At 45.8% G+C, this 143,651-nt stretch overlaps 1 protein-coding gene across 1 annotated transcript; it reads left to right on the top strand.

Moving 5' to 3' along the window:
* Positions 1-42,296: 42,296 nt before the first annotated feature.
* ADGRL4 (adhesion G protein-coupled receptor L4) lies at positions 42,297-113,143 on the top strand. Its single transcript, XM_086462910.1, has 16 exons — positions 42,297-42,318; positions 43,833-43,982; positions 79,234-79,386; positions 85,617-85,772; positions 86,303-86,373; positions 88,119-88,292; positions 88,384-88,567; positions 90,691-90,807; positions 91,675-91,868; positions 93,082-93,252; positions 94,768-94,971; positions 95,997-96,217; positions 96,312-96,378; positions 110,694-110,785; positions 112,621-112,789; positions 113,081-113,143. Exons 1-16 carry the CDS (start codon positions 42,297-42,299, stop codon positions 113,141-113,143), a joined length of 2,208 nt encoding a protein of 735 aa, XP_086319036.1.
* The last annotated feature ends 30,508 nt before the right edge of the window (positions 113,144-143,651 follow it).

Genomic DNA, 143,651 nt, shown 5'->3' on the forward strand with positions numbered 1-143,651 from the left:
TATGTTTCCTTAATGTCAGAGGTGGTGCCTTCTTTTTCTCTCCAGGCCTGGCTGCGTTCACACGAGAGTTGGCTCCTCAAGTCAGACACCTATAGACAAATTACTCCACTAACTATCACAGCTCCCTTGCCAATCTCAGACAAGATCGCAATTCCCAGCTTAGCTGCCCGGGTTTTTTTTCTTTGCGTCATCGATTTCTTTCAGGCTGTTTGTCACAAGCTTTGCATCTACTGTTTAAAACAGAATTTAACCTGCACGGGTTGTTTGCTTATCAAATACATTTTGCAAAGATGGATCCAGGAAGGCTTTGGTGGCAAATACTGGGTCGTGGCTTATTCTCATTCTCTAAGCACTGAAACTTTCTGCGAGGTACAGCACCTGTGGCCATAGCTGTCCTGGATTTCTGGCGTCACATACAGTGGTAGTTTAATATCTGTTACAAGAAATAAGAGGAGAAAATGCACTGTATGCACACGTGGTCAAAAACTCCTCGGAAATAGTTGGTTGAAACGATTAAAGAAGTTGAAAGAGCGCAATAGCAGTGCGTAGCTTTATCTTGCTTCAGCGCGGAAACAGAGTTGACTGGCTGGGCTTAGCACAGCACAAGTCATCTCAGGTAGACAAATAATGAATGTCACCATTAAAAAATTACCTTCTGTGTGTCAGTCACCAAAGTATGCATGGAAATGCAGTGTAATGAAAATGGAAAAGAGCAGGTTCAAGAGCAGAGAGGCATTTCTGTGCAGATATTGCTAATGTTTTGATGTGAGGTAATTTCAAGCAACAAGTACTGGGTGTGCCAGTAATGATTCAGCTCGCTCCTTTTCCTGTCACACTGCAAAATGAGGTCACTGGAAGCAAGGAACGGACAAATGACAAAACGTCCCTGCAAACACCACTGAATCTTGACTATTCTTTCAGCTCAAAGCACATTGAAACGTGTTGAGTCCTTGAAGGCAGCTGGACTGACGCAGCCACACAGAGAACTGCCCGGTAGTTGCCGTGGGGTGTACGTGGAAAACACCAAATTCCACACATCAGCATTTTGTTAGTGCGTATGTAGAGTAAATAGACACGTTTTTATACCTGTTTGAGATACCTTAGCATTGCGTTATGTCTGGGTCCGGCTGGGGCAGCCCCCCAGCCCCCCGCGCCGGGCAGCCCCCCAGCAGCTCCAGCCAGCCAGGGCAGTGCCCTGGGGTAGCTCCAGGGGCAGCCCAGCCCGTCAGCAGGGGCAGGAGAAAGGGGGGAGGTTGGCTGAGGGGAGGGGGCTCCTGGGGGCTCCTGCTGGGGTTCCTCCTGCTCTGGCTCCTCCCGAGGACTGCTCTCCTGGGGGGGGTGATGGCTGGGGGTTCATCTGGGTGAGGGTAACTGGGGGGGTCTCTGGGGGGGTTGGGGGTGTTTCACTCGATCTGTTCTCACTTCCACCCCCGGGTCTGCTCTCCTGTTCCTGATCCCCCTCCCTGCCTGGTGAGGGGCTGTTGGGTGATGGAGGGACTGTTGGGGTTTAGCCCCGAGTACAGGGTAAATGTGGATGAATTGATAATCAGTAATTAATATTAAGAAGAATATCTAAAATTTGGAAACAGTGGTGGTTTGGTTTTTTCAGATACAGTACTTTGCTTATTCAAAAGCCCATGGCTGTTGCTTTTTCTGATCCTGTTCTTCCCCCTAGAAGGCCTCCTGCTTCGATATCTCTTCTATCATCTACATCCACTGGCTTAAAAGCTGACTTTGTGAAACACTGGTCTTTTAGGTGTATGGGATCTGACATGAAAATTCATGCTAATTGCCACAGAACAATCACATAATCATAACGTAGCAAGAGCTGTGGACCTGGCACTGCTCAGCCCCGGTCAGTGCTGCGCAGCTGTAAGCAAAGCTGCCTACAAACCCCCAGCGCTCCTCCCGGGAGCGGTGGCCGATGGCAGCGGCTGGCACACGGGACAGCCCGGTCGGTACCTGCTGCCCGAGCCCGGCGTGAGGCGGGCTGCTGGGGAGGAGGGAGCAGGCATAGACGTGGCCCTGCGGACTTCCCAAGGGAGCCGGAGCAGCTTGTGGTGCGCTAACTCGCAGGCGTGAGCTGCCGACGAGACGTTCCGTTTGTGTCCCATAAACCTGCCACTGGGCCAGGGGAGAGAGAGAGGAGGCAGAGAAGGAGGCAGTGTTTAAGTTTCCGTGTCCCTTTAGAGGGGAGGAAAGGGCGATTTAACTTTGAGAGCGTGCTAAGAGGGTTAATTCAGGAGAAGTTCTGCAATTTATTCTCGTTCTTCGTAATGTTGGACCTTAGGGCTTAATGTAATGGAATGTGATTTAATGTTCTGAATGTGCTAATTTTGTAATTCAGGTGTCCTGTGGAGAGGCTGTGTTCATGCCAGCTGTCTGGGGAATTAAATGCAGCTGATTTGTGTAGGGGAAAATGTGTGGTTTGCTTCAGGCCAAACTTGTTGTAAAATTTAAACCAATGTATTTTTCCTTTCCTTAATTTAAAGTATGGGATACAGGTGGGCCTGAGGGGAATTACCAAGGGCTCCCACATACTGCCTGGTGTTTAGTATAGAATATTGTTAAATTGCAGTGCTTGACAACCAGCGTAAACCAGTTTTATTTATAAAGCTGCTCTTCTATTTTCCTTTGCTTTTGCCCTGCTTTGGGTGTTCCATCTTCATCAAACACTAATTACACTAGGATTTTGAGCCTCGTGCTCTCTGCGAGCACAAGGTGTTGATCTAATGGCCAATTTCTTCAGAAGGAACTCTTGTGTTAAGTATCAATTTGATTTTCTTCCACGATAGAGATCTGGGGTGGGAAGATGGTTTCCATAATGTTCTTGAGTCAAACCGAAGATTTGTGGAGATTGCTGTGAAATTGTGAGCTGTCGGCGCCCGTCTGCCATGGGGGGTGTGCTTGAGTGTTGGCTCAACCGAGCGAGCCGAGTTTGCCAGGTGAACAACGCAGCCCTGCATTATTTATTTATTTCAAAACACGTCCTCAGGATGTTACGAAATGTGGTTTGAGGAAAAAAAGGGCCATGTCTTCAGCCTATGTAAATCACAGTTGCTCCGTTTGCTTCAGTGTAACTGTGTTGATTTACAGGCGCTAAAGAGCTGGACCGCTGTTCCTCAGGCTGTAGAAGTGCTTGTTGCTTTACAAGTACAAATGACTCTGCATCTGAATGGCGTTATCGCGCCGTCACACCTGACCCGAGAGGTGAAACTGGTTACTTTTATTGAAATCCGAACAATTATGTTTCTATCTTTACTGGTTTCCTTCAGCTGCCTTGGGAAAACATTTTCAGAGAGCAGGAAGGTGGAGTTGTCTGTCTGTACGTCCGTGCAAGGGTGCTGCCCTTTGGAAATACAGCCAAGGCCTCTTAAACAGAAGTGCTGGTGAATAGCGAAGGCAAGCTGCTTGGTTTGTTTTTCCCTCCATCTTAGTTGGTTTACCATGTCTTTTTGGAGATAAGAGGAGGTAAATTAGTTCAGGTCTCTTAATATTAAAAAAAGTGCTGGGAGGTGCAAAGTTCGGTGAATACAAGGACTTACCCAAACCAGCAGTATGGCGACTCTGCCGTTCAGCACGTGCTACCCACGTCCATCAGACACAGCGTCCTATGATCCGTGTGCATTTGGGTAGCAGTGTCCTGTATTTGTTGGGTTTTGCTAGAGGGGGGATGGAGTTTGCAGAAAATCCCGAGGAAACCGTGTGTGGAAGTGGTGTGTGTGCTTCAAAGTAGCGTTGAAATCAATTTCTGTTATACACAGAATACATACAAGCTCATTTTATTATTTTCTGTTTAAGCCTGTCTTCAAATATTTCCTTCACAAAATCCTGTTGAGAATGCCAGTATGTATGTGGTGTGAGAATGCGGGCACGCACTGATATTCCACTAATATCTGGCAGATAAAATTTCATTTCTGAAAGGGCAACGCCTGACACTGCGATGCAAACAGCTTGTTTCAGAGTAGATAAAATAGAAGATGAAAGTTGCCCTTGACGAAAATTAAAATTGTTTAAAATTGCAAAATGATTGCTCTCTGACTTGACCATACTTCAAAGCTTCACATGTTGATACATTTAGTTCCTGCCTTTATTTTTATTCAAAGTTCAAGAAGCTTGTGATAAGTCATCCACTTCCTTCTATACTGCCCGTGACTGTTGAATTTAGTATTGGTTTAAAGTAGTCTGGATGTAATCCTCTCGTTGCCACTTCCTAGCTAAATTATCCAATTAATAGATAAAGCAGGTGACTGGTGTGAGCCTTGCTCATTCTTATGGGTACAGCTTTCACAACCTGCAGCTGCACGGTCTTTTTTTGGCTGAAACTTTTTTTTCTTCTGAAGTGGCAGATTCAACCCAAACGTTTGGCAAACTCATTTTCTGTGTTCAGAGAAGAGGAGAATTCTAAGCTGCATCATTTCACTTTAACTTTATTTTAAAAGTCAGTGTTCTCTAGGGGAAAAAAAAAAAAAGTCTTTATTAAAAAAGAAAATTCTGAATAAGAAATGTTATTTCAATAGAAACAAAATGCTTCGTTCACTCTAGCAATTTATTTGACTTTGTTTCTCATAAATATATGGGCTTGGGCAATAAAATACGAATTTCTGGGGTTTATTTTTTAATCAATAACGAAAAGCAGTTCTTTCAAAAGCTTTACCATAAACATGCCCAAGCTTCCTTCACATGTCACATTTGTGATGAACACCTTTCCCTGTTTCTAAATTGTCATTGAAACGCTTGCCCAGAAGTGAGAAGACTGTCAATCAGCCGCTATGGGGCAACAGCTCACCTACATGATGGCCAGAAGATGACTCTGGGTTAGCCAGTAAAACAGCGCAGCTAGGTCGCTTTAAGAATTTATTGTGGGCACTTGCGTTCAGAATTAAATTGGGGTTAATTGGCATGGATTTCCGTCGCGTCGCAATACGGTAGCGCTTTGTGACGCCTCGTTCTGCTGTAATCCTACCAGCCCTGCTAAACGGGCAGAGAAATACGCTGTAGGAGGTGGTACTGGTTGTTCAGGGAGCATCGCTTCAGTATTTGGTTAGCGTTAAATTAAAGATACAGGAAAGTGTTTGGGGTAATGAGCTTTTGAATGGGATTCTTAATGCAAAACGTGAAATTGAGGTCTTGACCACGTCGCACAGAAGTGTGCCCAGACTGTATCTCCTAACTGCTGTCGCCGTTTCCACTGGAGAAGGATCCTCCTGCCTGGTGACATTTTCGTGGGTTGTTTCAGAGTTTCACCCCAGGGGCAGTTTTGTTTGTTTGTAATTGTCTGCTCCTCATTTGTTTGAATGAGCGAAGAAACATTTGTAAGTCATGCTGGTGTCTTCAGGAGAAAGCAGCTACAGAAGCGCAAACTCGTATTTGTCTTCCTCCAAGATGGACACTGGGTGTCACGACAAAACAGCCTGGTAAAAGGAAAGGTGGCCTCTTTCTGACATGTGAGTTCATCAGAATATAATTGTGCTAGATGCTTCATCTGCAAATCAGATCATAAACTGAATCCAAGCCCTTTTATAACAGCTAGCACATCTTGCCTTGAGTCAGAAATTTGCTGTTGCTACCATTGGTTATGCCCAAGGATTATTAATATTTGGCATCAAGTTCAATTTTATTCAGTGACTGTAACGGAGATCAACCTTGTTTGATCCCTTGCTTTTTCTTCGGGGAAATTAATTCCAAATGATGCAGCTGGATTGAAGAACTGAGAATTCAAATTTATCTTCTCTGCTGGGTGAAGGAGGATGCATATTTATAACACGAATAGCAAACTCTTTACATCCTGGCTTCTCATATTTTATTGCTTGCTACCAGTAGCAAAACTTCATGCTCTCAGCAATAGCATTTCTAGAGGGTTTTTTGGGTTTTTTAAATTCTCATATCCCAGAGTTAATAGTCCAGACAGAGAATTTGATAAAGGAATAATTCTCCTGCTTTTATAAATTATTTTAATTATCTTGAACTGTGGCATAAACTGGTGAGAAAGAAACGCGTTGTCTGTTCCTGTTTCTGTCTGTCCTTCCTGGTTTGTTCAGAGAGTGTTCAGGCTCTTCAAGCGTAGCTCGTGTCCTGTGTTGTTGCTTTGTCTGTGTGTCAGGTATTGATACAGACCTCCTTTGTAAATCTCCTCAAAAGCTGCTGATGAGAAAAGGCACCAGTGAAAATTGGTTGGCAGTATTAATATTGCCTCACTTGGCCTGGGATATCAAGGCTGATTCGTTCAAGGCCTTGTACAACCTCCCCCACCAGAGAACTTTCTCTTCTTGAGCCGCATCATTGCTAACCCAGGGGTTAGCCTGAAGGCTCTTCCACTCGTTGCCTTCTTCAACCCCAGTGAGCCGCCACCTTTTCTTGCCTGTTGGGCTGAGCACACAGGGCAGAGTGTATATCCTCAGCCTCCTCTGTCAAGCCAAGTAGCTCCCTTACTTGCTTTTTTCTCTGCTCTTTCCTAAATGGTTTTTCACCCATCCCCTAGCCCCTGGTTAGGCATACGGTCAGTGTCGCTCTCACCTCTGTGTCACCTCTCCTACAAGCACAGCTTCTAGAAAGGACCTGGAAATGTGCCTGGTGAGGGGAAGTTGGGAAACAGCTGTCCTGCAGCTCAGGTGGGAACTCGGGAAAGAACTCAGAAAATCCCTTCTTTCTGGTCCGTCTAGACTTGTATTTTCTTTCCCGCAATGACTCCCAGGTTCAAAGTAGGATTAGCCGTAGAGGTTCACGGCAGAAAGCAAAGCTCCCCAGCACAACGGGGCAGGGGTGCCTTGAGCATCTCCTGGGGGGGACGGTTCTACCCATGGGTGACGATAAGGGTAGCTGCCAGATAGAGGGCATCAATCCTGCCAGAAAGTTTATCCAACCTGGAAACACAAAGAAAGCCATCGCCCTTGTGCGTGCTAGAAGGTGTGAAGGGATTGTGGTTACCACCCGCTCCCTTAACACGCTCCCTTTGTTTTCATCCTAAAGTCAGCAAATGGAACATTCTGGCCTGTCCTGACTCACTGTAATTAGCTGGGCCAGCAATTGATACCAGTAATGAATATAGGGGCAAAGTTGTGACTGTTGATGAGCATACTTTGTGCCACCTTCGCTGTCCTGGCAGCTTCATGGGGAGAAATGTATGGTCGTTTTGAGGCCTCTTGACGCTGGGCTTCTACAAAACGCTTGGGCATTCTGAGCAACTGACTCCAGTCGTCCTTTTTTTTTCTACTTACAGGGCCTGCTTTGATCAGAAGTACAAAACATTTTAAAAGTCTCTAAAATTGATAGGACATGAAAATGGCATGTTTCCAGGGTGCCTCTTTACTACTGCGTTGTGTCGGCCACGGCCATGCCCACCGTGTCATAGAACTGTTCAGCAGATCTGCCCCGATGGTGACGGCGCCTTTTCAAAAGGCACTTTGGATTTAGAATAATAACTGCAATCTGCTACGAGACAAATGTTGATGAAAGAAGGATGCCAGCAACAGATGATTTGACAGAGCTGGAATTTCTAACAGCAAAGCTGCGTGCAGCAGTGTTATTCACACTTCAAAATGCAATCTCCCTCGAATAGCACTGCCTTCTGATATGCAATATGGGCCTGATCCAAAGCCTATTTAAGTCAGTGGACTGATTCCCAATGACTTTAATGGGCTTTGGATTACACCCTAATTGCGCTGATGTTCCCTTCACTAAAGCTCTTAGTTATAATGACGCTCAACAACGCTCTGTTTGTTTTTCCCTCGTTTCCAGGTGTTATTATTTTCTCTCTCTCCATCTAAGTGAAGCCTCAATTATCAGGGAGGAGAGGAAAAAGCCCCAATCTTTCACCAACTGCAGCGATCTGCTGCACGTAGATCGCTAATGCTCAGTGCTGAGTCACGGCGAGCGAGAGGATGATCGCCGCGGAAAGGCGGTTAATAAAAGCAAAAGCGCGGTGGCATTTCAAGCCTGGTTTGGCAATAAATGTCTCTGTGCACGAATGGCCCACTCCAGTCAGGGGACCAAAGCGCCTATGAAACCGGGAACTGTGGAATATCAGATGGGAGTTCACAGGGAGGAACCGTCTTGAGAGAATCGGTGAGGGAATTCCTCTTTTGCTGTAAAAACACAAAGAAAACAACTTGTAGTTCGTAGGGACGTTAATAGTTTCTAGAACTTTTCTCTAAAAAGTATAAACAGCAAAAAACCTGCCCAGGTCCACGTTTTGTGAGCAGGCCTTGCAAATGCTGGGGTAAAGTGCCCTGCCCCTCGGTGGGGGCAGCTCCCCCGAGGACGTGTTGTCGATCCTTTCCCTGGAAGCAAAAGGTAGATACAGTGCCCTGTGCCTATTCCCGGGATGCAAAGCAGGATTTCTGACAAAATACGTTACCCATTGTTAAAGCCTCATCTCGTCTGACAACTGGAAATCACCTTCCCGCTAGTCCCTGGCTGCCTCGGCTTCTGTAGTGAGACGGGGTACTCCTGCGGCGGCTCCTCGCTGCCCAAACGTATTGACAGAAGCTGCCTATAAATTAATTAACTGCTTGAGCAAATTAAACAGATGGAAAACAGGGAATCGGCTAGGAGGGAGGGATGGACGGACAGTCGGGGGGACACACGCGCGCTGCTGCCGACAGCGTTCCCTTGCTCTCCCTCCAGCCTTTCTCAGCGGAATGCAGAGGATCCCGAGCTTTGCTCCCTCGGTAAACGCTGTGGTCCGCCTGCAGTGACGTGATAGAGCCCAGCGAAAGCAAATGCACCAGAGTAGTTATTTTAGGTTCTGAATATAACTGAGTACGCTGTAGATTTAAGAATAACTAAAAATTACAGAAAAAGTGTAGGTCCAGAAAAACTGGAAGCTGAAAAATATTCCTTTAATTTGTTTTCTTTAAGAAAAGAAAAGATTTTCCAGCAAAATGTCCTGCCTCCCCCTTCTAGTTTATTTAATCCACTTTCATTTGAGTCTGTTTCAAATGAAAAATTAATTTCAAAATAAAAACTCAGAAATGTTCACTTTGACATTTTCAAAGTGAAAATTTTTGGCATTTCCAAAATGGAACATTTCAGTTTCAAAGGATGTCAAAACAAAATGTTTCATTCTTTGGCTGAAACTATTTGCGTAAGTCAGCCTGAATTTGCTAATAGGTTCTCTCCTCCCGCTCAAGAAGGGGCTTTTTTTGGTTAGTTGTTGGGTTTGGGGGTTTTTTTAGCGAATTTATTATTCGACACTTTTTTTTTTTCGACTCCAGATTTGATTCCATGTGTGTGGTCTTTGGTGTGGACAATATCATTTTACTTAACAAGGCAAGTACACGCCGTCACAAGGTAGAAAGCTTGATCTGAGAGAGACAGTAGGTGAGATGGGCTGCAGAATGATTTGATTGTTAAAGTATGAGCAGAAACCAACTTCATACGCTGCCAGACAACTGACTCTTCAAGTTTGGATTTCCGTCTCTCAGCAGTTCAAAATTTGCCCACAAAAGGCGTGTATATCCTGTGCACTGCTTCCGCCCCACGGATTCTACACGTGCTGACGTTTCTGTGCACAAAAGAAAAACAGAACTTCTAGAATTTGGAAAATATTTGAAAAATAAAATAATAAAAAAATCTCCTTAAAGTACAAATTACTCAAAAATCCCTGGGAGTTACAAAGTTTCATGAATATTTACATCTTCAAAATCCGTATGGGACAAAAAACCAGCAATAAAGCGCGTTTCTGCAGCTGAGCATCTCTCTGCGTGACTGTGAACCACTGGTGTTATGTTGTTGTTGTTCTTATTGAGGGAAGATGCTGTATCTGATGCAAAGTCGTTTCTAGTAGTTTGGGATTTCCACCTACCTGTTTTCAGCTGTGTGAAATGCCTGTATTTAACCGACAGTTCTTCTGGTTCAGCTCAGGAATTGTGTAATATTGAATATTTAATGGTAAGTTTTACAGGTTAACACAGTTCTTGTGAAACAAACAAAATGTTTTTACCAGTAATATTGTGTAAGAGTACAAAAAATGACATCTAAAAACTTGCTAAAAAGAAATTTTTAGCTACTTTAGAAGAGACACTGCCTGTCCTGTTCTCCACAGGTAATTTCCTAACTTCTGCGTCTTTGCTGTACATACTGTGCAATAGCTGGGTAAGCCGTGCACACCTCGGTGAAGTGGTCTTCAGGCTGTGAAATCTCACACATAACTCGTCTTAAATTCATATTATTTACCTCCCTGTGTGTGCCACACCCCTTATGGCCCTAACCCTTCGAATATTAAGACAGCCACGTGGCATTTGTTCGTTTTAGCTGTCTTTGGTGTACGATGCAGGGCGGGAATTAAATGGTAAGCCCTTACCTAAATAAAGGCTTCGAGACAAACCTGTAGAGCAATTTTTGTTGCAGCCATAATAATATTCAAATGTTTCTATTAAAAAAAAAATTAAGTTTCCATGGAGATACTTGTTCACAGTCCTGGGTCTGAATATTCACTGCTTCAGTTGTCTTCTGCTTTGCCTCTCCCATGTCTTCGGGCACTTCTCTGACGGTCGCCTGCTTTCCCTTCCCTGACCTGACCTTCCCTGACCTTCCCTGACCTGACCGGCAGCGCTCCATCAGCACTTGGGCTCACACGGAGCGTCCCGGCGGAGTCCCTCCTGCGGCCGGTTGGGGCTCCCGGACGGACAACTTACACGCGTTACTCGTTTGGTCTGTGCTCGGCCTGGCGGCTTTGCTCTTTAAATGCTGTTGTATCAGGGGAAGCTATGAGGAATAAACAAGGGCTTTCTAGATGAGAGAGAACCGATACCTTAACTTTTCTATTTGATTTTATAAGCACACAAATATTTAGGTGGGTTGACGTTGATAAGCTATATTTCCCATAGCACTGAAATGAGTAAAGGGCCCGTGGTGAATCAGACACTGTTAGTACGGGTTTTGTTTGATCCTGGTCACAGATGTCTTATTTCCTTCTGAAGTCTGAGTGTAATTTATTTGTCAGGTTGAATGGTCAGAGAGAAAGTTGTTCATTGACCTGAAGAAATGTATGGTGTCTTCATGATGATGAGGAACATAGTAGAGTCTCCTTCTTGGGAAATATTAGGGTTGATAGGGAGTGTTTGAAGAAGAATGTGTCAAAGAGACTGACAGGAACATGAACAAAAGGAGGAAGGGAAATAGAAGATGAGAGGCTGAATTTGTTCTCTTTGGGATTTCACATTTAGGAATTTTAACAAAGAAAAGGTCATTATCTGGACAGCATAACTTCCTGAACCCAGCTTTTATCTCTTCTTGTCCTTTTATGTAATTGAAAAAAAAAAGGGTCTTTCACACAGAAGAACAGTGGGGAACTGGAGGCAACATGATGGTCGCAGGAGAAAATCCCTCAGGCACGTGGCTTTTCAGTGCTTCTTCTCGTGGGGCAGCCTCTCACTTGCACCCGGGTTCGCTGCTCTTTGGAGGCTGGCTGTCTCCCTCTCCCTCTGAAGTCAGGAATGATTTGTTGTGCGCTTTAAACGGTCTTCTCTCATTTTTTGCTAGTTGTTACGCTTCTCAAGAACTGTGTTAATTCTTTCCACAAGCTGTTTCATCTGAGTCTACTCTTTTACTAATCCAGCTCTGCTTAATCAAAGAGAAATTCCACCCTTCGTTCATAATCCAATTGTAACATTATACATTAAGCCAAACGTTTGCTATACTGTATGAGGTCCATGCAGGTTTGTTGTTTGTTTTCTTTTCCGTGGATGGGGTTATTGGATTGCACATCCCAGTAATGCAAGCTGTGAAAGGCAAATAAGCTCTGAAGTCACCTAATATTCTGCTGGCATTTGATTTATTATTTCTCCCCTTGGCCTCACCCTTAACCTTCCCCACCTTAAACCGTAGATTTCTTAACCTAGTCTAACTCAAATCCTCACCTCTTGCCTGGCTTGAGCCTGGTGAATCTCTTCTGGCGTGGTACAAAGGGGACGACTCGCCTCAGAGTGGCGAAGCGCGTTGGATAGGGGCTGTCCTGCGGCGGGGAGTTTGGCCATTGGAATGAAAAAGGGGAATAGGTGAAGGAGTTATGAGGCTGACAGCCGGGCTGCAAAGAGCTTCAGAGCAGGAATGATGAACCAGATAACTGACTCAGATTCTATTGAATTCCACAACCCACTTTTCCAGCCCTTACGATTAGCTGTGGGTCAGTTCTCTGGTTCTGTCACCTCGCTGTGCATCTCTACCACAAAACGGAGTGTTATTTCCCCGTAACTGTTATGGTTGCGGCGGTTTTGTGGATCAAAGTATGCAATCCTAAAAATCCGTGATTGTAACAGCGAGCTTTAGTACAAAAATAGTGATATTATATATGTGATGAGCTGCTCGGCTCCACGCAGAAAAAAGGAGTAGTGACCCCAAGGGACAAGGGCCTTACCTGCCTCAGAACAAGAGCCTGGGTGAAGGGTCTCCTCCACATTCAGCTCGAGTAGGTTGGTTGGTTTAGCAAAATAGTGGTTTGTGCTTAACTCAAGAGTTTCTACAACGGTCTGTGGTGTCACTAAGATACCAGGTAAAAGATACCTGAGGGGATGTAAGGTGTGTACATACACGTGGGTGCACTTACGTGTTTGTGAAGTTGCTGGGCCTGAGGACTGTAAAACCCAAGAAAAGGAGACACAAACAAAAAGCTGTTTCCTTTGCAACTTTCCTTGGCAAATATTTAATAACTGTGTAGTAAATATTTGCTGAAGAAAATAACAAGGAAAACTCTCCTCTGAAGTTTACCGTGCCAAATTTAGAGACTACTCAACCATTAAAGTGTGAAACAAGGGGATTTCAGCCTTGATTTAAATGCAAATCTCAACCCAATCTTAACTCGGGAGTCATTAGCAACACGCCATTGTGAAAGACACAGTTTGGTGTATTTGCAGTGCTCGGTTTTCCTGCCATCCTTCCTGCCTCAGTGGGCCGTTCACCAGGAAGGAGAGCTTTCTACTTGATAGAGTACTACTGGCCAATATCAAGTCCTATCGTTTATACAGGCTTTACGTTCAGTTCTCCTGTTTCTTCTGGCAGGTATCTTCCTAACTGCTCTATATGTCTGATGGCATAATTCATGCTGCTGAGTATGTAGCGTTTGTACCCACTGTGTACCTTTAGAACTGCCAATATTTATGCAAAAAGTGATGCGCTGCTTTGCGTGACGTACAAGCTGGTTTTGTTACAACCTGGTGACAGTTCGGAAATGCCCATGACGGTCAGATGCTTAGGTCTTTCTTTTGCGTGAGGTTTTGGCTACAGTTTGGTTTAGGGCAGTGTTTCAGTGGTTTGCTGAACATTTGCATTCGGCTCCACAGTGATGAGGAATCCAGGCTTTTTTAGTTTCTGCTCCAGGTAAACAAGATGTGTAAGAATCCCCCTGGCTTTCAGAATTGCACTTACAGACCTTTTTTCTCATCCTAGCTGATCAATGAAGTGCGAACTCCTCAGATTGCAAGCTTCCATTTATACCATGGTCCGTCGTACCATTTCTGAGGGTCTTGACTATTTGCTATAGATCAATCCAGGTGTAAAGGCAGCTTGCATGAAGGCAAGACTTTAAACATAGATTTTTCAGTTTAATGCCCAATCAATTTCACTTGACAGTCTAATGGACTTTGCTGTGGTTTTTAGTGGATAGAGGAGCAGTTTCAAGGACTATTCGTGAAATAAAAAAGAAATACTTTAATGTTACGAGAGAAAGGGACTTGATCAGCAAGCTGTCCATTCCAGCCCTGACCTCTTGTACAGGAATGCTCAGAGGTGTTCCACAAAAGTGCTTTTAGGGCTTAATTATCTTTCCTGAGGAGATAAATGCGGTATCAAAGCGGGATGGTCCCAGGCACGACAGGTGTAAGCACTTCACCTCACTCAGTTTGATTCCTGGGATTCAGCTCTTGTGAGCGCAGAAACATCATTCCTTGAAAACGCTGAGGTGAGGTAATTCTATCTTCCAGGCTGCGGGGATGAGGTTCGGATCAGAGCTGAGCTTCAGAAGAGACACCAGTACTAGTATCTGTCTGTCATATAATACATACAGATAGGCACAGACAGAAGGGGAAGCGAAGGAAAGGGGTGTAGCACTGTTTCAGTGTGACTGAGAATAGCTGTCACAGAGTTAAATAGAAACTTAAGGTAAACGTTTGTGTTCCTCATCCACTGCCTGCACTGGAATGTAGATTTTTGGCTCGTTTTATAGTCTGATTCATTATTTGAACATATTTATTCATTTTTAATCAGTGTGCTTCATTTTAAAACGGCTTTGTGCTTTCCCTCCATGCCAACACTTTATACTTTATTTAAAAGTGAATGATAGAAGTGAATATCTGATTCTGGAAACCCACTGCAAAACACTGCCTGCCTGCTTGTTGTAAAAACAAAGCAAACATCCAAACATGATTTTCAATACAAGCTTGAGATCAAAGGACAAAGTGGCCATGTTCTTTGGGAAACAGCAAAGAATCTTTATTTTAATGTATTGGAATAGGGCAGGTGGCACTAGCAATTACATTACAGTCCCTGGGTAATGCAACAAGGAAAATAAGCAATAAAACACACCTTATTTGAACTTACCGCTACAGTGAATAGTTGGTTTGGTTTTAAGCAGCTCTGTCCTTGTCACTGTACCGTCGTTTAAGGCAAAAATTGCTTGGCACCGGCTCACATCTTACGACCTTTTCTTTCCAAATAAGGATCCTGTTTCTCTGATCCCACCCTTGGTTTCTGCAAGGAGCCACCACACAGCTGTGCCGCAGCTCAGTCCTGCTCAAACTGTTGTATGCGGGAGGCTGCCCATTTAGCAAGGCTTCCAGCTAGTAAGTAGGTAACAGGTACTGGTTTCTTAGGGGCTCCTGAATGGGTTTAGGGCGTGAGTTTTGGTCTGTAGAGCTCCGGCGAGTTTGAAGTGTTTCTCATGGGGTGCAGGATCCACCGCAGCCATCGCTGTGGGCAGCGGCCGTTCGCCTCCTGCGTCCCCACAAGTGTCGAGAGGGCTGGCTGTGAGGGGTGCAGGCTTCAGACCACCAGCCAGAGGAAGGCCAAGTACCTGCCGGGTCAACAGCAGCCCAGTTGTTGGCCTCGACGGCACGCGAGTAGGAAGTCTGGGGGAAGGAGAGACGATGGGGGAGCGTCTGCAGAGAGGTGAACATAGGAGGAGGTGGGTTCCTGGTGGGGAAGGAGCTCACGTTCGTTTTGTTGTGGGCGTTTTGTTCTGCTGGGGCACTACGGGAAAAGGCTAAATTATTCCCAGTCGTCGCTTGTGCCAGGACTCAAGACCCTTTATGCGTCGGAGAGACGATGGATCCAAAGAGTTGCCATAAGCTACCGCTGGGTTGGCAGGGGGAGAAGGGGAGGAAGGCATGTCAGAGTTTCATGGTGTTTCTATAGCTTCTAGTGGAAATATTAATGCATATTACTTATATAAAATTCACCCACATATGCAAGATAAAAATGTGCTACAAAAACACTGGGCCATAAAAATAAATAAATAAACAGAAGTCAGTAAAATTGCACTCGATAGAAATGAACTAAAGCCAGAAAAATCTAACTTGACTTGGAGCCAGAACACTTCTTTTCTTTGGATTTGGCTCCTAATTGAAGACGAAAATAAAACAGATGCTGGAAATGTCAATTAAACACATTTTTCAATCTGTTTTTTATAATCTCTACGCTTTATACACAGACAGATTTCTGCTTTTCAAATCATTACTAGTCCTTATTTTATTTTTTTAGGAAAGGAGCTATGTTGCTTCCCTTAAGCATGACTCAGTGTATAGATGGTTAGTATGTTCTTACAGGCCTGTTTTGCATGCCATTTTCCAGCATCTGATAATTTCTCTTATTTAGTAACAAGATAACATTGCCATTGTAATTTGTAAGTATTTCCACAGTGGCTGGTGCAATTATTACTACTTCTACTTGCTCCTGTTTCATAAACACCAGTTATGGAGTTGGACCCTGTAATATCTGCTAAGCAGACTCGTTGTTAAATGAGAACCTGGGGAAGCTATACCTGAGAGACTTCACAAATTCCATTTACTTTTCAGTGTTTATTCTGTTTGTTTCCAGTTTTGGAAGTCTGGTTTATTGTTTACTTCCCGGTTACGTGTGTCCTGTGAGAAAGTTTTGCCAGTGTTTCCTCAGGAATTTGTACATCAAAACCTTAGAAAATATATGGATTGCTCTTTTATTTTTCAAAAAAGAGCACTTGCAAGGTGTCAGTCAGGAACCGTATTTGATCTTTTCATCTGGCTTTTCCTTTTCCTGAAGGAAAAGTTTGCTTCTTGGGCAGAACGGTGCGCGGGGTTTGATGGCCAACACTTCTACAGCCTGGCAGCCGGTTGAGGAGCGGCGCAGCTGGATCTGGTGCTTCCCTGCCACGGGATGGGAACGCTGCGTGGTCCGGGGGGCTGAGGAGAGGAGAGGGGAGGGGAGGGGAGGGGAGGGGAGGGGAGGGGAGGGGAGGGGAGGGGAGGGGAGGGGAGGGGAGGGGAGGGGAGGGGAGGGGAGGGGAGGGGAGCCCGCTGCCGCGTGTGCCGTGTGCCGGCTCTGGGGGAGATGGGCCCGGACCCTCCAACTGGTGTTTGCGACTCCGTTACCGGCGGTTTGTGGTTTGTCAGGCGTCCAGGACTGTCACCACAGGCCTTCCGAGCAACGCTGGAGCATCTGCGACTCAAACTGCTCCCCAGCTGTCCGCCCTCCGCCTGCTGGCTCCGCCAGCCCCGCCGCCCCATCGGTGCCGGAGGTTACACCGCGCGCCCGGCGAGCTCCTGCCGCGCGGCTCCGCCAGCACCGCAGCTACAGCCGCTCCTTCCCGACAAGGAGGCGAGTGTTCTTTCTTTCGATGAGAAGTTCTTGCCAATGGTTAGGGTCCTTGCCAGTGTTTACTGGCAGCTATTGATGTTCAAATTTCAACCATTTTTTGGTCTGGTCTTTGCAAACCAGTCAGAAACACCCAACGTGCTTTTGTACCTGGGGAAAAAAAAAAAAAGAAAAAGGAAAAAAAAAATTTCTGTTAGGAAGGGGAAGAATGAGCTAGAGGCAGTGGAGAACATAATGAATATCCAACAAATGTTGTTCAGAGCTTATCTTCAAAAGAGCAAATCAGCTCAGAAGTCCGTAATAAATGGCCTTATCAATAAAACTCAGTAACTGTAATTTCTTCTTACAATGAGGATATATTTTTAGGTTTTATTTAGAAGCTTTTAGTGAGAGTTAAATCATCATAATCAGTGACTTATTTTTAAGTGCAACATCACATTTTCAGATTGGTGAACACTGTTTGAACCTTTATATAGTTGGTTCTTTGTCAGATGAGGGCACTGGAGAAAGAGATCAGAGACTAACCAGTGTCCTCGCGGGTGGAGAGAATTCCCTGGCCCATCGAGAGCACAGGGTGTTATTTTGAACTACTCACACATGATATCTGAAGATCGTGATGCTCCAAGAGGAATTCAGAGGCTTGGGAGCTTTGCCAGGTTCCATCGCAGCATGCCCAAGGCCAAATCTCATTGCAAAATGCCCACGACTTAAATTAATTAATCTGTGCTGTTGATCAGGGGAATACATGGTCTTCATCTATGTGATGGAGAAGTTCTAGTGCCTTGGTGCGTTGGAGCAGAAACTTGTCATTTGTGTGATGAGCACTGCCATGCCTGCAGTGTAATGGGTTCTTACTGACTGTAAGGGAAGCTTTGCGTTTCAGCATGGTGGAGTCGTCATTTTCTTTATTCTCCAGAGGTCCGCAGGTTATTTTCAAGGAAGGAGCTCACACCCCATGTGCTAATTCATGATTTCAGCTACCTTAGACTTCTCAGGTGGCACCGAAAGTGTAAAAGCAATTAGTGAATTTAAAGAAGGTGGAATTGCTTTTTTTTTGTTAATCTAATTTTCTACCAAGGTAATTTTGTCATGGGAGGTAGCGGCATCCTCTTGCTATTCATCTGTCTGCTGGGGCAGGGGGAAGAGCTGAGCTGACAAACATCTGGTCTGATCCAGCCTTTGAAGAGAGCCGCCAAGCACTGGGGCATGCACCCTCCGGCAGAGGTGGTCGCCTGAAATGTGAAGCAAAATGGGACTGATACGTGCCCAAACACGTCACAGGGACTTGGGTGGGAAGGGTCTTTTAGCTCTGTTTTACAGAGAGACTGTGCCACTGGCGTCAAGAGTTAGAATTTCCCACGGTAAGGTGTGTGGATTTTTTCTTTCGTTTTTAGGTGACCAAATCTATTATTTATTGTTGTTGTCGTTGTTATTATTATTGTTATGCTACTACTACTATGATGACAAAGACAAAGAAAGACATTTTTTACTAACACTGACTCGGGGGGGATAAGTTCGTGAAAACACTGTGCCAATCATTTTGTTCTGGGCAGTGATCTTCAAGCTCTCATTAAGGGAACTTCATGCAGTCTTCACAGATTACACTAAACATGTTGGCTCTTGACTTAAGATACATCCCCAAGTATTTTCTCTATGAACATTTGATATCTCCAGGAAACACCACTGCTTTTAAAAAAAATAAAAAATAAAAAATCCCCTGTTTTGCTTCTTGGGAACCGGTGATAGCATATGCCCCAAGAAGAGGTTTCAGTCCTTAAAATTCAGAAAGAACTGGCCACCTGTGCAAAACCTGCCATGGTTTCATTTTGGTTTGAATTTAAAACAAACAAACAAACAGACAAACATCAACCCTCACTCAATGCTTATTATTTATTCTGGATTTGGGGTAATTTTTCTTTGGCATCGGGATACCTAGATCGATCAGATCATCTTGCATCATCTAACAGTGAAATAGATGTGTTTATTTATTTTGAAGTGGTCTTTTATTTCCTTTTCTTTTCTATTCTTCAGGTTTCTGCTCTGCCCTTCCTCAGCTAAAGCTGATGGATGGTTTAGCTTGTGTTCTCTGAGGAAGTTTTTATATCAGTTTTTGTATCAGAGGCAACACCACAGAATTCAAATCACTTTTTTTTTCCAAGATTTTTAGCAAGCTGAAGTACTACAGACGTATGAGAACACTTGGCATTCACGTGGTTTTCGCCCCCTCCGACTCCTCTGCTACCCTGCTCTAAATGAAGACATACTGTAAACCAGGGAAGATGCTTTTCCGTCCCGTTACCTTGCAGCGCACTTTGAGGCGCAGGTTGAGCAGAGAAAACGGGAAGAGGCGAGCTGACGTCCCAGCTCTGAGGCCGCCCCCCACCCCAAACTGCTGCTGGGCAGCTCTGGCTGCGGCCTCAGCCCGCGCGGGGGTGGCTAACGACCAGGCTCAGCTGCCTGGCTGCAGCTCCTGTCTGAAGGTCCTATCTTGGGAAAGGTCTTCGTTTTTCTCAATGAATTAGTGAGCGTTTCTGTTCACTCCGTTTAGAAGCTGAAGATTAAGAGGCACATCATACTGCAGGTATTATTAGGCAAAAACAATGGATATTAAGCTATTATTTGTACATTAGCAAGTTTTCCCCAGGTAGGTTTTATCATTTCAAGACATTTTGTTTTGTGTTGTTCTTTTTTTGTCTAATCACCTCTAAAATTATGAACACTCCAAGAATAAAACATCCTGAATAGCAAAGCAGCTTGAAATATTCATAACTAAGGATGCAACTGGTAATGCTCATAAACAAAGTTGTTTGGAGACCCCTTTATTAATTTTTAATTTATTTTCAGTCAATTCCTTATTACTTCCAAATTCCTGTAGGGGATTCTGTTAATTAGTCATGTGTAAAATATTCATTAAAAACAGCTTCCTATTTTCTTCTTTTATTGCAAATTTACATTTCTAATCTTATAACCAAAATAAATGCCATTGGGTAGAGAGACCACATTAATTTTGATCAACCCCTTGAAATAGAAACACAGAGAACAAAAGATATGGTAATAAAATCGTAGTTACACTGTGATTCCAACTCGGTAGAAACAGGTGTGCGTAGTTCAAACTGTTGTCTACTGGAAATATAAACAACAGATACTTCAGCTTTATTTTGGGAATTATTTTTAGGGGAGAAGAAACCAAAACAACAAGCAAGCAGAAAATCACAGTCTTCCAATTGGCACTTTCCATGGCCATCTGGCCTTCTGAACTTGATAGATCTAGGTACAGGGAAAAGTTAACTACTTTTGAAATCTGGCCCAAAAATGGAGGCAAAAATGTTTCCAGACAAATTGAAGTTAAGTTTTTCTTCAATCTCACTTTTTATCTAATGATTACATAGAGGAAATATGCTCTTATGATTTACTTGGATGACTGGGTCTCAGAGGTCTGAATTCAATTTTACTTCTGATGTATAGTCACTTCCTGGCAACTCATTTAATCCCTCTGGACCTCCGTTCTCTCCGTGTAAACCCTGACTCATGTTACTGGCCTTGTGAATTCTTTCGTCTTGTACTCAACTTTAATATGTGATGAGGCCAGTGGAAAGGGTTGATTACTCTTAGCAGTAGAAGTTGAACATGCACAAGTGCACGAATGTTTCAGAATCTTTGGATTGTCTGTTCTAACGGGGAGGGAAAGGAGATGTTTCTGTCTTTCACAAGAAATGTGGAACATCACCATGTTTTGGACATTAATCTTGGAATATGATGTTTATATTATGTTATTCCATTTATATCCTATTATGTTAGAGATCCCTTCTATGGAGGTCAGGCTAAAGCAATGTTTCTTCTTTTTCTCATCTGCTTTGGTCTTTATCAGCATGAGCATAGAGGAAAAGTTTGGACAAACCTGTAAGCATCAGTAAGGTTCTGTGTGCGGATCAGAAGCCAAACCTATGTTCTGGCAAAGATCTCCATAAAATCAAGGGCTATTTTTTTTCTCTCAACGGGGCACATCTCCCGCTGATGTCAGGCATATGGCTAATTTGCTAAAATAAAGCCAGCTTGGTTTCTTTCTTTCATTTGTTGTCAGGATGGCAGGCACTCCAAAAGAAAATGTTGTTCTTCATTTTCCTGGAGAAAAGACACTAAAAAAGCAGGGAGAAATACTCTGGAAATGGTACCTACTGTCAAGTAGCAATCTCTGAGAATGTAAGTCACGGCAAAATTTTGGCCAAAGCCACAGTCTTCACTCTTTAATCTCTTTTTACACTAAATACAGAGAGGTTGATGTGGTTTCCTGCCAGGCAGAGGAGAATGGAAAAAAACTAAAACCGCATCCTGTTAGAGGGATGGGAATACAAAATTGTGTATATGCAGACGAAAAATCAAGACAACATCAGGCAACAAAAACTCGTATTCCTGCCATGGCAGATCTGGACTGGAACCAGAGTGATTGATTTCTGAATGAGCGTATTGAGGCAAATCAGGATGACTCCTGCTGCCAGCACTTCTGGTTTTGATAGGGCTTCTCCCCGCCTCGGACCCCAGGTGTGAGAAAGCAGGGCTGGTTCAGGGCGTTCGTACGGTGCTCGGTGTCTCCTGTGGGCTGTTACCTGCTCCTCTGGGAGTACCCTGCACCCCAGAAAGGTGACCGACGTGGGAAGCAATAAGATAAGAGGCCAGAAGGCTGTTCCCTACCTGAGGAGAAGCATCTGAAACCCGCCCCAGCAGTGACAACGTCAGGGTATTGCGAGAGGCACTGTTGAACCTTCCCCCGACACAAGCGCCAGGTAATTCTTTGGCTCTCCAAGTCACGAGACACTTTGATCTTCTCTGAATCCCAGCGTGGGCATTGTGATGGAGGGTAATGGATGGGGCTACGTGGGATGGTGTTATTGGCAGGCAAAGTAGAGCTTTTGTGGGCTGTTGAGGAGAAGGAAGGCTCGATTCCATCCCGACTGGGGGAATCCGCGTTTCATGTTCAGTTTCCAGTTCGAGAACCGCTTCTCCCTGTGTGGTGTCATTTACAGAAAAGTCCACTTGGACATAAAATGCAGAGTTTGTGGTAGTGTAAATACGACTGAGGCAATTTAGAATTGCTTTGAAGCTTCTTTCTGGATCAGGAATGTGGCTGACCTGAATTCTCCCACTCGGTTTCAGGAGCAGTCTGTCACGCTCCTGAAAGTGGTGAGGAACTGCAGCCGCTGCTTGGCGGCGTTTTGTCCTCGCCTCGCACAGGTACACGTTACTGTGCAAGAAGCATAACTTACGTCCTCGTGTATTCATCTCGGGAGAAAACTGGCTTTTCAGTGGCCTCTTTATGTGTATTCTTCTCCTACTTTATCCACTGCTTTTGCCCCATCGCTATCTTTGTAATAATTTCCTAAATAACACTTTAAAAATGGATTTATAAATCGTGACTCACCACCTCTTCAATGCCTTGACATAACTGCTGCTCCATCAGGGGCCAGAATCCTCCTCAAATGCATTCAGTGTATAGAACATCAGCTCCAAGGAAATGGTTATTTATTGCTGCTCCCAATTCCAGCAGCAGATTTGATCAAGACCAAATTAATCACTGCCTTAAAATCATTATGGATTTTGTAGTGCCGTGCTGGCTGAGCTGAACCGTGACTCAGCCCAATAATACTCAATCTGAAAACTAATCACCATCCACCACACCGTCATCTTGAGCCAGCAATTCATCTCTATTATCTCAGTGGCTCTTCTGATTGCAACTAGATCAAAACATCTTGCTGAAGTCCAGATTAATTCTACCTCATCCTTTTTTGCCCAATTTAGTATGTGGAAAAAGTCGATCAGTGGTGTTAGCCTGACTTCAGTAAACCCAGGTCGACGCTGCTGAGATGCTTTCCACTCCATCAGTTCTCATAAATTAATTCCTCTGTGATCCTTTCAAGTTCTTCACCTGGAACAAAAGCCAGGTTAAAAGTTTACACGTCCCGGTCACTCATCTTTTCCTCCCAGCTTAGGCTGCAGCGCTACGTTCTGTTCAACAGCTGGGTGGTGGAGCCTGGTCTGCAAAGCCTGTCAGATGCCCCCTGCTAACACCTCCACCAGTTCCTTGCCCCCAGGGAACAAAACCCTTCAGATCCTGAAGTTGTCTTTGGTTGACTTTTCTTAAGTATATGTTTACATTCTCTTTACTGAAGGTTAGTTTTACATTTTCCCTCTGGTTTCTTGGATTTTGCTCCCAATACGTCTCTGCTTCTGATTCTTTCCTGTTAAAAGGATGAAGAGGAGTATTTACACAGGAGTGCTGCCATGCCTATGTCCCTGGTGATTGTTTCTCCTTCGCTGTTATTCAGAAGTCTTACTTAGTCTTTTGTTTTTCTTTCCCCTGGACATTTTTGAAAATTCTCTTCTTTTCCTTTTCCTTTCTTACTACACACGCAGGAGTTCATTATATTTTTAAGCATCTCATTTTCCTCCTTCAGTTCTTGACTGCTAGCATGTATTTCAGGTGTGTTAGGGGTATTTTTAGTCGCGCTCTCTCTCTTAAGAAGTCTTATGCAAATCTATTCTGTAGTTAACACGCTTCTGTTCTGAAGAAGAAGGGTTTTAATGTTTTAGTTGAAATTCTTCAAATACAGAATCCACGACACTAAAATGTAAATAATGAAAAGTGTGACTTCACATCAGAGCAAAAGTTTTAACAGGGGACCTTCATAGGTCTCAGTGAAATAATTAAGAAAGGAACCATGAAATATATTATTCCTATGACAAACTCACGGAGTACATCTCTTCGGAGGCGCCGTGTATGTATTTGCACAGAAGCTGAGATCATTTCCAAGCAGACTTACATTTTGCTGCTTTTGCCCTGTTAATCCAGGCAGGCAGCACAGGGACAGGCTGGTAGGGCTGAGCACAGGAGTGGCTGCTTTAATTCTCTGATGGGGGTTTGGTGGAGATTTTCCATTTTTAATGTTTCCTGCATCTTGCTGGTTCCTTTTACCTCCCTCTTTATTTATTATTGATTTCACGCCAGTGTGCTAGGAGGATAATTGTGCTAGGAATTGTATACAAAATACGTGTTAATTCTTTTCAAGGATATTGTGCACACGCTGTAGGGTATAATTGTTTTGGAAGATTGCACTGAGTTAGACAGAGTGCTTGGATGCAAAATGAGACGATATTGTGCCCTCTAGGACTCCCGAGATGTGTGTTTAGATCCTGCCTTGACAAAGACGTTCTGCATAACCTTGGCGTGCCCCCTCATCTCCCTGTCGTTAGGGTTCCCAGCTCCCCAGCCAAGGCAGCAATTCTCCCCGTCTTTCATCTTCCTGAGGTAGATTTTAGCGTGCTTATGTGTTTTGCTTAATTTCCCCCCAAAATGGTCACCTTGATTTTAGTGGGGTAACTTCAGTGCATGAAAACTCTGTCAAAGGCAATTTTTTTTTCTAGCACTGGGGCTCATGAGCTGTTTAAGAGGTATACAAAGCCTAACCAAAATAATTTTAATGCTGTATGAATTGTGTTGTCTTCAAAAAAACGCTAAACATTTTTCTGACTAGTACTTCCTAATTACAAAGCCGGAATTGAATTACGTTTTGCTCTGAAGAGAAAACTATCTGATCATTTTCTTGTACTTTGTACCAAAGGCATAAAATCTGAACTTTTCCCCCGTAAACTCAATTCCCTTCATTTAGCCCGTAAGATCGCTGCCCGCTTGTTTGCTTTCGAAAGCGTATTTCCCTGTTATGAGATGACACGTTATTTTTATCTGAAGTGCTTAATATACCATATTGTAAAAACTTTCCCAAAAGAATCAATCTCCAGCCTTAAAGGTTATTTCACTTTAGTGCACAATATACCACAATTTCTGCTGTGCTTGATCCACCTGAGCCGTGGAGTCGGTAAGATTATACGTGGTTTATGCTGCACGGATTTTTAATGTTCCACACGTTGGCTTTTAAAAATTGCCTTCATATTCCCTGTATTGATTTTTGTGGGTCCCAACGTGCAGCGCCCGCTGAGCGGCATTGCCGAACTCTCCTGATGAAGAGATGATACAGGAACCCTCAGCAGGGGCAAAGACAACCACGGATTAAAACCACTAGTATCCAGTTGGCCATTTTTCTTAAGGCCCATTGTAAGCTTTTTTTTTGGTCTTTTTTATGATGGCGTGCACAGTATAACTGCCTAAGGGCACGCTTATTATAGCCTGTATTTTAAAGCTGATTAAAAATAAATTCTCCATGCCTGTCTGAAACTTATTCCACAGAGAATTTTGTTTCATATCAGACGAGTAAAAGGATCTGTTGCTTAGTTAACTAGGTTCACCTTTTACCTCAGCACACATTTAAAAACTCATATCAAATTTCCATTACACTTCATTTATTATCCAGTCTTTCTGCTTTCATCAGAGAAAGCATTATAATGACTGCAACTTTGAAAAGTTTTATAACTAATGAGTGTGTGTCCATATGCATATATTTATGTATTAGTATATTTTATTTATACTCCATATAAAAATGAGGCTATCCAGTCTGACAGAAGGATCTTGGTACCACAATAAACAGACTTGTCTTCGCAGTCGCTCCGCAGCGCCCCAGACCTGGCAAGCTGTCAGAGAGCAGGATGAAGAGGTAAAGCGCAGAATCTGCAAATTCTGGCTGTGCACGTGGGAATAGGTTCTGGGCTTTCCAAGAACTTCTGGAGAAAATGAAACTTGGCAGGATCCATGCGGAAATTCATTTCATCTGTTTTCGTTTTGCACTGTCTGTCATCTAGTTTTTGATCACTAAACGAAAAAGAAAAATGAAATTCTGCCATATGCATTCTATAAATTTCAATTTAGCTATCAGGTGTCACACCTGCCGCCGTTTTGCTTCTCGCCGCGTTTCAGACCGCAGACATAATCGTTTGTTTGTGTTACCGGTGTTGGTTTGGGGAAGTTTATTTATGGTGGTGTTTGCAGTAAATCTGCTCGTTTCCAGCCATTGCTGTGTCAACCTGCCGCTTGAAATATAGACGGTTGTGTCAGCTTGAACGGGAAACATATTGTACCGCGTTAATTAAATGGCAATATTTATCCTCCCTGCTCCGCCACTGCAGCGCTCCGCGCCCTGACACCGCCTGCCGCGGCCCTTGGACCGGCAGCAGGCCCGGGTTCCCCTGAGCAGGGGCACGTTCCGGCTTTGCCCGTCCCCGATGGGGATGGGGCCCCCCAGGCGGGCCGCCCGGCCCCTGCCCGCGGGACGCGTGTCCCCGGCCACGAGGGGCTCGTTGGCGGGAGGTCGGCGGTGGGCGGCGGGTGCGTGGCCGGTCGCAGCTTCGGTGTTGCCGCGGTCGCGTTGGCGGTGGAACGGGGGCTGGGGCCACCCTCCTCACCCGCCCTCGGGCGCCCCAGCCTTGGACGTGGGTCCCCACGGCGTTGCCCACACCTTCCCACCGGCAGGGTGACCAGTCGGTGGCTTTTCCCTCCGTCTCCCCAAAGGTAACCGTTCGCCCCCTCCAGAGAGGGCTCTGCGCGGGTAGATCCGTGCCGGCAGGGGCAGGGGCAGCACGTTGTCTCTCCGTGAGCTGCCAGATGTATTTATGCTGCCACTTCTTCCCCAATTGTGGTTGGTTTTTCTAGGGAAAAAAATAAATAAATAAACTTGCAAAATTCGTAACTAAATTCATCTCCTTGCCAAGTGTCGGGAGAAAGCTAGAGGTAGGTCAGGTTTTGTTGGAAAACTCTAGTTGGGTGGCAATTAATTTTTTCCTTGGTTCCATTTCAATTTCTCTGAATCGTTTATGTCAGGAAGAGATGGATGGAAATTTAAACAAAAACTGAAACAGAAGTCAAAATGCTTTGCTCTGATTCAATATCTTGATGTTTCAGTGTTTTAAATTGAAAGGATTTTTCTATCTGATGATTTTTTTCTTTACTACTTTAATTTTTAAAAGGATATGTTATGTTTTCAGGCAGTCCATGCATTCTCATTTTGACTCAGGTTTTTTGGAACTGTTTCAGGCTTTTTGGAGTTGTTGGAAAATCAGAAAAGCTTCATGTGATTGTACACGGAGTAGAAACATAAGCCTATTGATTTACCCTTTTTATTTCCTCTTTTCATATTCCCTTCTTTAAAGAATAAATCTCTGAGCTATAATGTGAGACCAGGTATGCAGCACAAAATGCAAGCATAATCTATTAAATATTATTCCAGTAATAAAACACAAGTCACATAGCAGTCATGTTAATGAAACAGCACGATGCCGCACACCGTGCTATATACCTGAGTTTTGTAATTTTGGATTACAGGATCATGAAGTCTTTTTTTAAAATTTTTTTTAAATTTTTTTTTTTTTTTTAGTTGTGGCTTGGTGGGAAGATTGACAAATGCGTTCTAGTTCAGCTTTAATTTGTACCATAATTTTTAATGACACTTCGTTGCAGGATTTGCTACTTGCCCTTGGATAGGTCGGGATTTTACAGGCTTTCTGTTAATTACAGTAATTTTGAGCAGTTCCTATTCATGCTCTGATAAATGTTGGTCCAGGATTTGAGGAAAATATGATTCACTCTGAGGAAATAAGGGAGAGGATTCACAGGGTGAAAGTGAACATCTCCAGAGTGGCTTCCTGGCTGGATGATCTCTGAGACGAGCCCAGGTTCTGCTGAGGAAGCAGCTGCGGGCGCAGCGGTCTGGTTGCGCGCCGGCAAGCGCTGTGCCGACGGGCCAGCGGTCTCCGGGCAGACACACCCCCGACACCCTGTCCTACCGCCCCACGGCCAGGGCATCGCTCGGCACACGAGACAGAAATTGGTTAGCCAAGAAGAGCAGAGAATTTGGAAAAAAATATCAGCATATTGGTGCTACAACTTTTATGGCAACGACCTTAAACCAGCGAAGGTAGTGCGCTTTTTTCCCCCCCATTCTCTTTGATTTGCTGGTATTTCACGAGGGTACGTATCGTACGTTGTGTTGTGATTCCTGCCATGGGACGGTGGCGAACCTCTGTGAGGCGCTGAGCCGCTCCAGCCCCAGCTCTCGTGGCTGTAACGCCTCTGGTGCCTCCGCAGCTGACCTGGTGGCGGCGGTGCCGGCGCCTCCCCGCTCCCCCGGCAGAGCACACCCTTTCTGGTGGGCCTTTCCCAGGACCCCCCCTCGGTGTAGAAGCACACGGTGTGCTATACCCCCATCTCTAAGGAAGCTGGAGCACCTATTAATAAACCTGTTGAGAGTCGAGTATGTCAGAGCACGTACCTCCTGCTTTTTTAGGAACCGACAGATTTAATCAATTAAAATCCCGAGCTCTATTCATAGCTCAGGTTTTTTATGGTACAAAGATTTGCATTCCAATTAGCGCTCGCGAAGAAAGTTTCCCTGTTAACCTGATCGGTAGTATCTCGCCCTCCTCCGTGTCTGTCTTATTCCACCGAGACCGCAGCGATGTGTCAGGAAGAGCATCTCTGTTACCTTCTGATTGAACAAAACTCTCTTAGGCTTCCTTTGAAATCTTGAGGGCTTGTCACTTGAGGTGTGATTTTTTTTTAAGCATGAACAAATCTTGTCAGCCTAAGCTGGGAAATCAGCTGTATTTTATCAGCACTTTGGGATCAAACTTCGCATTCAGTATTCAGCGCTGGGTGCTGTATGTGAGACAATACTAGAGGTTGCAGTCTGCTTTAGGAAGACCGTCCCTGGTGGCAGGGAGGATCGGTCCCTTCCTGTTTACAGAACACACTTGCAAAAAAATTACTCGGATACTTCCAGTCGTGTGATATATCAAGTGCTTAATATCTTGCAACACTTGCTTATTTACGTAGGCACACTATGTTGAATTAACTACAGCTGCTTTGACTTAAAGTGCCTTGAATCCGCACACAACTTTTTAAAGAGAATTAATCGGCATCACAGGTCTTTTGTAATTAATCCTCCTTAAGGCTGAGGTAATGCTGCTTTGCAGCAGGTCTATCACTTACCCAATTACACACTGATGGCTGCGCTCCCCAGTCTTCCATCTGGACATCTGTAGAGCTCTGGGACTCAAAGAGCTGCCTGCTCGGTCCCATCTGGAGGAGTGTCACAAAAGCAAACGTCTACAAGATGTTGTTGGAGTAAATGAAACCGAGATGGTAATTCCTGCTCCTAGTCCCAGTGCCAAGTCCAAGGAAAAACGCTCTGTGATGGTGACTGAGAGAGGGCAGGACCCAGCCTCGCTCCGTGCTCCCAACGCCGGCCCGTTTTCACGGCCAACAGGGAGCACTTTGGCAAACTGTTCTCGCGCACGGTGTTTGCCAGCACACCGGAGCGTTGCTCGCAGGTCGCTGTAACCCGCCAGGCACCCAAGAGAAGGTGACGGGCTCCCGAGATACCGTGAAGGGAAAATCCCCAGCCTTCCTACACACGTGCTGAGGTCTGACCGGGAGGAGACGTTTCTGTTTAGTTACACGACCTGGCAGCTCGTCGCGCACAGCCACTTCCAAGCCTGTGCTGTGGAGGCAGCGAGGGCCAGGGCCGGAGGCAGGCTCCCAGGACCGAGCTGAGCGTCAGTGCTCTAGTGCAGAGGGAGCATCAGGGCTGACCCGCCGTGTGGCGTCCTCAAAGCGGGACAGACCGACGTGGGCGCTGACGGGCCGACGTCTGAGCTAGGAACCCTTCCGAGGAAACATCGGTAGCTTTTAAACCGTTCTGTGAACTGCCGGTGCGAAGTGAGGCGCCTGGGTGTCGCGAAGGACAGCTCATGGCAAAGCAGGCGGTTTGTTTTCGGCACGCTCGTTTCAGGACAGGTTTACCCTTAGACTTGTCCTTCTGCCCAGGTCCTCTCCCCTTTCTGAGGCAGCCAGTGGTCTAGCTGAATTTGCTTAATGCCTGTAGGGAACACCCAAACAACCCGGCACATTCCCTGCTTGCGGCTGCTGCCTTTCAGGTTTTCCCTTCTTTGGTATTGTAGGCAACAAGGGTATCCCACTGCTTTAAATTTTGGGGAGAAAAAGGGTTTTCACAAGGATATTCTGTCACTTCAAACGAGCACCAAACAACTTAGTAGGCTCATCGCCTTCACCAGCATAAAATTCTTCAGCACTGCCTTTCCTCCCAGGATTGCATCCTCGCAGGCATTCAGAGCTCCCCAAGAAAAGCAGCAGTGCTGCGCTGTGTGAAAGCATTTGCAGAGAAATGCCTCCAAGGGGGGAAAAAAAAAAAAACCCACAACAAAAACAACCAAGCCACACACGGCTTTTTACTTCATCCTCCAGATTTCCTGCTCCTGAAACCATAATGCTACTCCTCCAAAGCTACAAAGCCAAATCCGTCTGACTGTGTGAGTGCCAATCCAAGACATTATCCTGTTTATATTAAAGGCTGCTGTAAGTGAGCAGTGTGTCTTCCAGGCTGCTCTCATGGCAGTTTGGAAATGGAGCTGGCAAAACACAGCTGAGTTATGGGAGAAGCATCGTGGCAGTTTTAACACAGCAAGTCTCAGACCTCCTGCCAGTTCTAGGAGGCATCTCCTAAAGCGCGGTGAGAAAAATCGCAGAGCTGACATGCAAGAGTTTGCACTGGGTTCCTTGCCAAAATTGCCAACTCTGAAGTCAAACAAACAGAATCTGCAAATGAAATGGTTAACGTGGGAATTTCTGTAAATCAGCTTTAGGAAGTGGTGTGGAAGCCCTTGCTTCCGTTTACTAGTCCAGCACTGACTTCTCGTCCTCATTTTAAAATCCCCATGTAGACAAGCCTACTATGCTAATCAAATATTAAGATAGCTTAAAGTTTAGAAGATCTTATTTTTACCCAGAGTGGCTTAAATCAGCTTCTTTTGGCCTTTTATACCTTACATCAGAGAGCAAGAAATATTAAACATTTCTTATTTCTTCTAGCATCTTGAGCACAGACATAAATATATATTTTTAAGAAATGCTTAAAACATCTTTTTGTTATAATGTGGACCCGTATGAGAGCCCTGAGACAAGAACAAATTACAAGCATGCATACCCACCACACGTCAGTTTAAAAACCGTGCAATGGCTGAGGGAAGAGAAGGGGAGAGTTAAGGGATTAGATGTGGAAGCAGTAGCGCTAAAATTTGTATTATTCTACATTCAAGCCACACCATTATCGTTATTTTTAATTGTGTTTTTATATGCTGTTGAGTAATAGTTTGTCCACATCCTGGCTTTTATCGAAGGAACTGCTTGTGCAGCAGTTGTGCTGGCAATAACCTCTAATGTTATGGTAACTTAATTAAACAATTTGGAAGTTTACTTTAGGTGACATTTAAAATTGAAATTCTAAGTACGTTATTCTACCATGTTCTCTTTTGGTATTGTTCAGTAAAATGCTGTATTCAAGGAAATCCATGAAATTACAATTCAAAGACTGTGATAAGAATGGATTAGTTTTGTACCATTTTTAGCTCTCATTACAATTTTTGTTGCAAGACTAAGTCTACAGATTGAGTATAAAGTATATCAGGCTTTAAATTCAGTGATAAGTCATTGTTAGGACAGGGAATTTTGTGATAACACAGGCAGAAGATTAATCCACTCTGATGACAGCCTTGCAAGTCTATGAGGAACAGAACACAGAGCAAGATTTATCCATCGCATTGACAAGGACGGTAAGGGGAATGGGAAATGGAACAAAATGAGTCCATTTGCATGACAACCTAAGACTATAATCATATGGTTCCACTCAAATCCTACAGTAATGGACCATAAAGAAAAAAGCATAAACAGGGCACATCATTTAAAACTATATTGTACTCATCAACCTTTCCAGTGTCTGTAGAAAACATAATCAGGGAAGAAAAATTAATTTCAGCCTGCTAAATTACACTGTAAATGCAGAGGGGATACAACAGAATTGTTCAAACAAAGTTATTCATGTGGCATTCATAAGTTTGAATAAATTCATTCTGCTCTGTATTCACAAAGATGAGACTATCAAACTAGATCCTCAGCTTGCATAAAGCAGCATAGTTCCCTTGACTTCAGTGAGCTCAAAATCTTCTCAGAATCTCCAAGGAAACCCTCTTCTTGATAGGGAGGCTTTGAAAATACTGAAATAAAAGATAATTCAAGATACCTAGGGGAGAATTTTAAAGAACGGAGATTGGCAAACAACGTGAGATACAGAACAGCAAATGTACGTGTGCATCTTCCACACCCCTGCGGTTCCCTGAAACGCGCTGGAGCGTCTGGCACACCCCTGTGTGTGCCCGGGGCTTTCCAGGGTCGTGGCTGTAAGGCTGTAGGGAAGGGCTTTGTCAGCCGAGGTCCGGCAAGTCATCCTGTGGGTTAAAGCAGCCGCTGTGAGTGCCAGGTTTATAACATCCATAGTAGATCATGCGTATACTATAAATCTATAGATGTTTTAGTCTTTAAGTAATTAAAACAGTGCAAACTAAGGCATGGGCACCAAGTGAATGTGATGTCATTACTGGAAAGCTCTTCACTGCTTTGTCTAAAGGTCAAAATCAGAATTACATTAATTTAGTCATGAACCTTTGCACTTTCTCATCTAAACAATGGAATCTCGTTTTAATTTCCTTTCGCTTTAAATGCAGGCATTTCTGTGAAGGAAGTTGCATATGAATGTCTGCACGTCTCCTTTCCTGCAGCCTTATGAGAAAAGCTGTACCGCAGGGCATAAGCAGCACTGACTGTGCCGCATACCTATAGCAGCAGTGTAATTTGAAAATATTTAAAACAGTTAATCAGAAAACATCTGAATTAGTAAGCGAAGACTTCAGTGTACCGGTTCAAGCGGTACGTGAACGGAGTCGTTGCGTTTCAGTTCTCTTCATAAACAAGTCCTCTAGCCCTGCATAAGCAGAATTTCCACCAACTTCAGCTTGCAGGCAGGGATTTCTTCAGGGACTGCCTGCCGTGCCTGGGCGTTCCCGTACCCAACTGCGTATGGCTGAGGCAAGTACCTGTTTCTTGCTGCTTTTCGAGCATTGCAGACTATATTCCATTCTGTTTTCATCATTACATTAATGTGCAGAGCAGACCTTAAAACGATTCGGACTAATCACCCGAAAGGCCAAATGGTCCTCGGTGAGCACGTGTGCGAGACCTTTGACATTGTGTTCCCGTGGAGCTCCGTGTGGAGCGTGGATCTGAATCTGCTGAGGCGGCTCTTGTCCCTCGTGCACACTTGACACGGAATCAGTGCTACTTCATGAAGAATAAAGGATGGGGGCAATCAAATTAAGCCGCTCACCAGCTACCTCCATTCAACCTCTTCTTGGCACACAGACGTCAAACCAATTCCGTCTCTCTGCCACAGCAATGTTTCTCACGCGTTGTGTCACAGCGTTGCCAACTCCCTGCCTCCTTCACAGGCTTCCCTTCTCTGGTTTCCCTTGCTAGCATCTGCGTGCGTGTCAGCGATAACCTCCATCCAGGCCGGGGCTGCTGCTGCGCAACACGTCGCAAAGTGGCAGCGGGCTGGATGGGGTCTTAACGGCCACTGTGAGATACCTCGGTCTTTCCTGACCTTGATTTATGGTGTATCTCACGACGGTGTTTTACAGACGCACAGGGTGATGTTTAAAAAGGAGCTGTGCCTCATGTAAGCAGCGCCATCGCAGCCGCCTTGGTGAGGGGGACGGTGGCATCTCAAAATGGCTGTCGGCAGGTCCTGCAAAGTGCGGTTACCCTCACAACTGACAACTAGGTTACCCTTGCAGCTAGGTTACCCTCACAACTGACAACTAGGTTACCCTTACAGCTAGGTTACCCTCACAACTGACAACTAGGTTACCCTTACAACTAGGTTACCCTCACAACTGACAACTAGGTTACCCTTACAGCTAGGTTACCCTCACAACTGACAACTAGGTTACCCTTACAGCTAGGTTACCCTTACAACTGACAACTAGGTTACCCTTACAGCTAGGTTACCCTCACAACTGACAACTAGGTTACCCTTGCAGCTAGGTTACCCTTACAACTGACAACTAGGTTACCCTCACAACTGACAACTAGGTTACCCTTACAGCTAGGTTACCCTCACAACTGACAACTAGGTTACCCTTACAGCTAGGTTACCCTTACAACTGACAACTAGGTTACCCTCACAACTGACAACTAGGTTACCCTTACAGCTAGGTTACCCTTACAACTGACAACTAGGTTACCCTTACAACTGACAACTAGGTTACCCTCACAACTGACAACTAGGTTACCCTTACAGCTAGGTTACTTTTACAACTGACAGCTCCACGGTGTGGTTACCCGCCCGGGGCTTCGCCTGGCTGCGCGGCTGCAGAGGGGAGCCGCGATGCCAGGGCCGGCAGCCTCTCAGCAGGAGCTGCGAATGGCTCCGTTGACCAATTCCCGTTAGCACCTGTACCGCCAAACTGCTGGGAGCCCGTACTCGCCCACCAGATGGGACTGAACCAAACGCCAGGGTGCATGGAAGGGCCCACCCATGAGCACAACCATGAGTTGGGAATACGGGGTTGGTCAGGAGCCAGTGCAGATGGCAACGGAGGGCTGGTCACGACGGCAAGTCTTTGCTTAGCGTTGGGTGGGCACGGATACAGGTGGCAACGGGGATGTGTCAGGAATGCAGTCCTCTCCTTACTTGTCTTGTGTCAGCTTGTCTCCACATGAGAAAGGGAGAGCTCTTCCAAACCATACACTTAGCTTCTGGGACTCCGGCCTCTCTCTAGAGAAATCCCCTCTACCCCTGCGGTGTGAGAGTTGCCTAGAAACGTGCAGGTTGAGGTTTGTTTGGAGGGATTAGTTGTATATGGGAGCAAGATGTGAATTTCCTGCATGCATTTGCACTAGTAAATCTTTAGCACTCAACTGTTTGCAGAAAGTGAGCAAGGACTAGTCACGAATGCTGTCAAAATGGAATTTGCTTTTAACTTCAAATGAATATTCATGAATAATTTCCTCCGCTATTTGCTCACCACTCATATTTAATGATATGGGAAATGGGATGAATAACAAGGTGCTGAAATTTGCTGACAATACACAATTATTTAACTTAATATAAACCAAGAGGCAAAGTAAGGAATTTCAGGAGGAGCTAATAAAACCTGAGTGACTGAATAGCAAGGCGCCAGATAAAGTTCAGTGGAGACAAGTACAAGTTAATGAACATTGGAAGAAATCATTTGAACTACTTGTATGTATTGATGGGGCATGAATTAGCTCTAACCTCTCTGGGTTAGGATGGACATACTGTCTGGCAGCGGTGAGGAAGGGAAAAAGGCTGCAGTCCACTCCTGGGGAAGGGTTAGTCCAGGCCAGAAAGATCTCTTCAGTCCTACTTCAGCTATAAGCAGGGCTAATGTAAGGTAGAAACAGTGACCTCTAAACCTCTGTGCAGGAGTCCAAGCTGGGCAAAAAATCACTAGATTATTTATTTATAATTAATTTCTCATATTGGGGATGGAATGATGCCAGTTTAGGCTAAAAGTCAATTCTGAAAGGACTTAGTCAAAATAAACAACTCCAGAGGAAAGGGCAGACACATGTGAAAAGCGATCTGAAGGATGCAGGTTAAACAAACAGTTTACTTTCAGAGTCAAAAGAGCATCAGCATCATACAAAATAATATGAAACTCTGTGATGGGCACATTTTGAGTTTCTTCAAGACATGCCACAATCCAGCAGCTAGCATTAGAGAGCAAACAGGAAGGTTTAGCAGTGAGTAATTAGGTTTAAATTAAGATGCTAAGCTTTTCCCTGAAGCAACTGGGATAAATTGTTTAGTGGTGGTCCCTTCCAGAGGGTCAGACCAGCATCCTACAGGCTTCAGTTTTAAACTCTTTCAGCAGGATGGGCCAGAGCTGAGCCATCAGTGCCCTAACACCCCAGGACCATGAGCCTTTAGCATGAAGAAGTGAGTGAGAATGCGGCTCTAAGTCACTCTCCCAGGCAGCAACAAAGCCTGAACTTTTCTGTAGCTGCCACGAACTCCCTCCTGTGTAGTCCCAGGGTCCAGAGGAACCTCTTTCTGGAGTCGGTCCACATGAACAACGTGGTTTGCCAAGTGACTGGGACGCTAGAAGAGCGGTCAGATAATAGCAGGGCTGCCTGAGGACCTGTCCCTCCCGTTCCTTCTGCTCTTCTCTCTGTCAAGGCATCGTCCATGCTGTCATCGAGTTGTGCTCTGTGGGCTACCGCCAACTTTTCTCCAAACTTTACAACTTCCTAGTGAGCTACCATGTTCCTGAGACCTTGAATGATGGAGTTGATATCACAAAGAAAAAATATTATAGAATAATTGGTTTCTTGGCCCGTACACCACAGAGAACCTTCTGCTTAAGAAGGGATAATGCAAAAAAGTCAGTGATGATACAATTGATGTTTTTAATGCAGGTATTTTGTTTTGGCTTATAGCACTCTTGGCAGTTCATAGGATGAACTTTCCACTCTAAGTCCTAATAATCATCCAATATTTTCCCCTCTGAGTATTACTTTTTTCCCCACCAGGGTCCTCAGGCATTTTTCCTTCTGCAAGAGTTCTCAGATAGGAAATGCACAAATTCCTGAGGAGTCACTGGGAGAAAGGAGGAGGGGATGCAGCTGTGGGGGAGGTGGTGAGGAAGGAATGGGTCCAGGAGGAAGAGGGCTCCGGCCATGGCAGGACAGCGAGAAGAGGGGCAGAGCACAAACGCAGCAGACAGACGGCGCTTTTAGGAGCTGCTAACCAGGACACTTGGAACGGCGAGGGACTGAGAGGGTGGAAAAGAGCATCTTCTATTCCAGCATTGCATATACCTTGTCCAGCCACAGTCCTCTCCACCCCTGTGGCCCCATCTAGCTGGTCGCAGCTCCTCCTCTGCTCCCTTTGGGCCTGCACCTCTGCAAGATACAGCTCCACAGCAGCTGAAGGTTCCTGGGAAGTGCAGGACCAAATCCCAAGACCTCGCTTGGGATCTAGTCGTTCCTCGACAGACACGGAGGTTAATTCAATAAGGACCCAAGCCTGTGTCATAATTTAACCATTTTTTAGTGTGCTACCTGAGGAGAAAAAAAATCCAGGATGGCTTTATGGGATATTGGCCTGCTGGAATACTGACTGGAGTGTTGTGAGGGTAAACGCCTGGACAGGTTAGGGCAGTGACCGCCGCTGCTTCTAGTCTAGGACTGTGTGATAGACGAACGAGAGGTATCAGAACCTTCTCCCATGTAGGTAAAACAATGAAGAGGTAACTGTGGTCTTGTAGGAGCTCGTCTGGTTGTCTGGTGGTTGACATGTTAGCCCTGCACTGTAAGAGCCCTTCACTTCTAATGCTGTGGTATAAAATGAGTGTGGATTAAAAGCAACTGGTAATCTGGCATTTCATCGGTGTAATTATTCGTGGGGTTCACTGTATCCCTCCTGCAGAGATGTGACTATCCTTTCAACTGCCGTAGCACGAGCAGTCCCGGGAGAACGTAAACAGACATGGGAACTGAATTACTTTATCCCTTTTAGCTCTGAGGATCTTCAGACTCGGTCTGTACATCTCTTCTGTATTACAGCGGGTGCGGAAACAGAGCCCAATTTCAGGGCAGTTAGTCTGGCTTTCAGAAGCATCGCCTTCGCTTTCAATTCCCTCATTCCATGACTTCATCCGAGGTAAAGCAAAGAGCAGAACGAAACTGGCTCTGAACACTGAAATGTGCCGTTTCTTTCAGATGGACGTAGCCGCGCAGATTTAGTAGGATGTGTGCATGCGTATGTTTGTGTGTGTTTGCTGCTTCAGAATTGCCTAGAGCTACATCATCCCGAGAGATCTGTTCAGCCCTGTGGGCTCAGATGGAGTCTGATGCTCACACATAAATGATAAGGATTCACGAGGCACTCAGGAGGGTGAGGTGAGGCCGTTGTAAAACAGATCCTAGCACTACTTTTGGGCTAGAGTCCGCCGAGGTAGGCTGCTCTACGATAGACTAGTCTGTGTTCGAAAAGTGTTTTCCCTGGATTTTTTATTTGAAAATAATTTTAACAAACCATGGAAACTCATTATTTTGATCCGATGTTTAAGCGCATTTTCAATTGTATCCAGTTTTAATTGACTAGAGGAAAAAAACCTGTAATTGCTCTAGTGACTAGAATAAATGAAACATTTCTGCAGTAGGATAAAGACCGTCTAAATTCTTGAAGTGATAGGATTTGTTTTGAAACCAGTAAATTGATTTGATATTTTAAAAAAAACAGCAAGCGTCAGAGAAAAATCCTTATCCAAGGCATTTGGGCATCCTCAGTCTGGTTTACATCCCATTTTCCTCTTGGCAGCAAACTTGGCGAGTCAAGTGAAGAGTCGTTTGTCAAAAAAAGCAAAAGCTGAAAGGGAAGATCATGATAATCTCTTTTGTTATTGGCATTAAATATTTATCAGCCCAGCTCAGTAACAGATACTTACATGTGCTTGTGTGGTGGAGATAAATGTGTGAGCGAGTGCATGCACGCACACGTGGCTGTTCTGCACGCACCGGGTGGGTTATATTGGAGCTCACTGCTGATGGGTTCGATACCGGAGTCTGAGGGTGCTGAGTGTACGTGGAACCCCACAGCAAGGAGCCTGAATAGGGATAAACCCGACCTGGAACAGTCAGGATCTCTCAGTGTGATACATACTCTCACCATCCCCTCTCAGGATGATCCCTAGTGGTCTGAAAGTGGGGTCCACAACCCATGGCAGATACATTTGTAGGCAGCCCATCAGACGACATCTCTTGGCTCTTGCTAAGTATCCACTGGCATACTTGTAACTGGAGAAAGAAATACATATCCTGCTATACTACACTTATTTTTCCCCACTGTAATATATATCACTGCAAATGTGGTGAGACCCTTTGGGTTATAGCCAGCTAGCAGCCCAGATTTGACCGCACCAGAGGAATCAATATCTTTAATCCAGTAGATTCTGCTTCTGATCGTTTAAAAGAAACACACCTCATACTAGCTCTGTTCGGTTTTTTCTCCTTTGTGGGTACGGCAGGCAATTTCTGGAATGAAAGCAGTTGCTCTATATTTATCTATATTTATCTTTTGAAAGCTACCTAAGGCTGAGCTCTAGGAAACGTTAGCTTCCCTCCCTCATCAGCCGTGGGTGTTAGTTGCATAGCATTGTCTGCACAATCAGCATCTCAGTTACCTTCAAGACCGCTGTGAATAAATACATTTCTTCATGATGCAAAGCCTGGAAAATATCCAGTAATTTCTAAGAGCAGGCTGATGTGTTCCTATCAGTTCACCAGCAAAAAAACCAACTTGAGAATTCTACAGTCAATACAATATCTACCAGGTATTGTAATCACAGCAACCAGTAACCAAAAATGTGTGGTTTGAGAAGTCAGGCATGGTAACCTGTGTATATTCGTTTACTTATGCCCTCCTAACTCAGTCTTGCAAAGATAAATGAGCTCATGTATAAAATGAGCAACACATGTAAGTATAAAATTACGGCTTTGCTTCCTGGTGTAAGAATGGAGAGGCTGTCTTTTGGAGTGCTTCCACAAAGAGTTTATTTCTAATGCTTCTTTATTTCGAGGCGATCGGGGATGGAATCTGCAGTACTGACATTCCACGTTCTTGTACCCTTTTTATTTAGTTCAGACGTGTTCTCCAGTCTTCCAGGAGTGTGCACGTTTGTGCATGTCCCTCCTCCCTGCCTGTAAAGACAGGCAGCCATAATACTTCAGTTTTATGACACCTCAATATTTTTTTTTCTCAGCATATTTTGAAAATTTTGACAGCACGAATTTGGAAGTGTCTGCTTTCTCGTGCGTTCACCTGCTCATCCCCACTTGTTTAACTCCTTATCCCTATATGCCAATAGATATTATCAGTAAATCCTCCTGGTTTAATCGGCAAAATGCCTCAGAAATCTCCCCTTTCCTCTTCATCCTCCCAATAAAATCTTTGTCAAGTCCATCCTTCTCCACATCCATGCCTACTGCGACCTTGCTGCCTTCAGCCTCTAAGTGACACTCACATTAGCCGGTTTTTAAAGTAGTCTAATGCAAAAGTAATCCACTGCTCCCAGTATTGAGATTTCATTAAGATATTCCTAAATCCCTCTTCTTCACTGTCTCCCTGTTGCCTTCTAAATCTGATCGAAGCTCCTTTTATCACCCAGAGTTCCTCTTGACCTAACCTTCCTTCTTCTGTCCTTGCTCTGTTCTTCCACGTCTTTCTTCTTCACGTGCTCCCTCCTCACCCATTGCCGGACACAGTGAAAACCCTTTGGCAATTAGACCTACGCGCTGCCTTCGATGTTGTCCCCTGTTCCCGCGAGTGGAGCGAGTAGTTCAGCAACACTATTCCAGGCGGAAGGTATCCTGATGTGATTGGCACAGTCCCCTTGGTAAGGTCGAACCACTGACTACTAAAAAGCAAGTTATCATGTGCTTTTCTAGCAAAGAGGGATGGAGGCATTTGCGTTCTTATAGCGAGATTATGGGTTTTTTTTCTGAGTCGTCCACAATTTCTCCTGTGTCCGTAGGCCTTGAATCAGAAAAGGAATTACAGTTTTTACTATAAATCTACTATCACCGTGATTCGTGAAATTCCTCTCCAACCGGTCTGTCTGGACACCCCTTGCAGAACTCTGATGTCCAGATGAAACTGAAATGCACATCTCTGGCTTTTCAAAAATACGTTTCCAGCTGTTAAGACCTGAATTTTAGCCTGTAACTTCTTGCTCTCTCCGCTTGCTTACCATTAAACATCTCATAGTTTAATTTTGGGGAGTGAAAAGACACAGCACAGTAAGATACAATTTCTGCTTTACAGGCTTTCCAAACCCAGCCCTTCCTAGTCCACTGAAATTTAGCAGCAGGATTTGTAAGCTAGTTCAGACAAGCCGAGCCTGCAACGCAGCGCATGTCAGCGCGAAGGACAGGACGCGCAGATCAAAGCTCCCCTCGGTTCATCTGACTTTCTGTTCCTCTGGGTCTCCGTGCCTTAGATTACGGGAAATCTTAACAAAACAAACTAACTCCTGGTCCCTTCCTTTAAGCCCTCCCCCCCGCTCACAAAACGAAACAGGAGAAAAACAGCCGTCCTACACCTGCGCCCTTTGTTCATTATTCTGCGGATCATCGAAAACTAACATCCGGCTCCTGGAGCTTCCTCCCGCTTTGCCAAGGTGCTACAGAAGTACTCTGTGCCAACCAGACACCTACGTGCTATTTCTACATGCCTCACACCTCCCTGCCCTGAGTAGAGTTTAACCTGTTGAACTCCAGCCAGCAGCAACCATGAAGCTGGAAAATGATGGTGAGCAAATAGTTCCTGAGTTTAGAAAAGGTGTTGCCACGTCCGCAGATGATTGCTAAGAGCAGGCCGATGCTTTCCCATCAGCTCCCTACCAAAGCCCCAGCCTCAAAAGTTTCTAGTCAGACGTGAGAGGTTTTGTCACAACGACATTCCACAGCCTCGTGTCCATCTGAGGAGCTTAGAGAGATTCTCCACTCCTCCAGCAGCACGCCTGCTTGTGCACATCCCTCTGCTTCCCTCCATAAAGACAGCCACGCATCGATGCTTCGGTTTTACAGTGCTTGCTGTGTGATTGAGGAAGCTGGGGGGTGATGGGATGCACATCACCCATAGCAAGGTCAGAGAAAGTATTGCCATGTCCATGCATAATGTAAGTACACGCTGAAGTCTCATCGACCAGGGTGCTATAATGGGGGCAGAACTGCTCCCACGGTGACTCAAAGACATGCCAAACGTTTGACCGAATTGGCTATATTGAGTCTGTCCTATTATGCAACACCCCCTTCCAGCCCCACGAACTCTTAGAAACTTGGGCTCCTTCGGCTCCTGAGGTTCCCGGCCATACAATTGCCTTCCTGCCTCTTTCCTCTCTGCCTATACGTCTTTGTTTTCCTCACAAAGCAGAGTTCGCTGGATTTCCTGCACCTCCTCGCAGGCCGTTACCCTTAAAGCAACATTGCTTGGCTGCAGCGAGGATCTCTCTCAGAACCGAAGAAAACCGTAGGAAGAAGGATTGCAGCCAGCCAAGACTCTCTGCACTAAAACGGGTGGCGGGGCTCACCAGGAAAAGGTGGAAGGAAGCGCGTAGACCGTTACCTCCGAGCTCGTAAACCCTGAGCTAGTTGCTGATCTCCTCTCCACCTCTTCCTCACCCTCCCTGATCTGCTCCACCATTCCTCTGCTGCTCCTCTACCCCTCCTGCCAGCGGCTCACCCCTTCCATCTCCATCCTCCCCCCCGCCCCAGGCACTCTCCCCGGCAGCTCCTTACACCCATGCTCCTCTAACCCGCTCGCCCCTGAATTTTCACTGATACCCCCCACAGGACCCAAAGTCCCGCTTCTCTTTCGCTTTCTCATTTACTCCCTTCTCGTTTGTCCCCTACTCGCCAGGGGACCAGGTCCTCAGCCCCTCCTGGCCCTTCCTGTCCTGCCTGTGAGCCTCGGGAGCGTTTGGAATCGCCAGGCTCGGGACAGAGGGCAGCGCCTGCAGCGGGACGGCGCTCTCCTGATCAGCATGTGTGCGCAGTTTGCCCATGGGCGTACGCTTTAAGGCAGGGAGTTTTCTTCTGTGACACAGGGGCTCTGCGCCGGGCAGCAACGGCATCACCAATGAAACTGCTTCCATTCCTAGGTGGGTGAGATCTGCTTCCCCGGGGAGCGAGGGGCAGGCGGGAAGGGAGCGGGGTCTGGCGAGGAGAAGCGAGTGTGTGGGAGGTGGTGGAAAGCTGCCGGGTACAGGGGACCGAAAGCCCCCGTAGCTTTGATCCGTGCTGTGCCGGATCCAGCAATAGCACAGTGAGGATCATCCCAAAACCGAATCCCACGAACGCCAGTCTTTATCTCACTGCGGGTTTTGTTCTGCAAAAAACAGAAACATTGTGGGTTTCCGTGGGTTTGGGTTTTGGGTTTGTGTTTTTTCTCTCTCCGTCTGCTTGGGAGATTTTTAGATTTCACATGTTAGGAACAGTGAAATGACAACAGAATCCCACAGGTTTCTGTTTTAATCTCTGGAACGTGGTCTTCTCTTTCAAAAACAGAGGGAAGGGATGAAACTTGGTGATACCTAAATTCGTTTGGATTATATATATATTTGTTAAAAACTTGTGTGTAATTTTTAGTCTTTTGAATTTTTCATGAAATTTTAATTTGTCCAAGAAAACAACGCCTCCGTGAGATTTCCTGAAGCAATGAAACCTGTAATTGTAACGCTGGGCTAGCAAATACCCAGAGTACTGTTTGGGTAGGGAAAAACAGAACCGCAGGGGAAGACAGCATCCAAAAGGGTCTTTGTGTTCTGCGGCTCTCATTATGTCCTGCTAACAATTTATAAAGCTCAAAGTAAAAATCTTTCTTTCCTTTCTGAGTTAACTGCCTCATTTCTAACGTGTTGCAGGGTGTGTGTAATTATTCAGTGAGCTGTTGGGTTTCTCAAACGGAGAGATTCCTTTTTCCTTTGTGTTAAAAACCAGGTGCACTCATACAAAGGGAAAGCAGTTACACCGTTTAGGAATCATCCAGTGGATGGAAAAAAGAAAATATTTTCATGACATGGAAACGATACTTTAAGGGATTGACTTTAAATAATCTGGATAAGTTTTTAAACCCTAGTGTCATAGTGCTGTAAATACTGTGACATGACATTTTAACCGCTCAGACCGTGCGCCTGTGCTGGCTGCACGAGTAAGGGGGTGCTTATCAAAACAAAAACTCTGGTCGGGGGAACCCTCTTTGGTATTTTTCACTTGACATGGGCAGGGCAGTTTGGATTACGCTCAATACATAATTCAGAGCGCAAATAAATGTCTCTGCTTTACTGGAAAGCACTGGAGAGCTTCGGAGGCCTTTCAGATGTTTCCCCCCGATCAATGAGTAACTTCTGCGTTGTGCACCAGTTTCGTGCTGGTTGAGCACATACACAGGTTGTCACTCTGCCGGGTCTGCTGTTCCTAGCCCCTGGGCGGTTTGACCAAAGGAGTCCCTGTGGTTGGTGGCCCTTGCCCCATGCTGCGGTATAGCCGGGTCTGTGATGATGTCAGCTTTCCTGGAACACACCGATTTTGTGGATACCGTTGGCCCAGATCTGGCTGTAGAGCTCGGAATGAAGTTTTTAGATAAAGCAACAAGTCTGATTTTCCTTTGTTCCAGTTCTGGTTTCCAGTCTGCTGGACTATGGCTGCACTTCTGGAAGCTGCAACATGACGTGCCACAAAGACGCCAGGTGTGAAGTTCAGGGCGGGACAATAGGCTGCTACTGCTCCCAGGGATATACGGGAAATGGCATAAACATCTGTGAAGGTAAACTGATTTTACCTGTTCGCATTTCGGTTGCATGCTTGCCTGGAAAACTTAGCAAAGGGCGCATTAGCTCAAGGATTAGACTTTATGTCCCACCACTTTACAGTAACACGTTCTCAAAGCCAAAAACTTCTGTTTTTTCTGAGAAATTCTACAACTTACTCTCAGCCTAGTATTTTAATAAGACATACTGTGCATCTCAGTTGAGTATGACCTGTTTCCCAGCTTCCCTTCTCCGTGAGAGACGCTGATGTACCTTCTCTGACTTCAGCAATTCCCCTTGTGACTCAGGGCTTCTGAAGCCTGGCGTTGGCACGACTGCTACATTACAGCCCTCGCATCTCCTCCACATACTCTTCCCAGCAGCTGATCATGGCCAAATACCACAGCTCCTGGGCTCCTCTAGAAGACTGAGGAGGTGTGTGTGCCACAGAGCCATGCCCGCATGTGAGGCCACTGTTAATTTTTGCACTACGGCTTCTTGCAGGGGAAATATGCCAGAAATCCTGCAGAAGGTTCTGCCTCTGGATGCCGTTGTCTCCCATCCAAAGAAAAGGATATTTTCCCTGCCTTCATTTTCGAGTGGTCCTCCACTATGAATAGTACTTATTTCCACCGTGAGACACAGCTGCGCCCCGCTGCAGGCAGGCTGAAAATCGTACCATTCTTGTCAGTTTTCGGTGTCCTGAGCAGCAGTTGTGAATAGTAACCCTCTGTTTGGTCAGTTTTCGTGTTTCGTGCCTCTGGGGAAATTGAGCAGGAACAGAGGCACTTTGGTTTGGTATGAGCCCAGGTAAGCAGCCCACCTTCAGTTCAGACTTTTATAGCTCTTTGCCATGTTGTACTTGGAAATGTGCTCGTTTTAGGAAAATTTAGAATGGAAAGACCTTTCTCCTAAGACAGCTGCCTGCACTTTTATAAGCTGGAGTCCTGGTTCGGCTGGGGCAGCCCCCCAGCCCCCCGCGCCGGGCAGCCCCCCAGCAGCTCCAGCCAGCCAGGGCAGTGCCCTGGGGTAGCTCCAGGGGCAGCCCAGCCCGTCAGCAGGGGCAGGAGAAAGGGGGGAGGTTGGCTGAGGGGAGGGGGCTCCTGGGGGCTCCTGCTGGGGTTCCTCCTGCTCTGGCTCCTCCCGAGGACTGCTCTCCTGGGGGGGGTGATGGCTGGGGGTTCATCTGGGTGAGGGTAACTGGGGGGGTCTCTGGGGGGGTTGGGGGTGTTTCACTCGATCTGTTCTCACTTCCACCCCCGGGTCTGCTCTCCTGTTCCTGATCCCCCTCCCTGGCTGGTGAGGGGCTGTTGGGTGATGGAGGGACTGTTGGGGTTTAGCCCCAGGTACGGGATAAACGTGGGCAGCCGGGAGTGCTGAGACAAATACAGCTGGCTGAATAACTAATCACAGAAATCATAGCGTAACGTAGCTGGGAAGAGACCTCTGGAGGTCGGCTGGTCTGGCTCCCCCCTTGGAGGAGGTCCAGCTTAGAGAAGGTTTTCCAGGGCCTCGTCCGGCCAAGTTCCGAGTCTGCCCAGGGGTGAGGACTGCACACCGCCCTGGGCCCCTCTCCCACTCTCTGAACACCGCCGTTTTGGAAACTTTTTTTCTGATATCTAGTTATGGTTTCTCTTGTTGCAGCTTGTACCTTTTGCCTCTCATGCGCTCACTGCTGTACGTTTCTCATGATAGTTCAGCTTCATCTCCTCTATAAACCCCCCGTGACCCCCCCATTCAGTAGCTGTAGAGAGCAATGTGATTTCCCCTTTGCCTTCTCTGCTTGAGCCTGAACGCTGTTCTCTCAGGTGCTTCTTTGCATCATGTAGTCACTAAACATAGTTCCTGAATTCAGCGTTAACCTTGCCCTCAATACAGGTCAGTCATTATTTGTCTGTTGAGCTGGTCAAAAGAAAATAAGAAGAAATGGCCTTCACCACACCAGTATTGCATTTGCACTAATTCAGTTTTACTACCATAAGTGAGCTGATTGGTTTGAAAGTTAAGTGCACATTATGTTTGCAGAGTCAAGGGCCTACGTCTGTGAGTAATGCAGAGAAAGAAGAAAAGCGAGTCAATTTTTAGCAGTACTGCTGGAACAAATCAAACCAGCATTTACTTATCTACCATGATCTGGTATGCACTACATTGTCTGTACTTTTCTAGAAAGTTGTGATTATGAATCATCAATTAAATTAATGCTAAAAATACTTCTTGTTCTTCACTGACATTACTGATGGTCTTAAATCCATCCTTTATATGTGTATCCGTTGTGGTGTTATTAAAATCATTTGCATGAGGATGGATTTATCTTACCTTCCATGTTCTTTTTTCTCATATAGTATCTTTTTTTTTAGCCTTCTCTTTTGCCTGTATTTTCTTAGGGAATCTATATTCAAAATTTATAAAAACATTTATTGATCACATAAAGAAAATTTGGCACCATGAAATATGCATTCACAAATCTTGTGGCTCAATTAATTGTTCATTAAGAATTATACTAAATGTTTGGAAACTCAGTCTTTAAAATTTCCGATGTCAGTCCGGGCAAACCAGCTACTAGATGTATTTGTGGCACTTTGTGGTTAAGTGGCAACAGTTTGGAGCAAGTCTTGTGTCAGGAGACCGATGTTTTCTCTGGTAAAATACCCCGACGACCACCAAAGTCACTCACCTGCCAGCTAAGCAGCAGCGCTTGCATTGGAACTGAGGGAGACGGCGTTTCTCCAGGGCAGCGTGTCCCACGGTGGATTATTAGTTGTGCATTAGTCCTCTAACAGCGTAAACAAGTAGCCTGAGTTGTAGTCGGGTAGACTCTGAAGGGGATTAGAAATTCAAGCCAGTTTCAGCTCTTTAGGCAGCTTGTGAGAGTCGTAATTACTGTCAACACCATTGGTAAACTCACACAGAACCAACTTCTTCGTTGTGCTTGTCCTGGTAGACAGTTAAACCAGAACAGGGTTGGGGGTTTTTTGAGGGTTTGTTCTGGAACGAGCAATTCAAATTCTTTCTCCTCGTAAAACTGTTGAACAACAAAAAATGCTAGTTTTCAGGTTAGTCCTCTTGTATAGCTGGAAAACTGTCCCTTTTAATTTATGGGTACATTCTCACTGCTCTAAGAAGGTTTACATTTGTTTCTCTACTTTCACTTGCTCGTAACACCTCTTAAATACTTGTAAAAGTTATTTCTTTGCTGGCTCTGTCTGTTCAATGTGATATGCGTTTTCCCTTGAGTTTCCCGTGCTGCGAAAGGCAATAATGCCCTGTTACATTTATTTCCTAGCACTGTTATTGATGAATCGTGAATCACTGATGTCAGCCTACCTTAGGAACGGGGTTTGTTAGTTTTTACTTGGCTCCCTTTGCCAGCTGGCTAAGTGACTGCAGAGAGCTCAAGATTATTGGATTTGCTGTGTATAGATAAAGACATATAGATATGAATTTAATTTCCTGGTGTCAAAGTCATGGCTTTTAAAATAATTATCCTCTTACAATCTTTCCCACGAGATTTCAACCACTTTAAATTAGGTCATGTTTTGGACTTTCCGAAGGCATACTTTGGCCAGTCTAACACAAAGCTCATGCTCTTCATAATCACATTGTCTTCAGGAAGAGTATGTGCAGGAATGCACAGTTGGGAGAATAACTGATTGGAATTATAACTTAGATAGCAATAAATCCCTTCTCTGCAGTGTCTTCCAGAAAGCCATAAATGAGTCACCTTGTCAAGCTTTACACCTCTGAGCTACAAAATACTATCCCGTTCTTCTTACTTCTCTTGTATTTATATTCCTTGCTCTATGTGTGCCTAGATGAGAGAGAATGGCCTCTGAAAATACAACTATTTGCCTTTTCAGGCTCTGTTCCTGGGCAGATGTGTATTCTGGGTGTAATGCATGAGGCTTTAGCTTCGCATTATCATACACCTAATTGAAGTAGCACAGCTAGAGCTCTTGGCATAAAAATAAAAGTATATCCACATAACACCGATTTATAGACAAGTTCGCTTCCTCTTGTGCAAAAATGCCGTGGGTTTTTTACAGAAAAATAGCATATATTTGCACACTCATAAATCCGTTTCTTGCATAGAAGAACTGTCTGTATAAATTAGGTGTTGCTTGTAATCCCAGCTTTCTTCCAAAAGAAAATTAAAGGAAACAAACAAAACTTCGGATCCTTTAGAGAAGACTGGGGTGGAAGTAAAACTTCATAGAAGCCAATATTTTATTTTTAAAACAGAGGGGAAAAATGAGTTGGCATCGTTGATGCTTTCCTAAGCAGCTCTGCTGTTTCAATACTGGCTGCTTCTTGATTGCTGACTGCCAATTTGCTGCTTTGCTGGCACACTGCAGGAAATTAAAGTAAACAGTGTGATCACAGTATTTACTTTAACTTTGTAAAATACGGAAGGAAAATGAAGCAGTGCTGTTTGTTCCAGGAGGGCAGGCAAGCAAGCAGGAAAAGCCTGAGCACAACATCCCTCCCAGATATCCCTGCACGATATTCCCTTGTAAATGTCGCTTGCAAATCATACTGCAGAATTAATCAGTGTTACTTGTAAAATAGTCACAGCTCTTCAGAAACAGTGAGCAGGGGCTTAGGCTATCAGGGAAACTTTGTACTGAAGCAAGGCTCCGACTGCCTTTCTGAAGAGCAGTGTAGGAGGGTTTATCATTTTCCAGAGGCAAAAAATACATCAGTGCAAAGTGGTATTTTTATATCAAAATACAGAATCCCTCTTAGAACACAGGGCAGTTTGTCTAAACTCGGCTGAATCAAACTGAAAGCCTACTCAGTATCTGAACACAAACATATTTTCTTGGTTTACTGAGGGTCGTATGACCAACTCTCTGGCTCTAGCCAGCTATGAAAAGGAGCTTTCCTGTGAGACATCACCTCCTGGCTCTAAGGTGAGGTTGCTGTGTCCCACCATCAACTTCCATTGCAGTCACTGAGTTTGTTTTATCTCACTGGTGTCACCGTTGCCACTCTGCAGCACTCAACCAGTGCGTAGTTTTGAGGAAATTTTTACCTTTCAAATTAGCATGACCCTGCAAAACCATTGTGTATAATCATTTCGTGCAATCCAGAAGTGTCCTTCAATAGAAAATTATCTAATCCAAACGCTAGCTCGCCAGAGAAGAATTCTTTTGTTGTTGTTACCAGCAGACATACATCACTGGATGTCACTTCTGTGTTTACCAAATACTCTGAAATCACTGATATGGAAGATCCAATCCACACACTTCCTACATTCATTTCACTGCTATCAGTTACCGCAAGCTATAAAAAGGCAAATTGCAGCTGCTCTCGCACAGCACAGCAGGGGAACGATACGCCTTGGCCAAACACAAATAACAGCGCTCAACGCAGTGGGTGACAGCTTGGAAACCTGGGGATGCGCTACGCGGGAGCCCCAAGCAGACCACCCGTTCCCAGCCCTTTTGACATGCTCCTCATAGCCTCTGGGCTCATCTCTCTCCCTTCCCTACCCTTTCTCCTTTTCCCCCCTCCTGTGTCTCTGCTGCTTTGCCTCCAAATTCTGCTGGGTATTTTACATGGTTTCAGGGTGGAGAGTGGTAAAACCAGAGCATGGGCTGTGTGAAAGGGCAGAAGTAATCTTTGAATTAGGAATTCCTGCTTCGGGTTTAGGTGTCTGGCTTTTCGGTGGTCCCAAGAAGCGTTTGGAGGCACCATCCTGTTTGTTTGCACATGTAGGTATTCTGTTTAATTAAGACCAGGCCTTCAGGGATCCTCTCCAGGGGACAGAAAGTTTTCTTCCCTTCCGTGTCTTCATCGGCCATAACGGGGCTGAACGGTTTTCACCTTTTCTTGAAGTGCAGAGGTGGGCTGCGGAGCTGAGCGATGTCACCCCGCTGAGGTATCTGCATCCCATGGTCCGGATTAAACCTGTAGGCAGATCATGGGGTTGGAAAGCCTGGACAAATTAGCCAGGAAGATTCGATATTCTGGTGCACAGCAGTCCACCTGCCTGGGAATGCGTGGCTGTTACTGCGCAGGACAACACAGCAGGTTCCTGGCCATTTGGGGTCCTCCAGCTCTGTGTGTGGCTCTTGCCTTTTCATGTGCGAGGTGTTACACTTTTCTGTGAGTTTGGGAAGGGTTCGATGGCGGTGATGTATGCGGAGTGCTGAGGACCAACCGGCTGTTGCATGGTTGCCGTCCAGTCGCCAAGGATGGAGCTATGTTTTATGTTCCTGAAAACAGCCGTACCCTTGGCTGACATGGGTAGTCAAAACGGGTTTTGTGGAGCTGACTTGAATTTTTATAATGGGAATTGCTTATTGTAACTAGCTACCACTGAAAGTGTGTTTTAGCTGAAGTTTTTAAGATAGATCGGGAATTTGGAAGGGGAGAGCGTGTCACAGCAGTGCCTGGTGACGCACGAGGACGTTGGTCAGACGGAGAGCAGCACGGGATGGTTGAGGTAACAACGCGATCCTGCCCGGTAAAGCACGGTGGAGGCTGTCCTGCTCCCGTTGTCTTACCCCTGTAAATGGGCGAGTCCACAGAATTTTGACTCAAAGCACTTCATGCATTCACAGTGCCCAATGCAGCTTTCTCACTCGTGTGAAAAATTCCCTCCCGGTTTCTCACTTGAATGAGATGGACAGAAATCTTCAGAGGGTTGGCTCTCCTTCCCGCTGCCAGAAAACACAGTTTGCCTGGGCCGGTGGTACAGCCCACTATAACCATTTGTAAGACTGACCCTGACTTTAATAAGCCCTGGACCAAGCCCGTGATAGACTCATTACATTCACAGATTTGGGCCAGAAAGAAAAAAGGGGCAGCTCTCTCCTTTTTTTTTTTTTTTTCCCTGTGGTTTTTGCTTACATTTTCTTGAAACGGTGCTTTGAGCATGACGAAAATACAGTAATGTGTTCTTTGAATGGGCCAGGAAGAAACAAAACTACTTCTTGTTGAATCTTTAAGCGTATCCAGTCTCTCTTTTAGTTTAGTCCTGTTCACATCTGAACAGAGTTTTAAAAATGTGTGTAGATGATGTGGTAGCGAAGAGTTACTTGTCTCTCTCAAAAAGTACTCGAACTTTCAAGCTGATCAGCTGCACATGGATGGTTTCTTACTTGTTTAACTCAATAAGTGTTTTAACCCCTGCCAAATAATGCTGATTTCCTTTCTTGAGAAAATACTGTTTTCATCCTGCTCTACGGTACTAATAAGCAATCAACGTGTTACATCTTTAGAGGATGAGGGAAAATTCATTTAAGGAGCTTTAAGCTTTAAACATATTACCTCAGAGTCCACTTACTTTGTGTCTGCCAGAGATAGGGTTCACATCCCATGTCTCTAGCACCTGCAGTGGTCCCCGAAGGTCCAACAGTAACAATGCATTCTTCCCACTTGCTGGCCTGAAGCAGAAGGATGGAAGATATCCCAGAACACGTGTACTCGTACGTGTGTATTACATGTACACAACTTTGTACGCAAGGACCTGTGTATAAGCAGGTATGTGAATAAAAAGCAACTTTTCCTGTGAAAAAATTGTAAAACAATCTCAACACTGTCAGTTTTACCCACTCTGTGGTTGTACAGTTGAAATGGGCTTTTCATAAGGATAGGCTGGGATTTACCGGGCAGAAATCGCTTCCATAAATTCCACTTCCTTGGGACCTCTCTGGTACCCAGGTTTGCAGACAGTAGAGCCTGCTGCGGCTGTCGGACCCTGCGGCTGCCGTGGGGGCTGTGAAGCTGGTGTTACCCACACAGGGAGGAAAGAATCATAGGGAATTACACACACAAGAGATGATGATGTCATTTCTGCGCAGCTCCATTGACTTACGTGTGATATCCCACCGATCTGGCGTACTCATTCCACTTCTGTCTCTGTTCAATAACTCACAGAGTTCAATAGTAGAGAAGTGTCTCTTTGGGTTTGTTTTTGCTTTTTTGTTGTTGGTTTGTTTGTTTTCCTCTTCTGGGATAAACTGGCCAGGAGTGAAGTTGCCTGTAACCTCATTTGAAATGTGTAATTTGTCGAGGATGATATGCTGGTGCACAAGTTCTCTGTGTATGACTGTGGAAAAACGGGCGGCTGAGCTGTTGGCAGTCAGCATGTCAAACCCCGCTCAGCCCTGTGCGCACGACAGAGTTGAAGGAGGTAATTGACACTTTGGGCCTCTCTTTGCCAAAGAAAGAGATAATGACGCTCTCCTCCACGGAGATTAGAATCTAACCAAACATTGTGCTCTAAATGCAGAGCACAAAGCCAGGTGATGTTTGTGAAAATGCTGCTGGGCTGCGGGAGGAGGAGGGGGCTGAAGGACTGCAGTTTTGCGCTGGGTATTTTTTAGGTACACAGATTTAATTTAGAGATTATGGCTTGAAAATGAAATTTACAGTATGTGTGTTTTTCGGCGATAAGAAATTGATTTTGTGACCTTGGTACACACTAATTGAAATATCTGGCGCTGTGTTTTGCTGAGGTTAAGGGAAGCCATCTAGGCCTGGAACCGCATTCTTCTGTCACCTTGAACCACGCCGTTAATCACCGCCGCGGTCGCCGGCAGGAAGGAAGCCGCTGTTCTGCGGCGGTGCGAGGAAGCTGGATAATCTCTGCTCATTGTCTCCTGGGCAGGTTGTCGTGGGATTACTCTGGGCTAAGTTTAAGGGACCCACGATAACGTCAAAATGGAGGCTTCTGGTGGAATTGGGCTGCGGCGAGCGGGCAGGGCAGGGGCGCGGGGCTCTCCTCGGCCTGCCGGCGTAGGGCTGAGCCAGCGCCGTCCGGGGCGCGTGGCCGCTGTGCCGGGAGGTGACACCGGGAAAAGGCGCTCTGGTTGGACCGCCGTCCCTGGGCGTCCTCCCTCTTGAAGGGCCAGAGCAGCCCTGGGGAGCCGCAGCTGTGCCCCGAGGGACTCCACTGGGGGGGGGGGGGTGTGCTGGTTTAGTGCCCCTGCTTCCTTCAACTGGGCTTCTGTCTTAGCTGAGACTTGTACAGCTGCGAGAGCCTGAAGTGGTCTGTAAACTGCTGTGGTGGCGTGTCCCGTTAGTTTGCTTATTACTTAATGTTACGCGTTTGTTGGGTTGGCACAGGATCTTGTCTTTCAAAGGGGAAAATGAAAGCTCCTGAAAAGCCCTGACAATAAGCGGTTGTTTGTTTGAAAACAGTCGAGCCCAATCTTTGTTTATGTTAGTAGGCTTCGTGTAATGGTGTTGCAATAAAGAAAGATAGCTCTTCAGGATATGCGTTGGCTTTTATGTTCTGTTTGTGATGAAAGCTGTGCACCTAGGCGGCAATCTACATCAGTTATAGGGAGGGGGACCATGAGCGTAGATGGTGACTTGCACATTTATACATTTAATATTTATTTGAGGCAAAGCGTCTGAATCGCGGTTTTAAAGAGCGTGAAATGAGGCTGAGGTATTGCAGTTTTCACTCCCAGAAGTTTACCAGAGGAAAACTGAGAGAAAAGCTGAATCCGCCCTGCACCGGGAGAGCACTGCTCTCGTCGGCGCAGGGCAGCTGCGGCTCCGCTCCCACCACCGCTGCCCTTTCTTCTCACGCTCAGTCCCAGCCTGGGAGAGAGTCCAGGGACCCTCACTGCCCTCCTAACGTTGTCATGGGTTTTGGGCGTCCCCGGTGTTCCAAGGGGCCGAGGGCGGCGCAGCCCTGACTCACAGAGTGCCACGGCGGGCAGGGAGTTATTGCAGCAGCCGTCTCTGCGTCACGTGAAGGTCTTCATCGCTGATCTCTGCAACATCAGAGGCCCTAAAAAAAACCACCAGAGAAACTCTTCAGGATGTTGGCATGAACCGAAAGAGGAGTTCAGCTAAGCTCTGTGGGCCTAAACAAGAGCTCTGAGCCTTGCCTTGTTTCTTTGTGGTGATGGGAAAGGAGTAGGTGGAAAATTGTATTACAGTGGAGGCATTGCCTTACTTCTTGCCTTGGGTAAATCATTTTGGTGGGTAACATTAATCCTGAGGAAGCTCTGCCTTTTCAAAATCAGCCTGTAGGTTCAGGAGGGAGATCAGGGGATGCTGGAGATACTCAGATGAACAGGTTTAGGCCCTTTGTACCTATCCAAAACATTTCCTTATTTAGAGCTGGGATGAAGCATGCATCAAATCACAAATATGACCCACTGTGCAGTGTAAAAATATCAATATTTCTGGCCCATTGTGTCAGGGATATCTGGTGCACACGGAATTTCATCTCCTTAACTACCACAGAGAAAATGGGAAAGGCAAATAGCCTTCCAAAGCGTATTGACTCGAAAGCAGAGATGAGAAGTTTCTAAAACTTAACGCAGCTTTTCATCTGGGCCGATCAAAATAGGAACTGTACAGGGTAGCAGCTGCAAGCGATGCAGAGCTGTGATTTGGCTCCTTCTTCCTTCGGGTTGTCGTGCAAATCTTGGTACGCTGATTCCACAAAGCTTTCCTGATGCTTGGCTCTGTGGTTAAAATCTAGGAAATTCTCAATAAAGCTGCCTTTAGGAGATGAGGTCACTCCAGGGGTGCGTCCTACAGCATCACTGCTCTCAGAGGAGAAGCTAGATAGTCAGTCCAGGCTGTGTCGGGACACGGGGGTGAGCTGCAGAAGTGCTGAGCCCTGTTTCTGTTGTTTTGCACATGAGGTCTGAGGCTTAGAGGGATGTCAAAGGAGAGGCTGGGATAATATTTACACAGCTGTGAGCCGCAAAGAAGAGAACAGTTAACTGAGCTTTTTTGTACATCTTGAATAAACAGGTAGTATGCTAATGCTTCTTGTCGGAGGGGAGGGTGTGCTAGGAGGCCTCTGGGCTGTATTGTCTCTTCTCTAAGCTATTGCAGCTTTTATTAGCTGTAAAGTGCTCTTGAATTATGACTCAAGTTTTGGCCCTAGACTGGAGAACGTTCAGAAGACTTTTAACCTGACAACGGCACGAGGACTGCCGCGCAGACAGCACCGTTGGAGTTTGAGCTTGCCGTTCAGACAAGCAAGGGGTCGGTGCTGCGACGTGGACGGCTGCATTCGAGTGCCCCCCAGAAACCCCCGTGCGGGGCGGCTGCTGCTTTCGCCGGCAGCGTGGGGAAGGCAGCGTCTCGGGGTCCCTGCTGCCTCTGGCCTTGCTGCCGCGAGCGATGGCAGGAGCGCGCCGGAGCGCAGTATCTTACCCCACTGTCCTGCAGAAGGGGCGATGCTGACGGCCGCCCTCCGGCAGGGGCGGGGGGTGACTCGCGATTGACTCCCGCGAGCCACGAGGGCTGTAGGACACAAAGCCACAGCTAGGGGTGGATTTTCCAAAGAAATATGTGTTGAGCACTTTTGAACTGTCTGGCTCTACCTTAGGTGCCTAAAGGAGGACGGGGTTGTTTCAAAAGAATAAGCCCAGTTGTGGGTGTTGAGCAATTGAAAATCTGCTCCTGAAGTGCTTTTCCCCCCCCCTTATTATCTGTTGGCAGTTTGGACTTTTGATTGATTTATTCCTTTATTTTTAACTGCAAAGACCCTTTAATTAGGGAGGGGAACTATGTGAATGAGCTGGAGCTGCTGGTGGTAGCAGATCCTTGCCGTCGGAGATTCGGTAATTAAATAAGTAGATAATATCCTCCTTATTGAAAAGATTTAGAAAATCATAAGGACTTTGCATTATTACAGTGTTTAACATCCGCAAATGGAGGGGAAAAAAAAACCCATAATGGCAGTTTTCATTAGCTGCAATGCATGTGGAGGGCTCTCTTTCTTTCTTTGAACAGCCAAACACTAAACAATTCCTAAATCCCTCCTTGTTACTTATGTTTTCTTCTTGGTGGTTAAAAACCCCCTAAAGCAGAAATTGAAGACTTGCTATTAAAATACTTGCTGACAGCTCCATTCAAAACATCCTTTCACATACTGCTATCACCTCATGATTCATCTGCTATTCTGATAGAGTTGCTTTAACAACAAGTACCTTCCTTCTTGGTTAGGGCCCATCTCTTTTCATTGGAAAATTCTTCCTTTAGGCACTTTATTGAATCTCTGCTGGAAACAAGTCTTCCTCTGGTGTGGTACTCCTTGGGTTGCAGAGCACGGGTAACCCCTAAAAAAGCGCGATAACGGGCTCTTTGGGGATGAAAAATGGGAGGCGGTGACAGCACGAGAACGAAGCCCTAGCCTTTTTCACCTCCTCACCTGGAGTGTGGGGGTGCAACCACCCGGTGCGATCAGCATGAGAAGCCAGGGTTTCTGGCTGGGCGTAGAGACCCCCATCCCTCCGTGCCCACTTCTCACCAGCTCGGCCAGGGCTTCGCCTGGGGTAAAGCAGCACAGCTCTGGCGATTGCTGCAGCGTTAGGTGGCTCCCACCAAAGACCAAACCCAGGAACGTCCCGGGGATGAAGTGGTCCCCGGTGGAGCAGGGTGAATTTCACTCTTGAAGCTTGAAGTTAGAATTATTTACGGTCACTTTAACAGGACAACAGCTGCTCTTTACCTAGAGATGAGCCAACAGCACTGAGAGAATTTGGATCTGAATTGCAGATGGATGGATTTCAATTTGATTCAAGTAGCTGGACTGCACGGTTCTATACTGTAAGCTCTCAAAGTCAGAGCTTGAGAGAAAAATCATTAATTTGGAAGCTGATACTCTGAAAGACTTTTATGAAGCAATATATTTTCATAGCAGACACAGATCAATTTAAAAGTAGTAATCAAGGGCCATGTGCTACGTGTTCACAGACAGAAAATGTAGAGAATCCAGCCAGAGCCAGACACTTAACATTCAGAGCATTCAGACTAGCGCTGAGGATATTGCTTCTATGGAAAATAGTATGGTTCAGAATTAAAGTACTGGGAATTTGTGAGATAATCACAATGCTGTGCAGATACGAAGATGCTGCCAGACTGCGGCCAGAAACAAGCTCAACATAACTTTTCTAGGCAAATTTGGGTTTAACTTCTGTACGAACTTTGGTGGAAGGAAAAGCCTCTGCAAATATGCCAAGAAAAGTTCTGTTCAATTCTTGAGACAAAAATCATAATAGAATAGAACCCACTGAAATGACTTTTTATCACCTTTGAAAGGCATTCTCTAAACTCAGAGTAACTACACCAGTTTTCATCAAATGAGGTTCAGGCCCAGCAATTTTTCCCTTGCCAGTCATAACCATTTTATGAGATGTAGCATTCCCTTAAAAGCAAAGCATCCACACGCTACTGTGTTATGTCATGCCCATAATAGCATTGTACAAAACCAAAATCTATATTTACTTGGATACAACTGAACTCCTCCTGGAAATTCTTAACCTTGCTCCCTTAGTAGTCTCTTTGGGGATACTTATATGAAAAAATAGAGGCCACGGGCAGTGATAGATATTTCCTGAGGCTGCTTCGTTTCATCTCTTACGGCGTTTCATCACCGCCAGACTCTGCTCTGTGCCACGCTGTGTCTGAAAGCAGACCCTCGAGCAGCCAGGGTTTGTGCTTGGAGCCAGACGTGGGTTTTACTCCTCCGCTGAAGTCATCCTCTGTCACCTCTTGAAGCAACCTGAAGGCACCTCCCGTGCATTGTGCCCTCTCAGGCTGGGCTTTCTGTATCAGTCTTTACGAGCAAGGCAGGTTGGTAGGGAAGCAGGGAGGAATGAGACCTTTATTAGGTGGCTTTGTTTTAGCTGACGTGTTAAGGTTTTCTGACATTGAAGTGTCATCGTCCTCCCTGCCTTTTGAACTCAGTTGTCTGCCACTAAATTTAAAAAAAAAAAAAAAGTTGTTTTAAAATGTGAGTTTTGTGTAAATAACCTGATGTGAAAAGTTACTCTGCAAGCTCCCATAGACTGAAGAACCCACACAGAAGGGTAACTTTACTTTGGACTGAGCCATGAAAATAATTTGACCTTGAGCTTGCATTTCCTCAGCCACCAAAGTCAAGCAAACTCAAGACAAAAAGCGGTGGGAAGCCAGGTCTCGGCAGTGACAGGTCTGGTGGAATGTTTTGTTTGCTGCAAGTTTTCAGAAGTGTTTTTACGTGAGAGGTTCCTACCTATTTTGTTTGGCTTCGGTTTTAGCAATATGTTGTCTTAAGAGGCAGAACTTTATTTGCACTGAGGAGTCTGGTTAGACCTATGGCCTGTTTAGATTACTCCTTGGGCTATAAAGCAGTAGGGAAAGATTCTTTACCGTTACACACAACATATAGACCATATTGCCTATGTACATTTAAAAGGCATTTAAAAGATCTGAATTCCTTTAATCTATATAAAAGGTCGAAAATTTTAATTCACAAGATTTAGATCCCTATCAAATTAATCAAACAAATGTGCTGTATAAATGGACAAGAAATAAATGAAAATATGCTATACTTAAGCACTCTGCACATAGTTTCACTAAAATAGATTAGGATAATGGAATACTTTGACAGGTTTTTCCATAGCACACAGAGCATAGTGCTTGGGAAAAAAAAAAAATATTTTTTTTTTTTTTAATTCTGTAGTGTGGGATCTATTAAGCAGCTGCTGCAAATAGCTAGAGACTTTATTTTTGTTTTTACATCTCTAAGCAGATGCTGTTGGGGGGTGGTGAGTTGGTCGTGGAGAGTGAAATTCCTGCAAGAGCTTATTACCTGTGTGTCGGTTTTCACTACTTCTGTTCTCTTCGTGTTAATAGTTTAAGTAAACAAGGTATACAAAGAAAATGGTGGGATTTTTACCACTGATTTCTCTTCAGAAAAGTGGTATAATACAGTGATGTGAAGACACCTGACTTTGTGTTACATTGCTGTATGCTACTCTATAGCATGCACCCAGACAAAATCTCAGAAAATCCCAAACATTGACGTTTATTGAGACTAGAAAATGAGTGTGAAACCTTTTCTGGGATCTTTCGGGGAAATGTTATAATTGATAATTATCTCCTGGATGGTTTTGTTGTTATTTCTCTGCTCCAGCCTTTGACAGACCAGATGTAAACTGCTTCTGGCTGGTCTGTCAGTGGGCTCCTGGTATTATCAGCTGGGACATAAAACCCTCCCTCACGCACTCGTGTGGGTAAATCTGGTCACTGACTCTTCCCTTCCCACCCTCTCTGCTTTCCCTCTCTATAATATCTCTGTCCTGATTGGTGTTAACGACATCTAGTAATTTAGTCTCATCTGTGAATTTAATTCTAAGGCTGTTTATCTCTTTTTCCAGAGCATTAATAAATATGTAAAATAAAACTGGGCCTAACACCAAGTCCTGTGGCAACCCAACTGGATACCTCTTCGCAGCTCAGCGCAGTGCTGTTTGTCATGACTCATTATCCTTTGTTTACATTCCTTCAGCCAGTTTTCTATCCACATGACAGCACTCTTACCCAAGACATTACAAATTATTTTTCTAATAAGGTTTTGTGAGCCACTGTATCAAATGCTATGCCGCAGCCCAGATATATTGCAGCCACTCCGTTCCTTCCATACGCTAACCCAGAAAAATGGTGAAGGAGCAATTACATTTGTCTGGCATGATCTGTTCTTTGAAATGCAAACTATTTATTGGTCATGGTTCCCCTGTTGTTCCAGATGATTTTTACGCTCATAATATTTATTCCATTATTTTAGACGCGATTGAGAGCAATCCCATCAAAAGATAACTGCCGGTTTGCTCTCCCTCTCCTCCCCTTTTTTTTGGAAGACTTTCAGCAGTTGCTGAGATCCACACCCAGGGTCTGAAGAGGCAGTGGGCCCCAAACCCTTCAGCAACGGGGCGTCACAGGCGAGGAGCACGGCCAGGGCACGAGGAGCGGCGGGGAGAGGGGGCTGGCTGTGATGGGGGCAGCGCAGTCAGCGAGAAGGGCAGACAGGCACGGCGTGGCTGTCAGGAGGGGGAGGAGGGCTGCCCTGACGGTCAGAACAGAAGAAAGGAGCAGGGGAGGTCAACGAGAGCGTGGAAACTGGGAGTCGATTCGACAGGGGACTCTTGGAGCTGTCAGGTCTCGGGGACGATCCCCAAGCTGTCATTCATCCAGTGGTCGCGTCTGGTGCTGTTCAAACCAGGAGCCATGTCCTGCTCTTGCGTAGCCATCCTTGTGCTGCTGCGTGCGTCACGTGCCACTTGGGGCTTTGGAAAACTGTGTAAAAAACAACCCAGTTTCCCTGTATGAATTCAGATGTAGGCATCGTGTTTGCGCGCTGTGCGGTTCGAATCTCTAGCCCACCTCTTCTCATGCCGTCTGGGCCGTGCGGATTGTTTGGGACAAGAGCTTTTGCTCTTGTAACCCCATGGTTGGGGCCTGTCCCTTACTCAAAATGGAAACACAGGGACAGACCTCGCGCTGGCTTTACCGGGAGCTATTCCTGCCTGAGAACAGCAGGATCACACCAAGGATCAAATCCTCTTTGCGGAGGGATTACATTTCCTGCCAAATGTGTGACAGGGCTCAGTTTCAAGCACATACAGAACAAATCGGTGACAAGACCGACATTTAGCAGTGGCTTAGTATCCAGGCCTGTCATGGGAGACAGCTCTCAGCATCTGATCTAGCACGATCTTCTGGGTAATGTCTGCATGACCTTGGGATCCAGCTCTCAAGTAATCCATAGGGATGGTGTCTAATGGAGTTTTAGTACTGATTTATGTATTCGGCACAAGTGTGGATTCGTACGGTTAAATTATATTGGGAGGTGACCCCTGAGAAGCCACTTCTAAAGAAACTAGTTTTCCTTTCTGCCAGCTCTTGTTGCTGCTCTGCAAATCTTCACTGTCGTCTTTGAGTCGCTTCCACACGCTTATCTTTGGACTTTAAAACTTACTCATCAAAGAGATCACAGGTTTCATTTTGTATATCACAAAGGATTATCCTCTGAAAACAATGCTACTGAAAATACGTGATGGCTGACTGGTAAGGAAAGTGTGGACACTTCGTACATGCTGCAAAAATTTCAGTCCAGCTCCTGGGAAAAACAAAAGAAAACAAAAGAAAACAAAGCAAAAAAAAAAAAAACAAAAAAACCCCACACAACAAAAACTTGCTCAAGAGATTCCTGTTTTTCGCGGAGCTGAGTGCCTGCGCTGGGAGCTCCCAAAAGCCAGGCTTCCTGCGCTGGGGACAATCAGGGAGGCAGATGCTGTCACTTCCACCCTGGAAACTAGCTGCTAATGTGGTTAATGCCCTGCTCAGCCTACTCGCTTAGGAAAGTGTGGGTAGTGGTGTAATGAGATTTTTCCTTGTACAACTGTGCAAAAACAAAAGGAGAAAGGAAAAAAAAAAAAAAAAAAAAAAAAAGGAAAAAATTATAAGGAAGTTTTAAACCAGATAGGACAGCCTGAAAGAGTTTGCATCACCTTCCTTCTCTGGAATTAAAGCATGTTTTAAACAGACTAACTTGGGGTATGTCAGCGTGGCTATATGATCCCAGGATCCAGCCCGTACTTCAAGATTGCACCGATTGGAGTAATGCTCTCATGAATAAAATAATGCAGGATAAAGTGTTGTTTATGATTTCTTTTCTCAGCAGATTAGCTATGTACATCTTGTAACACAGGCTGGCTCTGTGGAATTTCAAGCACGGCAGGAGACCTGTTAGAAAATGAATTACATTTCCCAGCCAAAGCAATATCAGAAGTGTCCCAGAGTCTACACTATCTTAATGTTGATTTAAAATCATATATTCATATTACCTTTTTATGTCTAGTAAAGCAACGTGATGGAGCCTTTCTTTTGCCAAAGTTGTATTATCCCATTTCTCTGAGTTAGGTAAACTGTAATGTGTCTGCTTTACAGATGGGTAAACTTAGCATAAAGAGAGGGAAGCCATTGTTTTTGGTGAAGAATGCCTGAATGAGAGCACTTCCATCTATATTGGCCATCCATAGTGGCAGTGGCTCTGAAAATGAGCCTCTTTCCATTCATTTATGTGACAGATTATTTTACTTTAAGCAGTTCTTGGATAAAATACGTTAGGCATCCCCAGGGCAGGAACTCGAAATCAAGACTCCCGCATGGAGCCTGGCTGGAGAGATGTGCTCGTGGGCTCGGGGTGATGGAATTGCCTTCGCCGGCCGGAGCAGCTTCGGTGGGAGGGATGGGGTGGGTTTCTGCTCCGGTACTGGCTGCGGCTGGGTGATGAGGGTGCTTTTCAGGACCAGGGGAGAGCGGGTTTGTTGAGGGCTGCCTCTGAACTCCTGCGTGCTCAAACACGGCTTAGGAAGAGGACGTGGCCGCTATCTCCTGCCCTTTCTCCTGTTCTTCTTCCTCTGTTTGGAAAAGGGACTGCGGCTGCGCTGAGCGTGGCGCAGGTTCCCGTCGGGGCGTTGGGCGTGGTGCGTTTGTAGGACTCGGTCCCCTTGGCCGAGAGTTCCCAGTGGAATTGAGGCATCGCTAAAGAATAGAGGCTGGGCTGCTTGCTGCTGGCAGGGCCAAGGCAGCCCCCAGCACACCGCGGGGCGCAGCGCCGGCACTAGCCGAGGCCCTGCTGCTGGCGCCAGAATCCTCTTGTCGAGTCGTGACGGAAGAAGTAAGTGGCCACAGAGCAAGGAATTAGAGAACCCCGGTCAGTAGCCAGCGTTTTGATAAATGTTGTGTAAATTATAGGCGTGTAAATTACAACTTGTAGCATGGGATGTTTGACCGGCTCGGGGGTTTAGCCTGCGTGTCTGGCGCGGCCAACATGCTGTTTTCATCACTTTAATAACCTTCATGAAGCAGGTGGCTGATGCAGTTAATGCTGCTGTCATTTTTCTTTCCTTGTGATTTGCCGTGATGACAGTTCCGTCGTTTCATTTGGAGTATTTAAGGCTGTTAGGAAGCATTTTTAGGCAATTATCTAGTACAGGTATTTCCAAGCATGCCTGAAGCATACAGGGAGTCACCCCCTTTCACACTGCGTGTTTCTAAATAAGTACATGGCATGTTCCGTGTTAATCTGGGGAAAAACTATGGACAAGACCACCAGCTGTGAGAAACGGCGTAGCTTAATTTAGTTAGATGGAGTTATGCCCTTGTGTTCCAGATGGGGATCAAGCCCATCATCTTACAGTTGCAAAGATTTAGAAGATGTGAAACATTTCTAAGATCATTGAAATATATATTTTGCATTTCAAAGATAAAATACAGAAATCAATATGTCATCAAACCATTTAATTTTCTTCCAAGTTTGAGAGTCAATTGACAAGAGATCAGCAATTGGCAGGAGAACAAATGAAACATATTGAAAGAGCCAATTTGCTCGTATCGAGGGAGGCAGATGTGTCAGTTTTACATCTGCTCAAGCAAAGTCCTTGTTGTTGGTTTTTCCCGTCCTCCTCTTAAAAAATATTTCTTTCTCTGAAGGCTTAATTATTAGATGATTGAATAACCCTTTATCAGTGACCAAGGAGCACTCTGTTCATGGAAGGGCCCCTTTCACCACCGTGCTGTGATTCTGGCAGGTGCGGTCTGTTTGTGGAAGCTTCTGATTTTCCCCCAGAACCCGTCACACCTGACACACACCAGATTTCAATCGCAGCTGAGTAGTTTCCCGGGCCTCAATACTCCAGATGCCAATTTACTGCCTCTTTCTTGAACTCGCTATTAAAAGGGAAGGAAGTAGAAACAGCCCTGAGATTTCTCCTGACAGCCTGCTTCAGGGCATGGGCAGACGTCCTGGCAACAAGCAGCAGAAGGGAAAAAAAGCCAGGCAAGGGTAAGCGCTTCCGTGCTTTTAAGGGCAGGCAGCAAGGTGGGACCCGTGCGTGGTGCCTTTCCCTGGGAAGCAGGTAGGCAGGCGTGAGCCCCGCCTGGCCGTAGGTGGTAGCCAGAGCTGGAAGGCTGAAGCGTGGCAGCAGCTGCTGCTTGCAGGAGCAGGTACAGATAATGAAATGAGTCACGCTCTGCCCTTGGCTTTCCCAGGGACTGTTTGCTAGTCTCTGTTCTCTTTATTTTTAGTTTGTCATCTGTCAGATTCTTGTGAGGAGGATTTTGAAAATGCGTCAACAAGATGAGGTAGAAGAATTATGTAATTCTTAATATTTAATTAATTTTCAAGAGCGGGGGTGTCGTTATGTCAGGGCTGTTGGTTTCGGCGCTGATGAAAACGCCTCTTGGCTCTCTAGAGGCACGTTGTGTGTGCAGAGCTGTGAAGGTCAGCAGAGACGCTTGTGCTTGCCAGAAGAGTTGACGCTTGCCTACTTTGCCCTTTGTTATCGGGGCAACCTCTTGCCGAGTAGCCACCAAAGATGAGATGTCCTCCTGGGCTGGTGGCTTCTAATCGTGCCGTTTCCTTTACCACCCCAACAGCATCCCTCAGCAGAAATGGGTGTGCTAGAGCACCGCTGGCATAAAAGATGCCGTCAGTAGTTGTCACCCAGTCCACGCGAGAGGCCACGGCCCTTCCCCATGCTCAGTATAGGTGGGACGTCTCCGATGGCAGCTGGCAAATGTTGAATTATTGGATTGTGTCTACAGCACTTCATATAATCATTGCCCACTTGATAGTTCGGCGAGATAAGCCTGGTGTCGACAAGCAGACTTTTCCACCTCTGGAGTTCGGTTAGCAGGCGTGCTGTTTTGAAATTCAAGAAAAGTCCGCTCTGTCAGGAAGGATTCAAATAGAAAATTAAATGGGTTTGCATATTGCTCTGCATGACAGATCTTTTGTTAGCCTCCAAAGTCTGCATGATCTAACCAAGCATGTGGAAGGAAGATACGTATTTCTGAGTGCTGTAATAGTTGTAGTCATTGTGGAGAAGCATTAAATATAAGCAGTTACCCCAAATGTTATTTTAATCCACTAAATATTTTGTAGATTAATAATCCTGTATGTGGAGGCAGGAGAGCAAAGATGGTTGAAAGCGTTTTTGGGTGGATTCTCAACCGGCTGCCTGTTTGGAGAGAGTTCACTCTCTGGTGATCTTGTCTTCCTCAAGGAAACAAACATAGGCAAGAGAGATGACTCCACAACTGTGTCCTGACTAGAAATAACTGTGGCAGAAACTCCATTTTCCCGTCTCTTTCTGGTAAAGTGCAGTTAGCACACGGCTTGCCTCTGTCTGCGAGATGTTTGTAGGCAGTGTTGTTGTGAAGGAGCACAAGCTGCCGATGCCGGCGCTCTTTAAACACGCAGTTGAAAAAGACAGCTCTGCTGTGGTGACAGAAAACATCAAAGCAACAAAACACACTATTTTATCTGATGGGGGTAACAATATCCCAGCTAATAAAATGGCTGTCATCCCTGCCCAATGTATAGATAAGGAAGCTGAGGACGTTTGGATGCTCTTTGTTGGTACGCCAAGTTGCAATTATCCTATGACAGAGCCCTTCTGGGCTATGATTGATGAAACATTTTGAGGGGGAAAGCGCTTCAATAAGCGAATTTCATTGAATTTGACGATGACATCGCTCGCACAATGGTTGGCAAAAAGAAAAACATTTTAAGTGGCGCTAGGAAAACATGGCCTCGTTTAATCTGCCTGGGATGTCCTTGCCACAGTCACTTATTTGTGTTGTATGTTGGATGTAAACAAGTCTAATTCTGAAGTTCTCGTGTTGACCTCTTCTGGCATTGAGATTAAAGTACTGTCTGCAATAAAGATGAGAAGACTTTAAAGACTTCAGTGGCTTGTCAGAGCAGGGTGTGTTTACACAACAGTGCAGCCTTTGGCTAAAACAGGCACCAAATGAAGTTCTAAAGAAATTTGTTGTTGCTCCTCAAGAAACCCATCGTTGTCTTGCAGTTTAATGGCCTAAAAGTGGACTTGCTTCAGAAACGATTTTTCCTTCTTTCCCGGGTCTTAACTCAGAGGGTGACTGTGCCACTTGCCTCTAACAGAAGTAACGTGGATGTCCCCAGTCAAAAGGGATGCCCTTTCCTTACTCAAATTCCTGGGTGGATTTCAGGGCTGGTAAAGCCCTCCTCTGAACAACAGTCAGCCCTCTACAAAATGCCAGCCATTCCCAAACACAGCATTGCCCTTTCTGCAGCAGTGTGTGCTGCTGTCCCATGCCCGACGTGCTCGTTCCCTGGCTCCAGCTGTCCCCTGTCCCAGATCTTCCAGTGGGTCTCTGGAGGAGATCTTGGAGGTTGACTTTATGGTGCCTGATCTGGAGCCAAGGCAGCTGGAGTAAGAATTTAAGCTCTAATCCAGTATTTTCATATTTAACAGCTTGACCATTTGAAAATGAATCTTATAAACACTACTTTTCTCTGCATAGTCTGTATTTAGATTTGAGATGTAAACCTTCTCCACTTGACTGAATAAACAAATGTTTAGTGCTTACTGTAAGATAAAATTTCCAACAAATGCAAGCACAGAGAGCCTTTCCCAACAGACTGTTCTGGGATCTTCAGTATCTTGACCGAGCTGGGACTTTTGGAGCAAAACTAAGGATATCCTATCGAACTGCCTGTGCTGGTACATCCAGAGACAGGCGCGGAGGACAAAAGGCAATGACTTTTTTTAATGAACAAAACATTTGATACATGATGTAATAGTTTCCCTGGCTTAAAAATAAAGTAACAGTCTTTACTGTTGCTTCTTGCTAAACCAGTTTCTTGTCCAGCACTTTGAAAATAGAAGCTTGCGGTGCTTCTCCACACATTTAATAAACGGCCCAATTTTCAGGGATGCCTAACGTGCCTCAGGAATCTACCCAGTGCTTCTGCAAGTTCAGTCTATTTGATCATCAAGTTGTTTATCTTGATTATGTTTGCTTGAACTTAGATTTAGGCACTTGATTTGAGAGGTTTGCTTCAATAAATGAAGGGAAGCTACATTCTTCTTCTTTTTGAGTGATTTGCTTGGGAAACAAGCTTTTAGCATTTCCAAATGAGAGCTCTGCAGCTGAGTAATACTTAGAAAAATACTAGTGAAGGTTTCTGCGGTGCCTCCCTCGCTGACAGATCTCCAGCGTTGGCAGTCTGTGGAAATCTGTTGCGGTTTACATGCCTTTATTCGGTACCTTATGACAATCCTCCTTTTCTGTGGCTTTTACCTTCTTAGTATGTAAATTATACCCCTCACGTTAGTCAGTGGCAGCAGCGGTTCCTCTGTGTTTTGTAGCTGGGACTTTGTCTCCAGTGTCTGCTGAGCTGACGCCGTGCAGGGCTGGATAAACCGAGCCAAGCGGCGTGGCTGTGCAGCACACTGCGATCTCCAGGCTAATAGGCACGGTGGTTAAGGGGCTAATTAGCCCGGCTAGAGAGCGGCACTAACGCAGCGTCGTGGCACAACCTGCCTCCGGCACGTGTCCGACTGCCGGGGCGCGGAGCGCTCGTACAACGCGCCTGTCGGTGCTTCCGGGCGTAAACCCCGCAGAATAACGCTTTACGTGGCAGGTTGTGCTACGGCAGGCAAACTTGAAAGTGTTTTCAGCTTGACTTGTGCCACGCTTCAGCGTCGTGCCCGGTTACAAGCGTTACTTCTGTCCAAACTGTAGGTAAGTTTTTAATGGCGCTTTTCTGTTTTTGCCTACTGTGTTTCATATCTTTGGGATAACAAAGTCCTTGGCCCCTGTGTCTAAGAATAAACACCCTCAGTAGAAAATGACAAAGTTATGTAGACAAAGGTGATTATGAATAAATAGAGTGTTTCAACCCAGTATGTCATAACTGTTGAAGAGCAGAGTTGTTGGTGTAGTCAGCGAGGGAATAGTCACTTTAGATTGAAATAGCATGCCATCTACTTCCCTCACATTCAGAGTCCATTAGGGGACCCGGGTGGGCTAACTCATTCTGCCATTTGACGTGGAGGTAGAGGATTTCAGGCTGTATGCCTTGGCTCCTTCTGGGCTGTCCTTTCTGTCAAGACCATTTGCACGAGGAGGCAACAGGCTCCATCGCTTCAAAGCTGTAGGGTTCGGGAGGGAGAGATGGAAGAGGAAATCTGGCCTTTAGAGCAGTCTGGGTTTTGGAAGCGGTTGCTCCAGAAAGGAGGAGGGCTGTACACTTTTCAAACGAGAAAATTCCACTAAGGTGGTGTTTGGGTATTATATGGGAAAATGACTGGGATTATCCAAACAAAAATCTGCAACCCCGTAACTGAGCCTGAGCAGTACCGTAGACCTAACTTCTCCTGAGTTTTATAACCTCTAATTCCACTTGCATCATCATATTTAGCTTTGAGTCACATCAGAAGGAAGGGGGGGGGGGGGGGGGGGGGGCACAGAACGACACGAGACACCAAACTCTGTATGTTTCTATAGTGACGTTCGTTATCAGAAACGAAGCGCTGGGGTCAGGCTCTGAGCATATTGCTGTCAGTGGTTAAGACATTTTCACCACGGAGTTAAATACTTACAGCATTGACAGTAGCTGGAAATACTTCAGTGGTTATTGTCGAAGTCATTAGTCTAGCTGAAGTCATGCTGGCCTGTTTTCTCTCTGGGTCGGATTCCTCCCTCTAACTGCCTCCTCCTTGCCAGACCATAGTTGATATCTTTAGGTTTGGAGACCGGATGTTTCCAGTAATTAATGACTCTTCTCAGTTATAGATTGAAATTATTTCCTTTTGTGAATTAGTCTGTTATCCAGTAGTGAAGCTATTGAATTCCAGAGCATTTCAATGGGACAACTTACAAATAGAGCTAATGTAAAAAACACCCCGTCACCAAGCCCCATGAAGGCTCTGTGGGCCACAGTAGAGGATGCTTAGTTCACACGTAATTTTTAACAAGAATGAAACAGTACTGACTTAAAAAAAAAAAAAAAAAAAAGCTGTTCCTTGCTGTTGGTGCTATCTTCTGATGACCTAACCTTAACATTAACTTAGAGCAATATAGGTCCATGCATCTTGTGGGCTAGCATTAGGTCACCTCATCTGACCTCCCAGCTAGTCCTGGCAATCAAATTTCATCAAGCTACTCTTGTCTTGAGTACTGGAACTTGGGTTTGACAAAGTGCGTTGTGAACTCCGTGTCTCTGCTGCCCAGACTAGACTCCTGAAAGCACTTTGTCCACTCAGAGCATAATTAGCCTGTGGTTTCAGAAATCAATGAATACTGCTCCACAATGGGAAAAAAAAAATAGCTTCTCCAGTAGTCACTGTTTTATGGCTTTCCATGTTATTTGAGCTATTACTTCTCTCAAAGCAATTTTACCACATCTTTTATTGTATTTTGCTTTTTAAATCCAAAATGGAACATAATACAGATCTCAAAGCTGAAAGCAAGAAATGTTTTGAATACTGTTTCAGATATGTTACAGCAAATTATTTTTCAAAGGACAAAATTTATTGAAGATAATGTAGTACAGTGACACCTGCACTTCATAACGTACCACCTATTTTTAAGCAGCAGATCCAAAAGCATGAAGAGGGACTTCTGGTTTAACACTGATGAGCCTGGTTATCCTTTCTACATGTGGCTCTGTCCTTGCTGCCCAAATAAAGACTTCCTACTGAAGCTCTTAAATCGTGTTACATTATGATTTAGCAAAATTTTTTTTGGTAGAGCTCAGTTTTTCTTACCCTTTCCAAAAATGCTGCTAAGCGGTAGAAGTAAAGCGACAGAGTTTATCTCTCCAGGGCCAGGAAGGCAGTCTGGAAACGTGGGACGTGGGAAGTCGCATTCATCCTGACTTGCAGCCTTGGCTTTCACTTACCATTAGATGGGGCGTTGTCGAAGAGAGATCACAGCCCCTGAGAGATGGGCCTTGCGTAGCTGGCCGCAGGAGACATCCATCTAGGAGCTGGTGGGGATTAGATAGGGATGGAGCAATCGGGAAGTGGTTTCGCTGCCTGCCCTTAGATGCATTTAGCATCTGTTGGACGCAGTTCTGACGGATCCCAAGATTTGGTGCAGGGTGGTCTGCAATGCCTTTGCAGCCAGCAGGGAACTCTTTTTCTCTGCAAGCAGGCAGTTTACAGATTCTGCTGTAACGTGCAAAAGAAAGTTTGGATTTAGATGAATACCGGGATTTGGCATCCTGAGTTTATGTATTTTGGTTCAGAAAGTTCCACAGAGTTTTCAGAAATTAGTTTTGGAAATAACAAGAATAAGATGTTGAACTTGGAGCCTTGTTTTCCTGAGTGCTGTTATACATTGGCTACTGGAGAATTGGGGGGGTATGCGTACGCAGCATGAATATATCTTGGCATTTATTTATATAAAGTGTAAAAAGGGTTAAACAGTGTAATCAGGATTTCAGCCTCACATCTACCTTCATGGTGACGATTCTATGCCAGCGCTATGGTGAATGGAAAATGCAATGAGAAGTCTGCAACAAATTACAATGCAGATATTGTCTGGCTGTAGGTTGTTTGGGTTGTGTTTGGTTTTGTGGGGTTTTTTGTTCTGTTTTTTAAATACAGTTCTATTTGAGATGCTGAAACAGGACTTCTGCTTGGCCTGCCCATTCAATTCTGCAGGGGCATAGTTATCCACTGGCGAATCCCCCTCAGCAAGGGACCGCCTTGCTGCTCTCTTTCCTGTAAGCAAAAATATTCTGATTCTGCATGTGCTGTTTTATTTTTCAGTTAAAGGGCGAGTTTCGGTGAGAACGAGCAAGTTAGCGACAAAAGTGAAAGCCGGATTGGGCATGATGTAAGTCAATAATACCCTTCTGCTGGTAGCACTGAGACAAACACGGACACGTGCACGCTGGCAGGTCGGATCCAGCGTGTTCCCGTTCGGCTGCACTTCGCCTTCTTTCAAGCCCGTGTTTGTGAAGGCAGCAAACCAAGAAGCTGATGACCTGTCGCAGTTGCGCCCTGTCTACTCCTGGAGCAGTAAGCGTGACACGGGGTGTCTGCCAGGATGCTGAGGTGGCGTCTTGGTAATTACATCTGCGTGGGGTGAGGAAAGGAAGAGCAGTGTGGTCTTTGTTCTTGACTTCTGCCCTTGGCAGGTTTTGCCCCTTGGCTTCTGTAAAAGCAAAGATGCGGGATAATGGGAGCCGCTCCTTGCACTTCAGTGAGTTTGAGGTCAGGCTCTGTTGTGGAAACCGGCTTTTCACACGCTTGAACATCGGCGTGGTGTTGTTCTGTTCCCTCAGAAGGAAGCGCCGAAACAGTCCTGCTCTTTCAGAGCCTGCCACAAGAAGGAGTGGTGGAGCAGGTCGTCCCTGAGAAAGCCTTCTTCAGAACCAGTGAGAGACGAACCTGAGCTGGCCCTTTAGTTCGTACATGCCCATCTGCCCACTCCAGGGAGGATTTCAGCAGCTGGATCTTAATTTCTGGCTCTTGAATGTATGATACGAACCACCCCAGACAAAACTTCAATTAAAAGTACCTTTGACTTGCAGCTAGCTCTGTGCCTGTGTAGTTACTCTATAAATCATTGCAGAGCCCCACGCACTTTCCCGGTTGTGTCTGCCAGCACGTGCCCTCCGCGCCATCAGCGCACAAGCCTCACCGTGTCGCCGGCACCAACCGTTTGAAACTGCCCGTGGTGCTCTGCGGGGGGACGATCTGGGGGCTGCCAGCCCCGGCCCCCCGGCGCGCTGGGAACGCAGTGCTGCTGTCGCCACGTGGCGTTCGAGACCCCGGGACTCAGCCCTGAGGGGTGACTCCAAATCCTGCCAGAGAACAGCGTTACCTCGTCCCGCAGCCTTTGCTGCGAGCTCCTTAAAGCCCGTCAGATAACGCTCGGCGTTCCTCTGCCTCGTTCAAGCTGCGCTGCCTCTCACTCACCCCCTTTTTCACATCTCGCTTACCCAGACCGTGATGGTGCCCCAGTGGTTTTCATCTATAAGCTGTAAAGTGATGATGCATTTCCCAGCTGCGTTTTCTGAAAAAATGTCTTTTGTTTTGAAGTTTAGGAAAGTGCTGCCTGGAAGTTTTTCATCCGCCTTAATCAAGCTGTTTGCTAAGATGTTTTTCTTCTGTCTTATCTCTTGCTTGGGACCAAAATGTTTAGATTTGAGTGGTGACACCTCACTCGATCGCATCCTGTCGGATGGGAGCCCTGGGTTGTTTGAGCTTGTGGTATGGCTCACCAGGAGCTGCGTGTGCCTGGAACTGAAAATGGAATTATTGCTTTATCCCCTCTATTCAGTGCTTATAATCCAGTCTTCCAGAGAATTTATCTGGTCATTGCTCGCACCCAAAGTCAGTTTGAGCACTCCTGCAGACCGCCTTCATCTCGGCTTTTTTGTGACTCCCCCTGTTTCTGACATGACTCTGCTAGAGCCTCTCTCCTTTATTCTAACGTGTGCTCAGTGGGTGGATTAAGGGCACATTCCCGGGAGGAAGGCAGAGGAGTCTTCTCTGGGGGGGGGTTGTGGGGCGCTGCTGCTGCCTGCAGCATACCTAACAGATGAGGCAGCGCTGGGGAAAAGAGGACAGGGTCGCTCCACAGCTATTTATTCTCCCCTTTCCCCCTGTGTCACTAGTCTGAGCACACTGTTCCTTTTTATTCTCAAATTCCTGCCAGTGCTTGTCTGGGTAAAGGTTTTCTTTTCCATCAAGGACTAGCACTTTTAAAGATTTCCCCCCCCACCCCGCCGCTATTCTTCACATATGAGTGAACACAAATTATAGATTTTCTTTTTTTTTTTTTGATACTTCACAAGCGTTGAAAAGGCAGGTTGTTCTGTGTGGCTAAACAAATGACGATTCCATCACTGGCACTTACCCAGTAATAAAGGCTTTTCATGTTTAATTTGTAATGTCTGAAAATATCAGCAAGAGATGAGGAAAGCGGTTTAGATAATATATTAACCTCTCTGAGCCCTGTCCATTCTCTGAAACTCAACCTGAGTGTGTTTTGAGTATGTAGGAGCGTGCCTTTCCTTCTTTTAGGCTGTTCTGCCCTGCCCCTTAAAGTAGGACTGTGGGACTTTTTTGTTACGAAGCCCTTTCACTCAGCCAGACGTGCAAGAGCTGCTGATCTGAAATCACCTCTGCGTATACACGTAGGCTGTGAGAGAAAATACTTGCTTGCTGAACTAAGGACTTGTAGGCGTCCAGCTGGTTGCAGAGCCATCGAGTTTAAAACAGTTAAAAACTCCTGGCAAGCTGTAAAAACATCCCGCGAAGGCGTTGTGAAGAGCTCTTGCAAGGAGATGGAGCGTTAGAAGCGTTAGCAAGACGGAGCCTGCAGCGGCAAGATTTCCTGTGCAGCCACTGCGCGGTCCCCTGCCCTAGTGCGGGGCGAAGGCGGATCGTGCCCGTTATGAGAGCAATTCGTATTTAAATCAGATTTCCAGCCCAGTTCTGCAGTCTCGAGTGGTTTCTTTCTCAGCATCTGCTCTTTCCTGCTGATTTAGACCAAACTCGAATGCTGAATCTTCGGAGGACCACAAAGAAATTGTGTTAAATTACCATGAATGGGAGCCCATCGCAGGGAAGGCAAGGCAGGGCTGTTAACGGGGCCGCTGTTCCCGGCTCGGGCTGCCACGGCCGCAGACGCACGGCCCTGCCGCACACAAGCGATGTCTGTACGATTGCCCGCTGCTCCGAGACCTCCCGGCAGGCTCGGCCCAGCAGGACTGGAATTTCTGTTACAGGAAGCCTTCCATTTCCTTGCTTTTGAGGGGTGAAGTGAGGCACTTCTACGGCAGGGAAGGGCAGTTTTCGTTTCCCTGGGGCCTCCTCTGGCAGCAGAAGCCGCTGTTGGAAGAGAGCGGCCGGGTGCCCTGACTCCCCGTGTTCCCCAGGCGCTCGGGTGCCTTTCCTCCCTACCCAGCGCTGTCCCTTTCCAGGCCGCTCTCTCCGATACTGGTCCCCAGCCCTGCGCTGCCACTGGTGTTCCTGATAGACGGGTATGCCCCAGAGGCCTCCGACCTTGCTTTCAAAAGGCCTGGATTGGGGCAAAATTAGTCATTGATGTTTTAATTGCGTCTTTCTATGTCGTCCGGGCAATGGGCTGAATAGAACGTGAATGTACTGCGGTGCATGGGGATGGCCTCAGCGCGAGCTGCTCGTGGTCCCTGGGGACATCCTTTAAACCCAGGGAAGTCACACCATCACACCCGTGCTGGTTCGGGCGCGGCTTTGGGAAAACTTGGGTTGTCCAACTCAAGCTCTGGTCGGGAGTTCTTAATTCATTAAAATCCTTCCCTGGAATGTCACGGTGTCAAAAGGGGTCACCTGCAACAGCCAGATTTCCGCTGCCCTGGGAAGCCCGTGGCCTCTCCGGCCAGCCCGGCTGGTTAGCCAGGTCAGAGCCACACAGCACCTCGGCCACAGCACAGAAGACCCCGTGTGGGTGCCAGGACTGTGGCCCCTGCCAAACGGCAGAGGAACAAGAGCCTTGAGTGCTCTGCCTCTAGCAAGGCCCCGGCAGGAAGCCTTGGGAGATACAGGGCTGACGGGCAGATTTTGATCCAAGACTTTGGGAATTCCAGCTCTTCTGCAGAAGAGCCGAGAGCATGGGGCCAAGGGCTGGGCTCACGGGCTGTGCAGCTCCGGGGTGGGCTTTCCGTGTGGTGGGCTCCCAGGTGGTAAGGTCTTACAGCCACGGGCTGTCCTACCACCGGTGGCTGTCACCGGTGGCTAGTTTTCCAGTCAGGTCACTGACCAGTTAATAAAGGCCATCAGCCTGACTGATGTCAATTTAATTCAATGCCGGAGCACCCAGAATATATTCTCCAATACAAAGGTTCACTTCTACAAAACCCTCGTTTTGCTCAGATTGATGAGGACTGGAAAGGCACGGCTCACTCTGCTTAACTTGGGTGACTTCAGCCTTGTTTGTGTGTTACTTGAGGTGAAGGGAGAGCCCGTTTACTTCAAAACTTACAAAAAGGGAAAAAAAAAAACCTTCTGTGTGATTGTGAATCTACATGACAAGTTTCACCCCAAAACTAACTCTTCATATTGTATGTCATCTTATCATCAAAAAGTCTACCGTGGGGTTGCATTCCAGTGCAGTGGAAATCCCTCAAAGCTGTTTTGATAAATGCGCTGCCGTAAGACTTTCCCTCATGACATTTTCATGTAAAATATGTAAACAGCATTACAAAACTCTTGTATCTAAAACTGGCAATTCAAAGCATTTTCTCATGCTTGTCACAATAATAACAAATTACGTCATTTTGTAGCTGTAGTTGCCCTGGCGTATTCCTATTGTATAGGAATTAAAGTATTAAAACAAGATCTGTGACAGGGTAAAACTTGCGCTTTAGAAAGGGTATGGAATATGACAGAAGAAATTTCCTCTGTCTTTTTTCCTTAAAATCTTAGACGATTCCTCTAGCTTCCAACTGCATCGTGGCCCTGAAATCCACAAATTATTCTTCCTTCTTGTATTCTTATGCTTTAAAGTGGCTAAAAGAATTGAATGTTCGTTATACAAAAATGCATTGTATCAATGCTGAACAAAATTCATTCACGTTTTACTTAACAGCGAACGATGTCGCCTGATGTTAGAGAGTCATTCTTCAAATGCTGGATCCAGTTCATAGCCCGTGGTGACAGGGGAAGGCTTCCATCAATGCCCAGACTTCTTAGTGGGGCTGCTCAATCCTAAACCGATGGTGGTCTCGTATTAATGAACACAAGCAGTTTTAATACAGAATTACCCTCCTCGATTCAAAATGGAGTTAGAAAGGGGTATATCAGCTCTTCAGACTTTTTTGCTTTCGAAGATCCTTATCCATTTTCAAGAGACCAGTAGAGACACGATTACATGCAGCTAGTAATAGTACATGCAGCTAGTAATAGTAGCTGATTCCATCTAACCGTAGTTACAGGGATGTACAGTAAAATGCATAGGAGCTGCATTTTTCAGGTGAAAAGGAAGAAGCAGTTTTATTTTACACCTGTGTCGTGTAACGTTCAGGTACAGGTACATACACATTCCTGTATCCACCCATCTTTGGGTTGTTTAACACAAGTTCCTAGGAAACTGTTTATAACCTTCCCTACATTGTGATTTTTAATGATGAGAATTTAGAGCAATTCAAATATCATACAACTGCCACGTAAAAAAATAAAAATAAAACCAAAAAAAACCACCAAAACCCAACAACCTGCTCCCCACCCTCCCAACTGTCGTGTCTCAAGACAGTTCAGTTATTCAGGAAATATCTTGTGTATCAGACAGACTTGAATGCAGCATTGCCGGTTAGCCACAGTAATTAACCTTGTCATTTGGCCAATCTTGTCTCTAAAAGTCTCCAAATTTTTCATCAGTTACTGGAAAAAAAGGAAAAAATCTTTAAAGGAATGTGCATTCCTGAAATACTGCCCGCAGCGTTCGATGGGTGTCTGTGCCAGCAGGGCATGCACGTGCCATGACTGAATTAGGTGGTAACAAAGCAGGTGGATTATATGCTTGCTGTTATTTAAAGTCTACTTTCCGTACAGACAGAAAATTTTCTTTAAAAAACAAACAAAAACCCCAAAGATTTTTCCATCTATAAATCCTGTTGTTTTTTCCTGATGTCCTTTAAATCACAAATCCAATTACGTTATCAATCATGTAAAATTTGGAAAAGGACTTTAAGCCCCTGGGCTTCACGTTGAACTGCTGTCTGGAGAAAAAATTCAGGTGGTTTATACACAGAACTAGGAGATATTTCTGCCCTCATTATTGATCTTGTCCAATGTTTTGTGTGAAATCAGGCAGATTAAATGCATCTAGTCAAACTGCATGTGAAACTGCTTTTTTTTCTTGAAAGCTTCTTCCTCACTTGCCTTCCTCGTTCACCCAGCAGTTTTCGGTAGCGAGCACCATCTATGATGTCGGTGACTTTTAGCCATTGGTTGCAATGGAAGCAGGATGTGGTCCAGTAAGTTATGCCCCAGCGTGGTCTGCTCAGTGTGACGTTAGGCCGTGGGAACAGTGAAAAACAAGCTCCTTATGAATTTGACTCTTTAAAATATTCATTCTTGTGTTTGTGATGTAAGTTCCTGTTATTCCTCTTCGATGTTCTAAAGGTTTCTTAAATGATCCGAAGGGCGCTCCCAATAGGCAAGCCTCCTAAGGCAGTGTAGTCACCATTAAACCCCTTACAGTCATCCTAAATACTGAGGAAAAAAAAACAATAATCCAGTAAAGTTGATTAGGCATCATTGTAAAGAATTTATTGATGATCGCTGCCTGCGTCATTGTAATCTTGGTCATAAATTCTTCGGACCACCTGAAAAAGGTGATATTGCTGGGTTGAGAGAATATAGTTGAGCTCCTAGAAATCAAACCCAAAAGAAAAGTTCTTGGATGTAGGCTGTAGCTTTTCTCTCCTTAGATCTGTTATTCCTCTACTTTGAATGAAGTCCTGCAGTCATCAGCGTCCTTCTGCTCCTCACCTTCCATGACCGCTGTCCCTTGAGCTTTCCAAAGTCCACACATATGGTTTTCTAGCACCTAGAATACTTTCCCAAGACCGAGTTTACTTGGCAGCTAAAACAGGGCAGCTCCCTTTTTTTTTTGTCATGAAATGCCAGGGTCCAGGGGCAAACTGGGGTTGCAAAAGAGCCAGACAGACACACCCAAGTGGTGTTCGAAGAAGTGGACGTTGTCGCAAAGACTTGCAAAGTGTCCTGGGGCCTGGTCTCCGCGGTGCCACAAACTGGATTTTTCGTATTCTCGTTCTTTGCCTTTGAATTTGGATCGGCACCACATTTTTTCATCCCTACCATAATTCCACTTGAACTAGTTTGGTTTTGCTTTGATGTTCTTTAAGATCCAGATCATACACCTCCTCTGCTGTATTCTCATGAATACCAAAGCTGTAGAATAAACATTGTTGATGGGTGTTGGCAAAGGGCTTTTATACTTGGATTCCTCATTAAATTACATTCCATTTTTCTTATAATGAGCGTAATCCGTTTGATACTGTTGACCCAAATTCCCCTGAGGAGAGCTGCCATTCTGAATTGATATTTGCATCTCTGAGCCAACCGAGGAACATTCAAAATCACGTCACACTTCAAATCTGAAAAATGTCCCGTTCCAGGGTTATGAGGGGGGTTGTGACTAAGTTATTTTGCAGAAATGTATTCCTGCAACGCTTTATGGCTCTTGGTCTGCTTTATTCTTGCCTCTTCCCTAGCTTACGTGGCACTTACTGTACCCTATCTCTGTAAACATCTTATGAGAACACTACCAGGAAAGCAGAAGCACCTTTCTGAAACTCATCCTTGGGCGTCTTTTCTGAAATCATATTTCTTCTCCCTGTCACGCTCCCTAATCGTTCCTCTTCTGCAATAAATTGTTATTTCTCTCTGTGTTCGAATTCTTTCCTGTCATTCATCATCTTATGAGTACCTTTTGCTTGAGAACAGGAAAAAAATCCCAGTGGACTTCAGGAAGCCTTTAACTCTTTTTCCTTTCTCACGATGTAGAAAACAGAGAAGTACTGTCAGTGTCTTCTTTTTTGGGAGAGTTCCCTTGCTTTCTTTGTTTCAGAGTTTTGGGGTGCTTTGGGAGAAATGGGCTACTTGGAAAGCTGAATTTATCAGTGTTGTGAGTGTTGCTCTCAGTTTGATAAGTAGAGAGTCTGGATAAGGAAACTTGAAATTTTTCTCAAGTTTGGTCTGAAAATTATTTAATAGGCAAGAGGGGCCTTGGGAGATTCTGGAGAGGGAGCGGTTTTGTTGAGTCGTTGCAGAAGATCAACTACACAGTTCAAAGCACGAGTTGGTGATTCTGTTGGACCTGGCTAGCTGGATCCCCCTGCTCACAGTGATAGCACGTGCAGAGGCTCTGTGGAGATGAAGTAGTCTTAAAACTTGCGCGCGTAGCTCCTTCTCCCTGTGTCGTTGGAGGCACGGGGTTAGCCCTGGAAACGGGCCGTGTCAGTTTGCAGGCACGAACACGAGGAGTTGCACAGCGGTTGCGAAGAGGTAAAGGTCAAGCCACGAATGTTGCTCATCTGTTCTGTACCCCAAGATCTTTGGGGTGACTAAGGAAAAACAACATCCTCGGAGGCTCAGGTCAGGCAGCAGGACCAGCTTTGTCAGTTTGTGGCTGGCACTGCTGAGCAATACCACAGACGGCCTTCAAAAGCGGGCCAGAAGAAAACCTGCCGGCGTCGCTACATTGGTCCCACTTTGGTGTTAGGGAGCGAATTGGGTGACTTCTTGATATCCTTTTGAGCTCAGTTTTCTATGATTCTAACTCCCCAGGTGCATCCTCGGGGTGTATCTATACCTGCAGATTTCTGGGCGGCAAAAAGTGTTATCAAATACAGCCGTGGCAGAGCACGTACGTGCCTCGGTCCTTTACTCCAAGTGAATATCCAGTTAAACTTCAGTATCCTGATGGTTTTCTCATGTGTTGACTCACGCAGGATGAGGGCAGAAGAGTGCTGCTGAACACCTGATTACACCCTTGGCAATGGCAAAACCGTGTAGACAAACACCAAGAGTGCCAGCTCAGCATTCAGAACTTATTTAAATAAAATACCAGAGGCCAAATTAAGCTTTTGCTTTACTGTTTTCTTCAACAGGCAAATGCAAATATATTTCTCCATAATTTATGTCTTGACAGATGATAATGAATGTGAAAATGCTACTCAGCCTTGTGGAGAGCATGCCAATTGCACGAACACGGTGGGAAGTTATTTCTGCATGTGTATGCCTGGTTTCAAATCCAGCAACGGCCAACAAACGTTTCTACCTAATGATGGAACCTCCTGCGTGGGTAAGTTATTAACGTCTGCCAGCTACCTTTACCTTGTCACTCTTCTCTTATTGCTGCTGTTAATTACAGAATTCTATCAAAATGCTTTCGGGTTTGTGAAGGTTGGAGTCTGGATATAAAATTTGCACAATTTGGACTGGTATAGGCTTAAACATTCCCGTTCAGGCTCACACTTCTCACTGGTCCCACAGCAGCTGCCACCGTTTTCAGGAACCCTCCAATCTGAACTCTGCTTGCAATATTTTTAATCCACATGTCACAGTTTTAGACAATGAATATATAGTTAAGGCAACCCAGAAATCCCCCACCCACCCATTTACACCCCTGTTTCGCTGACCTCTGAGCAAGGTGGTCATATTCCTAAAGCAGAGTGACAAAGTATTCTGCATGCAGGTTGCTCTGGAACAGCAAAATTCCCTGTACGTCTGACCTGCTGTGTTCCAAATATCTTTTGTTTGGGGGCTTTGGTTGAGATATTTAGGGTAATTTTTCAAGCCTGATCAAAAGCAGTGAGCCAGATCAGTAGTTATCCTACCTCCTGCGCCACCCATCAGCCTCTGTTTCTGTAACAGGTGGATGGAACATGTTCAAGATTACAGGGGAGGAAAAGTTCTCTGGAAAAATGTTATTTCTGAACAGCTATGCAATCCTCTAGGATTTCCTTTGAACAGAAGAACTGTAACTATGTCGCTTTTTTCAAACTCTTGGTAATTTTCTCTGTGTGTTGCAACAGTCCTCAGGGAATGGGAAAATGAGAAATAAATCTATTGCCCTTTACACCTTTATGCTGACTGTGTCTCACTCTAGATATGTCTCCTGTGAGCTCCTAAGTGCTGACAACCTCTCTTCTTACTGCTCTTAATATCAGCAGAATGGCTGCATATTAAGCCAGAAAGTGATCTAATCATCATTTCTTGCCCATTGCTCACATCCATCTAAAAGAGCTCTGCTTTATCCAGCCGCTATGAATCGTTCCTAAATTAGCTGGGATCGAGACTGTTAGCACATCGAGCTGTAAATATTCTCGCCGTTCCTGGTCTAGGCTTTGATTTTTACGTTATGACATTTCCTCAGCTTCAGAAGTTTTGTCTTCAAAGTTACTTCTTTGTCTGTTCTTGCGTCACTTTAGCTTTTTACCATCAGCTTGCTAATTTCTATTTTTTGCCCTCTTTTCTTTACTGGGGAGACTGATCTTTTTTTATCCTCTACTGGGGCTTAGTTTATCACTTTTCTTCTCCCTTTTGCAAATCCATATGGGAGGAGGTGAGAGCTTCCAAAACTCCCACTGAAATAAAAAATTACCTGTGGGCACCTTTTCTCATTAAACAAATGTACCAATTACTTTGCCAGGCAGTGAGTCCCAAAGACGACCTTTTGATCCACAGTTAATTGTCTGCTTTATCTGCCCGGGAAACCATAATAGGATATTTTGTACCCAGTGGGTCTGCTGCTACCGGTGGTGTATACGGCCGCAGAGGAGCAGCTGGCAGTGCTGTGTTCAGGGGGTCCTGAGCACAGCTGAGGCAAACACCGAAGGTGTCGTTGTGAATACAGTGCGCGTTACCCAGCGCAGATCGGAGGGCAGAGGTGCCGAGTATCCCTCCCTCCCACCCAAGTTTTTAGGGCCTCAGAATATTTCCAGGTTCTGCAAAGTCCGAAGTTGTGTTTTCGGTGCATGTGTCTAATGTACACGGCAGTGACGGCACGCGCAGGGGCTGAGTTTTGGGGAGGGTGCCGTTACGCAGCCCCTTTGTTTGCGCCGTCGAACCCCGCTGGGGTTCCCAGGGGCGCCAGTGCGGTAGCTCGCTGTGTGCGTGTGAGCCCACGAGCACACCACGCGTGTCCCTCCCCGCTTCGGATTCTAGACTGAACTTGCGAATCCAAGGTGACTGTAACTCTCGAGGTAGTGAATCAGAAGAAAACTTGGGACAACGGCTTTGGGAAATGTCAGTTCACCCTTAATCCCACCAGAATGTTGAGTTTTGAGTTGAGGGTCAGAAGTATTTCATCCACGTTAACAGGCGGGGTCGGTGAAGAAATGGCAATGAAACATGCAGGTAGAGAAGGAACTGGAGGGTAGGAAGGGAGTGAGAGAAGAAGAGAAGGAGAAAGAAAATGGATCAGCAGAAAAAAGAGGAATGCAGGGATGTGATATTTCCAATGATGTTTTTCTGCTGTCCTGTATGTGAGCTATTAAAACCTATTTACTGTGTAAAAGCCATTCTTCTTCCTTAGACTTCATGTTTTATTGAAAGTTCAGCTGCAGATAGCAAGGTGAAATATAAACCTACTTTTTCCACCCCGGCCAACATGTGAGTGAAAACATGAAAATGGCCTTCTGTGAAATGACAGTGACATCCGTGCCGCTCTGCCTTTTCCCGGAACAGGTTATTACTTTTCCTCAGGTATCTCTGAGAGCAGGGGGAAGGCACCCGTTCCCCATCGCATCCTTCCCTGTGACAGGAGGGCTGTGCGGTGGGGCGGGGTATGGCATTACACCGCTTTGCTAACTTCCCTCTCGCCCGTGCCGTCCGCTTTGTGCGCGCTGCCGCCTTCCACAGTACGGAGACACGGGGAGGGAACATCTAGTCCTTTGCCATCGGACTTTTCAATCGCTCGCAAGCTACTAATAAGCAGAAGGTATAATGTAGACATCAAGCTGTCTTGACTGACTGGTGAAGAATCAAAGCGATGTAGGTACAATCCAGTAATTGGCAAGACTGAACATAATAACTGTTCTCAGTACTTTTAATTTAATTGGAATTTCCTTGCCTGCTGCAGCAAATGAGGAGTGACAAAGCACAGAAATAAAATAAAAGGTTATAAATCTATTTTCACAGTAGCCTAAGTGGTGTGGGTGATGGTATTTTTCTGATCGGAGCTATTATAAAAGCTTCAAAGTTCAGCTCCAGGATTTGTTTCGAATATTTACTAAAAGGCCAGGGCTTTCCGCGGCGCGGCAGCAAACGCGCCCCTGTTTGAAAAGCTGCCGTTCTGCAACCTTTGCTCGGGAACGCGTCTGTGCAGACGGCTCGCGCGAGCCCCGCTCCCGCAGCAGGCCAAGGAGGACGGTTGGAGATCCTCGCCCCGACGCTCCCGCGAAACGGGATTGCTGGCAGCACCCGCAAGCTGTTGTCCCTCCCGGTGCGGTCCGGCGGCGGCGTGTTCGGTCACAAAGGCGTCACTACGGAACAGGAAGAAACAAAACCCCTCAGCTACTGCGGGCGGCGTTTCAAAGCAGGGACTTCAAAGCGGTGTTCTCGCGACTGTCACCAGCTGTTGGCTGCCCCCGCCCACCGCGTCGGTTTACAAGGGATGCAAAGCTGATGAGTACCTGGCGAGATCAGACGTACTGCCTTTCAGTTTTGTCGTCCGGAGGATTTTTGGGTTTTTTTTTTTCTCCAGGAAGCAGTAAATTAGATCGGCGTGATGCGGACTCCTTCCATATGGACCACTCAACTGCTGAAAGTCTATTTGCATGTACTCGACAGGGTGTCTCTGTCAGACTTTACATAACCGCCCTCTTGCCAGAGACGTGCCTTGGTGCTCGAGTTTCTGCTGCTGTTTTGGATAATCCTGACATCTCCTTGAAATCTTCATTACACTTAATGTCTGACATAATTGCAAAGGAAGGGTAATTTGCGTGACTGCCCAATAACAACACAGAAATGATTTACCAAGCTGAAGGTTCATGAAAAGCAAGATATCACAATAATTTTGAAATATTTGAATCAATAAATCACATGGAAGCCTGATGCTTAGCAATAGTAGCCTGGAAAGTATGCAAATATTTATTTATTTATAACTGTAAGTTTTAGCAAAGTTTGTTGTCATTGGCTGCTGTTTCAGCACTGCATTACGTGCTGAATATCTTGTCAAGATGCGCACGTCCTCTCCGACAAGGCCAAAGAAGTCTTTGGTGTAAGGCTGATGTGTGTTCTTGTTACACAGACGGGCATTGTCATGGTTTTCACCCTTGCCACTTCAGTTCGTTCGAAGTTTGTCTGTCTTACACAGGGTCACACAACAGGGCGCTGACAGGCAACTGCTTGTCTCAAAAAAAGCTTTATAATTTACTGATGGGAGAGGTTATTTAAATGCCAAGAGCGAGAACTTTAGTCTTATGTTTTTAAATGACAGCATTTAATTATGAGGTAGCCTGTGTGTAGCACTATATCACACTTCCCCCCCCCCCCCTTTTTCTTCACTTTTGCCAGATTCATAGATGTATAACGTGGTGAGCTCCATGGCTGTGAATACTGAGGTCACAGAAACCGCGAAACTCTGCTCATTAAAGAGAAACATTCGCAGTTTGGGCCATTAAATGTGGAAACAAACTGTTGCCCTAATGCAGATAATTATAATTTAACCTCATCCTTTAAACTTCGGTGCTTGCGCCAGCCCGTCCAAACGCGCAGCCTGAGCGGAGGTGGTTGTGCTGGGGAGGGCGAACGCGCCTCCAGCCCCCCGCTCCACCCCGTCTGTGCCGCGCGGGACCCTGAACAGCTTTTCGGGGGCAGCTGCTGGAGCTCAGGCTTCCAACACAGCATTTCGGGTGCAAATCGGAGCCGCTGCTCGGTGAGGAAAATAGGGACGTGAACGTGAGGTGGGACCTCAACCATCTTGAACCCCAGGGAGACCTCTGGGATGACGAGCACAAGAAACGGCGCTGGGGAATTAAGCACAAAACAGCAAAATGGTGTGGAGACAGAAACCATTGGGATATTCCATTAAAAGTTTAAATGCCTTTTACGGTTGCCCCATATACCAAAAAAACCCCAAACGGCATTCATCTGGTTATTCATGGAGGCTCTCTTGCCGTGAGTAAAGTGTTGTACGAAGTCACCAAAAAATGCTGCCCAAATATCCTTCAGTCGTCTTTCTGCCTCCCCTAGGTGTATCCACAGACATGCAGTATATTTTTCCACAATTTCCATTTCTCCAGCAACCTTATTTCACATACAGTATCACTCATTTTTGTCCTCCTCCTTTTTGAAAACCACCGACAGCCTTGTATCGAAACGAGGGTGCCAGAGCAGCTCCCACCCGTGGCAGCGCGTTTCCACCCCCAGGCCTGCCCTCTGTCCGTCCGTTCGGAGCGTCCCCCTGGCCCCACGAAGGCCTCCTGCCAGCTGAGGCGGCTGTTCTCCACTACTCGGTTAACATCTCTCCTGTTTCCCCTGTTTCTTTCCCAAACCCAGTGTCGTGCCAGTTCTGAGCTTAGCTTGTCCTCCTCGCTGGCCATCCGTTCCCCGCTCTGCCGTTAGTTCCGTCCGCTCAGCTCTCGGGCAGCGCCTTTCAACCTGCTCACGTCTCTCTCCTTCGTTCTTCAGCTCTTTCCGTCAGCTATGCCCGTCCTGAAGCTGGTTTCTGCTTTCCGCCACAGCACTCCTCTCCCAGTCCATTACTTCACTCTTCAGAATTATTTGGTATTGTTCCCAGTTGACTTTCTCCATTGAGTTATTTGATCTTTATCCTCAGCCAACCAAATAATGCAAAATAGTGCCTACTCCTGCCAGAGGGTTAGTGCCCGGCTCTCCTCAAGTGATCGATTCATGGATTCGCTTACCGGAATTCATCGGGTTTACTCTTGGGCTGCGCCCCCCCCCAGTTACTGAACCTCTCTACCTAATGGCAAATTATTTAGAAGCACAAAAGCCATTTTAGGCAAATGTAATTTAAATGTGGATTTAAAAAAAAGAATAAAAAAAAAGAAGACATGCCAAGCACTTTAAAGGGCACAGAGCTTGAATGTTAGATTAACGAGATGGATAGAGAGATCTTTTGCAGCATCTTTTTAAAGGAAGACTTAAAGGAAAAGGCTGCAGTTTTCTTTCTCCGTTCTGACTGAATCATGAGGCTGAGAAAATCTGTTTAGTCTAATCTCTGGAAAATGGATTTCAGATTATTTGCATCATGCCGAGCGTTTTGTTATGATAGAATTAATATTTACCCTCGCGGTTTTAAAACATGAACAATGCAGTGTTATGTAGTAATAAAAGTGGTTGTATAAAAATATGATCAATTATGACTTATCCTTCTAATCCCTAAGTATTATAATTGGCAGGTGTTTTGCCATTACGTTTGTCTTTTTAGTTTTTGCCTTTTTTTTATTCCATGAAATTTTATTGTGAAACTGCTCGCGGTGTGCAGGGCTATTATCAACAAAGCAGCGAGGTGTTAGTCTGTAAATACTTAATAAAAAATTCAATTTCTCACGATGTTTGCAGATGTAGATGAGTGCAGCAATGAAGGAACTGTTGCCTGTGGAGATCATGCAAAATGTGAAAACGTGGATGGAGGGTTTAACTGCTCCTGTAAGGAAGGTTATCAACCATCCACAGGAAAGTTGCAGTTTAAGCCAAATGATGGCACTTCCTGCCAAGGTACGTGATATTTTTATATCTTATAAAGGTTTATGTGTTATTATAGAGCTCCATCTTCTGAGAAACCCACCGGTGCCTCTTTCTCTTCAGTTAGATTAATCAGCAAGACATGACAAAGAGGCGAGGTGGTGGCATCTGCGTTTCCTGAGAACAGAATCGTTCCGTAAATGTGTTTTTGCTAAACGCTCTGATGAAACCGTCTGACATCGTGGTCACCTCCTCACGCTGTCAGATCTGGGCTCCGCTCTGGGCGTTTGAGCTGCCTCTGAACTGCCCTGTGGAAGTCCCAGGGAAAGGGGCCAAACTCTCTAGTTTAACAAAAGCTCAGAGCCCAGTCCAGTGCTGGAGCTTTGGCCCAGATAAAGCCTGGGCAGGTGACGTCTGAGGGTGCAGCGCTGCCTCCTGGGTGCGTGAACCCAGATGCTGGTTGGTGGTTTGGGGAATTCCTCAGAGAGGAGCTCTTACAACGAGTGTATATTGACTATAGGTTAAACTGCAATATATAATTCGTTTCTTTCTAATTTCTACAGAAAATCCGAAGGCTAAGTGTGAGTTATCCAAAGACTGTATCACTGAACACATTAATAGAACTTTAGCTGGAGTAAGTAGCATTGGTTTATAGATTAATTTCAAAATCCTTTAATTGCTTCTGTTTGAAACTGTTATTTCAATTATAATGGTTCTTAAGGAGCTTTTAACAAATGCTTGAAGCATACAATTGAACTTAAGCATGTTTACAGAAGTCTTTTTAATAATTTCAAATTATTTGAACTGGGTTGTATGTTCAAGTCATGATAATAACTTGCTGGGAATCTCTGTGTTCTGTTTCCAGCAAAGTGAGTCATGATGCATGAAAAATTCAGAAGTGTGGTAATCACTCAGCTCTTTCTGTAATTTCTGAAGTTACACACTGCTGCATTTACTGAGGTGCAATTATTTGCTTGTTCAGAGCGAAAGGCAGCAAGATAGCTCACAAAAGTGATGTCAACGGGTGACAGAACAGAAAAGGGAGCAGCGACGTCCCGGGATGCTGACATATTTACCTCTCAAAGCAGAGCATGTCAAGGGGTGCAGAATTTATAGGCTCAAAGACTGTGGGTTCAAGACTTTTTTTTCACCAGAAGAGGAGATTCCTGAAGCAAATTAAAAAAAAATTGTTAATGAATTCACTATTCGTTAGTCTACAGCTATAGCATTGTCTATTTTAAAAGGATAAATGAAACATAAGCATAAATAAATTAGAATCGATCATACGTGTTTGCATTTTATGTTAAGCAGTTTGCCGTAGTTACAAGATTCAGAAAGATATTCATTTAAAGGCTTTTATTAACCTAGTGCAAGACCTGCGCTGTATTAACATGCTTCCTGCGTTGCCCTGCAATGTAACGCATCACATTAAATATAACACAGGCTTGCCCCGCTGACGTGCAGAGACGTGGTAAATGAACGCCGCAGCAGGGTCTTCGAGTGAGCAGGGGTTTTTTTTAAATACATAGCCAAACTAAACTTAAAGTAGTAAGTCAAAATACTTCAATGTTATGTAAATAACAGCGTGTCAGCTTTAGCCTCATTTTCAGCCCGCGTTCTAGTTGTGTTCAGCTGCAGCCAAGGACGACGCGAGCCCCGTGAAAGCTGTTCAGGAGCAGAGGCTGCCAATCTTGCAAAATCGGGTGCTGGGGGGTTTCGATGAGTAAAATCTCGTTAGATTTCAGTATCATGAAGGAAGAATTCTTTTCTTATTCAGCCATGAGACTGAAGCTTGCAATCCTAATCTTCATCTCGCCGTCTCTAGCCCACTGCTTTTTAGACTAGCCGGCGTACCTAAGCGCACGTAGCAGTTCATGAAGCGACGCAGCGGAGGTGCAATGGGCAGCACAGTTTCACTAAACTACGTGCTTTAGAATCTCCATTTAAAAAAAAAAAAAACCACCACAAACTGTGCCAATACTGCCCATCTGCTCCCATCTCTTCAGCTAAACTTTAACAGAAAAGAGTCAACAGAGTCACCTTGTCACTGATGTTTAATTTTGCACAACATTTACTAGTACCTTGGAGCATTAGGATAAAGAAAGGCCAGCTGAGGTAGTCAAAACAAAACAAAACACCAAAAATGAGTAATGATAACACATGACTTTTGTTTTTTTAATCGTAGTTGCCTGTTAGGGTTATAGCAGACGTTGCTTTATAGGTCAACCTGTTGATTTAAATAGCGCCTCTTGATGCACAAGCGTCTTAAAAGCCAGCGTGTGGCTTCACAGAAATCAGTCATTGGCCTTGGGTTTACTTTCACTTGCAGAAATGTGACTTTGCTTGTTTCATTAAGATGGGAGTTCTTGTATTTTCCAGATTAGTCGTTTAAAAACACTCCTGGAGGTGCTGCAAGATATTAATAAAAACACTTTGAGACCGCTTTCACCTGTAGATGTGATCGCCTACGTTGAAGCACTATCTCATTCATCGCTGAACACCACGCAACACCCTGTCTCTGACAGCGAAGCCCTTCGTAATACAACCATCAACGTGAGTGGACCAAGCCTTGAAGTCGCGGGGGTTTTCTTACTCTACAGCTAGCGTATGACTCTGCCGCTTAAAAATATCCTTATATTTACAGGTTTTGGTTAACACTGTGAACAATTTTTTACAAAAAGACAAGATTGCAGTCTGGGAATCTCTTCCTGTGGGTGAGCAGAGACGGAGCCTGACGAAGCTGCTGCACACTGCCGAACAAGCGACGCTCCTCGTGTCGCAGAACTTCAAAAAGTCGACCCAGCTAGATGCTAATGCCAGTGACATAGGTAAGGGAAAGAAAACTAAGGTATTTTTACTCAGGTATAAAAATACTAAGGTATTTTTCAGATGTGGATTATCCTGAGGGGTTTCTCAGCACAGCGGTGAAGATGAGCAGTGGTGTTATGTGAAACACCCAGCTGTTAATTTGTACGAGTTCCATAACTGACACCTGCCTTGCAGTGTAGGTACCGCGATATTCAGAGATGGAAGGTGTGAGCCCAGAGCCCATGAAACACCTGGGAGGCTGGGGGAAGTTGTCCTTTCAGACGCTCTCTCAATGTCTCATCATCGTCACGCTGTCACTGTGGATCTGGGGTCATCTGCAGGCACGGAGTTACCCTGTGCCTCTTAGGCGCGTAAACCCAGCGGTGGAATGACATTTGGATTTGCTCTGTACTGACTTTTTGGCTCAGTGGCGGTACTGGAATGAACTCAGAATGAAGACTGTACCTGGTGAGGCCGATCGTGCGTGGCCTTGTTTTCAGAGAGATTTCTCACCTTGAGAGGAGTTTCGGAGGAGGAGAACTGCGGAGTCTCCGCGGTGCCGGTTTGCTCTCCTCCCCTCTCCCCGTGGGCTGGTGCCCCGCACCCACTCCTGCGGGTTTTCCCGTGGTAACGATGCTTTCACCGCTCCTTCGGCGGGAGCAGGGAAAGGCTGATCCCAGCCGCTTCTGAAAATCCTGGCAAAGCATTGCTGGTTCCTCTGGCCGCGGGCGCTCTTCCGCCTTTGTTTTTCTGAGCGTACTCAAACGGTACGTGACCTCATTTCTTCCTTCAGGTCCAGCTCAGCCCTTCGGTGCCTCTTACTGGTTTGCCGTTCTGTAGGTTGGCTTGAAGGGAAAGACTCCTCCTTGGGTCCCTCCCCTTCCCAAAACTCCAGAGCCATGTAAAAGCAGGGAGGAGGTTGTTCCGTGGCACAAGCTCCGCAGAAGCAGATTTACGCTGGGGCTCTGCCGCAGACCCCACCGCCCCACTGCGAGCAGAGCCTCTCCTGGCCCCACAGCTCAGGCCGTGGAGGGTGAGGAGAGAGGACCGGGGTGCAGCGTGGGCGGCAGTCAGACCAAGGCCGTGAGGAAAGCTGATAAAGGGAAGGGGGAGAATTTCCATGTTGAAAAGTTGATGATTTTGGGGCTTGCTTTCGCCCTAAAGTGGGAAACTGTGTGAGCTCTTTTCCAAACACTACGATTTTCTGTTAGTGTTTTTCAGCACGGGTATGTTTTCCACAGGGCTCGTATGTGCCCCACACAGCTACTTCGGGACAAGACCTGCCACATCACCCCTCTCTCTCCACTGCTCTAGAACTACGAGCTTTCCTTAGCTCCAGCCGCAGCAAACTACTCCTTACGTCCTGACAAACAGTTTCTGACAGCTGGTCTATTGAATCGCTCATATTATTTTTGTGCGCTGTGCTATAAGCAATGCAGATGGTCTAGCTTAGTGATATTCCTCCATCAGTCAAGTTTTAGATTTGTTTGTTGTTGTTTTGTTTTTTTAAAAAAAAAGGCCTGATTGACTTTTTTTTGTTCCCATCCCGGGTGATTGAAACTCAGCACCATAATGAACCGAGTAAAGAGCTCAGTGTCCTCTAATGTAGTTTCTGTCCTGAGGGGTGATGCTTGTTTGTTTGCTTTTTGACAAGACACATCATTATTTCGTGGTACAACATGCGTTTGGTAGCATGGATGGATAACTATAAAATATATACTTTTCCAAAATTGGCTTTTATCAAACGTTACTACTCAGTAGAGAATTTTACGCTTTGCTTTTTATAATTGTGATTTGTAGTCCCTTTCAGAAATGCATTTTTAATAAAGCAATAGCTCTTCCCAAAGTAACCTACATTGTTCTTTCCAGTGCCTAATTTAATGCAAGGTAAATAAAAGGCTATATTTTTCATGGAAAGAGTAAAAAGTCTGAGAGCAAAATGTATGCATGAAAGTAACAAAACATAGAGGCTTAAGCAAACATGCTATATTAATAGCATTTTTCTTGAATTATTTGGCACAATGACATATTCTTAAAATTCCCGGTAATTATGCAATCCAATGGCACATTTATTAACCCAACTGTAAATTATGGTGGACCATAACGGAGCTGTGGTTTGTACAGTGCTTTTCTTCTTTTGCAGCACTCAAGGTTTTTGCCTTTGATTCACACCGCATGAAACACATTCACCCTCACGTGTACACGGAGGGAGATTACATAAAGATCTCTCCAAAGAAGAGAGAGGAATCTCCTCCTAACGGTAAGAAGCAACGGCTGGATGGAGGGTAGGTGGGTTAATAAACACCTCGGGTGGACTTGTACCCGCTAGCGAGCAGCCAAATGGGCAGTTCACCAAGACTGAGCTGCAGCCCTGCTCACCACGGAGCAGTCACCGTCTCTCCTACGCCCTTCTTATCTCAAGACTGGCATTTCCAACATTCCCAGTGGCACGGGGAGTATCCAGTGAGATTTAAGGCTGGGTATTGGTACCAGAGACCTGAGCTTTATCCTTCTCTAAAAAACCACTTGAACTAAGAAACGTAGAAAAGATTTTGTAAATCTTAATCTTCCAGCTAATCTGAATCTCACCGCCTATCAGCACTTAGAAATGTGGTTTATCTTGGTTCCAGGGAGAAAACCCACGACATTTCGCCAGACCAGCCCTGCATCCTAAAATACCTTTCGCTTTCTTTCTCCCTACGTGGCTTCCATCCTGGCTCCCGTGTAGTGGAAGTCAAAGCGAGCCGGGTACCTCACAGAGGCCCGGTATTTACCCCAGGTCTGAGCCATTGTGGTTTACGGGACCTGACATCACATGTGCCGCCAACTGCCGAGCAGCAGCCAGCACATATTGCTCTAGAAAAAAATCCGTGCGTCGATCTAATTAGAATTTCCAACGCGAACACCCATTTTTATTTCTAATGGCGGTTACATTGTTTTAAATAAAGCTATATTTCATTGTCCCTAAAACATTTTTATAAGTATTCTACAAAGATTCCATCTGTTTTGCATATTTTATGCAATAGCAGTAACAATGTCTGTTGTTTATTGTTTCCTTAATGTCTTCAGTTTTGTTCCTCTATAAAAAAGCCCACAAACTGCTAAACATGGCCTGTTTGATTGATAGGCACCGTTGCAGTTGTCTTTCTGCGGTACAGCAATATTGGTTCTTTGCTTTCCTCGCCTCGAAACCGCTCCTCGACGGATGCTGCAGAGCAGAGACAGACCGTAAGCTCATCGGTCATAGCTGTTGCAATTAGCTCAAACCCACCTGCGCTCTATGAGCTCGAGAAAATAACATTTACCTTAAAGTATGCCAAGGTAAGGGCTGGGGGTTTTTATCAACTTCAAATAAAAGCAGTAGCTAATCATTTTACGTGGTGGAGCCGTACCTGCAGTGTATGGTGCATTGAGACACAATTCGGTTGTTTGCTGGTGTTTGTAATTTGTTTCTCTAATGAGACTAATCTCCGGTGTGACGTCCCGCGTGCTGCAGGCTGAGTGCGGCACAGCTCAGAACTGCTGTGGGACTAAAGCGAGGGCAGCAGTGCGGGGTTGCAGTGTGAATAAAACGTCGGTGCCTGAACCGGAGATGGCAGGGTTTTGACTACTCTGCATTTAGGGGGGTTTCTTCCTGAAAGCTGATCAGCTGGTTAAGCATGACAAAAGGGCAGAAACGCTTCAAAGCCAACACAAGAGCTAACCTGGAGCTAGGAGGCAACAGCAGAACCTCTAATGTGGCAGCTTTGTTACTTCTGAAACCTGAACACGTTTGTTTAAAACTGAGAGTTTTGCTTCCAGCACGCAAAGATTTCGCTGACTTCCCTTGCGGGCGGAGAACCGCCTCGCGCGGCACCGAGAGTTACGGGAAGCGCCACGAGACAGTGACTCTGCCGGGAGCGGGCAGTGGGACAGGGTGTTGACCTTGGTGGTGCCGCTGTTGAAGATGTTACTTGCCTTCTAGTATTGGAGCTTTATGGACATTTGCACACAGTGACACAGCCTGCAGTGCAGCAGGGACCCCCTCGTTGGCCGGTGCTAGTGAGCACTGGCTGTGATAAATAATACCGAGGGTCTGATCCATCGCTGTCGCCGCACCTGACACGGCAGGTGTGAGGTGACCCTGGCTTTGTCCCAGCTCGTTTGTGAGATGCACGGGATAAGTCTCTGCTTTTTGGAAGGGACTGTGGGCACGTGGCTGTGACCTTGGGTCCGTGCTCAGCGGGTGCAGGTGGGTACTGAACAGGCTGTTCAGTCAGTAAAAATTCCGGTGCCTTTGCACGTGCCAGAAGGGTTCAGGGACCCGATTAGCCCCCGTGTCTGGTGGGGTGTTGGCTGTGTGGATGAAGCGCTTCCGTCCCCAGCCCTGTTTTAATTGCTTGGAACAGGCCTCGCAGAATGTGCTGTTTGTGTCCCAGCCTTCCGAGGGTAACAAGCGATTTTTGATGAATTGCGCTGGCTAAAGCAGCAAAGGTCTCTTGGTGGGGAATATCCTGCCTTTCGCCATCAGTAAAACATCTTGTTTCTGTTCCAGACGGCGGATAAAGATATTAAATGTGCATTTTGGAACTACTCAGCAGACACAATGAATGGCCACTGGGCTACACAAGGCTGTGAGCTGACCCATTCCAACTCCACTCATATCTCATGCAAATGTAATCATCTGACTCATTTCGCTGTTTTGATGTCCTCGGGTGGCTCTGTTGTAAGTGCTGTTTTAATTTGTGGTTTACCTGATACTTTCTCCCGTCTCCGTTCCTTACGTTTTTATTTCAGTGCAACTCAGGTACTTTTCCCCCTTTAGGTCGTCTGGTTTTGTTCAGCAAACACACGATTTATTGTGCACGGAGCAAACAAAATTCCTCCCATATGTGTCTGAATTTCCTTATGTCCTTTCTGCAGTATTACAGAGCAGTGATGCAGCAAAGTATCTTGTTCCAAACACACAGTCTGTTGTGCTTATTTTTGGTGCATTGCTTTTAATTTTAAATCCCGCTTTAAGACTGCTGTGGGATTTAACTGGCATTCATTGGTGGTCAGTAACCATATGGCCCCGAATTTCTCGCTCACAAAACTTTGCCACCCATTTGTCTAACCTTGGCATCTAAAAATCTGCTTTAAATTCTCTCCTGAAAGTTTGCAACAGCATAATCAATTTGAAGTTTATGACTATTAAACATGGGCACTCGTGACCAGCATAAAATTGTGGGCATGACCACTCCATTTATGTCCTCCTTGTAGTAAGAGGCCCCGTGGATTTCCAAGGTCTACGTGGGGATCTGCAGGAGCTCAGGTCCTGCCTCAGGAGGCAGCTTTATAAGGTATCAGAACTGACAGCAAGCAGAACATTAGCATGAATATGCTGTATTGAGACAGTTCTCTCACACTGTGCGTTTCATGCTGATAGAGGCTGTTTCCTGGTTGCTAAATAGCATCCCAAGCCTTCAGTTCAGATTTAAAACCTTTGCAGGTACTTATATAGTTATTTTGAGAAGGAAGGCTGGGAGGAGAATATTCTCTGGTCCTTTATTTAGCAAAAAGACCCACTTATTTGCTGGGTTTATGGCCAGCTGAATACTATCCTTATGCTGATGCACAGCCACGTACTTCAGAGCTCCTTTGTGCAAACACTGAGCAGCAAATGTAGCTGCATTCGTACACGGAAAATATCCACATTTGATGATAAATAGCTTGTGTTTCTTTGGAGAATGTTCATGTTGCATATCTGGAACAGCGTTTGTTTGAAGTGACTGTTGTTTCAGAGTCTTGTTTTGATCATGTTGCAAATTCAGTGAGACAGTTATTCAATTTTGCTTATCTAAGTCACTGCTGTGATCAGTCCTTTCGTATTAGAAAATGTTCGTGTCATATTTGTATATGTCCTGCTGTCAGTGTATTTGTCATTCACTAAAATGATCTGATTTTTTAAATCATATTAGGAGATACTGCTGTTAATAAAAAGTTTTGTTAAGAAATATCAGAAAACGCAGGAGCAGGCATATATACAGTTCATTGCTAATTTCCCCTAGAATTATATCTGTCTCACCAAAAAACTAACACTTTTTAGATTATCCAAAGTGTACATTTGCAGTGTAACTCTACAAACAGTTTTGATTAATGTTTTGTAGAAAAGAAGAAAAGAACTGTATTACAGAATGAGGTCTTTCTTGAGAAGGTACAAAGCTATTCTTTTAAATATTATATTATAATTTTCCCCCAGGGTGTTACAAATTATAACATTCTTACAAGAATCACTCAGCTAGGAATAATTATTTCGCTGATTTGCCTCTCCATGTGCATTTTTACATTCTGGTTCTTCAGTGAGATTCAAAGCACTAGAACAACAATTCACAAAAACCTCTGCTGCAGCCTTTTCCTGGCGGAACTGATTTTCCTGATTGGAATTAACATGAACAATAATAAGGTGGGTAGTTTTCCCTCGTGCCTTGATTCCATGTTGTGCAGTAAATACACAGTGTCAGATACGATCTTCCAGCCTTTCCTGTGTCAGTGGGAGCGTCCCAGTGACGGTGACTCCCCAGCCGAGTACCGGGAGGTGCAAGCGGCCGTTCACAGCAGCAGAGCCTTCACCCGAGCTGGAGCAGATCGACTTTGCTCCGCGGCTTTCCTCTAAACTTTGCCGCCCCAGCGGAGCCGGCGGTCCCGGGGGGTGTGTGGCGTTGCCGCCGTTCGCGCCCGTTGGGGTGCTGCGCGAAGCCGCGCTGGTGGCTCTCCGGGTGGCCGTCTCCCCTCAAAGCCGGGCCAGAGCTGCAGGCCCGAGCGGGCGCCGAAGATGCGGCGCCATTGGCTGCAGGACCCCTCTGCTTTCCGTGTGCGAGGTCCTGACCTGTCGTGTTGCTTTTCATGCGCGTTGGGATGTTGGTTTGTGCACCTCAGAGTAGCTTTAGGAAATTAAGTCACGCGTAAATCATCAAAATACTTTACAATAAGTAGCCGAACAGGATTTAAAGTTACTTGAAGAAACACAAGCTGCTATCCCTGAGGTAGCGCCCCGGTATTGATGGATTGAGAAATAGCGTTTTACGAACACTTTGCGGTAACAAAAGTGATTTTGGAAATAATTCCTCGCGGTGCCTGATTACACTGTGATCAAAATCATAAAGATGCCCTTTGTGCGGATCGGGAAACCCTATAGACGGCTGGGCTGTAACTGGCATCCGCCTTGTCCGCTGGTTTGTACGGTTGTCCTGGGAAGACGTGCGCCAGTGCTGGAAGCGGAAGGTCGTCGCTTTGTTTTACCGGCCGCCCCAGGCAGCGCCGGTGAACAAGCGTGCTCGTGGGCGCAGGCCGAGTTCTTGTCAACCAGTGTCGCATCTGGGCTGCTGGGCCACCGCTTCAGAGTCCCCGGGGTGCTCTGCCGATGCCGCGCTGTTGACAGGGACGTGTTAGCAGAATGACGACTCTTGCTTTCTCTGATTCAATCCCTAGCTCCTCTGTTCAATTACTGCCGGGTTACTCCATTATTTCCTCCTGGCCGCTTTCGCGTGGATGTGCATCGAAGGTATTCACCTCTACCTTATAGTGGTGGGAGTCATCTACAACAAGGGTTTCTTGCACAAGAACTTCTATGTCTTCGGCTACGTCAGCCCAGCCGTGGTGGTTGGAATCTCCGCCGCGCTGGGGTACAAGTACTACGGCACCACCGAAGTGTAAGTCGCTGTTTCTGTGTCCAAATCAACCTCCAGAAGGATGCAGTAGTCACAACAGCACACTTCAAGGCATTTTCTGCTGTTTACTTTTCAGATGTTGGCTCAGCACAAAGAATAACTTTATATGGAGTTTTATAGGACCGGCATGTCTAATAATTCTTGTAAGTATAATTTTCATTTTTTATTGTAGTACATAAAACCGATAATAAAAGGTGTTTAATAATCACCCACCCATTGCCAGCATAGCTGTGAGTGCTAATTATAGGGCAGAATTGGCTAATTTAGACCTTTTTATAGTGTCTCTAAATTATTTATACGCTGTACATCTAAATACTTTACCAGCCTGAAAAATGAACGTTTGACAAAAAAAGCTCTCTATAAAATCAGAGCTTTTTTCCTTCCTTGCTTGCTTTCTTTTATTCCAATGGTCTGAGAGATTCTGTGAAGCATTTCTGGCTTTTAAGAAGTAGCATCTTTGTATGTGGTTGGCCTCCCAGCGAGGCTCAGCAGGAGGTGTACACAGACAGTACCCTAGCAGACGGATAATCTGGTTTTTCAAATGTTGTGTGACTTAATCTCTTATCAGCGATCGGCCATCTTTGTAAGATTAGGCTGTCATCTTTGTGGTTTTATCACACGCGTGTACCCTGTCATCATCAAAGCTATTTTAAACTAAATTGCGACGTCAGAGCAAAGAACCCGCTATTTCACCCGGGCAGACAAGTCAGGTATTGATAGCCCCATTTCAGCTGTGAAGAGGGCCTTTTTAATTCTTATTGGAAGTGGTTTCAAACCTGCAAATTTGGCAGGTATTATAAGTTCAATTCTGAATCGAGACGCTTCGGGCGCCTCGGGAGCATTTCTAAGTGCTGTAAAGCTTAACCAACCGTTCCAGCTGTAATGGGGCAGTATGGTGCGTGGCCGGGCTGCCGGCGATCTGGCACCCGCTGGAGCTCGCAGGGGGAGAAGGTACGGCGGTGAGGCCTCGTGGCATCTGGGGTCGGGTCAGCTGTAACCCATCGTTGCTTTTTAAGCTGTTCAGGGACAAATGTGAGGATTTGTGAAAAAGAAGCGGCAGCACCTAGCGCGCCCCAGAAGGCAGCGGAACGGTTTAACGTCGATGCGTTAGCCATTTCAAAGCTGAATGAAGCGTCAGGTATACTTCTGGTCGAATTCCACCCCAAATTCCTGCTGCAGATGGGGGACAGGCTGGGAGCAGCCTGCCAGATGCAAGTGCAGGGGGTGCCTTCCCACCTCAGCCCGGCCGGAGTCGGGAGCGGCGAGGCACCGCGACCCCCTTGGCTCAGCGCGGCTGGGGCCAGGTGGCCCTCACGGCCGACGGGTTGCTGCGGTAAAACCAAGTCCTGGCGGGGGAGAGACCGCCCTTTACCAGGAAATTCTTACAATTCTTAAGTTTAAGTTGATAACTTCCTATTTCCTCTTTGGGCCTTATCTCGTTCTTCCACGAAGGCAGCAGGGTTGGGATTTTTTTGGTGTTGCCCTCGTTCCTCTTCCTCATCTGCCTTCAGGTGGAGATTTATGGGCAGTGGTGTATCACTGCACTGTTCGCACAGGAAAACTGACTTATCAGAACGTACAAAATGCCCCAAATTTATGCATCTGTAACCTCGTTTTCAGCTGCAGCCGGGCTGTGCCTGGTGCGGGATCTTGGGTACACAGCGCAGAGGCAGGGCAGGGCTGCAGCAGCTTTGGTGTAAGCCTAGCTGGCCGCAGAGGCAAATCCTGCAAGCTGGGCTCTGAAGCCCGTAGCTGGTCATGGAGCGCTCCAGATCTTCCAGCAGTCCTGCAAATGAAAAGAAAAAGGGGAGGTGATGGAGCTTGGGCCCTGTGCACCAGCGCAGTCCTCCTGCGGAGGAGGACAGCAGCCAGCCAGATCCTTTTCTCCCGCTCCTTTGCCCAAGTGAAGCCACGCAAAGGAGCTGTAGCTGGACAGCAAATAGCCCAGTGGCTGTTCTGCTATTTTTTGTGTGTTACGGAAGTATTTTGTGTTGTTTTCCCAGTATTCCCATACCTTCATTGTTGTCTCTTCCTAATCACGCACTACTAGACCTGGGAGGAAAGGCAACCTGCTTTCAGCAAGCTGCTTTGTCTGCTGAGTGGTTTCTTTGAGCATTTGGACAGCTTGTTTTGATGGGGTGATGGCAAACTGAAGCCTGAACCGCAAGTTGGATGTTTTCAAAGAGCGCAGGGATCTAGGTAGTTTGCTCACGCTCTATCCAGGTTATCGTCTAAGGAAGATGTGGAAAACCTTATGAAAACAGGCACTGACTCTGGAAGATGAAGTGGGTGTTAGACGTCGGTGGCGGCAACTCTGCTTCCACTGCCCAGTCTTGCTGCTGAGCATGCTGGTGGGCACCACCACCACCAGGATTAAACTCTTTCCAACGTAGCGCCGCTCAGGAGGTCCTTGTAATTACAGAAGCCGACCTCTTTCCAAGATTTCCCTTCTGCCCACAACTAATTAAAGAAAAAAGTAATAATAATAATTACCAATTAAGGCCTCCGAAAAGGAAATGTTATTTTTGTTCTAGGATAACCAGACAGGGCACCACAGCCCTTATACAGAAAGCTGCAAAATCTGGCACCTTCAAGCGTGCCTTCAATCCTGAGCTGCGTCTGCCAGCAGCGTTGGGTTTGCAGGTTTCCCAAGGCAGCCTGGAGGGCTGGCATGGCAAATCTCTGGAGAGCCGCTCACCACAAGGCTGAGTCTTGCACAAAACCATTAAACTGATTGTCAGCAGAAACGCCCACGTACCCGACCGGGGCTTTCAGTTTCTGTGGCCGGGGACGCAGGGGGGTTGTGGTTTGGGTTGTGCTGTAACGCGCCTTTGAGAGAGCGTGTTCATGACGAAGGACAGAACCGGTTCTGTACCAGCGGATTTCCTGGCTCAGGACACGTTGTTTGGACTCTAAAGCTGCAGCAATGGTGAAGCATAGGGAGCTCAAGCGTTTATCAGGAGCACAAAGTTCTCCTCTGATCGCCTAAGCAGAAACAGTACTTCGGAAGGTGTTTGCTCATTAATATTAAGGTTCTATTAGAATTCTTAAGTGCAAAGCAATGGCCTTATTGATCCCATCAAAACATGATTATTACTATTACTAGATTGGTGACTCTACATGAAAAGGAGCGGGTCAGGAGCTCTTTAGATGGAGTTAGCAAAGAAAGGGCATTTTAAACCTTTGTAAAGCAAGCTGCAAGCTGAAGATAATTTCTACAACTTATTTCTTCCTCCTAATACTTGTAATCTTTAGAACCACAACCATTTTAGCTAAAACTATGCAGTAGATTAGATCAAAGCACGCAAGTATGGAGAAAATTTTTATAACAAGTATTTAAACTTTTTAATAGAAAAGTGAGTTTATCACAAGCTTTGAGGGACAAACATTCACACGCACCACAACCCGTGCCTGGCTGAGGCAAATACAAATACAAGCTCCAGAGATAAAAGGTATGACAACGGGGAAAAAAAAAAGTCCCTAGAACATTTTCTTTTCCCGTGTAACACACTCTTACAGTAATAACCTCCCTGTATTAAGCGCATGGAACGGCAATCCCCGCTTGTCGGCCGGGTGGTGTGGCCGCGGTTTTGATGAGCACGTGGTGGCAGCCGAGGCCGAACTCCTTCCCGTGGCGGAGGGCTTCCGAGTGGCTTCCCCCGCCGCCGGCGTGGCAGCGAGCTCTGCGCTGAGGGGGCCAGACCCGTGTCAGGGCGAGCTCTGCCTCACTGGCGGCTTTGGAAACTTGGTCGTTTAGACTCCGTGGGGGCAGCTTGGGTCCCTCCGCTCGCGCCTGTCGTGAGGGGCAGCTGTGTGTTAGCTGTCCCACTGGCGGCAGAAGCGCCGCCGTTTGGAGGGGCCGGACAAAGGCTGTGCTCGTCAAAGCCCACAAGCCGTTAAAAGGAAAATTTGGAAGAGAGTCGCTGCTGCTCCAAGGGCAGCTGTAGGCAACCCTTCTGACAGGCTTGTCTCCCACAGCCTTCTCCTGTTAGATCTGTTCGGTTGAGCCTTGTGCAGGAAGCTCCAAGTCACCCGTGACAACACGATTTGCGCCTTTGCGGGGCTGGCAGGGCCGTGCAGGCTTGGCCCTTGGACCCGCTGTCGCTGCCGCAGGAAGCTGGCACCCCTCAGGGCTCGGACGTGCGACTTGTCGTTACGTTATCAGGTATAAATGTGCCGTTTAACGGTATAAATCTATCAGTATCATTTGCTGAGATCACTTCTGTAATAACAGGCAGGCTTGCTCTTTGAGGTTGGAACATCTCCAAAATTGAACATCATCCAAATAATCCTCTCGGTGGCTTTTATCCAAACATCCCGGCGCTGTGCAGCGAGGAGGTGGCTCCTGTACGCCCTTCCTTGTTTTACTCCTCTAATGGGTGTTTTCAGGGACATGGAAGGTGTTGGGTTTGGCTTCAAGCTCCAGGTTCATGAAACAATTGGTAATTGTAGTGTTTGCAACTACAAGAACGGCTTATAAATGGACCCTGCAATTTTCAGAGCGTTCTTGTAAACTTGACTTGGAACATGCAAGCCAAGAATAATTCTTGGGAGAGAACTCAGAAAAGCCAAGCTCCTCTTTATTAAGCGTTTCTGTATGTAGTACATGTAATGAATAATCAACTGTAAAGCAAAAGTGTTCCAAGAATTGCAGTGATTGATTACCCATACTGTTTTGAACTTCCCGTGTATAAATGAATGGGTAAATGAATAAAATATACAGATCGCAGTTGCAAAATACAAAAAAAAGTGACATCTGAGTGATGAAAGCAGGCTAACAGCAGAGTAATGCTCTTCATTAAGGAACTGCCTGCATATTCATTAGAGCTAGTCAATTACTTAAAAAATATATTCATCAGATAATTTGTTTGATGAATTTTACCATTATTTGTCAAATAATTTATTCAACAAAAAAGGTAAAATTAATGGAATGGTGCATTCATCAGATCTTATTGGACAGCTGTAGCACTTACTCAGTTCTGAGCATTTAGGTTGATTCGGGATTAGCGATGCTGCTGCAATCAAGGCAGAAAAGTTTCCTGGCGAATCCATTACTCTGCTGTTTCCTCATATGCTCACAAATGTCATGTGCTTAATCTAGGCCATTGAAACTGAACGTCTTTCTTGTAGAAGAGTAAATATTCAAAGAGTTTGAAGTTTTACGTTTTCCCAAACTTCCAATATGGAGCATGATCAGACAGGCCATTGCTTCCACTTAAAAAAAAAACCCCACAATAAAAGCCAGCCCCTCTGAGGTCAATCAGACGACCCTGGTGTAGCCAGGTACACCGCCTCTTCGGGCTTCTTCGCATTATTATTCCTCTTCCTCAGTGAAGCAGCTCGTGTTTGTCACTCTTGATATTCCTTGATATTCTAGGGATTACTGTTGAAAAGGTTGTTCAGCCTCTGACCGCCATCACAACAAACCATACCGCCGTCTCACGTTTTGTAGTGAATATTTATGCTTTGGAAAACTCAGTGGGACTTTTTTTTCCGAAGTGGTCGTTGTGATAAATGCCTGGTTATGTTTCTTGGATCGATAGGAAAAGTTTACTTTGTGCCCTTTACTGTGCGTTTTTTAGAAAACAGCTGGTTTAAACATTTTTTTAGATCTCCTCTTGTTGCTCGAGTCTGACTTTTTAGTGGAAATAAATTTCCTATGGGGACTAGCAATGGCATTATCATTCCTGATGAAAGAATAACAGCCTCCGTTTCATTAGCCCCTCTGTGGCTTCAGTTAAAGATGTCTCTATCGCAGCTCTTACGCCATTGCGGATCAAGTGGAGATAATTAATTGTATCGCGGTATTAAAGGCTGAGCCTGCAGCTCCGGTGGCAGCAGGGTAGTTCAATCCGCAGCGTTGCTCAGCCCCCGCAGCACCCGCCGTGCTGAGCGGCCGCCGGCGGGAGGGAAGCGCGTGTTGCCCTGCGCCGTGGGCGGGAGCAGCCCCAGCCGCCGAGGCGCAGCGCCGCGCTGCCCCAGCCAGCGCAGGCAGCCTCGCAGCCAGGCCAGGCCTTTCCCGTGGGATGGAGCTTTTCCTTCCCTTCCCTCTGCCATCCACGCCTCTGTTCTAAAGCCCCTGGAAACACTTGGGGAAAAGAGGCTGTGGCCGTTGGTCTGCGGCGTGGGAATTGCTCGCGCTGGTGCTGTTACATAGGAACACGTAAGGCTCAAAGATCCTGCAGGGATGTTCCATGTAAAAGTTTTGTTTTACAAAAATCCACTCAGCCGGTACTGTGGTAAGAAAAACTGTGTGTGAAGAAGGTCTCCCTCAGATGTACCGAAAGTCAGGCGTGTCCTGTGTCCTCGGGACTGAGGCCGGCGGTGAGGGAGCCCAGGGGGATGCCAAGGGGACGGGCACCCACAGGCAGCCCCTGGCTGGGAGGATTTCCCGAGACACCCCGCAGCTCCCTGCGGGTTCGTGTCCCAGGCACCTGCCTTTCTAGCAAGGTGAGCTGCGCCCACTGTGTCAATGGGCCCGTGTATATTAAGCCTTAGTGGATTTTTTTTTTTTAGGAAAGCCATGAAAGTGAATCAGTCTGATTGGGTTTTTTTTTTCCAGATGCAGCCTGAGACAGGTTTGCATTTATGCAAAGAAAACCATAGCAGGGGCGTAATGTGTAGTCTGAACTCCTGGATGCACCTGGAATCGGTTCATTAAACAGCCTGATTTGTGTCATTACCGACTCCCACGTAAATACACCTTCTGGAATGCTTCCTGGAAAACGAGGAGAGTCAATCTAGTAATTAATTACACCACAAGCGAGACAGACCCCGGTCCTACCCCTGGATCTGGTTGGGCTGACGTGTGTGGCTGAGGCCAGATACAGCTCCATCGGTTCGTTCCTCCTGCCCTCGGCTGCAGAGCGGAGGTTAAATAAAATATTTAGGTCAGTATGTGTTTAGCTCTGCAACCCAATGAGAAGCAGCACTGAATCCAGAAGCCTGAGAAGCTGTTTATGCTGATGGAAAACATAGAAGCTGCATTTATTTATTTATTTATTTATTTACAGCTTGCTATAAGCCTTCTAAAAACATAAAGGAAACATTTAATTGAGCCTAAATCATCTACAGCTTGAGGTGTGTCGAAGAACAGCTCTGAGGTATTCATGTATAAAGAGCAACCGTATGTGAAAATTATGGATTTCCTGAGACAGGGTTTGAAATAAACTCATTTAGCTGTGTTTTAACTTTTAAAACAAGTGCAATTATTAAAATCTTAGAACCATAAAATCCTAGTCCTGCGTTATTGAAAATATTTCCCCAAAATATAGCCTAAAGGGGGTTTATAATCTTTTTGTTACATTTTCTGCTCCCAGATCAGACTGCTGTTGTATACCTAAAGCATTTGAGAAGGTATATTCACTGGGGACATCGTAATGAGATAAATCAGTAAGGAGGCAAACCCAGACTGTTTGACTGCCAGCTTGTGTCCAATTTTATGCAATTAATATGCCATACATTTTCATTTTGAAGCTTAAACTGTTGTATTGTGAGTAGCTTAATTCCGTTCTCCCCTGACTGAAATAACGATGACCCGCTGAATGTTGTCGTTTTACCCGGCCATTAGCCGTACAGCCAGAAAGACAGAAATGTATTGCTCTCCGTGGCAGAATTCAGACCATCACAAGCTCATTAATTCAAACACTCATAATGAGGGTCATTGTAAAGACTGATACAGATACAGCTGCTCTGAACTTCAGACATTTTTTGAAAGAGCCAAATTCAATATGATATATGTAAAAAATTCAAGTATATGCCTAAGAGAGCAGCAGGAGAAATTTTCTCATTCTTTTTTGTGAGATCTGACATCAGCATATAGATGGTTTCATCAATTATTGAGACAGAGACTAAGAAAGGAAAAGGGAATGATTTGGGGGTTTCGTTTTTGAAGTTTGAATGTAAAGTGCTCAGACTGAATCAGAACTAGTATGTCTGGATCTTCAGAATTAGCTGCCTCTTTCTTATACCTTCTCTTCTTTGTAGCACTAGAGAGACTTAAAAGGCTGGTATTTGAAGTGTTTTAATAACTTTTGAGAGGCTGGAATGTAATCTTTTACGCAAGGATATCATATATGAAATTACCTATTCCTTTTTCATTCTATAAATACGTGTGTATTGGAAACAGCCTCAAAAACTCAGTCTCATCTTAAACAATTACACCACTGTTAAAAAAAGAATAGTCTTTAGGCAGTCCTCGGTGAGGAACGGGGGGGTGCGGGTCTCTGCAGGTCTCTGCTCCGGCGAATATTTAATTATTTATATGGCACGGAATAGATCCAGCAGGGCTGAGGGAGCAGTAGCAGGGAAGAGCTGGCGGAGAGGCTGGAGAAACTCAGGGTCGTAGCCGAGTCTGAATATTAAGTGCAACAGAAAATTGTGCCAGTGTCTCCAAGGTGCCGGATAAATGCCCTGTCCGCGGGGATTTGCATTGTTCAGGAGTGTCCTTTCGGGTTTCCATCAGAAAAGCTGTCCTCGTCGGGAAGCCGTGCCTGCTGAAAGGGCGGTCTGAGGCAGTAAATGTCTTTTACGGCTAATGAACTGCCAGTTGGCAACAAAAAAATGTTGGACGGGATTTTCTTGAGGCCTCTCGTCCTGTTCTGTTTCACTTCCCCAGATGTCCAGGTGCTGACTGAGCGGCCGCCGTGCGAGAAGGGCCATTTCCCTCTGAGCCTTCCAGGGCTCTTTTGTCTGCCTTAAAAAAAGGGAGGGGGGAGGAAGGAAGGGAAAAGAGGTTTCTTGGTGCCAGATTTGACAGCTGTCAGCTACCTTGATGGGGCAAAATGATGATCTATCACTTCACTCGGTATCTTACAATTTAATTGTAATTAATTATGAAAGAAACTACAACTCTTCAACATGAGTGCAAATATTTTTATTTGCAGGCAGATGTTTTGCATGCTTTATTAAATTTTGTGTATTTCCTACCGTTCAGAGCTCAACTAAAAATAACTGTCGTTCTGTATCGACACAGAGAGAGCTTCATGCAGTGTGAAGCACTAACATCGTGTTTACTTGAGGACAGAACATCATGGTACTCTTCCAGGATGTAAAATATGTACGTTTAACAGTGGAATTAAGGACCTATTTTAAATATAGCAGTTGCTAAGCAATGTGCTGTTAGCACAAACTCCAACAGCTTGGAACATTTAGCATTATAGGACCTACGTGCTCGTTTTTGTATTATTACTTAGTTTGCAAAATACAGCTCGTAATCAACAGAGAAGGTTGTCGTTTGCTTAGACAGTAGATGAGTGTGTTTCTCAGCGCTCTCCTGGATCCTCATCTTAGGAAGAAAGAACCGAGTAAATCTGACCGTGTCTCGGTGTGCGTACCGCGCTGGTTTTCCTTCTGCAAACCGCGGACGGGTGGAATTCTGCTGGGGTGTCCCAGAACCGCTCAGAGCAGAGCCCAGAGTCTGGCTCTGCCCGTGCCCACCGTCGGGCAGGTTTCCTTCCCTCCCGAAGGCCGCGCGGAAGCGCTCGGCTCAGGCGGCCGTGGGACTGCTGAGGCACGGGGAGGGGTGCCGCCCGGCACACGGACGTGCAGAGCCGTCCTCGCCCCACGTGGAGGTAGGTTACCACCACACGCAGCTTCTGTTTGCCGCCCTGTCCTAAAATACCTGTGACCGCTTGAACAGAGCTCCCCAGGCCGATTCCTTGGGCAAAACCTCCCTCGCGTTGACCAGGTGATTAGGAAAGGACCAGGAAATTTCCTTGAATTTGGAACCGCTTTTTCTCTCCTGTGCATTTCTTTACAAGAGGCGAACATCCAGGCTGGAGCTGGGGCCGTGGGTCAGATCTGGTGGCCGGGCTCGTACCGCTCCAGGCCGCTCTGAACTCTGCCCCGCGAGCCGGCTGTGTCTTACCCCCCACCACCACGGCTGGGAGCGTGGAGACCCCCAGCCCACAGCTGCGGGACCTCCTCGCTGCCCTGCGCTGGGCCGCGGGGTGCAGCTGTGACACGAGCGAGGGCTGATCTGCGGAGCGAAGCCCCCGGCAGCGCCCGCTGCTCCCGTGAATCCCCTCCGGCTGCCGCTCCCTGCGGCGTGCAGGGGTACGGCCTCGACAGCGCTGGAGGCTGTGGGAGCTTTGCCATTTAACAGGAGTTCTGACGTTGGTTTAACGGGCCAGAAGTCCCTCCAAAGTCCTAAATCCTCGTGACCCTTCACCCAGGTGATGTCCCTGAGAGGGATGTACCGAACACTTACCGTCCTCCCTTTAAACTCAGTCACACAATGAAACTGAGCGCATCCAGATTTGTGGAGATTTTCCTGGCTTATACAGATACGTAAATGCAGTTGCCCATATCTACAGGATCCTGATTTCATGGGATCCTAATGATTGCCCTTGTTTAATGCCTGTTTCACATAAATATATTTTACGTTTCCTACCATTTGTTCATAAATACACCGCAATGTTTCTGGAATTTAGGAAAGCTAAAAATACTTTTACAAATATCTTTAAGGAGAAATGATTCCCTGAAGATGCTGTGAGTGGAGGCTGTTCCTATATCAGCCCTTGTCTTTGATTAACCACTTAAAAAAAAAAAAGGAATAGATTAATTATTAAAATTAGTCCTGTAGTGCACCTGAGCACACTGAGTGAAAGCTGATTCCCACCGAATCTCGGGAGAGGGAGGGCTGGGGGTGCTCAGCACCTCACAGAACTGGGCTTGCGGGCAGAAAGTCAGAGGTTCCCTTTGAGAAACAGCGAGGACTAAGTGCACGGTTTGCCCAAGAGTAGTTCGGGGTGGTTTGCTAAATTAAAAAAAGAAAATCAGTCCTGGGCTTGGGATCAGCGCAGTTCCCCTTTAGCCCGTTAGACTTGCCGGGCAGCCCCTCTGAGGACAGGCAGCGGTTTCTCTGGGTGCTCAGCCGTGTAATGACGCTGAAAACGAAGGCACAAGGACGTGCCGTGTCACACACCAACGTCGAATGTCATTATTCACTTGACCACGCTGCAGCCACGCCGCCACGCCTCAGGGGTTGCCCGAAGCTGCAGGGTAGCTCTGCTCCTTCCACGGCCAACTTCTCCCCACAGCCGGCAGCAGCCGGCCCCGGGCTGCGCCGTCCCAGGCGGGAGCCAAGCCTGGCCTGAGCCAGGGGTCGCGCTGGCCGCACACCATGCTCCGCTCCGGCTCGCGGCCTCTCCGGAGGCAGTGTGCCTTGTCTTTGCCGTTTCATTCCCATTCACCTTGCCTGTCGCCTCAAGGCGGCCTTAATTATAACGTCGTTGGAGGTTTATTCAACAAGGTCTGAAGATTGTGCTTTTAATTACAAAACTGAAAACACGCGATTACAACCAAAGTACGTGTGAAACGCGGTATTTGGCTGGAAGGAGCAACTGAAGCCGTTTTGGATGGTTCGGTGCCTCTCATCCAGAAGTCCCTCAGTTTGTCCCAGCTGGAAGATTTGGGTATCCAGGATTCCTTGTGCCTGTCTATATTTTGGCTGACTTGTACAGCCTGCTACCTCCCTTTCTGTTCACTCGAAGCTGAGGTTTGGATAGAAATTCAGACGTCTTAGGTGGTTGTGTCTTTGGCCAGGCATTTTGGGTGGTTTGACTTCCCATCCCATTTGCTGAACTGCATAGGGCTCTTTGGGGGTTTCAGCCACACAGTGACCATTTCCCCTTTAGTCCTGCTCAGTCCGGCTTCTCAGTGTTCCGGCTCAGTCAGACCGTCCAACGTGAACTTTTTACTTTGCGTTTCGCAGAAATAGCTGAGGCTACAGGTGTGGTCATAGCAAGGAACGCGCAGAGTATCGGGTTGAAGGAGAATATGTTAAGTTTAGGTTACCTCTTGGGTTACCAGTTTTCTCTAAAGGCCACACTTGACACTTTATTCACATTAGCCGTTTTTTTTCCCCTGGATTTACCCATGAGCTCATGTTACTGTTTTCCCTCAACTTTGGCTGCATTTCTGTGTCACAGGACAGTTACAGCTGCTTTGTTGTTACCTATTTTGTCCCTCAAAGGACAAAATGCAGTTCCAGAGGCCTCTAACCTGGGTTGAAGAGGAAAAAAAAAGTGCTGTGTTGCCTAAAAGCCACTGAACATGGTGTAAAGGCAGTCTATGGACTTTGCTGTATATATTTTTTATTAATGGACTGCTTCAAAGTGGGGCAAAAACCGACTTAAGACTTTAATAAATCTTGGAAATGACGGGGTATTTCAGAAGTTAAGCTGACCCTCATTACCCTGTAACACTACCCGCTGCGAGGCTACCTGAGACGTACGGTAATGGTGTTCTGGCAGCTGACTCCGAGGAGCCGGCGTTAACCTCTCCTGTTCCCCCCGGTACGTGCAGATTATTCCCGTTAGAACGGCTTGATGAATGAAAAGATCGTCGTTAATGGTATTACTTTAACGCGGAGGGCCAAATCCTATTATCCTGTGCAGCGGGCAGGGCAAACAGCGTTTGTGTAGAGGAGCCCCGCTGGGACAGAGAGGCGTGGAGGCCGCTGCCGCGAGGCCCCGCGCCTGCCGGAGGCCGCCCCGGCGCTGGCTCAGCGAAACCGCTCCTGCTCGGCAGCCGCGGCCGAAGGCAGAGGGGCTTCGGCCCAGGGGGCGGCTAACGGAGCCTGTCGAGGGCCACGGGAGGGCTCCCCGCTGGCGCCGGTGGGCTTGGTGCGGGGCCCGGGAGGGGCAGGTGGGTCGCGTGGCTCGTGCTGCCGCCTTGGCGGCAGGTTCTGGGGAGGTGGCGGGGTGTGTTCTCCGTGCGCCTGGTGCTTGGATCGCCCCTCGCCCTGCCTTTGCCAGAGTAATGAGTGCATTAGGTGGGCTGTGCGGATCGGTGTGCGCGCTGAGTTATTTGATATATTATTCACCAACAAATATAAGATAAAAAGTGAGTCTGCATATAATTACCCACAACGGCTGACTGACTTATAATTAACTTTGAAAAATTGCTGGTTTAGGAGATATTATAGATTACAATTTTAAATATAAGGAGCTTCAGAATAGCTCTCACGATCAGTGCAAGTACAAGGTATTCAGTGAAGGATTAATTCCCTAAACTGCTAATCAGCTCTATCTCCTGTCTTATCAAATTGTAAATACATTATGCTGTATTAAACGATGAGTGTGCAGCTAATTAAAGCAGAGCCTGCGTTTAATATCAGATACTCCCCCCCTGACACAACAAAAACGTTCTAAGGACATACATAACAAGTGTTAACAAAGGGAAGTGATTCTTTTTTAAATGATGCTGTGCTCCTACAGCAGCCTTTTGTTTTGTTTTCATTTAGGAGGATTTTTTTTTTTTTTTTTTGAAAGAAAAAGAAGGAGGGAGGAAACCCACACAGTCTTTCTGGAGAAATAAGTTGGGGAAGACATTAATTCTATTCAGTCTACAGCTGGAAGCCCACAGGAACCAACCAAGGGATTACAACCAAGGATCTACAAATAGTATCTGGATGACATCCAGCTAAAATTTCGTTCATTTACTAACATGTTTAATAGATTCTGTTATTAAATGCTGCAAAGCAAAATAATAATTTTTTTAAAAAGCAAGAGAGCAAACCCATCCACATCATTAAAGAATGCAGTATAGATTGAAATGAAAGCGCAGTGAAGCCTAGCCAGGCAAACAGAGGTTCAGAACCATAATTGAGCATCATTTGCAAAACTGCTTCTTTTAGTTTCTTTTTTCTGTGTCAAACTCAAATCAAGCAATGCCATTATAAAGAAGGCAGGAAAAAAAACATGCTGAAATTATTCACCTATGAAACAAACATAAAATATAAGACAGAATACGCAGCGAGGAGCCTTTCAACCAAAGTTAGTTTTTTAAAAATTCTTTGTGTAAACCTCAAAGTTTTTTTGTGCCGCTTGAAAGTTTTCACACCTGAAAGACCTCAGGACATACGATGTTATTAATGTTATTCAGCAACGAAAGACGTACATTTTGTCAAGATCTACGTGATACAGTACAATAGACAATCCATGGCGGGGAGGGGCTTTGGGGGTTTTCTCCCTTTTCTTTTCTTTTCTTTTCTTTTCTTTTCTTTTCTTTTCTTTTCTTTTCTTTTCTTTTCTTTTCTTTTCTTTTCTTTTCTTTTCTTTTCTTTTCTTTTCTTTTCTTTTCTTTTCTTTTCTTTTCTTTTCTTTTCTTTTTTCTTCTCTTCTTAAACATCTCTACTTAGATAAAAAAAATCTCAGCAGGAAATCAAAGAGATTTACCAATAAAATCAATAAACTTTTGCAGACTCTTGGTAGTGATACTGTTGAGATAAGGCAGAGTTACACCCCTGTTTGATCAATGTTTATTACAGGGATCATTTTTTTTTAATAGAGGTGGATCAGAAAAGGGTGGAGTTGCCCCTCCCGGCACTGGATTCTGTAGGTTTCAAATACTCAGAAACTTTATCTGACTTGTTTCATTTAAGTGTGTAACAGTGACTAAAATTCAAAGCATCCTGGTCTGAACTAAAAGCTCCTTTCTTCACTCCTCCCAGGTTAATTTGTTGGCTTTTGGAGTGATTATTTATAAAGTATTTCGACACACTGCGATGTTAAAGCCAGAAGTTAGCTGTTATGAAAATATAAGGTAAGTTTGCCATTTAATGCAAATTCAGCCCTCTGTAAGTTTAAATACAGCCAGAGATGATAGTGAGTCTTCAAAAATAACAGTTTAATTGTCTGGAAGATGTGTAGAAAAATAAAGATTTTTTTTTTTTTCTTTTCTGTGATCCCCTCCCATAGACTTTGAGGCAGATTTTTGCAACCTTTAGTCCCGTGGAGCAACACCTTGTACAGGAGCACTGGGCTTGTGTGAGAGGTGTACGAGGAGTACGGGTGGCCCGTACCGACCGGAGGGTAAAGGCTGATGGCAAGGTTAAAGAAGCCATTGTCCTTAAGTACTTTCCGCAGCCTCTGTGCAAGCCAAACCAGATTTCAAAACTTATGCCTGAATTGGGACCAAAATATTTGCCCTGAAGTAACAAGGAATTCAGTGACAAGAGAGTCAAGCCGTTCACGTTGTTTGTAAAGAGGCTACAGTAGGACGTTGTGCTGCTGCGGCGTTGGGGGTGATGGGGGGGATCCTCTCCAGGATTTTTACTTTGCATGGTGCTATGATTTTTCCATCAAGTCACTCTCTTTAAAACTGATTTATAGGGACCTTGAAAACCGTTTGTGCAGGAAAAGCTGAAGTGTACTACAGGGAACATTGAAAACAACTCACTGTTTGTGTTGCTTAGGAACACTCCTGCAGTTTCAATGCATTGTACTGGATTTATAGTTAGGATTTAGCAATTGTTTGATTGATTACTTGCTCTTATTCCTCACCCTTCGTAGCTTCGTGTGGTGAGCTGGTTTTAATGAAGTCGAAAATTATTCATTTTCAGAGGAACACTGCTAAAAATGTCTGTTGTTCAAAGGAAGTCCTGCAACGACTGGGCTGAGAATGAATAAGAAAGTATCAGTGGCTTCATTTCCAAGACAACACGCTGTAATCTGCTCAAGTCTGTGAGCAGGGCTCTACAGCACATTGAGGGGAAAAAAAAAATCGTAGCCAATCAGTTCCTATAATTTTAAAGTATCAATGTGCTGACCCAGGAACTATATGAGAGTATTTGTGTTCTAAAAACAAAAATAGGGTTTTTTTTTTAAGCGAAAGAATGAAAGAGAGTAAGTCTAGTTTTACAGCTGGCACCGTCTTCTGCATGAACCTGAGAGGCAGCCTGGGAACCCTTTGATGTGATGCACATGTACTGACCTAGGAGCATACTGTACATTTTTCTGGGTTATTTTTTGAGCAAGATAAGGAGGAGGAGGAAAAGTGGGGGAAAGCTTCATAACAGACATATGTTTTTCCTTGGGGAATTACACTAACAGTAGATTTAAATCAAATCATATGGTGCTGCAGTACACCAGAGAAAACATATCTGCAGATTAAAGAAGCCAGTGTTTTAAGGCCCTCCAGTTTCACTCCTCTGCTCCTCTGCAGTGGTTACGTGTGCTCGCTCGTGCCGCGGTGCCACAGCACACCCTAAAGAGCAGCCCATGCGTTCGCGCTGCTCAGCCCTGAAAAACCCGCCCGGGCGCCATTCAGCGCCCGGAGCGGCGGCGGAAGGAGAAGGGCCGTGCCCGCGTGTCGCTGGTGGCAGAAGGAGAAGGGCCATGCCCGCGTGTTGCTGGTGGCGGAAGGAGAAGGGCCGTGCCCGCGTGTCGCTGGTGGCAGAAGGAGAAGGGCCATGCCCGCGTGTTGCTGGTGGCGGAAGGAGAAGGGCCGTGCCCGCGTGTCGCTGGTGGCAGAAGGAGAAGGGCCATGCCCGCGTGTTGCTGGTGGCAGAAGGAGAAGGGCCGTGCCCGCGTGTCGCTGGTGGCAGAAGGAGAAGGGCAATGCCCGCGTGTCGCTCGCGATGTTTCCTTCCTCCCCAGATCCTGCGCCCGAGGCGCTCTGGCTCTCCTCTTCCTCCTTGGGGCCACCTGGATCTTCGGGGTGCTCCATGTCGTGCAGGGGTCCGTGGTTACTGCCTACCTTTTTACAATCTTCAACGCGTTCCAGGGGATGTTCATCTTCTTGTTCCTCTGCGTGCTGTCCAGGAAGGTAAGCGTCCCGCTCCCGGGGGGAAGCGGGGCCGGCAGTCTCCTGTGCCAGCCCTGAGGTGGAGCCGTGGCGCGATCGTCTCATCAGAGCGAGGGGGGAAATCCTGGCACCGTTGCTGGGGGAGAGGATTCGCCCACACTGTCCTGAGGTGACACTTTCCTCAGAATTCTGTCCTGAGGTCAAGAGCAGCCTTAGAACAGCTAGGGACAGGAGCGGTACGGAATGAGTTCAAAGACACGCAGACCTGTTAATAAATCGATTTCATATTTGAATTCAATGTTTTTGTTTCAGATTCAGGAGGAGTATTATAGGTTGTTCAAAAATGTTCCTTGCTGTTTCGGCTGCTTGAGATAAACGGAAGAAAAGCCCGCATGAGCGTCGCAGTGGAGGAAGGGAGCAACCTAGATGGTGTTGTTGTGGCTACTACAGGAAAACATGGTGGTGTGAAAGTAAGAAGTGACCCAACGATCAGGCGTAGCTCTTAACTGAATTGCTGACTGGTTTTGTACATACACGTGCATTCATGCAGAGCGTTTATATTATGCTGGATACAAACCGTATACAAAACAAACTGGATTAATGCAAAACAAATATTAATGAAGACCAGGCAAAGAAGCACATTCCTAAAGAAGCTCAAGACTTTTCATGACTTAGGTTTTGTTTCTAATATTAGAAATATCTGCAGTTCTTGAAAGTGAGATACCAAAAACCAACTGGCACAGCAGATTTTATAAATTGCTTTGCTAGTGGAAACATGTTCTCTGTCTTTTTGTAGTAATGAGCTTCTTACATTAAGTTGTATGTGGCCATCTGCAGGGAATGGGTTCCATTAAAGAGTCAATAGATAAAGATCTGCTTCAGCCCAGACTTTGAAAACATTTCTTTTAATTTAAAGTAGATTAAAAAAGGAATTTGTTTAATATTTTTCTCTTATCACTCTGAAATACATATTTGTATATTAATCAATTCTTTATTTTTATAACTTTTAAGGAACTGTTTTGATCTGAAGAGCTGAGGTCAGACCTGATACAAGAATGGTGGGATGGCCATTTTATAAGAGAAAGATTATTTTATGATTACTTTGAAAAAGATCTGGTTCTTGTTTTATTTAATTGCCAAATAAGACTGAGATCTGCTAAACTGGCACTATGATTTTGGAGGCTGTGGGAAGAAGGTGGTTTCACAAGTTTGTCACTTGATAGAGACATTTGGAATCCAGACCTGGTAAAAGTAGAGTGGTAGAAATGGCCCGCGCGGAAGGGTGCAGCGTTGCGTCCAAGGCCGTGTGCCCCCACACCCCGCCCGGCTGTAATTAGAGCGGTTTGCTCTGCTCGTGCCATCTCGGAGTCAAGCAGTCGTCTTCCTCCGAGGCTCCTGGTTTTGAGACGTTTGTCCTGCAGTTAACCTTGGGAGCACACGCAGAGCTGCTGAAATCACCGGGAGCACTGGAGGTGCAAGTTTTGCCCGATCAGGGCATAAACACGATGCATCGGCAGTTCCACCTTTGCCATCTTACTTACTTTAAAATTATGCTTTAGTTTCGCCCCAGCTCAGGGGAAGTGCTGAGCAATCCTCAGTCCACGTTGTCTTCTCAGGAAGTGTCCAGGATCTCAGATGAAGCCCAGTATTTTTACCAGTGAGGCACTGTAAATACGTAGTTGTAATAAATCCCACTGTTGTGTTGTCTGTTAAAATAGAACACTACTCTGAATTTTATTTATATTAAAGGAAACCCTTCTTTTTCAATAATGGTCAAATTTGTTTGGTTTTAATCTTTTTTCCATATACACAAGGCTTTCATTGTGTGCACTGCAGTGACATGCTTCATTAAGTATATTCCATGTCTCTGTCAAAATTTTGGAAACCACAAGAGGAGTCTTTTTTACTGAAAAAAAAAAAAAATTTACTTCTGTTGGTCCTTTGAATGTAAAATATGTGAATAAACTGAAGTGCTTAGCTTTCACAATTCAGCATTGCCCTTCATTTCAATAAATACAGTGGTAGAAGTTCTCGTGGTTGTATATTATTTGCCCTGAATTATTTTCTGTATTTCCTTTGCTGTTGTACATATTCTCCCAGGTTTGGAAAGATGCAGATACATATTACTTAAAAGACTATTTTTAGAAGGATATCTGGTAATACATCATTTTTAATCTCCTGTCGAAATGTAACCTATAGTAAGTCTGTCTGGACAAAGAAGCATCTCTAGTAAATACATAATGACTTCAGCATGTTCAGTGAGATTGAAAAAGTTCGTTGGAAAGAAAATATATCATAAAGTGTTCAGCTTACAATAGTCTTTTTAATGAAAGAACATCTTTTATAGGAAAACTCTGCTCTCCAGTCAGATCGTCATTGAAACTCTGTTTTCCTTACATGCAAGGATGAGTTTTCGCCTCTTAATACAGCACATAAGGAGCAGAAAAATTTTGTTTAGATTCATTGCCTTAGAGCCTGAAGGATATTGTAATTGTCCTCCCTAATGCATGCAGAAAGACTGACGAGAAATAAAAGGGTTTATTTGTCCAGCCCTTCATAACACGAGCCCCGGCCCAGCAGAGAGAGGCGGAGACACAAGGGACATAAACTGAAAAAAAGAAAGGTTTTGGCCAGGCAGGAGGAAAAACCTTTCCACCGTGAGGAAAGTCAAGCGTGGGAAATGGGTGTGCGGTTGTGTTAAAGTCTGTGGAGGTTTTTAAAGCGGGATAAATCCCCCAGCAAGCTTATCTCATACCTGAGCCTGCTGTGAGCAGGGAGGTGGGTGAGATGGCCCTCTGAGGTCCCTTCCAGCCAGAACTGCTCTACGAGTCTGTGACATGAAATACCAAATCAGAAAAACAAGGCTGGGTGTCAGTAACGATTTTGTTAAGCGAACTTGCGCTCAAGTGCCGTGCGTCAGCTGAACTAACTATTTTTCCGAAAATGATTTTGTGAGACACATTTGTCAGATCAACTGGTAACGAGTTGACCGGTTCGAAAAATAAGAACTTTGCTCGGCATCTTTTCAGATTACGTGCTTTTGAGAGGTCTATGTCATCTCCAGGTGGGGCCACCAGGAAAAGAAAATAATCAATGATTGACAAGACAGACAAAATGTGAAATGTTAAGGTTTCACTCTGAAAGCAAGTGCTTGCTGAAGAGAGAAATTGTTTCCATTAAACCAATCAAAGATAAATTCGTGTTCAGTGTTGCATTTCAAGGTGTGCTTCAGAATATAATAAATAAGGTCTGGATTAAGAAAGACTGGTTTATTCTGAAATAATTATTTCCTCAAAGAATTGGAAGTGTATTTCAAGGAAACCACAACATTTAGGAGTTAATTATCATCACAGCCTTTGGGAGGTTCAGTCTGCTGGAGCTGTGCTAATGAGCAGATCGTCTGCGCTCTTTACCTACTGGAATGAAGTGGGTAGGCACTGGAAATATAAATACTGTTCAAATTCATTTCAGCCTTTTCCCCACTCTCCGGTTGTCACAGTCCTTCTACTCAGAACATGGTGGTACCCTGAAGCCAGGGGTTTCCGAACTCGTGTATCTTATTGACCAGCCACATAAAGCAGGGTTGCACGTGGTGACGTTGGGCAGAGTGAACAAATATTTTCAGGGCCGATTCCTCCAGCTCCTACACCTCCAGCATCACTTTTCTCACCAGTAATACCACTTTTTATATCTTTGCCATGGCAGTCCCTTAAAGCCCAGTTCAGCCTCACACTTGCCAGATGCCAGTTAGTCACAGAAGTCTTCCCTCCTTCTTTGAAACCTCTACAGATGGGATAGAAAAGCCACAACTTAGCTTGTGAAGAGAGTCAAAACTGTCTTTGCTTTGGCAAAAGAGCTAGAGGGAGGAGGGCTCCTGGCCAGCAACCTGCTCCAGCCTCTGTTACTCTTTCACTTTGTTCTCACGCGTTGCTGTGCTGTGAGGTTACAGAAGTGAAGATGCTTCCTCATCCCCCAAAGCTACTTTTGTACAAAATCCAGCCTTTAAGATGGATGCGGACTTGAAAACAGCTGGCCGTCAATGCACCCGTACTGCAGCTAACCAGGACCCAAATGCCCAGGGCAAATGTGCTAGAGCAGTTTCACAAGTTGCCCGGCTCCCGGCCAGCTCAGTGCTCTCGGGCGTTGCTGTGGGCAGCCTGTCCATACAGACCTTTTCAGACTCCGCATCGCCACGGCAGCCCTCCCGAACAGACCCCGGGGAGATCCAAGAGCCCAGACTTTGCCAGGAGTCAGATACCCGGCCGTGCGTGGGGCCCAGAGGTCCTGGAAATGCTGCTTCGAAACAAGCTGCGAGATGCGGCCAACGGACAGTACCATCGACTTCAGAAGTACCAACGTAATGCCATCAACTTCACTGCTGCACAGCAGAACTGACAGCAGCAATCCTACTGGGTGAAAAGAACAGAAAGTACGAAAAAAACCACCCCGCACAATAAAAACTAGCAGTAAAAGTGACTGCTGAGAATGTACTAGCTGAGAATGTTCAAACCGGAACAAAAACCCCCAAAAGCTCGAAAAGCGAACAGAAATTATCGTGAAACATAAACGCGACTTTTGACTGCTTCTGTTTATGGCAAAAAGACCTCATTTTTTCGTACAGACCTTATTTTTACATCTTCCCATGCAGGGTTGTACTTTTCCCAGAATTCCTTTTCCAGAGCTTTCCCTTTAAATTTGGCACGAGCTTTACTTCTACAGAGGTGGTTTACAGCTCTCTATGTTTTCTTGTCTTGCTGGTAAGTGCTCAGATTTTATTGTGTTTATTCTTTTGGATTCCCAAGGAAATAGCGTGTTTTTATCAGGTTTCATAACATAAGGGAGTTCTGTTTTCTGAGGCATTGCTGAATATTCTAATTAAAACTAGCCCTAAGACTAGCCATCAGTCTTCACTGCAGCGCCACAGGCACCTCCCTCCAATGTCAGCCTTTCTGTTGGCTCTGACTATTTCTGTATGTGCTGCAGTCAGCTCTGAGCGCACATGAAGCTAACACCATTTAAACTCATTTTGTAAGACTTTTGTGAGAGACTGCTGAGTAATTTAGTCAAATCTGAGTTGATTATAAACAGTTCTTCTTCACAGTGACTAAGTTTGAGATCTGTGGTTTTAAGAGGCAATCCAGTTTATCTTGTAAATTGTGGTGGGAGATACTATGTCTCCAATACCCATAATCAGTTATATTTTAATCTGGGCAGGGATGCTCTTTCCTCCTGAGTTTGGCCCAGCATTATCGGGCCTAATGGATTGCGTTAACGGCAGCCGTCTTCGAAATCCCACTCCTCTCTCTCTTTGAATGTTTCTACACTAAACAGACTTCTGGCACCACCTTGGCTTCTGATGGGTTTCAGAAATAATTGTTGATGATACAGTAAATTTGTTTTCCATCCCTTGTGTTTAAATCCCAGTCTTACAAACACTCATGCATTTGCTCATTGTATGCACGACTAGGTCTTTGGCATTAATGAGGCTGCTCATGTGCATAAAGTTAAGCATATGTGCAAGTGTTGTATGATCAGGGTCTTAGGATGCCAATTTGCAGTAATAACAGATTTGCATAAACTCATGATCCTGAGCACTGGGTTTCCTGCTCATTATCAATAGTGAAATTTGTTTGGCTGTTTTTCATTCTCTGAGGTTATGAGCCATTTTCTTTTTTTTTTTAAAAGCAAACTTCAAGTTGCTTTTCTTGCCACTCCTGAGCCATTGTTGATTTCATCTCTGCCTTCCTTAACGTACGTGGGGGTTTTCCCTCCTCTTGACACTCTTATAATGCCCGCCTTAACCGTGTTAGTATCAGCTCATTTATGCTAGTGATGGAAGACTGGGTCACCGCGCTTAAGCTGAAAACATGTTCCTTGCTGTGTAAGAGAGCTGCAGAAACACCATGTGCAAATACCCAGCTAGGACTCCTCAAACTCCTGTGCACAAGTCATGGCTGCTGTTGCCAAGGGGTTAGGCCCTAAATGAAACTGGTAGCATCTGTAACCCATTTAGTGTAGCTGCCAGCTAAAGGAGGGGCAGCTGGTGCACCTCTTTGGCAGGTGGATCGCATGGAAGCAAGAGAAAAGCAAAGTATATCCTTGCCGAAATCATAGCACACGGCCTAGTGAAGGATCATCTTCCTTCTTATGCTCAGCTCTAGTTTGTCTTTGTCACGGTCGGCACTTAATGCCCTCACTGCAGCTCCTGAAGACCCCGGGGTGTGACTCCTTGTTCTCTGAAGCAGTGGTGCAAATGGTCCCTCTCTGCATGGACGGGGAGGAGCCTTGTATCCGCCCTCCTCTGGCAGGTACTAATGAGGACACACCTAATCAGGGACCCTCCCTCTGCGGTGCACCCAGCACCCACAGCCTGCCTGCGGTTGCCTTCCAGCCCCTCGTCCAACCCCACAATGGAGGAGGCTAAAGCGCTTTTGGTGAGTAAGGGATCTCAGTGCTGCGATAGGGGGAGAGAGAACTGGGGTACCCAGGTAAAAACAGTGACGCTTGGTGGGTAACAAAACAATGGTGTGAGTGTCTCCTAACCCAGACATGTAAATTTTTCAGAGGGGGAAAAACAATAAAATAATAAATTCTGGGACAAAATGGATAATTTAGAGCTGTCATCTGGAGAAGCACGCGCTTTTCTGTCTGAATAACTGAACTTGACAAAAGAAAAGGGGAATAGTGATAGGGAAGAGGAGGTGGTATCATTTAAGGCAGGGGGAACACAACCAGTTTTATGGATTATTGAAAAAATGAGAGAAGTATCAAATGGTAACAGTTTGCATGGGTGTCTCCCTTAAAGCCAAACAAAAGTGAAAAAATATCAACTGAATTTTGAAGCAACTCCCAAAGATATCCTGTATCTACCTTTTTAATGAATTATTTGTATGCAGCATTTCTAGGCTAAAAATATTACAGGCTAGTGAATCAGGCAGCATAATCCTGCAGAAACAGCAGGGAAGAGTTTACAGTACAGAGGAAAAGGGAAAAATCCTGTGGTTCTGCTCAGCTTCCATGAAACCATATAAGCCTATGAGACCTGCTTCTACCGTCACATGGCTTGAATGGTCTTGTTTGGTTGGGTTTTCTCCTTTACAGCTATTGCTTTCTTCAGAAAGATGTTGTGTGCATGGAATGTATGTGCTGTAAGCCACAAATGGGTCGCATCCTTCTGGATCTGACAACCTTAGCGTGCGACCTTCTCAGATACTCTTCTCTGCATGCGTCGTGTGTCTGTGCTGAGAAGGATGAGCAGAAATATACTCTGTATTTATACATAGCATACAATAGTTACCTAATCTGTTTTTTTTTTTTTTTTTTAAATTAAGCTGTCCTTCCAAGTGGTCAGTGTTAACTACTTGACTGACCAAAGAGTTAGATTCTCCCCACTCTGTACCATCGACTTCAAGCCCATTCAGCCACGTGTTGCACGGCTATTTTAGGCCCCTTCCCCCGGGCCGGAATTCCAGCCATACTAACAGAGGATGTTACGAGTGACGGTTGTACCTTGTCCCCTCTGCGTACGAGAGCTGCTGGCGAAGGGCTGTATGTAAAGACAATGAAGCAACAGTGTCTCCCCCGGGCCCTGCGCGGTGCCGGTGCAGGCTGACCTCGGCAGCTTGGCCCCGCGGGCGAGCGTTACGGGCTGGTTGCCAGAGCAAACATCCTCTCCAGGAACGCGGCCGCGTTTCGGATCTCCCCTTTCTATAGCAGGAAGAAAGGCAGGGAATTTGTAAGGACAGCACGCTCTGGATGCGGCTCTCGAGCGTGCTGCATGGAGGCCGTGAAAAGTCCGTTCCCTTTCGTGACGGATGCGGCGTTTGGGCTGGGTTCTGGCTCAGGTTACTCTGGGTGCCGGTGGAAATAAATGGACTGGAGCAGTGGGGCTGGTACCGGTACAGAACCAGTGCCCAGCTCCGGCTGCACGAGGCAGTGAGCACGCGGGGCAGAAGGCCGACGCAGTGCTGGGATGGCGGGAGGCCTGCGGGACTCGGACCAGGACGAAGCGCTGCCGGGCCTGGGCCTGGTGTGCAGCCATGGCGAGCCCCGGGCCCAGGGTACGGGCCGCCATGCCGTCAGGCCCTGGGGCTGCTGCTCCAGGGAGGGCTCCCGGGGAAGGCTGCGCCGGCAGTCCGAGACAACGCGGAGGGGGAAAAGGGAAGTGCTGTTGCCGGTAATGAAGTCTTGTTCAGCGTCAGGCGAGAGCATGTTTTCTGTGATCTGTACCGCTGGTGCATTTAAGGGCGCTTCTGTGGGTTCCTGGGATTTCACAATGCTTTATTTTAGTGAACCTAAATTTCCAACCCTAACTCGCACATCTGTCACTAATGAGGGCAGCAAAACTTTAGAGATTTCTGAAAGCCATCTGGAGACAAGAGAGCAAAATCTCTGGAGGCCATCCCAGAAGGAAGGTATTAACCCCCTTAGTGCTGGTGGAAAAGCAGGAAAGCCAATTTGTGTCGCTAAGTAAATGAGCCCGTGTGTCCCTCAAAGCCTTACAGCAATTACTTTTAGCACAGCACGCTCTCTTTACCAGCCCGGGGCCCGTGAAAGCACAATCCCAAGGGAAGCGCACAAAGAGGCTTCGCTGTCCCTTCCCACGTGTTGCAGACTGGAGCGACCTGAGATCTCGAGTCGAGAGACCCCTGCGAGGGGTGGAAACGGCAGCGGGGAGCGTCCCGCTGAGTCCTGCCCTTCGCAAGGCAGGAGCTCCCCTTTCTCACACAGCTCTGCTCCCCGACCAGGGGCTGCTCTCGGAGGCTGCATCTGCTTGTAGCTTCCAAACTCTGGCTTGGCTCGTGCCCATGGTGTTGCTGTGACTGACGAGCCTGCTCCTCTGCCACTTCTTTGTTTAAAGGGGTTCAAAAGTTCTCAGCTTCCTGACAACACTTTTTTTTTCTCCTTTTGTTCTATACCAATCAGTTAATTTGCTAACATCACCCCCTGTATCTTCTGATCTTAGGCAAGCTGGCAGGGTTTACTGGTGCCTTTATTGCCATGCTATTTTACTGGTGCTTTTATCACCATGCTACAGCCAGCAGTGAGGAAGGCAGGTCAGAAGGGAAATAAGGAGGGGTGGCTCTTTTGAAATGGGGAGGAACAAGGGCCGTGGGGCAGTCGGGAGAGGGTGGAAGTGCAGAGGAGGGGTGTACTTTAAAAACAAACTCGTGCTGCACTAATACAACTGCTATTCAGCTTTATCTTCCTTTGCTTATGCATGGCTAGAAACATCTTTTTATCTTCCTTTGTCTCTTTTTCTCTTTCTTATTCTGCCTGTTATAAAGTCTTCAGGACACAACCCTATTTTTTGTACGTGTTTTATAAAGTGCTCTCCCTATTTCACATGACATGCTTTTATTAACTTCTGGTCAAGCAGTCCGTTTCAAACGGAAACATTAGAACTGGTCAGAAACAGGAACATTTTTCACAAAAGGTGGTGGTTGTTGTTTTGAGATCGCTTTACTTTTTAGAATTTCTGTCCTAACCAACCACAGAGCTTTTTTAGCTCTCTTCCAGTTATTCCAGATTTACAGGACTGTGAATGAAAACAGACTGCAGCTTTTGTCTTCATTACAAAAGGGACAGAGATTTAGAAGACAAAGCTTCGTTGAATAGTTTTATTAGAATAAAATGATGCTATTTGGCTATGGTAGCTTTGCGCTTGTTTATATCAGTGGATTGATCAGAGATGCTCCTATTTGTTTTTTCCACTGGTCTGTGTGTCCTAGGTGAACAGGACAGCCCTGATTTATCTCTCACAATGTTCTTACAAATCATGGTTGAGCACAGAGGCATGACCATGAGGAAACTCGCCTTTACTTTTGCCACCCATATACCAGTTGATAAAGAGAAATCTGGTTTTTTTTCTACCTAGCACTAAAATGGAAAAAGAAAGGGTCTCTCTTTTTTTTTTCTTGTGTATGTGTGCGTGCAACAAAACAAACAAAAGTTTAAAGTAAACTTTTTCAAATAAATCTCTTTCCTGGCAGAACTTTCTCTGCCTTCTGCTGGCTGAAGGGCATTGTAATTCATGCAATAAAAGGGGAAAAGATCTGCTGGTAGAGACTGTTTACTTTAAACTTCTGTTTGTTTTTGCCTCCACTCTAGGAAAGAATGCAATATTTCTGTGAAGCTCTGTTAATTTTTTCACCCTTTGACTGACATGAGCACTGGTGAAAGCACCCAGTCAACAAGCAGGAAACCAAAGGTCTTTCAATCCCTGTAGGACAGAGTGAGCATGAACTGTTGCACTGCACACTGCTTTTAACTGATCCTCTTTGTGAGTCAACGGCTGTTACCTGGTACTAACCTATACGTGGGCCAAAATTTTCAAACCAGTCTCCTAAGCCCGAACACTGGCACTGAAATCAGTGGTGGAGTTAGTAAACCACTTCAGACCCCAATTTTAAAATAGGTTAAGGTATACAAGTGCCTAACGATGGGCTTAGTCAGTTGGTCCCCGTCCGTGGAAATGCTGCTGCTCTGGAGAGCTGTGTTTCAGATCCAGTTTCCAGACCAATAGCCCACAGGTGCTGATCTGGGAGCCGGCCTCCACATAGGGACGGAGGTCCCTGGGAGGTGAAAGCTCCGTGGTTGTTGCAGGGCAGTAGCCTCTGTTTGCGGTGCCTCATCGCTCTGCGGGCAGCAGCGCATGAACTGCCCACCCTGCAGCAGCTGGAAACTGCGTTTCCAACACAGTCTGCCTGCTCACCTGCTGTGGTGTCTGTGCGCGCTTTTCTCCCTGCTCTCCTCGCCGAAAGAGGCTGAAGATGAGAACGTGCAAAGGGTCATATGGATAAAATGCTTGGTCTGAGGTGGTGTAGTGTCTGACATTTTTGTACTATTTTCTTGTGTACAAGAACAAGAACAAGAGGAGCTTCGCTCAAAGCAGAGGTGTTTGCGGGGAAGGCAGCTGCCATCATATGTGCTGTGCCCAGCATTTCTGGGAGGCATAACCTATACCCAGTTGCTTAATAACAGAGCAAGCATTGGGGTTTTTTCCCCTTTAAATTCACAGGCCACAGCAATGGCCACACTGATCCGCCTGCACCTAAGTGCCTAGTAGCTGGGAGCAGTGGGCCTGGGTAGGGTGTGCCCCGTACCCCTGTCAGGGTTCAGATTTGCACCTCTGACTTGTCAGGAGCATTTGCCAGACACCTGCCTGTGAGCTGGGACTCAGCAGAGTAGGGACATGTTTTCCTGACAAGTCTCAGCTACTGAAAGCAAGAAGTCACAGGGCCAAGAGGGGCTGAATGTCTCTCCCTTTGGAAGTGCGCTGAGCCAGGAGGTGGAAGCTTCCGCTCTGACAGCTCCTTCCAAGAGTGTTTTTCCTCGCACACCCCTCTCGCCGCCGCTGCCATTTGTAGTGTCCGTCTGCTAGGGATGAGCAGGAAGAGCGAGAGAACAGGAATAGCCCTGGGGCCAGACGTCAGGACTCCTCCCTGCCACTGTCTCAGCTGCACGGCTTTACTGCCGGAGTCGAGCGCTCCAGCTTACTTATCTGCACGGATGTGTCAGGGAAGGGATAAGCAGCTCTCCTCTTTCCCCCTCTCATTATGTCAGGAGAGTGAAGTTGACACTCGGGTGGGTTTGAGGCACCCTGCCCTGATGGTCGTAGGTGTTCGCTGGTGCCACGCAGAGGGCCTGGGTGTCGCGGCAGAGCCCCGCGTCCCCGCTCCGCTCTGCGCGGAGGCATGGGCAGGCTGGAGGTCAGGCAGGGAGGTATCAGGGGCTGCAAGAAAGATGCTGAGAGCAGATTCAGGGGTCCTGCTTTTGGTGGCTGGCCTTTAAAGAGCCCCTTGATATGCCTTGAGCTTCTATAAGGTCTGACCCTAAATATTGATCTAGGAAGTGTCAGATTTATTTTGGCGGTGAGAGCTCCTTTCCCAGGATGTTCAGGAACATAGATCTTCAGAGACAGAAGGGATTAAAAACTTCACCTCCTCTGTAACAAAAAACTAAGCACCTTATCCGAAAATGTCTGCTGCAGGCTCGTAGCTTGTGGTAAGACATTGCAAGACTCTTAAAATTACAGAATCTTGAGAATACTTGCCCATTCAGCCCCTTTCCCGTTCTCGAGCCTGCCGCAGCTCTTGAATAGAAAGCTCCTGAAAGTATGTATGTAAATGCGGGGCGTTTTACAACATGCTTGCAAGGCAGGCAAGTGGGTTAGGCCTTTGAGGAAGCATGAATACGTTAGGATTATAACTCACTGTAATGTCATGGCAAGCTGCAATTTCAAAGGCACGAGTCCTCCATTTTCTAGCCAATACAAAATTTAAAGAGACAAAAACCCAATTTGCTTTGTAATCAATAAAATGTACGATTTCTTTATCTTATTAGAAGAGGCTGTCGGTTGCAGTCAACCGCTGTCAACAGGCCGTTTGATCTGCCGGAGAAACAAATCGTTACAAGGAGCACAGCGCTGCTGCGGTGGCTTTTGCGGTGTTTTTAATGAGGACTGGCAACACTTCTGTTCCCTTGCAGGATTCGAAAGTAAATTTGTTGGAGTCACACCCAGGCTTAAAATAGGGGAGTGAGGCTTAAAAATAAACTGCACTATTCCAAATAACTCAATAGATTAAGGAATCGTTTCAGAACAAAGCAACTCCCTGCCTCTGTGAATGGTATTTAAATCTAGGGTGGCGTTATGTGCTGGTCTGCTCCAGCCTAGCCTTGGGACTGCGCAGGATTAAGGGGCACACGTGGCTGCTCTCGAGTGGAACGGAGCCTCTGGGCACTGCTGTGAAAAGAGGAAGGAGGAGAAAATGCAACAGAGTGGGAGGGAGTGAAAGGGCTGGTTGGTAGGGGTTTCCCACCACGGCTGTGGCAGTCCCTGCCCACGGCTGCCCTGACGCTCATGCTGGCACCCAGCACTGTTGCATCCCCGCAGCAGGTGAAGAGGACAGCCCTGGCGAGAGGAGCCCTCTCTGCCATGCACACACCCCTGGCACAGGCCCTCCATGCCTGTCCTCTATGATTTCACGTCCCCTCGAGGTGCCGGGCCATGTAATAAGGTGATGAAGGTGACACAGGGCAGGCTGGAGCCAGGGCCGTGCCTTCTTTAGAGATGTTTCCCCATCAGGAGCCCCCCAGTCCCACAGCGTCCCTCCTGCAGTGCCATGACTACTCACTCCATGCTGCTGCCGACCCGTGAGGGTCAGGACGGGGTTTTCTTCCTCCCAGCCTTGAGAGGAAGGATACCCTGAGATTAAATCTGAGCTGAGGTCTAGATGATAAACATGAGACAAAAGCTCCTGTGAAAGGCATCTTCATATTTCAAAGGTGATACTAATGGAAGGCATACCCTTAGGTCACGTAATTCCTGGAATAAACTCCAGAGCAGCCCGGTGAGTCAAGGAGGAGCGGTTTGCAGCTCCCCCTCCACCTCAGACTGTGTCCTAGGCACTTAGCTCACGAGAAAAAAATCTCACCCACCTGGCAAAACAGAGGGGGCTGGGAACAGCAGCACCGCTGCTGAGTCTCGTCTACCCTCTGTGCTTTGGGGTGGGGGTGCGCTTGGCAGACCAGGTAACTGCGCCTGGGAAGCGGCTGTGCACAGTCAGCCTTGCCCTGGCCATGTCTCCCTGAGGAGCTGGGTTTGGGAGTCCACTCTGTGGCCTTTGGAGCCGCTTCAGAAGCTGCTTGGAGCTGGATGGGGCCCAGAATTGTCAACAACCTGAGTAGCCTCTCGAAGTCCTGCTGTGAACTGATTATCACATCTAACTAACTAATTCGCTGGAACAAATAGCACTTCAGGCTCTGTTGTTTCAGGTGAAACTTGGTCCTAGTAAGTATAAATTTGTAGTAATAGCCACAGCATTATGAGTTTCCCAACAGTCAGGCTTAATTCAAATGCATATTTCAGATCCTTATGGGGACACTCTCATCTTTGTACACTGGGATTTGGGGATTTACACCCATAATTCCCATTAACACTAACAGGAGTTATAGTATGCACGTATATTCCCCTCTTGATGCAGAGATTTTCCCCTGAGGATAACAATGACGGTTTACATTCCCTTTCCACCACAGTTTGCTGTGGTGAGATTACAGATGCTCAGGCATCAGCCCCGGCTCCGTCCAGGAGGGTTGCACCTTGCACCCCGCCAGCCGTGCACCCTGCGGGGCTGTCCCCAGGGTGAGCCCCCTGCAAGGCCGTGAGGGCTGACAGCGCGGTGGGCTCCCCATGGCTGCCGCGGCCTCTGCCCCAGGGTGAGACCCCTGGGTGCCAAGGCCCCTTCCTCGCCCCGGTGCCACCTGCCAGGGACGCCACAGAGCTGGCCCGACCCAGGGCAGTGGCAGGCTCAGCAGGGCCGGGCAGAAGACCCCAGCCCAAGGCGCCCAGGGAGGCAGAGGGGACAAAGGGTTTGGTCCCAGGGCAGCCAGAGGCACAAAAAGCTGTACAAGGGTGGCACTGTAGCGTAGGGGGACATGGCATTTGGTGGGAGGGGGAGAAGGAAATACGTATTTCCCTCTACATCCAAGCAGAATTCATGTGTCTGGGAAAAAAAAAAAAAAAAATCAGGTTTCTTAGGATGGTTAGCTGGAAAAGGGAAAGAAAATGAGAACTGACTTCCTTCTGTTTCCTGACTGTTTTTTCGCAGCCGTTAAGAGCACTGCTGAAAAACTTCTATAAGGCACTTCACTTAAACGGGATTTAACCTGATGTTTATATGAGCTGCCCAATCAAGGCCTGGAGGTTGCTAGAAAATCCTCTCTGGAAGGGTACTCATTATACTCCATTGCATTTGTAATGTTTTGCAAACACCCGCGTGTCTAACAGGATCTGCTCACATAAAATGCATTTGTAGCATAACTGTAGTGGGGAAAAAGGTCATAAACGTTGTACCGTGCCTGACCAAAACCTATCCGTTGTGTCCCGCTCCCTGTGTAGTGAGTGTGAAGTTAACCCTGTTGAAATTAACAGTTTGATGCTCTTACAAAGCCTGCGTGGTAGATAAACCAGGTTATGTAGAGGTTGACAGGGCAGCTGCTTTTGAGAGAGATTTTTGGGTTTGGTGTTTTGATGCTGCTTGCTTCGATGATGTTCAACGCACTGGCAGCTGCAGTGCCTGTCTGACAGACCCACTATGTCACTCAAGTCGGAGCAGACTGGTCCAGGCTTGCACAGGGCGGGAGAGCTGAAGGCAGTCTCGCTGATCCAGACAGCCCCGTGTGGCACCTAGACATACCCCTCGTGTTTCCCTGACTGCTGAACTAGGCACAGCCACAATTATTCCACCAACTCAGGACTGCAATTCTGGGGGGGGGGGATGTGAATTACTAACAGGACTTTGCCATCACGCTGTGCTTAAAAGGCAGGACTCAAATTTACCTAGCAACAGAGCGTGGAATGCCCAAATCACCTTTTTTAATGGTTGTATTTTAGCCTCAACGGGACTGTAAAGCCACAACCGTTTTGTCAGGGTTTTCCAGCTCCTTCACGGATCTATCCTCATAGAAGTACCGAGTGGTACATGGAAACAGTGCGTCCCCGTGTGCATGCACACAAGCCAGAGTTCACCCCTTCTTCATGCATTAAGCTTCCCTGCTGCATGCAGGCTAAGAATTTGGCCTTCTGTGTGTTTCTGTGTCTGCAAACAGAAAACCTCTGTTAATAAATCTCTTCTATACACTGTGAAATGCTGGAGGATCTCCCAGCTCGTTGCAGTGATGTGTATTTCAGATCAGAGAGGTGATGGCTCATAGTTGGAGGCTCTGCAGAGAGTGTTGCGTGTTGTGCTAGCGACACAGCTCTGGCTACGGGCCCTGATCCAGAGCCAGTCGCAATCCAACAGTCAAAGGTCATGTCTACACGGCATGAAGAAATTGTAATTGTAGCTTGTCCTACAATTACCCGTGGTAGTTTAAGCCAGCTAGCATGAGAAATAATAACACGAGCAAATGTATAGTTGAGAGCGACCAGAACACGAGGGTCTCTGATGTGGGTTGGCGGTGCCACCTCCATGCACCCACAGAAATGGCCTTGGTCCAGCGCTGGCCACCAGCGCGCCCTGACGCCTCCCTTCGCCGCGGGGCAGCCAGGGGCGGCGGGACCCCCCGCCACCACCCTGCTCCCGGGACTCCGGGGCCGGGAATAGCCTCCTCCCTGCCCCAGCTCCCGCGAATCCACGCGTGCCAGAGCTCGTGTCCCAACTGCCCCTTGTCCCCAGGCCAGGGGAAGGTGCCAGCTGAAAAAGGCCGGCTGCTGGAAAGAGATGATTGCAGCACGGTGCCGGCTGCTGTTAGAGAGGAGAACAGTCCGATCTTCACAGCCTGGGGAGGGCAAAAACTTGAGAACATGAATGAATTTTCAGAAAAAGAGACGGGAGGTACTTAAAAAGAGTAAAACCCGTACCATTCATACAAAGATACATATGCAACATATTTAAATGTCTCTATAAATACTTTGCAGTATTTGCGTGATTTTTTTTTTTTTTTTAAGCTACCCTCCATATTTTAGGGCTCTGGATTATTATCTCAAAGCATGTACCCTGTTGTAACAGCCCAGGATCTGTTTCTGCAATGGTGAGAAGCAGAAAGAAAAAGTTGGCGAACTGGACTTCCCCCATCCAGTGTCCAGATTTTTTGTCTTAGAGGAAAGTTACTTATTACCATATCTCTAAGAAATTACTGTTCACAGAGTGTATTTTAGTGTAATTTTTTACTACAATGGCAATGGCTTTTTATAACATTATCCAAAAAGCAAGCTCATACTACTAAAAAAAAAATACAGAAAAGTTCATGCATTTCTGCAACATCTGCCTTAGAAATGAAGTGGTTTGCTACGAACAAAGTTACTGATTATTTTACACCAATATCTGTGAATGCTGTTGGGCCTGAAGTTTAAGGGGGTAGGGGGCAAGAAAAGAAAACAAAGAGATGGAAGAAAAGAAAGGAGAAAGAAGCTTTACAATTGCAAACCTTTCTTGAAGGCAGACACTCAGCAGATCACTTTGACCTGCCTCCTGTCTACCTGTCAAAATGATTATTTGTTCTTTCACAGTGCCTAGAACAATTGCAGGGTAAGGGTTTGTTTACTCTTTTGCATCAGATTGAAATAATTTACTTTTATAATTGTGGACAGCTGGAAAAGGAGCTAGGGAATAAGACAGAAACAAAAATTAAGAGAAGTGGAGAGAAGATGAAGGATTTTGAGCCAGGGCACCAACCAGTTTGAAAGCTTGAGATCACGTAACAACCTCTTGCTGCTGAACACTGAAGACTACCGTACAACTTTTGTAGGTGGAGAGTAAATTACTGTTTTAATCAAATGTCTTTCACTAGGAAGGTAATAAACATGAGCAGATCTGTTTATCTTTTACCCACACTTTTATCGGAACTGAGAACTTGGAGGAGATGAAGAGTTACTGCTTTCTGTCCCTGGCGTAAGACATCTGCCTATCCAGTAAACACCTGAACAGCGCATCTTGTGTGCTCAGCCCCATGTAAACCCTTGCAAAGCAAACCAGAATATCCTGCCTGATGCTTAAGATGAACAAGGGCTGTTTTGCAGAATGTCCTCTCCATTTCCTGGAGTTGTGTTGGGTTTTTAAAGCCGCTGGTTTTTTCTTCCAAGTATACTACTATTGTTTTTCTCTTGTTGCATTGTTTTTTAGGAGAAGAATGTTTTCAGAACAATAACATAACGTTTAGGAATAATAACCCTACGTCCTCGCTAGCCTTGCTCACAAAGCCACACGCCCTGTCTGTGGAAGTAACCAAAAGACAGTACCTAAGAACGAGCTTCAGAGAATACCAGCCCTGTATGGTATTTTATCAGTGTTGCCACCATAGCGCTGGGTCTCTTTTGATCCAAGCCGAGAGCTCTGTGTTAGCCTCAGTGACCATTTGTTTCAGAAGCTTTCCAATTAGTTATGCACATTTTTCAATAGCCAGGGCAATTTGTGCTTAACGACACATTCACTAAAGAGGAATCTCCTTTTGCTTTGAAACTGCTACTTGCCCTCACCTTTGATTTGCCCCAGTTTGCTTATTAGGATACAAAGGGAGCAATCGTTTCCACTTGCTACCTAATCTTTCCATAATTACAAAGTAATCCGACTGGTTTGTGGTTTGGCTTTTTACAGGAAAAACGAGATTCCTCCATAATATACAAGCATTTTGCCCGGAGAACTTTTTTCACAAGTTCCTGTGCAAATATAGGTATAGCTGGGGTATATACTTGTATTTGAACACCCATCTATAACGCTCCTTTCCTTTAATCAGGATTACATGCTCACTAGGGTCCAGCGTCAGAGAGCGCGATGCTAACTTACGCCAAATGAACCTGCCAAGATTTTTTCTAAGTGTTCGTTCATGTTTGCGTTGATTTCCTTTTCCTCCACCCAGCCTTCGCCTTTCTTGTGCATGCAGTGCTGCTTGTCAGTAGCCCCCTCCTCCTGGCTCCTGACACGCTCCAATTTCTGGTCAGGCCCTTCAGGACAAATCACAAAAGCCTGCACGAGTATTTCATTTACTTTATTCACAGAGCAGGTGTATGAGAACACAAAACTATGTGCCCTTATTGATTGGGTTTTAGTGAAATCAGAGTAAAAATTCATGCACCAGACGATTTTCAGACAGCCGCTACCACAGAACATTTCACTGATGGATGTCACCAACCAGGAGGTCACACCACAGCATATGCACTCGATTGTGCTGTGGAGTGACTTCATTTGTATGCAGCAAGGACAGTGAAGCATGGGGCTGCCTCTGGAGGGAACAGTCAGTCCTGCAAACAGTCGTGACACTGCAGGCTGGTCTGGGGAAGTTTACCTTGCCCTTGTCCTTGTAAAATGTTTTGTCAATCAAGGTTATCTGGTCAGAGCTTTCTGGAGCCTCAGCACTCCCAGTTCGTGGAGCACAGGGGTGAAGGGACATCTGAGAGAGTCTTTGTAGTGTGTGTCGTGGAATATTTTTCAGAAAAGCCACTGAACCAGGACTTGGGATTTCTGACCTCAGTTTCCAGGGCTTGGACAAACAAGAAACCTTTAAGCCTTTCTGTGCGTTGCCACAGCCTGAGAACGGGATTCAGGTCTTCTCTCTCCGTTGTGTGGAGGGAGGTCATCGCGGTAGCGCTGGCTGGGGTGCGCGGGCCGCTGCCCTCGGCTGGGGTCTACGGACGTTCTCCTGCAACAGGTCGAATAACGAACATGTAATAGATCTTACGGCATGTTCGTCTGAGTAAATTACCTGAGGATAGGAAAGGAGACCTGGATTAATGTCAGTATTGCAGCTTTGGTGGCGGTGAAATCTGGGGTTTCCGCATCTCAGGCCTCATTCCTGCTCCATTTTGTGAAAGGCACCATCATTACTTGTTCTTTTTCTTCCATTTTAGCAGGGCTGCTTAAGTCCCTGTAAATCAAATCCTTTGTTTTCAAGTTCTTCTTTCTTTTTTTTTTTTTTTAAGTCTCAGAAAATGCCTCAAATCAAATTTAAAAAACAATTCAGATAAAATTAAACATATTTTCCTAACCCCAAGCAATTTTTGTTTCAGTTGTGGATAATTCTGAATGGGGGGGGGGGGGAATTAGGTTCAGCTGGACAATTACTTGGGGATTTTTAAGAAATGTCAGTGGTGAATCAGAAAAATCAATTATTTCCACAGGTCTCTTCTTAGCTCTTTATTCATACAACCTGCACGTCTGTCATTCCTTTCTCTGTCTCTTTCATTTTTTTCTTTTCTCATACCTGTTTCTGTTCTCCCAAGATCATTTGTAAGAAGAGCCATCTCAGGTTTTTATTTTCAGATGTGCTCCTTGTTATCTTACAATCTGCAAACAAATAAAACCCTTTTGTATCTCCTCTATCCCAAGGAGGTCAAACACTACAGAACTAAAACCACAGCAGCTTCTCTTAGATATAGTTTCAGTTATGAGGGTAGGCTGCTTATTTACGTCTTCATTTGTTATTTTCCTGAGAAAATGAAGTTACAGTTTGTTAAGTTTTATTGGGTTTTGGTCACCAAAAGAACCTGGGGATTTTTTTCTAATGAAAGACATTCAGACTTTTATTTTTATTTTTTGTAAACCAGCAGTATATATTTTTGCTGTACAGAGTGATACAACCAGACATATCAAGTGCCAGGATGACACTGGGCTAGAAGTAAGTGTCTGATGAAAAGAATTGGCAGTGTATACAGGGAAACACAGAAAAACAATGACAATTATTCTGAAAAATCATAAATAGACACCTTGTGTGTGTATATATGTGTGTCTCTAAGACACGCAGTAATTCACAGGTTTAAATTAGTGCAGATCTAGTAGAAAGGAGCTGAAAACCAGCCCCACATTTTAGAAGCGACCTCTTACGTGGTGACACTAGCGCTGTTTTGCCGAGTACGTCGATGTGCTCGTAAGTCGAAGGGGTTACTCCTGGGTGCAGCCTGCTCTGGCAGAGCCTGCGGCGGGCAGACCAGCATCACCCCGGCGCAGCAGCAGGAGGTGGGTGTGTGGGTGCGGGCTGCAGCGCGCAGAGGCAACGGATTTGGCTGCAGAGCAGCCGCAACAGCAAAAGGCACGTGAACGCGCACGCCGGCGCGGGGGCTTTGAGCCAGAACGAGCCGGTAAAGGAGGACAAGGTGCTTAAGGACAGGCGGCTTCCGAGAGAGGCGTCAGCCGCGGCGAGGAGAGGGACGTGCCAGAGAGAAGTTTTACTACGGGTGACTCAAGGCCAGCAATTACCCCGCGCTGTGATTCGCCTCCCTCCACACCACCGCTGGCTCCGCAGGTTGGCCTGCAGTCCGCATTCTCGGCGTTCCCAGTTTCAATGTACGAGTTTTGTAGGCACGCGGGTGCACTGAGCCTGGGCCTTTGGAGGTCTGCCTGCCCAGTGCTCTGCGGTTATTGCTCACGTGGGAGCAGAAGCCCCGGCTTTGCTCACGGAAAGAAGCGAATGAACTCATTTGCAGGTGCAATCCTGATGTATTCTTAAACTGCCGGCCTCTGCGCCTCTCCCAGCTCAGTTTTATAGTGCTGTTTCCAGGTTGGTGTTTTGGTTTTTTTTTAAATAAGCAGTCCAAAATGTCCCTTAACTGAGATCTCCTTGATGTCTCTAAACCTTTTTAACTGGACTTGCCCGACGCTTAACAATGGCAGAGAGCAGGGGTGAGCAGGGAGGAAAGGTGCACAAGGATCGTTTGACCATTGCCATTGGGTTCCGAACCCCAGAGTGAATGTCTGTGCTCTTTGTTCTTTCTAGTAATGTAACTTTCCAATCATGTAAAGTACAGCGTGCCAGGAAACTTCGTAACAGTCAATTCATTTTTGTGCCGTTCCCGACTGCCAGAAGTCAAGGGAGCAAACGAGAACACAGTGTAAGCCACAGTTCACAGGGCTGTGCTACAGACCACGAAGACTGTTGATTGATGCAGTGTGAGTTTACCCTCCAGGATACAGCTGAGGTTATTGGTGGGACAGGGAACTGCAGATTGTGTTGCTGCTATTGGCTTCATTCATGAATTGTTAATGTAGGAGAATAAAAGAATTCACTCAAGGCAGTCAATTTCCCTTTAAAAATACAACAATTCGCCCCAAAAGAGTGAAAGAAGGCTTAAGTGAGAAATTGCAGGAATATTGCTTTCACATTCGACACCCATTAGCCCTGTTTTATATTGGGAAAATAGTATCATTAAGCAAAGTAGACAGTGCTTTACAACTATTAGCTTATGAAAAGATTCAGCTACTACATAAAGATAACTGTTATTAAATAGGAACATTTTGCAAATCCTTTAAAGGATAAGGAGCAAGGAAAGTTGTCTTTGGTAGTATAGGTCTTTTTCTACATGCTTTCACCAAAAAAAAAAGCATGTCTCACATCTTTAAGACAGAACAATCGGAGCTATTTGAGTTGAGAGGCACTTAATGGAAAGCTAGATTCCCTTAGCAATAAATGGGTGTGCCTGTATAAACTGAAGGAAGTTGTTGTCCTCCTCCAAAAGCGCAGGAGTGAAGTAACTACCGTGTGCTGAACTCCGGCGGTGAAATGGTAGCGATGATCGTTCTGCCCGGGGAGAAGCCATGGAGCAGAGGTAGGGTGGTCAGTGTCCAGTTCTCCAGGAATAGGGACTAAGCTAAACGGTGCCTCCTTCATCCTTGCCAGCCTTTTCAGACATAAGCTGAAACCACTTTCACCAGCAACTTTCATCACGTAGTCCTTTTCCAACACAGATCATAAACGCTCACTCAATCTTACAATACGCTATCTTGTAAGCTGTTAAACCAAAAATATGTGACCGAGTTTCAGAACTCCTGCCAAACAAACCTCCTTCCTCATGACCAGAAACTGCTGTCCTTTCTATACCCATGTCTAATTTGAGGCAGATAAAACCAACAGCTCGCCATGCTTTATCCATCTGTAACGTGTCTTCCCACCACATTATACCCCAAATGTCCCTCAGAGAAGGAAGGCCATAAGGCTGATTGATAGAGAGGGGGCAGTTCATTTTCTAACCTATGCCCTCTGCAGTCTGAACCAAAAGCATGTATGTCTACTGAAACCACGAGCCCTCGTCCCACGTGCCAGGTTACACCCTAAAGCAGGGAGCAGCAGTGTTGCAGACGCAGGGATTTGCGAAAGGAAAGGATGAGAGGAGTAGGGTGGTGAGGACTGCGTGAAGCATCAAACAGCGGAACAAGGAGAAGAGAATTCAGAGCAAGGGTTAGTTTTTTGCACTGAGTGCTGGCCGGTAAAAAAGACTTGGAGCTCTCATCCTCACTCTTTCTTACGCTTTGTTCCCGCTTTCTGCACTGCGGTACTTGCCTATATAATCAGGTTTTTTTCCCTTAGTCATTACCCCTATATTTGTTTTATTTTTGAGGTGAAAACGTTTTCTGATTCCCTGAGGACTTTCTGTTCTACCTAGTGCTCAACTACAATCGCTTGGGATAAGCACTGATCCTTACCGACACCAAGCAAAAGAGACCTGGAAAGCCCTTGTTACTGGTGTGTACACATGTGGACAAGAAAATGCCTTTCATACAGCATGTGTGATTCAGATGAGCCCTCGCCCTGTTTTGCCAGCACCTTGTCTTCCATTCCAATACCATCAGTTCACTCTCCACTCGCCCAAAGGTCTTCCCTGGTCTCAACAGTGCTCTTCAGGAGCAACGGCCCTTCACCATCTGCCCACCAAAGTATCTTCACCAGCTCCTTTTTTTCCCTCAGTTCCTCCTCCTTTCTGCTTTCCCTCACCTCTCTGGTTCCTTTGCTTCTTTGCCAGCCTTCCTGATCTTTAGCAAGCACGAGCTGTCTGCCCCCAGCAGCACAACAAAGCTAGGTGCAGGAGAAAATCTGTGTGCCCGCTCTCACATCTGAGCTAAGCTGCAGCAGCCAGGGGAGGCTGGGAAGAGACAGCAGTATTTGTTTTTGTTATTGATCAGTATTTCTCATATAGGGCTACCTCAGCCTCTCAGTCAAGGTAGGTATTTCTTTGAGGTGTATGCCAAGTCTTCACCTAGTGAGAGATTTTCCCTGCCTTAAAACTTTTATAGTCCAATAGGCATGACATACTACCCACATTTTGTATTAAGCGTGATTTGCTCCAAGAGCAACACAGAACCATAAATTGAAACCAGTTCTTCTCAGGCTGTATCCACTGCCTCAATCACAAAACCAAGCTTTCTGACTCCTGCAGGCTATTTAGCAATTGGAACTCAGAAATATTTCACAGTCTCTTTTCCTTAGTACCTGTAAATTGGGTCTTACCGAAGCCAAAAGCATTGTTTCATTCTAGTGAAGTTCGTAACTTTGCTGTGTTTTGTCGTGCTTGAATTCAAGTTTATATACCACTACAGCTTTTCTGTGCTAGGAATTGCTCCTCAGCGCTCAACTATTTTAAATGTTTTTAAAAAATCAGGTCCAGAAGTAAGCGCGCTCCTCCTTGAACTGTACTGCACCAAGTAACTCCAACACGCTTCGCTTGCCGCCCTTTCATACCTGCATCAGACCAGTCGGTGCATCATGCGTTACGATTGCTGACAGGTATTTTCAAGCATGTCACTGTTCTGTGTGAAGCTTTGTAGTAGAGCTTCTTGGTAATCAGGAGAGGTGCTACCTGGACTTTCAGGTGCCTGTCGTACGCATACCTCAGTGATCCAAACTGGCTCTCTGCATATTACAATTATGCTTAATGTCACCTTTCTACCCCACATATTCCGTTCTGGCCACTTACCAGGCGAATGAGCAGCACTTTCTTCCCCAGCCGAGCAGTCACACAGCTCTGCTCTAAATTCGAACTCATACCCGTGTCATTTTCTCCTACACCCCACCCAAGTTTTATTCAAGTTGTCCACAGATTGTTCTATTCTTCCCAGATTAAGGGCATATATCATATTTGCAGCTGACATTTGATTGGCAGCAAGGATGCTATTAGGTGATAAACAAATCTGAAAAAGTAGGTCACATAAATTTGCAGGGTGTAGTTTGAATACCTGTGGAGATTTACATACAGCACAACGCATGGATTTCTTCTGAGCATCATTTGCCCACGTTGTGCTTTGGAATGATGTGGTGGATGGGAATGTTCCTCTGGCAAAACACCTTCTGTACTTTCTATAGGACTATCCTGATGCCAGAGCTAGTGCTCCCTGAAATCTGAGCATGAGCTGGGAAGTGAATAAATGGAAGAAAGTCACCGGAGGGCCAAGAATATAATAATGATCATGGAAACAGATACCGAAAAGGTACAGAAAAAGAAGTGATTTCAGACTTAATTTATGGAACTTTTTGTCAAATAGAGTTAAATGGAAGGCAGGAGCAACTCTCTCATCTTGTCCTCGAAGTACTTCCATAGTCCTCACGCTGCATCAACGTGAGCAGCATAGAGGGCCAAACTAAGCCCCAGCCTTACACCACTGATGTAACTCCACGTTATCAGACTAGTTAGAGGCAACACTGTGCAAAAATCTGTAGCCTGTGTTGCTGAGGCCCTAGTCTGGGTACCATGATGGTCTCTTTTGGCCTGCGAACCTTTGAAATGATCATTCTGCTTTTTAAAGACTCTTGGGCATCTTGAGGTCACTGCATTGGGTTACAATTGCAGATATAAAATGACCAGTAACAAACCAAACACATTTCTCTTCTCTTTTCTGAAGCATGCTTCTTATGTTGCAGGCACTGCTTCTCTCACTCATTATAGTGAGATCCCTTATTGCCCAGTATTGTACTAAATCTGTCTGGTCTATTGTATTGTGATAACACTCCTTTGCCCATTGTATTAGGTTAGCACCTCCTTGGCTATAATAAGTATGAAAAAAAATTCAAGGTTTAACTTGTCAAATGGAACTTTTCAGTGACTTATTAAAAGAACCCCTGCGGTATTACAAAATGCAGGTTTTCTGTCCTCTGACTAAAAGATACCTTTAGAAACCTTCATTTTTTATGTGTGTAAAGACAATTTCTTCTAGTGAAACTCTTTGATTCTTCACTGAATGAAATCAAGTGTTTTAAAACTTTTTTGAGGTGCCCCAAAGGCTCACTTCTCTACTATGGAACGTGAAAGACTAGGAACCTCTCACATAATCGTCACAGAGACACTTTGCAGTGTGCTCCTGGCAGCAATCGTTCATTACATACTGCAGGTTTTCATAAAGAAAAAAAAAAAAAAAAAAACCAAAACTGTATAAAATCGGGGAAGAGAAAACTGCGAAATGTGTCTTTCTTGATCATGAGAATTTGAAGGAAGCAAAGCTGAAGCGAAAGCAGTTGTCAGAGATTGTTAATGAGGTTAAGCTAAATCATTGCTGAAGAGTTCTTACCTAATGAAACGTAGTAAGAAACAGAAATGTGGAGAGAGATGGCATCCTTCCTTCAAGCAGATATATCTTAAGTGTTGTTGTCTCTGGTACTTCACAAACAAACAGTAACATTTACGAGTGGAGCTCATCATTCAGCATTCTCTTCTCTTCTCTTACATCCCCGCTTGGAGCATTGTCCTCTCACCGCAGCATGTGAATTACTGCCAGGAAAATAAGTTGCTGCGAGTGAATCAGGTCCTTGGGCTGTCTTCTTACCCACTGGCTGATTCTCCCTTTCTCTTTACCCCTTGGGCTGTAGTGCTGAGGTGAAGCTGGGCTTTTCTGCCTTTTGGCATCCCTATGGCAGCCATGAACGTACACGGTAATCAGTATGGCATGCACCCGAGGAAGGCAGAGAACACTTTGTATAGATAACACTGCTTTGGTCTTTGGGGAGCTGTGTGGTTGGGGTTTTCTGGGGGTTTCCTTTTGTTTATTTGTTTATGAGCAACACCTATGGTAAGCGCGGGACTGGTTTTGTGAGAGGTTGGGGAAGACGGTGCCTCCCCGCCAGAGGAGGGACGGGAAAGGGCGAGGGCGGTGTCTGGCTGTCACAGTGGCACAGTCAGGGCACCCTCCTGTTCTCTGGGCAGCCAAGAGGAGTACCCATCTCTCTCCGGTTTTGTTCAGTCGTCTTTGTGGTTAGTAGGGTTTAAGTCCCCGTGAAGCAATGTAAATCAGTGAGAGACTGAGAGAACTGCAGCGTGGGCTGGTTAAGAGGTCAAGGAACCATCTGAGGGGTACTGTGGCACGGTGCTTCTCATTCAGCTTCAAGTTTGGGACAGAGTCGCTGTGTCTGTAGTGCCACAAAGCAAGAGACCGGCTGGAAGTGGTGGGAGATGTTAGAATAATTTCCTAGATCAGAAAGAAAAGCCAGCTGGGAAAAACAGAATATATGGGATTCAGGGGTCTTCCAGAAGTGCAAGTCTAAGAAAAAGAAAGTACCTGAAGCTCTCTTATATTGTTCTGAAGGACCTGGGAAAGGATCAAAGAGGAAAAAAAAAAAGTTTATTTTTAGTTCCTTTTTTTCTGCATTGTACACTTGCTCTTGGCTTCAGATAAGAGACTGAAGGAGACACCTTTTTGCAGCCTTTTCATCTGAAGAATCTTAAATGGGCTTCAAAATGGAAAAGCAGAATTTTCTATATATATCTGTCTTTTTTTATTGTGTAGCTTCAAATTATTCTCATTTGTTTCCAGAGTAGTTTCTTGGTGTGTATTTATTTAAACTGTTTAAAAACGCTCTGTCTTCTTTTGTTTACAAGGGCAAATCCAAATCTTCTTCCCCGAGACAGCCAGCCAAAAATAAACTACTTACCGCTGAGGTAATAAAATGGACAAAATATCACCTGTGTGTTTCAGTTTAAATCCCTTTTTCCCTCATGTTATTTCAATCTGCCTATTGAGGAGACCTAAGAGTCTCTCTGTAAAAACAACAGCTTTCCAATTAAGTATCATTAGTGGGACAAAAACACCTGTTTTGGTTCAAAGATCTTGTAAGGCTCCAGAGCAGAACGAGTGACAGTGAGGGCAAAGCGCCATGACGAGAAATCGAATGGCTCCCTCCCCGGGAAGTCCGGTGTCTCTTCCCTCTCTCCAGATCAATCTGAAGCTGCTGCCGGCTCCTTGTGTGCCTCGTGCTCTTCAGCAAAGCGTGCTGCCCTTAGCTCTCGGCGTCGGGGAACACCCTCGTGAAAAACCCGGCTGCTTCCCTCAACCTGCCCTGCCACGCAGTGGCCTAAAGTCTTCTCCTCGCCCCCGGAACCCCGTTCGTTGCAGGCAGCCCAAGCCCACTTCAGCGACTACTCTGCCCACCGTTCCTGAACAAGCACACCGCCTTATTTTGCCTTTGGTCGTCGTCCTTGGCACCTTATTTCTTGCAGGCAGAGGTCCGTGGGCTCAGTCCAGGTCCCTTTTAATCCATCCACGGGCCTCGCCCGTCCTGCGAGGAAGAGGCAGTTTACCCATTAGATGGCAACCAGCTGCCCTTTGCTGTAACTTCAGGATGAAAGCGCAGACTGTTTCAAGCCCATTGCTAAACTGCTCCTTGGACTCGGGGAAATGGCTCTAGAAATACCTCTAATGGTCTTCATTTCAATATGCTTTGAACCTGCTGCCTCAGTAATTATCTTCTTCAGTGCTGAGGTTGGCTCACATACCTGTGGTTCCACGTGTCGCGTAGACAGCTCTGTAATTTTAGGGCCTATTAACCACTAACTCACAAGTCTATGGTAGTTTTATTTTGTGGATGCTTTGTGAGGCTTGAGCTGATAGCCTATTTGCTTGGTTTTCCTTTTTTCTTGTTTCCCAGGTGACTGGCCTGGCTTTTCGAACTGTACTGTGAGATTGGTTTCTTTTCCATGCTTCATTAAGACAGAGCATTTGTTACCCTCTCTTCAGACCTTGCCTAAGTCTTGGTACATGCGCTGCTGTCACTCCCTTTTATCATTTTCTATACATTTCCCAACATGTTGGGTGAGTGGAAATTTACAGATGGAGCTGCCGATGTGCTTTTGTGTAAAGCATATTTTTTTTACAGCTCTATGTCTCGTATTTTAATTTCCCTTTGTTGTTACCAGCAGTTACTTTTATGCCTTGAAGACGAGCTGTTCCCACACTCCGCCGTAGCTTCTAGCAACTTTTCTTTGTAGATTGGTTGGTGAGGAGAACTCAAAGGTTATAGGGCTGCTACCTTCCAGAAAGACAGTGAATTATTTAGTATCAACACTTCTACCTAAAATGATAGCATCTTTTGACTGCGAGTTCAACAATGGCGCTGCCACCATCCGTTAGAACAATGGCTGGAGCCCACTGCTGCTACAGAAAGCCCAGGAGCCATCTGGAGAGCCTAAACATGGGCAGGTTTCAAAAAATCTTTAATGCTTATGAGTAATACACTGAGGAAGAGCTTTGAGCTTTATAAACACAAAAATCTTGTGTTAAGCGCCTTGCCCGTGTCAATAGGCAGTTCTGCTGTAACTCTGTGTGAGACGGCCGCCACGGGCGCCTGCGCTGAAGGGTGGATGCCTGTGGAGGCTAGACTAAGAGCGCAGGTGGTATAGAAGGTTTGTATAGCCAGGAGATAAAATGAATGCGTGCCTTTCAATGGGTATAGCTATTACACCTTATAGGGTTGTGTGCTGCGGGTGTATGTAAATGCTCAAGTACAGAATGGAGTGGTAAAGTTGACATTCACTTCAGAAAACTCGCAGATGTGTGAATCCAAATAGGTTTATTTGCTGTTGGGAGGTCTTAAATCGATCTTTAAATGAAGAAGATGCCAAATTTACATTTACTTCTTGCACTCTTCGTTTTAAGTGTCATAGTGCCCAGAAATCCTGGGAAAATCAGTAGGAATTTTTGAATTATGTACTAGATAACGCTCTTGTTTCTTTGTGTTTTGCAGCATAAGTACTCAATTACAGGGTTCATGCGCTAGTAATCAGTTCAAAGGAATTGAGTTGTCGTTAGAAAGCCTCTAGAAAAATAAGAAGGTAGCATCAACCAACATCTTCCTACGTTAAAAATTTTAAAATATTGGGTTAGATACACAGCAGGGGTAAGCTGACCCAATTCCCTGTAATTTGACTGAGCTACATGAGTTTACCCTGGAAGAAATTCAGCCTCTGAATGAATCACAACTAAACTGTCAGAGGAGAAAGGAAAGCCGACAAGACAAAACTGTAGAAAATGTCTGTGGAATCTCTCTGGCTTCATTCCATTGTCTTCCCTGAAGAATTAAAAATGGATAATTATGTCCAATATCAGTTTTAAGACCAAACTTGTTTGTTGATCAGTGCAGGAATTCATTGAAAATTAAATTCAGAAGTTGCTTTCACAGTCATTTGCCTTTAAACACCAAGAAAATATCAGTCTTCCTAGTATTTTCTCCAGAGATGAGCAAATGGAAATTAATTTAGATATTACTATAAAAAAATAGATGAACAGTTAAGAAACTGGATGGGTTCTGATATAAAGTCTTAATGGACTTTTTAAAATGTTCTGAGAAGTGCCTACAACAGATCAGATTTTCAAGCTTACTCACAGAGCAAATTAGTGTCAGTACGTACTGGATATAGCTCCAGTTAGACTCTGTGAACAGATACCATTAACTTCAGCATGGGGTAGAGAGTGTGGTGAGCCAGAGTCTGCCTTTAGCTTTTGCCTATATTCATACTGAAAATCCTTGAAAATAGAATTTGAGCAGTTAAAACATTCAGGCTGCACGTACCAGGCTGGAGAGCATCATTTGTAGTGTTCTGGCCACGTTAAATTCTTCCTGCAGCAAAAGACTGTCTTTGTCATAAGAGCCTTTGAATTGTTCCCAGCCAAATGAGTAAGAAATTTTCTGCAAGATGGGAGAAAATGCAGTTGTGTAAGACACAAAGCAGCTGAAAATTGTGGGCCTGGGTCTGCATCCAGATCCCACGTCTCCTGGATATACGAATTCGTTCAGCCTTCATTCTTTGTGTCAGGGGGAAGAAATTAATTCGTCATAGTCTTAGACAAAGGTGCATTTAAGAGTTAATCTGTCCTCTGATGTGTATGGGCAATGTGGAATCATAGCGCTGTAGTCCTTGCCAAGCAGGTATGAACATCCGTGCTGCATTTAGTATTTTGAACTGTAATTGTTTTATACAGAAATGAGATTATGACTAATACATGCTGTGGTGGGAATACTTATGTAGCAACTTTCTTTCAAAGTAATGAAACATATGGTGCTCAATTTATTACTGAATTAACTTTCACGGTAACTTAAAATTCTGTTCTTATTTTTATACGATTAGATCTTTTAATCTTTGCAAGTCATAGTCATTGATTAAATACCGGTAGGTGATTTTGCCTTTTTTTTTTTTTTTTTTTTTTTTTTTTTTTTTTTTTTTGGTAGGGTAAAGTCAATGCCTGTTGTTTGAACTGGCAGAGTATTATCTGCTCCTTCCTTAGGAATAATACACTGCTTATCTTATCTGACCCATGACCCAGTGTCACAGTGACCCAGTGCTGTGAAACTAAGGTATCACACACCTCATATATTCTGTACTGAGAGCAAGTTCATACTGAGCTTCCTCCTGATAGCATAA

This window comes from Leptosomus discolor, chromosome 3, assembly GCF_034619465.1.
Source record: "Leptosomus discolor isolate bLepDis1 chromosome 3, bLepDis1.hap2, whole genome shotgun sequence".
NCBI lineage: Eukaryota > Metazoa > Chordata > Aves > Leptosomiformes > Leptosomidae > Leptosomus > Leptosomus discolor.

Bases quoted from the DNA above. Each gene is read 5' to 3' on its own strand.
- ADGRL4 (XM_086462910.1), top strand. From the start codon at position 42,297: ATGAAACTGCTTCCATTCCTAG. The intron at 85,773-86,302 runs GTACGTGATATT...TAATTTCTACAG, and splicing joins TGATGGCACTTCCTGCCAAG to AAAATCCGAAGGCTAAGTGT. The intron at 96,218-96,311 runs GTAAGTCGCTGT...TTTACTTTTCAG, and splicing joins TACTACGGCACCACCGAAGT to ATGTTGGCTCAGCACAAAGA.